The sequence below is a fragment of the Stegostoma tigrinum genome, chromosome 28, assembly GCF_030684315.1.
Source record: "Stegostoma tigrinum isolate sSteTig4 chromosome 28, sSteTig4.hap1, whole genome shotgun sequence".
Taxonomy (NCBI): Eukaryota; Metazoa; Chordata; class Chondrichthyes; order Orectolobiformes; family Stegostomatidae; genus Stegostoma; species Stegostoma tigrinum.
In genome coordinates, this window is record NC_081381.1 from 30,565,583 (window position 1) to 30,696,944 (window position 131,362).

General features: G+C 42.1%; 2 protein-coding genes and 1 long non-coding RNA gene across 5 annotated transcripts; 1 reads left to right on the forward strand and 2 right to left on the reverse strand.

Annotated features, from left to right (window-relative positions):
* The first annotated feature begins 6,942 nt into the window (after positions 1–6,942).
* tmco4 (transmembrane and coiled-coil domains 4) lies at positions 6,943–116,713 on the forward strand. Of its 3 annotated transcripts, XM_048561726.2 has the most exons (15): positions 6,943–7,071; positions 15,044–15,246; positions 16,783–16,957; positions 17,137–17,164; positions 21,180–21,312; positions 26,939–27,036; positions 28,503–28,646; positions 32,059–32,178; positions 36,321–36,485; positions 39,566–39,702; positions 45,310–45,394; positions 77,346–77,463; positions 78,693–78,810; positions 83,409–83,470; positions 111,407–111,509. In XM_048561726.2, the coding sequence occupies exons 2-15, from the start codon at positions 15,122–15,124 to the stop codon at positions 111,408–111,410; spliced, it is 1,512 nt and encodes a 503-aa protein (XP_048417683.1). In that variant the 5' UTR covers positions 6,943–7,071; positions 15,044–15,121; the 3' UTR covers positions 111,411–111,509. The 3 variants fall into 3 exon arrangements, with proteins under 3 accessions (XP_048417683.1, XP_048417681.1, XP_048417682.1); XM_048561724.2 differs by lacking the exon at positions 83,409–83,470 and having other exon boundaries at positions 6,944–7,071; positions 111,407–116,713; XM_048561725.2 differs by lacking the exons at positions 6,943–7,071; positions 83,409–83,470 and adding an exon at positions 7,204–7,472 and having other exon boundaries at positions 111,407–116,713.
* LOC125466755 (uncharacterized) lies at positions 16,698–21,351 on the reverse strand. Its single transcript, XR_009442753.1, has 3 exons — positions 21,223–21,351; positions 18,698–18,742; positions 16,698–17,178 (listed from the first exon to the last, which is right to left on the reverse strand). It is a non-coding gene; the product is annotated as an uncharacterized LOC125466755 (long non-coding RNA).
* Positions 116,714–120,705: 3,992 nt separating the features above from the next.
* Positions 120,706–129,611, reverse strand: htr6 (5-hydroxytryptamine (serotonin) receptor 6). The gene is made up of 4 exons (XM_048561133.2): positions 129,530–129,611; positions 123,941–124,848; positions 122,741–122,899; positions 120,706–121,119 (listed from the first exon to the last, which is right to left on the reverse strand). The coding sequence occupies exons 1-4, from the start codon at positions 129,609–129,611 to the stop codon at positions 120,706–120,708; spliced, it is 1,563 nt and encodes a 520-aa protein (XP_048417090.2).
* Positions 129,612–131,362: the final 1,751 nt, after the last annotated feature.

A 131,362-nucleotide genomic window follows, 5' to 3' on the forward strand; every position in this document is an offset into this window, starting at 1 on the left:
ATAATAAATATATCTTCCTTTTATGTCTCCTTTCTTATGGAACTATATCCCTCTGTTATTCAATTGAGTACGTTTTGATTGAGGGAAGAATCGTGATCAGACTGCTATTTTGTACATCTTCAAAAATTGCGACTGGCTCCTTAACATTCACCAAAGTTACCAGACAGAACGTTAGTTTAGCATCTCATTTGAAAGATAGTATCTGTGCCAATGCAGCCTTCTCTCAAGACTGAACTGGAGTGTTAGCTTGGAGTATATACTCAAATCATAGGGTAGTCTTTGAAGCTCTCAATGTTGATTCAGCCCTGACAACTGAGCCATGATAATGCATTGCAAAGGAATCTAAAAAGTATTGAAGCATTTACTGAAAGGGACACAGAAGTGTATTGGCTTGAAGTATAAGAAATTTCCACCCATGATTTAGATTGTATTGTGTCTCCTACCGAACCCTACAGACCAGGAAAACCTAATTATTTTACTTCTATTTCCGGTTGAGCTAACCAAGCATATTGGGAATGAGAAGTAGTGAGACTGGTTTGAAGAACACTTCTGGTACGCATAGTATTGATCAGATATGTATTTGGACTGTGTTCAGGGAATATTTTGTGGTCCGAGCACATTACAGAGGGCAGGTTATTTATTAATCCATATCTCAACAGCATTGATGTCAGAAGCATGAACGTCCATAGTCCTATGAAGAGATATGGATGATTTAAACAATCACTGATTGACATTATATGATCAGAACATATGTTATCAGAAATAGAGGGCTGTTAAGAATAAGGTGCACTCTCATAAGCTCAAAATGTTGCAATGTCCCCAGATAGATACCCAGAAGTTCCAAGTTTTGATTTGTCCAATGTGCAGTTCTCCCCATGATAACAGCAAGTCGCCGTGCTATGACCCTATACAGTATTGTCGACAGAAACGTGTGCAAGATATAATGATTTCCACTTTAATCATTAAACTAACTAACCGCACATAACATAACTAACCCACGTACTATCGATGACTTGGCTGACAAAAATGCAGTTTAAGGGCAAAAGACTACAAAGCCCAGGGTGTTGAACAATGCTTTTGATTTGTAGCTCACTTTGCTGGAGGCTCTTGATAAGATTCAATGCACTCTGTTAAACAGCTCCTGATCAACAGACTGAAGCAGCATTTGCTCTCTCTTTCACAAAATATTTATTTATCACTTAGCTCAAGTAAAACATTTTAATCAACCTATTCAGACACACCCCTATTGTAGGGGAACAGGAACCAGGACCCTCTGGGCCCATATGGTGTTGCAGTTATTGCCTAGCCTAACATAGAAGCAATAAAATGGGACTTACTTCGGTTTGCTTCTGAGTCAGTCTGGTTTCAGATACCCAATTTATATGCTGCAAGATTAATGTGGGCACAAAGCTGAAACTTCTGCAATGATGCACCCAACTTGTCAAGAGCTGATCATAGGATATCTGCTAACCTCACCAAACATCTGCATTCACTTCCTGTCAATCTTTCAAAGATAAATTGTCATGCCCATATCGGTTAGGTTCAGTAACTTTGAAAATTATTTCCTGTTTCTTTACATGAGGTGTTTACGATGAAGGTCCTTCTACTCCGGTGCTGGTTACTGTACAAGCAAGAACACGACGTTTTAGTAACGGGAGTTGTTACCTTAATAATCCAAAACAATTTACTGGATTTTTTACCTGCTGCTGGATTTGATTTGGTCAACATGCAACTGCAAAACCACTCACCATCCCCACTATGCCTGTTCTTTCAAACCATAACATTTGCACATTTTAGTGTTTTTTAAAATGTTATTCACTGCACTGAATTATTTACAGAATTCAAGAATATAAACCTTTATAAGAAATTCATAAGCGCAAACAGCAACATAAATTAGAAATTACTGAACATAACTTTAGTGGATGATAATTCAAATATCTTTGTCATTTTTTAAAGTAGTAGCACAGCTTCCTCTGAATGACATCAAATCAAAACCATGTTTGTCCCTTTCAGTGACATTAAGATCTCTTCGCATTAATCGGAGGAATCTCTCCAAGTGCCTAGGCCAATTTGGCTTTTGCAACTAACACCTTCTAAAACAGATTAGCTGGAGTCCAAATTTTCAGGAAAAGTCAATGGACTGTTAACATTAACTCCGTTTTCCTCTCCATAGATGCTGTCAGATCTGTGCAGTTTCTCCAGCAATTTCTGTTTTTGTTTGTTAACTGGAGACTTGTCCAGTTGCTGGTTGTGAAACCTGATGTGTGATACCTTTGTCTACTAACAACCTCACATTATGAAAGCACTCTTTCTTTCTTGACATTGCATGTGTTATCCCAAAAATAAAAGGTTACTCAATATGCAAAATTTTCTGAAGTCATGTGATTTCTTCCCCTCGTGAATTTTTCCTGCACATGGGAATGAAACTAATATAGCACTTTGCATCTTTTCCAACAAACTATCAAAATACATGTCATGCAAAGGATAATTAGAGCAGTGGCCCTTTTATTTTGCCTCTACAAAAGGCCAGAGTCAGTTCCAAGATCCCACAGAAACTTTTCCCACAGTCATGCCTACTTTCGCTTTAAAGTTTCATTTTTCCCAATCTGCATTTTCCGGTCGTTCCTGCTTCCACTGGTCCCAGCTACATATAGATCAGTACAACCAGTGGAGATTTCCTGGTGTAATTATAGGGTTCCAGTCTCTGAGGGATCCCAATCTCTGATCTGGAAACACTGAAACATAGAAACACAGAAAAGAGGAGCAGGTTGAGGCCATTTGGCCCTTTCAGTGTTCCGCCTTTCATCACGAACATGGCTGATCATACAACTCAATAGCCTAATCCTGCTTTCTCCCCGTAACTTTGATCACATTTGTGCCTCTTGAATACAACATGGAATCAACTCTTGGTATCAACTACTTCCCATGATAATGAATTCCACAAGCTCACCACTCTTTGAGTGAACAAATGCCTCCTCATCTCAGTCCTAAATAGTCGACCCCAAATCCTCAGACTATGACTCCTACCTCTTGACACACTCACCATCGGGAACATCCTCCCTGCATCTACCCTGTCTAGTCCTGTTAGAATTTTATAAGTCTCTACGACACCCCCCGTCATTCATCTAAACTCCAGTGAAAACAATTCTAACCTAGTCAATCTCTCCTCATATGTCAGTCCCACCATCGCTGGAATCAGCCTGGTAAATCTTTGTCGCACTCCCTTGAGAGGAAAAGCAGCTCTCTTCAGAAAAAGAGGCCACTGAATTCAAGTCTCAGCATACAATTTGAGGGCCAAGGAAGGTACATTCATAAAATAGCCAAACAGGTTGAATATAAACCCGTTATATCCTCCCAGCTCATCTCAGTGGCTGGTGTTTATAATGGGAGAGCCTTCTAGTCAGCCACGTGCTCTAAAGCAACAGGGCCCTCTACTGTCACTATCCATGTCTCCAAATTACAACATGCATGAAAATGCAAGTTGACATAGCAACTTGATCTCCCCCTCCAAACGAATTGTAACACCACATATGCATTTCTGCCACACCCAGATGGCCCCAAAATTAGTCTGAATTAATGCAAAATCTCCTTCTTCCAATTTGATGTGAGTCATTAGTCCATTTGGAAATCCAAGAGGATTGGTTAAAGCAATCCCTTCAAACTAAATCTGAGATAGTAGGAACTACTGCATCTGCTGCTCCCGATGTAGCCTCCTCTACATCGGTGAAACCAAGGGGAGGCTTGGAGACGCTTTGTAGAGCACCTATGCTCGGTAAACGACAAACGAGAACACCTTCCAGTCGCAAACCACTTCAACTGCCCCTCCCACTCCCTGGACGACATGTCCATCCTGGGCCTCCTCCAGTGTCACAAATGACGCCACCCGGAAACTGGAGGAGCAGCACTTCATATTCCATCTTGGGAGCCTACAACCCAATGGTCTCAATGTGGACTTTACTAGCTTCAAAATCTCCCCACCCCTGGCCTTATCCCTCCCTTTCATCCCCACCTCCTTGACGTGTCCATCTTCTCTCCCACTTATCCACTCCTCCCACCTCACTGATCAATCCCCACCACTGCCTACCTGCACTCACCTATCGCCATGCCATCTACCTTCCCCATCGCCACCCCTCCCCTCTCTCTTTCAAAGCCCCCTCCTCCATTTCTGAAGAAGGGTCCTGACCCAAAACGTCAGCTTTCCTGCTCCTCTGATGCTGCCTGGCCTGCTGTGTTCCTCCAGCTCCACACTGTGTTATCCCTGCAAACTAAATTATGCTATTTAGAATTCAGATTACAGCATACAACTAATTCAAAAGTTGTTTCTGCACTAATTTGTTTTCAAGTTATTCAATAATTTGAATGAGACATTCGTGACAATGGTAAATTAGCAGGAACTGTTGGTTTACTTGTTATTATTTCCTTTGAAATTATGAAGTTTAGAATGTTCAATGAATTGATCATGTGTGTTGGCATAACTTTGGCAATGTAAGTGCATGTCCAAAAGGGCTTGAATGTTAATGCAATTTAACCCAACTTTGACGGTTTATAGATGGTTACTTCGGTACTTTTATGATCTACAGAAAATTCTTTAAAGTGTTTCTGATATAAGGTAGCAAAAGTACTTCTTTTGATGAAGAAAACGGTAATTCCTGTGTTCTTTGAAGTTTCTAAAAGGCTGGAAAATTAATCAAATAAAGGATCAAAAATCTAATTTATCCGGGAGCACATATCCTCAAACTTTCCCAGAAAATAATCCTGGTGCACACAACACTTGCATCCTCTTTCATGTTTCACGTATTTAAGAATGAAGGAATGCTCGGTTTACCTACATCTTAAATTACAAGTCTAAACACCACTAAACTTTGAATTTAATTGCTCATTTTCACACCATGGCCCCTGTGGAGCTGCCAGCTGTTCTTGGGCTGTATCAGTTTTTTGCTAGTTTTCTAAATTGGTATGTCAGAAGGACGATGGCTAAGCAGGAAAGAGGTGAGATTGTGGGCAGGTCAAACATTGCATGGTTAGGGGTCAAAGATACACAGGAACAGAGATGAATGTCCCGTAACAAAGACTTTAGCTACTGAACAAATTATACTAAACAGTAAGCAACATCCTGGAAGATCTGCCTTCTTTAAAAAATATTTACACATCTATTAATCTTTTTGTCTTTTATAGGGACAAGTTATACTAACTCTTGCTAAACTTTTGTTTGGGAGTTTAGAATTTGAGTATCACTGAACAATGGCATATTTTTGTTGAAGCTTTTTGTCCTACATTCATTTGGACAATTTGCAAGATTAGCCATGTAAAGGGGAACAAGATTTTATGTTGTATGAGAAAAGTATGCTGACTGGTCGGCAAGTAGACTATGATTGATAAAGGTGTTGGCATGAAAAATTTACCAGTTAGATGATGACTCTGCTTAGTCAACAGCAATGATTTGAGGAATGAACTAGAGTCTGGCTGTCACCTATTTCATTCATTGAAACAGACACAGTGCATAACTTTTCCTGATGAATTTAAGGTAAAAATATTCAACAAAATGTGTTTTTTTTCTGCAAGTTACTCACTGTCTTACTCCAGTGTCAGTGTCATTAAACAGGGAAACACATTTGTTTCCTTTCAATGAAACCTTTGGAAATGGGTTAAGCAGAGGCAATTCAGGCAGGTTTCCTCCTTCTGTTCACTATATTCATGGTTGAAAAGCGCATTCATGTAAGAACGGGGTGAAAATTATATCTTAAGAAAGTTGGATCTGAAAAAAGATCTGAAGATGCTCTTCACAATTCAATAGCTCATACATTGTAATTGTCCACGAGCCATAACTGAAATATGGAATGATAGTCTGCAAGCCAACAGGAGCAATAAAAACCATGCCAAAATTCTGACCAGGGTGGTCAAAGGAAGGTGGGTAAATTGGGACGTATAGGTTGGAGGAGGTACTACAGGAGTTTCTTAAAAATTCATTCAGAGATTCATGCCCATTCATAGTTGCCCTTGAGATGGTGGCACTCAACTGTCTTCTTGAACTACTGTAGTCCATTTGGTGTTGGTACACCCAATGTGCCGTGAGGGAATTTCAAGGTTTTGACCCGGTGACGGTGAAGGAATGGTATAAATTTCCAAGTCAGGAGGGTGGGTGGCCTGGGCTGTCTTCTAATGTATCGGTTACCCTCGTCATTCTAGATGTAAGTGGTTATGGGCGTGGAAGGTGGTGTTTTATGAGCCTTGGTGAATTTCTATAGTGCATCTTGTAGATGGTACACTGCTGTCACTAAGCATTGGCAGTTGTATGATGGTGTTGGAGGAAGTGAATGCTTGTGGATGTGGTGCCAATCGAGCTGGTTGCTTTGACCTGGTGTCAAGCTTCTTGAGTGTTGGGCCCATCCAGTTAAATGAGGGTCCAACCTGATCCCTCACTGGCACCTTTCAGATGGTGGACAGTCATTTAAGAACATCTGGATGAGTGCTTAAAATTGTAGGCTATGGATCAAAGGCAGGTAATAGAATTAGTGTAATTTGGTGTTTATTGGTTGGCATAGATATGGTGGGCCGAGGGGCCTGTTTTTGTGCCGTATGACTCTATGGCGGTGAATCACACACTGCAGGTTTCCTCAGAAGATGCTGAGCCTTTATAAAAACACTTCAACTGCATCATTGTGACCACTTATAGACACCGCGATTCTGAGACAATATCAATTCTGTGATTTCATTTGCGAGAGCTTCAGAATTCTTAATCAGCCAACCCAATAAATGATACAAAAACAAAAAGCTGAGGTTACGACCACCGAAACGTTCACTCGGCTTTTTCTCTCCACAGATGCTGCCAGACCTGCTGAGCTTTTCCAGCAACTCCTGTTATTGTTCCTGATTTACAGCTTCCGCACTTCTTTCGCTTTCCACGAGATTAAAGTCGCCTGCGTATTCAGGTTCAATCCAGTTACCGGCACAAGCTCGTGCACCGGGTACTTCGCGCGCCGGCACCCGCGCGCGCTCCAGCAGCCCTGAGCGTGCTCGCCCCCGCCCAGTGACCGGAAGCGGCGGCGGAAGCGGAGCGCAGGCCTTTAGCAGGTAACGGACCCCTCCCCAGTCCCGGTCCCACTCGTTGACATATGCTACTGGAGGTTCTACTAATCCGTTTCTCTCAAGGCCCCGGCCCCTAAACGCTTTTCTATACTGGTGTAACCGTCCACTTCATTAACTAACTAACTGCTGTTGTGAACTGTACCTTAAGACAGATAAACACTCAGGATTTTCTGAAGAAGGGTCTAGGCCCGTCAACCTTCCTGCTCCACTGATGCTGCTTTGGCCTGCTGTGTTCCTCCAGCTCTACACCTTGTTATTTCAGATTCTCCAGCATCTGCAGTTCCTACTATCTCAGATACTCAGGAATTGCTGTCTTCATCAGGAAAACCACTTGCCATAGTTAAAAACGGGGTAACCTGCTTAAATACCACCTGCAGCAATTATAGGTATATTTCCTGAGTTAATCTGCCGCTCAGCCAGAACAATAACTGCCCTCATCTAGTCAGAAGTGCTGAATAATGTGTACTCTCTTTGATAAATACATAAAGTAATCATAATTCCCAAAGGGAAAGTACCTGGTTGATGCCTTTGCCTGTTAAACTGGTAAACATTGAATCTAATCCTGACTGGGGGAAAAGGCATCTATTATGCTCGGGTTCCAGATTCACTTATACCAGAACTGCCAGCTTTCCTGAATTGTGCCCATACTGATCACAGTGCTGCAGATCAATTGTTCTTACAAAGGTTCAGCATTCCTTGAGGAATCTTGCAGCAAGCAATTGATCTCCTAACCTTCCAATGCTGGTGCATCAAGGTATATTAGGTTTCATTCCATTCTCCAGATCAACACCTTCTTGCATCAGAAATAGAGCACGGTCAATGCAGATCAACAAAGACTCTTGTGATTTTGAAATTCCCTCTGAAACTGTGTACAATGAATATTTTTAAAATTTGACTACTTGTCAATGGGTCTGAAAAGATTAGTACTGAGGAGTGCCATAAGCACCACTCATGATGAAGGCCTTGGCTTGGGATTTTGAAGGAGTGAGACCTAATATCTGGCACATATCTGTAACAATCTAACCAATCACTAACATGCAACAAACTATATTAACTACAAAAGACTGTTGACCCTGAAGTGGTTTTCCTTTATTATGCTGGACCAAGCCTCCTTGTTGTTTACTTAAAGAGGATGATAGGGGCAACCTTCGTGATGAGCAGCAACATTGCAGGGAACTGACATGACACGTTGATGCTAACCTGCAAAATTGTTAATTTGGACTTAGAAGTAAACTGACATTCACTTTGAAACAATCACGTGAAACTGCCATTTTGGGATGAAAGCACTGGAGAAACTAGATCTCATCTAATAATATTAGAGGAACAGAACATCTGCCATAAAAATAAACGTACAATGTTGAAATAACTTAATTTTGAGTACCCTTACTGCTCTTGGGATAGCAGTCAGTGTATAAAGAGGACTGAACTCCACAGCAAGGTGAGCTTTAGAGTAGTTTAGTCTGAAGCTGACCAGCAAATGAAATCTCGGCCAGAGAATAGTGTATGTCTGGAACTCATTGCCTGAAAGAGTGGTAGATGCAGAAACTTTTGTTGTGTTTTTAAAAAAAAGTTTGGATATTCATTTGATGTGCTATAATCCACAAGGTCACGGACCAAGAGTTGGAAAGTAGAATTAGGCTGGATAATGGTTGCAACATTGTGTTATAGATTTTCTGCATTTTGATATTTAAAAGATTCTGTGTAGTGATGGATGCTTGAGGCTTGGTCCAGATTTGTATGTGAAGCTATTGAATTTCACATTTATTTGTGAAATTTGTCTTTTGTCTGTGATCAATGTGATGAGGGGTCAGATGTGGATAAGGAAGCATCAACAATTATGACTATAAAATTACAATGTAAGTTATGCATAAAGGTAATAGTGATCTGTCTCAGAACAGCCCTTCTGCTTCTCATGGTCTTGTCCTTTCCTCCTGTTGTTCAAAAAAGTCTCACATTTTTGATTTCAATGAGCAGCATGACTGTAGGGAAGTGAATACAAGAAACGGTTTCCCATTACCTTCCCTGAATGTGTTTAAAGGAAACACACATCGTCTTCCTGAAGGATCCTCTGTCTGTAAGCAGCCACGTTCTTATGAGGTTCTAGCTCTTCCAAGATCACCATTGGAAACCTGCTGGTTTCACTGTTGACCATTGCTCATGACCCTGACAATGCACCCTTACTTGAACTTTCTTGGGATGACATGCACAAGTGTGGAGATGGCCTCCCTCTGAGGTCTCAAATGAGCCTGCTACCCAAGTCACGATTGTAGATTTGATTTTATGAGTATGCAGTTAAGTGTTTGTCGGAGCTCAGGTGCTGCCTTCCATATCTTTTTTTCTATGTAACTTGTCCATATTCTATTGCTTGTTCCTTGTTGATCACATCCTATCATAGGGAAAATAATCTATTTAAGGGCTTCTACTATTCTGCTTGGTTCATATCAATGTATTTTTAACAGTAAAGTGGCATCAGTTTATTTGAGATCTGGCAGGCCCCAGTGTTAATAATAAAGGAATAAATGGTATCAACCTTGGTTCAGTTGAAGCCACTGATCTTTAAATGAGAAAGTTATGGATTCAAGTCCTGCTGTCAAGATTTGATGTTTCAGTGCAGGATTGAGGAATTTGTGTACTCTTGGAGGTTTCATCTTTTAACTGAGAAGTTAAACTGAGGCCCAGTCTACCTCCTTGATTAGATCTGAACAATGATCAGGGGAATCCTCCTTGTATCATTATCCTATTACTGCCTGTGAAATCTTGCTGTGTGCAAATGTCTGCAGCATTTTTACATTGCAACAGAGTCAACATTTCCAGATTATTTAATTGGCTGTAAAGTGCTTTGGGATATTCTGAGGTTGTGAAGGGTGATATATATTTAACAGTACTGATCATCTCTAGTATGCAGGCAGGCAGTGGTTTTGAGGAGTTAAGGACCAATCAGAATTATCGTTTTGAGCTCAAATGACTTTTTGGTTTTAAAGATTAATTAACTTTGTTAAAGATCAATCTACAATACAGCATTACATAAAATTCATGCAGTCTCTTTGAACTCACTGTGGGATGCAGAAGTTGGTCACGTCAGAGATGAGAGCTCTGTGGATTCTGGACCTTCAGCTGCTTAACTGAGTGCATTTTAGCAATTGAGTGAAACTTGTCCTCGGTCAGAAAGCCTGCTTCCTATCATGAAGCTCATTTGAGTTAGTGTATCAAGTAAATATTCCCCATTCTTTGTATTAGGAGCCAACGTGAAATTTTGAAATTTGCACACTTGCCAATTGAGTATGCACCACAATTACAAGGGGAAACATAGCAAACTCAGATCTCTTAAGATACAGCTGTTAATGGAAATCTAGACGCCCTGAGTTTGGGTGCTGAATTGATACAGTTCTTGCTGACTGTTGGAGCTCATTTTGAGCAACTTGTTTTTTTTTAATGTTTGGATCATATTTCACAGTTTGCTGCAGGGATTCCATGATTTTGAAAGTCATAACCAAAGCGTAAGATTAGTGAACAATGCTGCAGGCTGAATTTTTCATAGCCCCAACTTTGAAGAATATTGTGAGAATTTCTTGTTTCCTCACTGAGGTTTGCTGCCCTGCAGTTGAATATACAACTTGTCTAAATTGTGTGAAACATTGAAGGAAGGGGCAATGCATGCCAAGGTCTCGTTATAAATTAATGTTCTGCTTTAAGGAGTTCACATGGTGATTCAAGCTTCAAGAGAGTTAGAGTAATTATAGAGTTATTGTTATTAACAGAACAGTGAAATTCAATTTGAAAACTATTATGGTACAATGTAAATTCCATGGAGCCTATGCTATTTACGTTCAGTTACTGTTAACAGTCACTTTCACCATGAGACACTAAGCGGTAGTGAGACGAGAGAGAAGGTTGAGGCTGGTACAGGAGCTAAAGAGAACAAGTTAAATAGACAAGGCAGGCAAGAGAACAGCAGAGGACGAGAGGAGACTGATAAATTAAACGTCATGTATTTCAATGCAAGAGATACTACAGGTAAGGCAGATAAATTCAGGATGTGGGATGGGGATTTCATAGCAGCTACAGAAACATGGCTGGGGGAGGGACAGAACTGATAGCTCAATGTTCCAGGTATAGATTTGATAAGAAGATTAGAAATGGAGGCGAGAGAGGATGGTGAGTGGCATTTTTGATCAGGGAAAACATCATAGATATTCCTGAGGGATTGTCCAGTGAAACTATACGGGTGGAACTAAGAAATAAGAAAGGGATGATCACTTTATTGGGATTGCATTATAGGCCCCCTCCCCCCAGTAGTCAGTGGGTAACTGAGAAGGAAATGTGTATGGAAATCTCAGATAGCTGTAAGAATGTAAGAGTAAGGGATTTTAACTTTTCAAACCTGACTTGGACTGTCATAGTGTTAAGGGCTCGGAAGAGGAGGAATTTAAGTGTGTTCAAGAAAATTTTCTCAAATCAATATGTAGATAGCGCTATAAGAGAAGGAGCAAAACGCAACCTCCTGTTGGGAAATAAGGCATGCCAAGTGATTGAGGCATTAGTGGGCAGCACGTTGGGACCAGTGACAATAATTCCATTAGTTTTAAAATAGTTATGGAAAAGAAAAAAGCGTAGGGAATACTGGATGAATATTTAGACCCTGGGTTAAGAAAATGAGGGAGGCATATGTCAGGTATAGTCAGCTGGGATCAAGTGAATTCCTTGAGTATATTGGGTGTAAGGTTGCACTTAAGAGAGAAATAAGGACGGCAAAAAGGGGACATGAGATAGCTTTGGCAGATGGGGCAAAGGAGAATCCGAAGAGATGCTACAAATATATTAAGGGCAAAAGAGAACGAGGGGGAGAATAGGGCCCCTTAAAGATCAAAAAAACCCATTTATGTGTGGAGCCACAGGAGGTGGGTGAGATCCTACATAAATACTTTGCCTCAGTATTTACCATGGGGAAAGGCCTGGAAACTGGGGAACTCAGAGGAAATAAATAATGATGTCTTGAGGAGTCTACATTACAGAAGAGGAGGTGCTGGAGGTCTTAAAATGCAAAAACGTAGATAAATCCCAGGACCTGATAAGTATATCCCACGACATTGTGAAAAGCTAAGGAGGAAATTGTGGGGACCCTAGTGGAGATATTTCTATCATCGACAGCCACGAGTGAAGTGCTGGAAAACTAGAGGATTGCTGTTGTGCCATGCAAGGAAAAGCCAGGGAACAATAAACTGATGAGCCTAACGTCAGTGGTAGAAAAGTTGTTGGAGTGTATTCTGAGAGACAGGGTCTATATGCATTTGGAAGGTCAAGGATTGATTAGGGATAGCCAGCATGGGTTTGTGTGTGGGAAAATGTGTCTCAAATTTGATTGCATTTTTTTGAAGAGGTAACCAAGAAGACAGATGTAGGCAGAGTGGTAGACATTGACGACAGGGACTTTAGCAAGACTAAAACCTTTGACAAGGTTCCTTATGATAAATTGGCCAGTAAGGTTAGATCACATGGGATCCAGGGAGATCTAGCCAATCGCATACAAAATTGGCTTGACAATAGGAGACAGAGGGTGGTGGTAGAGGGTTGTTGTTCAGACTGGAGACCTGTGACCAATGGTGCTGCAAGGATCAGTATTGCGTCAATTGTTCGTCATTTATATAAATGATTTGGGTGAGATTGGATGAGAATGCAGGAGGCATGGTTGTAAATTTGCAGATGACATCAAAATTGATGGTATATTGGTCAGTGAAAAAGGTTATCCAAGGGTACCACAGGATCTTGATCCTGGCCAGTGGGCCGAGGAACGGCATGGTAGTTTGGTGCTTAGTTCTGCTGCCTCGTGATGCCAGGGATCCAGATTCAATTCTAGCCTTCGGTGACCATCTGCATGGAGTTTGCATTTTTTCTCCGTGTCTGTGTAGGATACCTCCTGGTGCTCTGGTTTCCTCCAACTGTCCAAAGATGGGCTGGTTAGGTGGATTGGCCATGCTAAATTGCCCGTAGTGTCCAAGATGTGCAAGTTAAGTGAATTAGCCATGGGAAATGTTGGTTAACAGGGATGATGTGGGTCTGGGTGAGATGCTTTTTGGATATTCGAAGTGGACTTGATGGGCCGAATGGCCTGCTTCCACACTGTACGGAGTTCTATTATTCTGTGACTGGCAGATGGAATTTAATGCAGATAAATGCGAGATATTGGATTTTGATAAAAACAGCCAAGGCAAGACTTACGCAGTTAATGGTAGAGTGGCATCACAGGTAGACAGGGTGGTGAAAAAGGCATTTGGCACACTTGCCTTCATCGGTCAGAGCATTGAGTACAGTAGTTGACATGTTGTCGCTGTACAAGATGTTTGTAAGGCCACATTTGGAGTACTGTATACAGTTCTGGTTGCCCTGTTATAGGATGTTATTAAACTGGAAAAGAGTACAAGAAAGATTGACAAGGATATGATTGAGACTGAAAGGTTTGAGTTATAAGGAGAGGCTGGATAGCCTGGGACATTTTTCCCTGGAGCGTGGGAGGCTTCCAGAGGGTGATCTTATAGAGGCTTATAAAATCCTTAAGCGTCATAGATAAGGTGAATCGCCAAGGTCATTTCCTCATGGTAGGAGAATTCAAAACTAGATGGCATAGGTTTAAGGTGAGAGGGGACAGAGGGTGATGTGTAAATGGAACGAACTGGCAGAAGAAATGGTAGAGGCGGGTACAGTTACAACATTTAAAAGAAATTTGAACAAGCACTTGATGCTGTGACTTTAAGAGGTTATTTTGACATTTTTTTGAGAAGTTTTAAGGCAGAGGTGCCAACCAGTCTACAGAGTGGACCGTCATAGCACCAGGGATCCGAGTTCAATTCCACCCTCGGCTGACTGTCTGCGTTGAATTTGCACGTTCTCCCCATGTCTGTGTGGGTTTCCTCCAGGTGCTCCGGTTTCCTCCCACAGTCCAAAGATCTGCAGGCTAGATGGATTGGCCGTGCTAAATTGCCCATAGTGTTCGGGGGTGCATAGATTAGGTGTGTGGTAGGGGGATAGATCTAGGTAGGATGCTCTGAGGGTCAGTTTGGAACTATTGGGCTGAAGGGCCTGTTTCCACACTGTAGGGATTCTCTGATCTATGAAGATCCACTGGGGTAAACAGTGTGTGAGGCCTTGGGGTTTTTTTTAAAAGTTGGAACTATAGAAGCTGCCACGGTGGGTTGTCTCACAGGTAGGATTTCTAGTTTATAGTGTTTTAGCTTTAAACACTTGCTGTTGTGGTCTTGAAGAAGTGGAAGCTATTTTCTGTCTCTTGATTAAAGCAAAAGCAGGGAGTTCTCTTCCTAGGTTGCCAGATTGCTTGTGTGACAAAATCTGTTTTCCTGAATTTGCCTTTTTGCCAAGGGATGTGTTTATGGGATGTTACTGAATTGGAGCGGTTAATTTGTAATAGTTAATGTATCTATTATTCAGTTGAGTTTTTCAGTACATTTACTCTAATTCTTCCTTCTTTCATTGTATTTTAACTATAATGTTTAAATAAATCGTGTTTTGCTTAACATCAAGTAGTTTGACCAGTCGCATTGCATCTGGAGCACGTCACTTTATATTTGCCTTAAAAATAAGATAAAGTTAAGGTCCAGGCTACCTTCTTAATATATTTGAGGGAGTCTGGTCTGGCCTACATCATATAGATAGGAAAGGTTCAGAGGGCTATGGGCCAAGAGCAGGAAAATGGGACTTGTCTCAGTTTAGGAAACCTGGACAACATAGATGAGTTGGACTGAAGGGCCCGTTTTGTGCTGTTGTACTCTGTGACTCTTCAACTCTATGGGTGTTGTGTTGCACATTGTCAGGGTGCGCAAACAAGTCCATATGTGTATCACTACATTATTGTTGAATTGTTTAGAAACAACACGGGAGTTGCTCCATGTTTACACTGCCCATGATTTTCTTTTTACTCTCAATCAATTTTCTGTTTTGTTTGTAGAAAATCTCCTTTTCTCTAATACCAGCTGAAGATGACCGTATAACTGATCAACACAGAGCAGCTCATGGCCTTGTGACAATGGCCTGCTCAGATGAAGCAAAACTTGAGATGGTTGGCCGACTGCTGAGTGAACCAGGAAGGTTTGCATATGGCGGCCTGTGTGGCGTTACACTGTCATTGTTGTTTTTAGAAGAGGAACACAGGTTGGTACACCAATGTAGAACACCAAGTATCAGGAGTTGGTACTGGATGTTTAGTTTGGTATCCTACACACTTGCAGCAGGGATCGCTGAATAGTAAACTGAAAAAGGAAGCAGGCTGCTTTTTGTTTTCTTTGCCCTTTCCTTAATTCTGGGGCACTGAGGTCCTTGTTGTGATTTTATCACTATCCTAGATGAGGATGGACAACTTAGTACTAGCCAGGGATGGAAACTGAGACTATACCATATTAGGCAGTATCAGATGTTGATCACATCAGGATCATTTTCGAACTGGTTTCCAATTTGAGCATTATGTAGCTTTCAACCATCTGCTTTTAAGTAGCTAAAACATTTGGAAAATCTCTGAGGAAGTTGTTCAAGAACTGATCGATAAATATGTGTGTATGTATCTGTATACGTGTTCGTATGTATTGAGTGTCAGTTTTTCAACCCAGCTGTTAGAATCTAACACGTAAAAGTTGCTTTACTTGTTGGCCTTGAGGCCACTAGCATTGACTAAGCAGGCCCTTTAGAATGCAAGACTAGAGTTAGATACTAAGAACTGAGACTAATTCATCAATGTTATTTAATTCCATTGGTTGTTAGCTAAATTTGAGGCAGGAAAAATTAAACTGGGATCTAGACTGCAGATGGGTTTATTGACAATTTATCTCCCAAAGAAGTTTCATATAACATCAAGCCTCAAAAATGCAGTTTCTAAAAATCATGTACTACCCTGAAAGGACACCCTCCAAATTATATCCTGCTTTTGCCTTATGTGAAGCTTATTTTCTTAACGCTGGTTGCAGCTGATTTTTTAAAACAAAGTAGACATTTCCTGATGTGAAAGTATTAATGGCTTTACTTGATCACTGTATGCTACTAAATTTGTGAAATTGCCGTGGCATGTAGCTAAGTGAAATTAAAATGATGTGTTTTACTTAAATTTATAATACCGAGATAAGCTTTTAGAGCTACAGACAATTCCAAAATGGAATTAAATTCAGGTAATCAGTTACAAAATACACAATATTTGTAGATACGTGCCCACATAAGATCATTCTAATGCTTTTGGAACTCTCATCTTCCTGTAACTTCTAAGCTCTGATTAATTGGGCTTTTATGTGCTGTAATAAATGTGATGCAATGTCTGGGTACCTTGCAGTTTAAATTATGACAAACCCATGTCCCACAGAACTATTGTTCTAACCCTCATTATCATGAGCCAAAAGTCTAAATTCATGACTGTTTTCACAGAATCGTAGAATTGTTACAAAACAGAAAGGGGCACTAGAGCCTATTATCTGCAGAACAGTTCAGCTAGTGTTACTGTACTGCTTTTTCCCGATAGCTCACAATTATTTTACTCTTCAGATAATGAGCTGTCAGTGCACGTGTACACATAGGTGGGTACGTCTGTGTGTCTGCATATGCTTATATTTATAGGTGTGTAAAGTGTTCATGCATATATGCATTGGTCACTTTTATTTACAAGATTTGTTAAAGGGAGGTCACTAAATGTATTTCTTTGTTTTGTAGGCAGTACAGAATGAAATTTATTAAAGGACTTGTACAATGGCTGCAGCTCTCAGAATCTGTCTTGCCAGTTATGGAGGCTTTTGCCAATGGAATGGGAGGCGAAGGAACAGACACGTTTGCAGACCTGCTACTAAAAGAACAGGTTTTGGAGGGTAGTCCAATCCTCATCACTCAGGTACACATTCTGTATGGCATCCTGCTGTGCTGTTACGTCAGCTGTGCCTTATTGGATTCTTCACTTTTTTCTTGAGGTTCCATTGGTGCTGCATATATTTATTTGAGAATTTCTGTGAAATGTTTTCTTTTACTTTGGAAGAACTCATATTCAATCTAATTTTCGCTCTTCTTTCTTAGGACCTTGTCTCCTTTTCAGTGAAAGATGGTGAGTTCTGGATCCTGTAATGGTAAAAATAGAAAATCCTGGAAATATGTTATTTTGTAACATCCCTCCCACTTCTACCTGTCAAATTACTGAACCAGAGACCATTGTCCATTGCTGCCCAAATAGTTTCCCACCTGAGACCTGCCTTTCATATAGGAATATACTTAAGACAGAAACCAGGAGGGCAAAAAGGGGACAAATAGGGTTAAGGCAAATTCAAAGGGATTCTACAAATACATTAAGGACAGGAGGGTAACTAGGGAGAGAATAGGGCCCTTAAAGATCAGCAAGGTAGCCTATGTGTGGAACCGCAGGAAATGGGGGAGGTACTAAACGAGTATTTTGTTTCAGTGTTTACCATGGAGAAGGATATGGAAGATATAGAACATGGGGAAAGAAATAACGACATCTTGAAAGATTTTACACAGGACGTGGTGCTGGATGGCTTAAAACGCATAAAGGTGGATAAATCCCCAGAACCTGATAAGATGTCCACTAGAACTCTGTGGGAAGCTAGGAAAGTGATTGCTGTGCCCCTTGCTGAGATGGCCACAGGTGATGTACCAGAAAACTGGAAATTGGTTTATTTAAGAAAGGTAGTAAGGAAAAGCTAGGGAACTATAAGAGTAATGAGCCTGATGGTGGTGGGCACGTTGTTGGAGGGAATCCGGAGGGACAGTATTTACATGTATTTAGAAAGGCATGGACTGAATAGGGATAGTCAACATGGTTTTGTGCAAGGCAAATTGTGTCTCACTAACTTGAGTTTTTCAGAGAAGTAACGAAGAGGATTGATGAGGGCAGAGCAGTGGACATCATCTGTGTGTACTTCAGTAAGATGTTCAACAAGGTTCCTCATGGTCGACGGGTTAGCAAGGTTAAATCACATGGAATACAGGGAGAACTAGCTATTTGGATACAGAACTGGCTCAGAGCTTGAAGACAGAGGCTGGTGGTAGAGAATTACTTTTCAGACTGGAAGCCTGTGATCAGCAGTGTGCCACAAGGATCAGGACTGGGTCCACTGCTTTTTGTCATTTAACTAAATGATTTGGATGTGAACATAGGACATATGGTTAGTAAATTTGCAGATGACACCAAAATTGGAGGCGTAGTGGACAGCAAAGGAGGTTACCTCAGAGTACTACGGGATCTTGATCACATGGGCCAATGGGCCGAGGAGTGGCAGATGGGGTTTCATTTAGATAAGTGTGGGGTGTTGCATTTTGGGAAGGCGAATCAGGGCAGGCAAATTCAAAGGGATTCTACAAATACATTCACACTTATACATGCCACATCCTTTCTTTCTTTTGCTTGCACTTTGTCTTTCCCTCACTTACTCATGCTGTTACGTTATAGAGTCATGGAGTCACACAGCACAGAAACAGACACTTCAGCTCAACTCATCCCTGCTGACCAGGTTTCCTAAACTGAACTAGACCCATTTGCCTGCAGTTAGCCTATATCTCTCTAAACCTTTCCTGTCCTTTTCTACTTGTCCAAATGTCTTTTAAATGTTATAACTGTACCCACCTCTACCATTTCCTCTGGCAGCTCATTCCATATATGCATCGACCTCTGAAAGAAAAAGTTGTCCATCAGGTTCCTTTTAAATGTTTCCCTTTCATCTTAAAGCTGTGCCCTTTGGACTCCCCTACTCTGGAAGAAAGACCTTGGCTATTCACTTTATCCATGCCCCTCATAATTTTGTACACTTCTCTAAGATCACTCCTCAGCTTCCTATGTTCTGGGGAGAAAAGTCCCAGACTCTCCTTTTAACTCAAACCTTCCATTCTCGGTAACACCCTTATAAATCTTCTTTGTCCCTCTCCAAGTTTAATAATGTCCTTCCTACAGCAGCATGACCAGAATTTGTTTATTTGGTGCATGTCATTGCCAATGTGCAGGTTTGAGTAGTGTATAATCGCCAGTCATGTTTGGAATAATCTGAAGGTCCATATTACTTAATTTGGAGTAAAACAATTATGACAGTGACAAATCATTCCCGGAAACTGAAATTAAATTTCAGGCCAGTGAAGAATTTAAAGATGTGATCTACAGTGGGAGGAATGAGGGGATTTATCAAAACAAAAAAAACCTAGTATTATAGCATTAAAAACTGCAATTGATTCACTTATTATAGATTCATAAAATGCTGAATATTCAGATAATTATGTGAAGTTAAATTATGTCTGAAATATTGAGCTTCTTTCTGTATGTTATGGAGTTGATTGTTATACTGCCACTTCTGTAAAACATTCTGAGTCAAGTCATTATTACACATTAGGCTTTACATTAATAGCAGCTGCTGTGTGCCTTGCCTTGAATGATTTCCTAATGCAGAAGATTCCAAAGGTAGAAGTGTGGTTTATAAATGAATAATCTGATCACAGAGAAGATTCAAAGTGATTGTGTTGATAAATGGATTGAGAAAGTCCCCAATTTGGGAGGAGTTGTATAAAGTTCAGGATTCCAAGATAAAGAGTTCGACAATGAGAAAATGATTTAACTCATTCTGCAACAGCACAAATTTTGATTTGTTGGTATTTTGTGGATAGTTCTCCAGCTGAGAACAGAAAGTAACATTGTGGAGAGAAGGAAACATTGGGAATTCTGTACATGTGAAAAACAAAAAAATAGAAAGGCGCAGAACATCTGCACAAGAAACATGCTCCAAAGGATCAAGTCCCAGCCTATACACATTCTCCCTATAACTCAAACCCTTCAGTTTTGGTAACATCCTTGTAAATCTTCATTGCACCTTTTCCAGTTCAATAACATCCTTCCTATCGCAGGGCGATCAGAATTATATGCAGTACTCCAAATGTGGCCTTACCAACATCTTGTACAGCCGTAACATGATGTCCCCCAACTCCTGTACATGATGCTCTGATTGATGAAGGTAGGCATGCCAAATGCTTTCTTCACCACCCTGTCTACGTGTGATTGCATTTTCAAGGAAATCTGTATCTACACCTCTAAGTTTCCCTGTTCGGACATTCAGCGGGGGAGAGAGTAACTATGAATTGGACACTTGTGCATCCAAGATGCTTGGCATCTGTGTAGTTATAAGTTACCAAAGGCCTTAAGGATAAGAAGAAGATGGGACAAAATACTATGACAATGCCTCCTATACTGGCACATGGGCCATATTTTAGTGTTTGAACAGTGCCATTTACTATTCTGTAGGAACGAGAATTGTCATTTTCCAGTCTTGCCCTGCTACAGGTGTAATGTTGGAGGACAGTGGCCAACATATATTTGTTTAAAAAATGAAGAAAGACTGAGTAATATTGTCCCAGTTAATACCTGGATAGTTAAAATCCCCTACTATTGCCTTACTATTGTTATACTTCTGAAAAATTAGATTACATTTTGATGCTCTATATATGGCTAATGTTTTTTGCCCATTGGTACTTCTTAATTCTGCCCATACAGACTCCACATTGTTAGGCTAATATCCTTTCTCACTATAATGTTAATTTCCTCTTTAACCAGCAATGCCGCTCCATCACCTTTTCCTTTCTGCCTGTCCTTCCTAAATACTCAATACCCTGGAACCTTCAGTTCCCATCCCTGGTGACCCTACAGCCATGTCTCCGTAATCACAATTATTTTGTCCTCGTTTACATCTATCTGTGTGATTTGCTTATTGCAAATGCTCTGCACATTAAGGCACAAAGCTTTTGAGCTTTGTGGTGTCTATGTGCTAGAAGCAAACAGGATGGTACATATTTGGTTTTCACTGATCAACACACTCGGAACCCCATCTGAGAAGACACTATGGGTCTGTATGGTTCAACCTTACACTGGGCATTGCAATTCTGGTCTTTGCTTGGTATAAGAGTATTTGTCAGATTTGTCAGGTTTATCGAAACCTGAAACTACCCAATGCCAAACACATTACTTATTATCAAATCTGGTATATTTAGATAATGCACATTGAACAAAATAAAAGTTTTAGCTGTTCTAGAGTGTCCTAACTAGCATGTTTCATTTCACGTTTGTGCTGCAGGATACTACGATGCACGTTCGAGGGTCCTCATCCGTCACATCACCTGTCTCTTGCGAATTTCATTTGAAGAATTGGAGACCTTTGAGGAATCATTGGTAAAAAGTCTGGAAGGATGTACAGAAACAGAGTCTGAGTAAGAAAAACATAAACTTAGAAAACATTTCACATCTCCACTGATTTTTGTGCTAGGGAAATAACTGCCAGGATTTTAAACAAAGAAATGCAAAGCGCTGAACAATTGCCTCTGTTTTCAAATCATATCATTTATGATTCATGGGTTTTGACTTATTTTCTTTGGGAGGGAAATGGGGTGAGACCGCAATCTTGCAAGTGTTTACAAAATGAAATATATGAACAGTGAAAGCAAAACAAATAAAAGCCATCACCACAAAATATATTACTACTGTGACCTTGAACATGGTCTCTCTCTGGGTCATTGGGAATTGAGCTCAGGTTGTTTGGCTCCTAGCAGCTGCTGTGCACGTATTGTTTGACAAGGTTTTTCAAGGTGATTGGGTGAAATCTGAACACAAGATTCAGAGAACAAAGAATGCTTTGTCCAATCAAGGGTTTGGATGACGATTAAAAAGTACTTTGGTTTTACAGATGTGTTTTATAATTCTCACATGGACGCTGAAACTTCGTTGCAGTTTAGAAGTCACTAGAGTGTGTCTGCAGTTTCCTTATATTCTGCAACAACTCCATTGATATTTCAGTTCATTACTTAACATAACAGACACTAAACCTTTATCTGTGACTGTATGTACTGTGTATACATTACATAAATTCCCATGATACTTTAAATCACACCCAAACAAATGCCTTCACTCAAAACTATAAATCAAAGATTGTCAGTTGAAGAAGGCAGTATACACAATTATATAGAATCATGTAAATGCCTCGTGGTATTATCGCTGGACTGTTAATCTAGAGACCCAGGTAACATTCTGGGGACCTAGGTTCGAATCCTGCCATGCAGAGGGTGGAATTTGAATTCAATAAATATCTGGAATTAAGAGCCGGTTGATTGTCAGAAAAACCCATCGGGTTCACTAATGTCCTTAAGGGAAGGAAACTGCCATCCTTACCTGGTCTGGCCTACATGTGACTCCAAACTCACAGCAATGTAATTGACTCATAACTGCCTCTGGGCAGTTAGGGATGGGCAATAAATAAATGTGTCCTGAGGAAGGGTCACCGGACCCGAAACGTTAACTCTGTTTTTTCCCTCACAGATGCTGCCAGACCTGCTGAGCTTCTGCAACAACTTTGTTTTTGTTCCTGATTTACAGCATCCGCATTTCTTTCAGTTTTTATGGGCAATAAATGCTGGCCTAACCAGCGACACCCTCATCCCCTGAATGAATAAATAAAGAAAAAAAATACATTTTACAACACAGAAACAGGCTGTTCAACCCAAATGATCTATACTAGTACTTATGTTTCACATGTACCTCTTCCCACCTTACCTCATTTCATTATATCTGCATATAAGTTAATGCTTCTCCTCTTGTCATTTTCTGGCTTCCTCTATGAACTATCTGTGAACAGCGTCAATGTTATTTGCTTCACCTGCACTATATGGAAGCAAGTTCCATGTTCTCACCACTCTATGGGTAAATGTCTCTCCTGAATTCCCTGTTGAATTAAATGGTGACCATCTTATAATTATGGCCCCCAGATGTGGTCTTTGCACAATTGAAAAGTGCTTCTCTATGCTTGCACTATCAAGCCTCTATCTGCAGAGGTCACTGTGGGGACATTAAGTCACTCCTCAGTCCTTTTTATTGTTAAAGAATGCAGCCCCAACCTATATTTATTATTTCCTAATAGTTATAAGTTCTCTCAGCTCTGGTGTGTTCTCTTTAAATCTATTTTACACTTTCTCTGGTGTCTCTACATCCTTATCGTATTGTGAATACCATGACTATGTACAGAGTGGTTTTGTATTTTTTTTCCTGTGTGACAGTTCAAAGCTCTGCCTTGGCCTATGATATATTTCCACTGATCTTGACATTAGTATTGTTGTCGAATCTCTAAAAATTTTGGAGGATAAGATAACTTACAGTTAAAGTTCATTGGCACTGACTCATAAAATATTCTCAAGTCCAGTACTGTTAGGTGCAGAGTTCCCATTACGCAGCCTTAATAGTTTAGCTTAGTTTGGATATGGATTACAGCTTGGCAATATAGTGTGGAAGAACCTCCCTCGTGCATAAGTCAGAATTTTTCCTGTTATCACAGCAACTGACCCTCTTGTCTCTGCATGATATGAAAGTTGATCAATTTTTTTCAACAACTGCATGTGTTGACTTGATATTTTCATTTGACAGCAGTCCCTCTTTTTATATATTAGAAGTGGAATATTGGTTTTAACTCAGGAACAAAAACCAAGTTGCTGGAAGAGCTCAGCAGGTCTGGCAGCATCTGTGAAGGAGAAAACAGAGTTAACGTTTCGGGTCTGGTGACCCTTCCTCGGAACTGTTTTTGTTCCTGATTTACAGCATCCGCAGTTCTTTTGGTTTTTATTTGGTTTTAACTTAAACTGCTTAAGTCAGCATAAATCAGCACTGACTGGCTTCTGTCAGTAGTTCAAAGATTGACCTCTAGTGGACAATAACACTCACTACATGTTATTTTAAAAATAGTATATCTCAGAATCACAGAATTGGTACAGCATAGAGGAGGCCATTTGGTCCGTCATTCCTGTGCCACTTCTATGACATGGTGCCAATCTCCTGCGTTTTCTCCTTATCGCTGCGCACCAGTTTTATCCGAAAAATCACTCAATGCCCTGTTGAATGCCTCTCTTGAAACTGCCTCCACTACGTTTCCAGGCAATGTATTCCATACCCTAACCAGTTGCTCTGTGAAAACTCATGTCACCCTTCATTTTCACATCGTTTTAAATCTATGCCTTCTCATTCTTTTTCCTTTTACAAGTGATGACAGTTTCTTCCCATCTATTCAGTCCAGACTCTCATGAATTTAAAAACCTCTATCAAATCTCCTCTCAGTTTTCTTGCCTCCAAGGAGAACACCAATTTCTTCACTATGCTCCTGCACCCCTTTCAAATTGTACTCCCTATTTTGTATTCTCTTTCAATGTCCTTCTGACCAAAGTACATCATCTCACACTTCTCTGCTTTAAGCCTCATCTACCACCTATCCATCCAATCTACCAACTTGTCAATGTCTTTTTGGAGTTCCACGCTGTTCTCACAATTTACAGTTCTTCCAAGTTTGGTGTCATCTGCAATCTTTAAAACTCTGCCTTACTCACCAACATCCAGATCATAATATATATCAGGAAGAGCAAAAGTTTCATAACCTACCCCTAATTACTCCAGTACAGATCTTTCTCCAACTGAAAATATCCTCTACCATTGCCCTCTGTTTCCTGTCACTCAGCCAATTTTATATCCATGTTGCTGTTGCTACCCCTTTTACATCTTGACCTATAGCTTTCCTCACAAGTTTGTTGCGTGACACTGTATCAGACAGTTGCTGGGAATCCATATGTACCAAAACAACAGCTTTAACCACATCAACCATTTAAATGATCTCCTCAAAAATCTCAGCAAATAAGTTAAATACAATTTCCTCTTTAGAAATCCATGCAGACTGTATGATTAAATGGTGTATGGATTCAGAGGATTAATAATACAAGACCGTTCACACATTTTTGCTTTTTGGCCTATATAAATTCTCCAATCACTGCACCACTTTAAGCTACATACCATGGCAAGTAAAGGACATTTTAAATATATCCGTAACCATAAGCAATATCTGCATATGTTTCAAAGCTGAATCATGTGGCTGTATCATGATTATTGACTTCTCAGTGAGGTGAAAATAATTAGCTCAATCTTGGGCCAAGGTCACCAGTGTCTTTCTCAAACAGAATGTTGCATTCTGACTTTTTGAATTGCAAAACTATACTTTATTCACAAAAAAAATTATCTGCATTCACAGGTACTAAAGCAGTACTGAACAGTCTTTGTGTATCAATAAAAACATTGGAATTTGACATTCCCTGCAGTTGCAAAAACCAAAGGCATTTCTTACTCATGCCGGAGAGTATTTACCTTCATGCAATGAGAGTGTCTGATAACTGATCAGACCCTTGTTAAACTTCGGCAGAAGGACCTTAGATTTCTCCCCACTGTGCCATGGTGGCAGCTGCCCCAAACTTTAGCACATACCTCAGCATGTAGTTCTGGGCCTTGGAATGTGCCAGTTTGCACTCGGTCTAGTCAACTCTCTGTACTGGAAGACGAAGAGTGGTCAGCATGATGCAGGGATCTAAAATCTTTATCCTTTCCTCAGAGATCTAGGGACAGCTGAGCTCTTCTACATGTTGTGAGTTTTCACAGTCTGGACTCATTTCTCTGTGAATATGATTCTCAAAAACAAAACAATCAATAAATGGCAGTACAGAATATAGCAAATGTATTGTGCTATATTTGTGCTGTAGGATAGAGTATGCTGTGTTCATGGGGCTCTTAGTTTATCTGTGAGTTTCATGTTGGCTTTTCATATTATTCCAATATTAATTCAACTGTTTTTCTCTGATGCAGTCCACTTAGTTTTCTGAGCATGTATCAAACTTTAAATAAGTAAATTGTATGTAGGGCTTGATAAGGACATGATTTCTCCAGCTGATGGGTTTATGCTAGAGAATCATAGAGGGCCCTGAAACAGCAATTATGCTGTTATATCTAAACACGGACAAATTATCTACTTCACTATACAAATATTGTGACATTCAGCTGATCACCTGTGTAGTTGTTTATTTTCCAACACCTTTTGATACACTCGGTAACCTGCCAATCAAAAATGCACAGCGTTATGCAGCAGTGGGCTGCCAGGGCATCATATAAACTGGTACGTATTTTTCACATGCTGAAAGAAGTTCACCATCCTTCAATGAAGTTCTTGCTCATTCGCTCCTTCAGTTGCCATTCCATTGTGAACAAGGACCAGACAGACCTGATGTTTGATTTGACCTTTACTTGGCCTCAGAGCTGTTCTTGAAAACTCAGTGCTGCTTCATTTTGAAAGATGAGTACAAGTGATCTGAATGGAATATTTGTGGCGATGAAAGAAACTGCCTCACTAATTGGGCAAATTATTCAATGTCATGAAGGATTTAAGTCTCTTGGAAAGCAACTTAAAAATAAGGGCATTTGAAGTAAAAAAGGAATAGGAACAGGATAATATTAAATTATGAAATAAATCAACAAGGATAGGAGATCTGATGAGTGGAATCAACAGACAGTTAATCATGTTTGTGAGGGAATTGAGGGATACATTGGGAAGTGAATTTAATTTGAAGAAAAAAGAATTATTGTTGCAGTTTAATGTCATCAGTTTCTAAAAGATGGCTTAGATCTGAAGGGAAGTGAAAATGACCAGAAAAGTACCAAAATATGACTTGTTTAGTATCTTCTCATCAATGATTAGAATGACTACACATCAGGACTCCGAATATTTTTAAAATGAGGCAAGATCTCTACTAGTAATCTGTTACAAACATTATTGTTTAATCGATGGAGATGATGTTGATTCAGCCATCTATCTGTAACGTCACATTATAAATTGAATTTGTACTGATGCCATTTTTCTTCTTAATTGCTATTCAGTAAGGATGGTGCTCACTGTAAGTATTATTTTACCACACACACTCCAAGTTTCATTGCTTCACAAATTTACTTCCTACATTGCACCTAACCCATTTTCAACCTCAACATTTCCAGAGAACTTGAACTTTACCGGAAAACAAAAGACCGTAAAAAGAAATTAAAGAGATATTTTCTCATTGGACTTGCTACAGTGGGAGGTGGGACAGTGATAGGTAAGTTATAACTGCCACTACCTTACAGTGTTGGGGATGGAAGGATGGGTTGAGATTGGTATCTTATGGCTGAAATTGGTTATTGAACTTTTAAGTATGTTAAAGTTAGCACTAGGCTTTATAGGGAGATGAAGCTGCGATAGATGCATTAAAACAGAAATTAGTTGCAGTTCTGTAATAGTTGGAGGTGTAATAGTTGCATTACAACTCACATTGCATTACAACTCACATTACATTCAAACTTGTAGAGCTCTGTCCGCAAATTGAAATTAGACATGCAGTAATTAATATGAAAGCTTCAGCAAGTTAATGATAAAGCTGTCAGTCTGGATAATTAGAGCTAATGTCTCCAATGGCAAGTCTGAATTGGTTTCACAATACGTTTCAACTGGGTTGACACTTAAAAGACATAAATACCTGGTACTTACTTTGAGAGCAGATTCAAATAGACATATCAAATTTCAAATGCTTAATCTTAATGCATTATACTCAAGTAAAATAGAGGGTCCTTAAAATGATGCTGACATATCTGAATATTAGTGAAGTTACCACAGTCCCAGAGGACCATAGGAACACTCTCTCGTTAGAGAGAGATGACTGGTGGTGAGTTTAACAGGAAGATGTTCATGCCTCAGGCAAGGGGTGAGTTTGAGAAGACAGGAACTTCATGATAATCTCAGATGGTGCAAGAATTGAACCTGCAGTGTTGGTGACACACTCTGCAATTGCAAACCAGCTTCCAGCCAAATAACCCCGCCGCCGCCGCCACACCGCTCCCCCCCCGCCCCCATATTATACAGGAGCAAACAGGACATTTAATTCCTTGTTAACATTAAGAGTTAGGAGACTGTCCCTTGAGTGGTTCAAAAATCTTCAGGTAGAAGTAGGAAGATCTATGACTGAGCAATTCATCATTTGCTTGGTGGGAACCTCACCCATTATGTGATTAATTTGGAGAATTGCCACATGTAGTTATTTTTTACAGAAACTAATTTAGTTAGAAGTAAGAGTGAATGTTTAATTATCCTGAACTATTTCACAGCAAATACTATTACGTCTAACTGTGCTGTGCCCCCCATCACGTTGGAATGAACTAACCAAAATGATTACAGTCAGAATCTTTCAACGAACTCAAAATAACAAAATATAGCATCTAGAAATTCACATCTATTCATTTAGTTCAACTCCTAGGTGAACGTCAACATTCTGTTATGGTGCAATCAAACATGTAGTGGACGAATTGTGCCTTTCTGTTTTTATGTCATCTGTGTATGTGTTGGTGAATCATCTATTGTAATTAAGGTAGAGGTTTATGTGTGGGAGATTTGATGCTACTTCACGCGCAGTCAGGATTCTTAGAGATTCAATTAAGAAAGGCTACACCTTTGATTTCAGTAATGCAAATTATATGAACACTGTTCTTTGTGTGTGTTAAGCTGTTAACAAATTCTCTTTGTTACACCCAGGCCTTACTGGTGGCCTTGCTGCTCCCTTTGTGGCAGCAGGAGCTGCTGCCATTGTGGGAACGGCAGGAGCAGCTGCACTCGGTTCCACAGCAGGAATTGCTGTAATGGCATCGTTATTTGGGGCAGCAGGCGCTGGACTGACGGGTAGGCATGTTTTAATTTTTTCGTTTTACTTTGGGCGTTAATGTTGGAGAGTGGAACATTCTTTCAGTTTAATCACTTATTGTTGGGTTTACTTCATGAGAAAATCACACCCCCAGCTCCCATGTTAAGATTAAACAAACAGGAGACCAGTCAGCCCATCATATCAATGCTGTCTTTTTGATGGAATAATCCAAATCTAATCCTGTGGCCCTGCTTTCTCACTATAACTTTAAATGGTCCCCAAGGTGACATTCACAAAGATAGTTAAAAAATCATTCTGCCCATTGAAGCTCCTCTCTCCAGTGCGCAAGCTCACATGTCAATTCAAATCCTTTTGGGATCCTAAAATGCAATAAGAAGTGTAAGATCATCACTCCCAGAAATCAGAGAAAATCTGACGTAATTTCAGGACAAACATGGAAGTTGGTCCCCGACTCCCTAAAACGGCCAGGCAAAACTCAACGTGATGATAGTTATTTGTAATTCCTTGTGTTCCTAACTAACCTATAACTGACCTTCTATAACAAGAACAGTTGTCCTTTCTCAAAAATGTGGTTTCGTATCCTGTTTGAACGGTTGAGGGAAATCAATATTCATCATATATGTTAGTAATCTGTTCCAGAAGCTGATGGCTTCCTTACAAAGAAATGCTTCCTAACCTCTTTGCCTGAGGTTCTAAATTCATATCCTCAAGTGGTGCTGACTGCATACTTCTCAAATAACCTATCCAACTGCATGTAATCTGATCTCTTGAACATTCTAAGTACCTTAAACGTATCCAATTTAATTCTGAATTGCTGTAAATAGGCCTGACTCCTGAAGTCTACGCTAATTACGGCAAGCCTTATTTCTTGGATTCATCCTCTGCACTGTTTCTCAATGACTTCCATCATATGGGGACTCAGTATATAACACAATACTCCTGTCTCTGGCTGTACGAATTATTGTATAACTAAAACAACTTTACATTACCCCTAAAACCTTATCTGGCTCCCAGTGGCCTTTTCAAACTCTACTGAGCACCTTTTAATGGTTTATCAGTTATGTATCATGATCCCCATTTAGTTGGGCCATCTGAGTGGTTATGCCATGGACATGCCTCATGCTTCATGTGCACTTTGAAGTGTTGGTACATCAGCTCACCAGCAAAGAGATCAGATTAGATAGGCAGAAACCATTACTTCTCATGAAAGGATCAAGAACAGGAAGACACAGATATAAAATAACAAAGTGTACAGCTGGATGAACACAGCAGGCCCAGCAGCATCTTAGGTGCAGAAAAGCTGATGTTTTGGGCCTGGGTCTAGGCCTGAAATGTCAGCTTTTCTGCTCCTAAGATGTTGCTTGGCCTGCTTTGTTCATCCAGCTCTACACTTCGTTAACTCGGATTCTTCAGCATCTGCGGTTCCTATTATCACAAATATAAAATAATTGGCAAACCAAGCAAAAGACATAAGTCTAAAAGCTTTCCCATACAATGAATAGTTAGGGTATAGATCTCACTGTCTGAGAGTGAGTTGAGGCAGATTCAAAAGGGAATTAGGATTGTTATTTGAAATGGAAGAATGTATAGGGTTACAAGCAGAACGCCATTGTGAATTGCCCATTCAGAGAGCTGGTGAAGTTACAATGGGCCAAATGGCCTTTCTCTGTAATGTAGTAATCCTGTGAGCATAATCCTATTATTTTCCTTAATACAAGTATTCAAGTTATCCTATGTATTTCTTATTCCTCTAACATTGGTTCTAATATCAATTTAAAATTTAATATTATGTCTTTGCTCCTACTTTTTGTCATTCAGTTTGAAATAACAATGTAAGTTTAACTTATAAATATTATTAATATTCATGATGACGTTCCCCTTTATCTGACATCTTTGTAGACTTCATTTGAGCTTTAATGGTCCTTCTTCAGTACTATTGCTTTTCTTTCCATTCTGCGCAATTCTGGTTGTAATGCTACAAGGTTCCAAGTGACATCTGTAAAGTGTCTATGAAAATTAAGCATCCTTTATGATGACCTATACTGTTCTGACTGTATATCCCAGCTTTCCATTAGATTAGTGACTGCTTCACCACATTGTCTAGACATTGAAAATGATAAGGCTGTTATTTCTCTCGGGCCTCTTTCTGAGTCTCCTTATGGCTCAATCAAATGAATCATGTGCATATGGAAGTTGTTTTCTTTTGCACAAACTTTACATTTATCATTGAGTTTAAGAGCCAGCCCCTCAGGAATGTTTTTATCCAATAAAACATTCTAATTTCAATTTTAAACAGCATCCTTGTCCTTTCAGAATAAGATTTCCACCTTAGTGCCAATTTCTCTCTTAAATTTGGGCTGGCAACAATTAGGAAGGGAAGCAAAGACTGTCCAAACCACCACCTTGTTGGAGCCATAAAGGAGCAATTCATGGAACTTTGATTCCTTCAGTCCAAGCAGTGAAATAATGTGAGAACTCATAGCATCATATTGCACGTTAGCATGCCTTGTTTAAAGACTGACAGCTTTCCAATTCATGAGCCTGCGTCCAAAGTTTATACCTCTTGTGTTGCTTGGTTGAATTTGGTCACCGTGGTTCAGCCACAGGTGGGTACCATTTTGGAATGAGGAATCAGAGATGAGAGAGAGAAGAGAAAAACAAATGAGAGATTAGAAATTAAAGTGAGCTGATCTCATTTCTGCCCTGCTGAGCAAAGAACAACTTGATGTGGAGATGCCAGTGTTGCACTGTGATGGACAAAATCAGAAGTCACACAACACTGGATTATAGTCCAACATGTTTATTTGAAATTACAAGCTTTCCGAATGCTGCTCCTTCATCAAATAAACCTGTTGGACTATGACTAGGTGTGGTGCAACTTCTGACAGCAAATAACTTGGGCAGCAGTGACAAAGACTACTAATTTGGAGAAGAGACTTCAAGAGTATCCTTGAACATCTTAATTTCTAGGAATTTGTTGCTGAGCTAAAATTTAATGAAATTAAATAAAATATGTTCTTATGTAAATTTAACAGTTGGTGTCATATTCTAGGCAAAAATAGACAAGAAAGCTGCTTCTGCCTTCACTTATTTAAATATAGAATTGAGGAAAAGAGCAGTATGCTTATTAACAATGTTTATATTTTCATTCACTGAACGGTGCTTTTGCAGATTTTGGAAGGAAACAGTATCAGTTTTGATTATACATGTTATTTAATTTTAGTTTGAAAATATTCACATGTACATCTTGCAGTTTTACATTTAAGTTTCATGTATTTCCAGATATTATTCAATACACAACCATCTCTCTCAATAATAAAGTTTTATCATAAGACAAGTTTGTTTATTTTTATGTTATTTTTTAGTGGGAAATATTCCTTGCTTTAATCTTTTGTCGACCTAGTTAAATCTGGTTTTCATTCCTTTCAGGATACAAAATGAAAAAAAGAGTAGGAGCCATTGAAGAGTTTGAGTTTCTTCCATTGACTGATGGAAACCAACTGCATATCACAATAGCAGTCACTGGGTGGCTATGCACGGGAAAATATGGTATGGAGAATGAAAATGCACAAATCAAGACCAAATGCACTTTCAAAAAAACTGTTTGCTCAAGGGACAAAGTTTGCCTCAGGAAATAGCTTGGCATTATAATTCAGCTTACCCCATGAATTGTTCCAAAAATATGTCCTTGCTGGAATTTTCCCTCCATAGCACATGGACCTCCTGGCAATTGTAGCCTGAGATGCTGCAGCATGAGTTGCAATCATCTAATTTAGCGCAGCCGGGGTCCTTCATTATCTGTATGACTCAATACTATTCCATATGGCTTTGTTCCCTATTGGAACTAACAACAAAGTTTCATGAAAAAGTTTAAAGTGTTGCATTCATCTATGCAACTGGAAATGATAGTCACTGGAGTGGTTTGAGACAAGTAACTCTGAAATTTTGCTGCAGAGTTGTCCACCTGTCCCGGTTCGGCTTATCTTTTTTGCTCGGAGAAACAAGTGAGGAATTAATGCAAAAAGCTGCACAGCCTTATTTAAGTGAGTTCTTTTCTCAAACTGCATTATGACCCACTCAGTATTAAAGGATCATATCATTTAGCATGGTATTTCCAAATGGCAGGCTTTGGCAGGCAGAAATCAAATTTGGTTTGAAGAGATTGGCAGTAATTTCAGATAAGTGAATTTGTATGTAACAGGGTTTATTTCTGTACCTTGAGTTATTCTGCCTTTGCAAGTGTAGTAGATGCTCTGGTTTACATTAGTCTTTACATTGGATCAAACTCAATTACAGATAATGTGCTACGCTTGCCTGGAAAGCTTTCAGATATAAAAATAGCTAACAAGGATGTTTTGTGCTATAGACTGCCATATATTAGAATCTTTGTTGCCAGGGAACTGCTATGCGTATTGGGATAGAGTTTTGGTGGAAGCAGTTAATATTTTCCCAAATCTAGAATGAAGGAAGAAAATGAGAGTTTGAATTTCTGAAGCATATTCTCACATCTGTCAACATGTCTAATAGTTTCACATGCAATGAATAAGTTAAAAGTGCAGTCATTGTTACTCTTTTTTATTCATTCATGGAATGAGGGCATCATTGGCTCGGCCAGTATTTATTGCCCATCCTTAATTGCCCAGAGCACAGTTAAGAGTCAACCACATTGCTGTGGTCTGGAGTTGCACATAATGATCAGACCAGACCAGGTAAGGATGGCAGTTTCCTTCCCTTTAGGACATGAGTGAACCAGATAGGTTTCTCCAATAATCAACAATGGATTCATGATCATCATAAGACTCTTATTCCAGACTTTAATTACATTCACATTTCATCATCTGCAATGACAGGATTCAAACCTGACTCCCTGGTACATTACCTGGGTCTCTGGAATAACAGCCCAACAATAGTACTATTAGGCTGTCACCTCCCCTTAGACCTAGGCAAATTGGAGCCACAGCTGACACAAAACTGAGGTCTAAAAAACTCTATTTTCACACTGACTCAATGCTGCGGCAGACTATACTGATAGAATCACTTCAGAATTGAAATAAAAATGCAAACAAGATGTAACAACAAGGTGGTGCATGGAAACACTGAGAAACTTGTCAGTTTAACTGATCAGTTTTCTGATTGTGAATTTCAATGTTATGGTACCTCAAATAAGAGTGAGGTATTTAAACATAGAGAGTAAAACTGCGTAAAGAGTGGAAGTAAGTCTTCTATCATTAGGCAACAGGTGTGGTCCTTAAGATTGAGCTGATAAATAGTGTTTGGAAAGCAGTCGGAAGTGGAAATATTACTTGACTATTCGTTCCTCCCTAACTCAAGAAAGTTTAGTTGTGCTTTGATGTTTTTCTAAAACACCAGGTTCAACTGTGATACCTTCGATAGTTATGCATCCTACAATCACCGTATAGACAAGCACATAAAAAGACTCTGTTGCTAAGGCATATTAATTCATTTAGTACCCACTGAACTGAACCCCAGCAGTGGTCAGTACCTTCAGGTGGGACAGCGAGACACTTGAACAAAAGCTATAGACAATTTTTACAGGCATACTTAGTTTCAACAAAGTTACTGGCTAACTTTCAGGTAAAAATCAGAGCTTGTAATTGACTAAGATGTTTATATGAGTTGTGTTTCATCGTCCAACTACCTTTTACAAATGTTGAAATTACTTTAAATAGTCCATTTTCAGCTCACAAGCGTAATCTATTTCAGTCTAAATATCAGGTGTTGAATGATTATGCAACTTGTATTTGGCACCTGTAGCAACAGTCTCAGCCAAATGAGTAACTTCAAAGTGTGTGTTGGGTATAAAAAAAATCATCCTCTCAGGGAAAGGGGAGAGAATCAATCTGAAGAGATCCAGTGCAGGTTGTGAGAGCATGGAATGCGTTGCCAGCAGCAGTTGTGGAAGCAAGGTCATTGGGGTCATTTAAGAGACTGCTGGACATGCATATGGTCACAGAAATTTGAGGGTGCATCCATGAGGATCAATGGTCGGCACAACATTGTGGGCTGAAGGGCCTGTTCTGTGCTGTACTGTTCTATGTTCTATGTTCTAGGTGTCAGTAAGAGTGGAGCAAATAAGTCCAAAGATATGCATTGTGCTCTCTCACCTCACTGAATTTCACAATCATCAGGAAGTTGGGTAAAAAAACAGTTAAAGTGACAGAGAAGAAGCTAATTGAGTCTTTTGTTTTCGCAAATAAGGAACAAGTTTGAAAATTTATTTCCAGTAAGTATGGGCAGCGATGTAATAAATAAAGGCAGAGCCGGGAGCCGTTGAATGGACATTTGATACCATATGGAGTCTCCAGGATACATTCCATGTCCTAAACAATCATGATCAGCATGTGTTATTAGCTAAGGCCCTGGAGCTTGTAGAAGCTCTAAGGGATCCAAGAAGCTGAGACCTAACTGGATAATGCAACTGAGGAGATGGTCATGCCACTTCTTAAGGAATGCAGAATGACAAGGACCAGTGGAGGCAGTTAGAAGGTCCCTGAGTGTATTTTGATCTTTAATGACTCTTCCAAACACCGGCAAAGATGATTCATTGGGAAAGTCAAAGCCTGAGAATAATCTATGGATGCCTTATCTATACAGGGGGAGAAGGAAAGACTGAAAATCAGCACTGAATGGGGACTCAGCAGTTAGTGGGAGAGTATGCACTAGGAGGCTGAGGACCAAAAACTGCAATGTGGGATTAGGCTGAATAACTCTTTTTCCAGTTGACAGACACTGTGGACCACAGAGAACGTTTTGAATTTTGTTTTTAATGTTTACACACCCTGAACCAAAGAAGTTGTAAATTAGCAGTACAGTATTTAATTTTGTCTTGTGTTGCTAAGAGGTTTGATGTTTCAGCTGAAGCCAAAGAGGGGATAAATTGTGAGAAGCATGTCACCAAAACCAACAGCAGCACACATCTATGGATCATATTATACTTCATTGAATGCAATGTGCTCACAGATTCATAGTACTTTGCTCAGAATGCAGTTGTAATTAATTTTGTTTCATGCCCAACAGGTGGAAATAAAGCAGATGGTTGATGTAAATGCATGAGTTACCCTTCACAGTATGAGTCAGGCACGATAGATGAGCTGGCACATTCTTGTCCTTCATTTTCAAATTCCCATATGAAAGGATAAGAGAAATTCACGGGTGATGTAAAGAATCAGTGCAAAAAGAGGACTTGACATGTTAATCTATTGCATCCCTTTCAGACATTGCATTTTGCTTTCCTTTTTATTTACCAAATATCCCCTCCCCAGAAAAGTAGAATCTTGGCTGCTTCGCAGCATTCTTGCCTTAAAGATAGAAGTTTCTGCATTCTAAGCTCACTCCAGGACTTAAGTATGTAATCTAAATGGACTCTTGGATGCAGTGTTGAGGAAACATTGCACTTTTGGATAAGACATTAAACTGCTAAATTATTTCCCTTAGGAGAGGTATTTCTCAGCGCTATTTAAATAACAACAGGGATTTAATTTGTCTCATTACTGTGTGGAACTTGCACTGTGCAAAGTGGTTGTCCTGTCATACCACACTGCAACAGTAACTACACTTTCAAACAGCCTCATTAGCTGCAAAGTATTTTGGATGCTCTGAGGTCATGATAAGTTGTGTGTAAATGTAAGGTATTTTACGTTCTCCTTAAATCATGCATTGATCTCCATCAGGAAGTTTTGAGGCACCTTGGCGCTGTCTGCTGCAGTCCAGAGAACAGTACTGTCTAGCCTGGGAGTCAAAGTACTTAATGGAACTGGGTAATGCCCTTGAATCTCTGCTGAATGGCTTGGTCAATATTGTTGCACAGGAAGCACTAAAGTACACTGTTCTGTCAGGTAAGGCAAGACAATGAATATTGGCTACAGTGACAGTTTCAAAAAAATTCAATTTACCAACAGAAAAACATTGAATTTTTTAAAAATATTGATTTTTAAAATATATTGTAGCTCCACATAACTGGGCCAGAATCAAATATTGTCAACATAGAAACCATTTACTGTTAAGTCCTCTACAATATATTATTTTTCTTTATGATGTTCTAATGTTAATGATGTCAGTGCAGTGGTCCAGTTACCGTTTGCTCGTGCAGAACTTGAGTATTGCTGAAAAAGACACATTTTGTCAAAGTTTTAAGTCTTGCACTCATGAGGACAATTCACAAGAAAACCAATGAAAAGGAAAAACAACATTTATATGGCATGAAAGAAGAAAGCAGATTGGTTGAAGTCACCTCTGATCCATCGAGCCATTGCCATGGAGAATGCAGCAGTCAAATAATGACTGACAGTTAACTCCCAACCTTTGCTTAAATTTTAAACCAGGTAGGTTGACTCTAAATAATCAAGGCATTGTCCCGAGGATTTGAACTGAAACTGGCTGTCACCTTCATAGTATCATAGAGTATTACAACAATGAAAGAAGCCTTAGGCCCATTGTGTCCACATGGTCATCGAGCACCTGTCTGTTTCAATTCCAGCTCTTGCCCCACAACCTTTTAATGCTATGGCATTCCAACCTAAATACTGCTTAAAGATTATGATGATTCCTGCCTCTACTATCCTTTCAAGGACTTCCATATACTTCACACTGTATGCGTGACGACATCTAAACTTAAATCCCCTCTAAACCTTGTTTCCTTTATTCCCTTACCTTAAATCTATGCCCCTGATCAATGACTCCTCTACATTTTATTCCATTTGGCCTTATTGATGTCCTTCATAATCTTATAGACCCGAAGATTACCTCTCAGCCTTTTTAGCTCCAAGGAAAACAATCCCAGCCTATGTAATCTTTCCATAGCTGAAATGCTCCAGCCAGACAACATCTTGGTGAGTGTCGACTGCACCATCCCCAGTGCAATCACATTGTTCCTATAGTGTGATGACCAGAACTGCACACAGTATTCCAGCTGTGGCCTAACAATTGTCCTGTATAGTTCCATTATGGCTTCCTAGCTCTTGTATTCAATGGCATGGCTAATAAAAGCAAGTATCTCATATGCCTTCTTAACCACCCAAATCACTTGCCCTGGTGCCTTCAATGATCTATTTGTACCTGTACTGATTCTGCTTATCTTCAGGGATCCCAGGGACCTGCCATTTGTCATGTACTGCCTTGCCTTGCTAGTTCTCCCAAAATGCATCATTTCACAATTTTCAGGATTAAACTATATCTGCAACTGCTCAGTTTATCTGATCAGCCTGTCTGTATCTTCCTGTAGTTTATACTGGACTCTATATATATTAATCCATGGGGCAATCTTTTTTGCAGGTGGAAATAACATGTACACACTGTCTTGTTTCAACTCAACAAAATAGGTGACAGCCATTCTCTGATTCATTTCACGGGGCAATGCCTTGACGAATCAAAGTCAACCTGCCTGATTTGAAATTTAAACAAAGTTGGATGGAGGACAGATAACTGTCAGTCCCTACCCGACCAGTGCATCTCCATGGCAACACCTCTACCAATCAGAATCCACTTACCAATTAATCAGCACTGTACTCCCATAGAGCATAAATACTTTCTCCTTTTCATTGGCATTCTTGTGACTTATCCCAAGGTGTACAAGATGAAAAGCTTTAACAAAATGGGTCTTTTTTCAACAATATTCAGCATTCTAATTCTTATTGCAATAACTTATTTGTACTGTAATTTTTAATGAGTTTCAGCATTCTAATTTTTAATCTCACTGTAGAATTCTGATTATCTGTAGTACCCAGCAGTATTCTAATCAAGCTTTGTTGCCTCAATATTCAATCCACACACTTTAGCAAACTTGTGTGAAATCAGAATCTGATTGAATTCTGAGTTTGCGATGTGATTGATGAATTGAATTAAAATAAATTGGTCAAGTTCTTACCTATTCTGATTCAAAGTTGGAAATTATTGAAATTGTATGTGTAAGTGCCATGATACTCTAAAATTTATAAGAAAGTTTTATCTCTGTGTGGATTCCTTGCAAACATTTTACTTATGTTTGTGGTAAATAGATTCAGTTATAGCACTAAAGAAAGATCCAATTCTGTGGGATAAAATAATGAAAAGTTTTGTTCCATTTTTGTTAAATAACTGGAAAATTGTAATGTATTGTGAATTCATTGTACTTTACGCAGTGATTGTAATTTAACCTACTTACATGGGACTGAATCAAGAGGGCAGTTAAAATTAAATGAACATATCCTCTGCTTTTCCACCCTGGTCTACTCATTGTAATTTCAAATTGGAGCAGATAAAAACATGGCCCATGATGTCACTGTCCTTTTCATATACAGAAATGACATTCAGTGACAGTGCAGATCCATTTGTAATCCAAGCAGGGACAATAATAGCTTTCTGCCAGGGAACGTCAGCTGCAGTGGTGGGGTTGTCATTGAATTCGGAATAGGCCCAGGCTAATGTTCTAGGGCCAAGAGTTTGAACTCCACCATGGCAGATGGTGAAATGTGAAATAAATTAATGAAATCTGGACTTAAGGCCAGTCATATGGTGATCGTGAAACCAATGTTGAGTGTTGTAAAAACTCATCTGGTTCACCGATATCCTTTAAGGAGGGAATAATCTGCCATCTTTACCTGGCCTGCATGTGACTCTAGATGTACAAAAATATGGTTGACTCATAACTGACCTGCGAAATGCCCTCAAAAGACATTCAGTTCAAGGGCAAGTAGGATCGGGCAACAAATACTCATATCCTGTGAAGGAATAAAGGAAAAAGAAGACAAGCATATGAAGTAAACAAAATAGAGGATTAAGTAGAGAATGATGTATTTAGATAAGGAGGATTGAATGGAGCATAAGTTCTTTCGGCTGAATGGACTGTTCTTGCCTGCCATCTATCCTGTATCCAACATCACTAAGTTGTCCCCAACATCATACCTTGACAGCTTTAACAATTCATCTTTGTACTCACCAGGTATTGTGACTGCACTGTCATGGCCAGCATCACTACTGACTGTTGCCAATGTCATTGATAATCCCTGGGGAGTCTGCCTCAATCGCTCAGCTGAAGTTGGAAAGCATCTGGCTCACGTGTTACTGAGTAGACAGCAGGTAAAAGGCATGTTTCAGGTCAGGTGATGTGCCTGATTTATGAAGATGAACAAATGCTGTAAATTTTCCAAAGTACCAATCAGTTAAATTATTGAAATAAAATGCCTCCAGCATTCAATGGGAAAGAACCATGATTTTTATTCACCAGTTCTGCCTCCCTTCATCTAGAGGTGATCATTTTCTTGTTTTGAGAATAGAATACACATTGCACTCAGCACATCACCCACATAGCTATTATCTATGACTGAGTTCTTGCAGGTTATACAACTGTCCAAACCAGCCATCTAGTTATGGGGATTACTTTATAGCCAACAAACTGCAATTATATAAAGCTTCTCATGTAATAAAAGTATCCAAAGCTGTACACACAGATGAGAAACAGAAGCTAGGTAGTGAAGGGAGAAGCATTGTTGATGGTAACTGGAGACATCATCAAGAAAGATTGTTTTTGAAGGGATGGGGAGAATGAGCAAGGTTTAGAGAGATACTCTTTTTATGTTTGGTCAAGACAGGAGGAGGTCCTGCCAATAAGGTTGGAGTAGAATGAAGGGCATACATTATGATATTTACGCAAGTAGAAGGATCCTTAGGGGACTTGTAAATGGACACAGGTAGATAAGGTGGTTAAGAAGTAGATTTATCTTTATGTAGGTTTAAGGCCTAAAGGTTATTTGCCTTTATTTGTTGAGGCATTGATTACAAGAGCAAGGCGGTTGTGATAGAGATAACAAGGTATGGAGCTGGATGAACACAGCAGGCCAGGCAGCATCAGAGGAGCAGAAAGTGACCTGAAACGTCAGCTTTCCTGCTCCTCTGATATTGCCTGGCCAGCTGTGTTCATCCAGGTCCGCACCTTGTTATCTCAGACTCCAGCATCAGCAGTTCCTACTATCTCTGAGGTTACGATAGATCTGTGTAAAATGTTAGTTAGGCTGTGGCTGGAGTATTTGTTCAGTTCTAATATGTATAGCAGAGGAAGGATGTGATTGCACTTGAGAGGATGCAGAGGAGATCAACCAGGATGTTCCATGGCTTGGAGTGTTTTAGCTTGAAGGGAGATGAGATAGCCTGGGGTTATTGTGAATATGATATAATAGGAGGTGGGGAGCCAAAGGAGGTTGGCAAAGTTGAAAGTGGAACAGGGCATCTTGTGGGATCAATTTTGGGTGCGGTATATTTGGACAACTTGCAGTTTTTGCATGCTGGAGCTCAAGGGGTTGGCAAAGCAAGCAATAAATAACTGAGTCTCAAATTCTAGAAACCAAGAATGTAAATTACAACATTAATGGGGAATAAAGTGAAGCTGGATGTAGAAATAGATATTATTAGTAGTGGTTTTTGAAGCATAGCTGTGAATCAAATAGGATACTGAGGTCACACCTTTCAAGTGTATAGTACAGTCAATCCAAAAACAGAGGTTGCTGGAAAAGCTCAGCAGGTCTGACAGCATCTGTGAAGAGAAATCAGACTTTATGTTTTGGGTCTGGTGATCCTTGTGCTGACAAATAATATTGCCAAAGAACATAAACTAGGAAAATCTGGTAGCCAAGGTTATTTGATTTTCTGGCCTTGTCTGAGCTGCTCTCCTGGACGATACCATAACATCTTGACTACTTGGACTCTATTTTGCTACCTAGCCAAATCAATAAAAGTGCCGTCTCCCACCCTCTTGTTAGCTGCTGAGTCTCAGAACTGTGCATCATTGTGTTGTCAGCTTTTCACCTTGCTGCTGTTTTAAATATTGTGTTAAAATCTGTTTTATTCTGATCTGTCTCCACTGTTCCCGTTGTCTTTTAACACAGTTTTATCCTTTTTTAAAGAAAGGAGACTAAACTGTACAGATTACTCCAGATATTATCATGAACAGCTACAGTCCATGTGGTGTGGTACACTCATACTTTTGGGAGAATGTTCCTGACTTTTGAATGAGAGTCAGTGACAGAACTGCAGTCTATTTCCAGTTGAAAGAGTGGTAGAGACAAGATCCATCAAGAATTTTAAGAGCTTATTAAGTTGAGCACTTGAAATGCCTTTGCATATAAGGCTATGAGCTAAGTGCTGGAAAATTAAGTTAGAATAAATGTATGTTTAATGACTGGTGCAGATATGATGGGCCAAAGAGCCTTGTTCCATGCTGTTAAAAACTCTGACTTAATCCAGAATGGTGTGAGATCTTAGTGGAAGACAAGCAGGTTGTGGTGTTCTCATGTGCCTGCTACCCTTGCTGATCTAGTGCAGATTTTGTAAGTTTGGATGCTGCTTTTGAAAGAAACTTGGTCAGTTGCTACAGTGCAGCTCACAGATGGTGCATACTTCAGACAGTGTACATTGGTGGTGTAAGGAGTGAGTGTTCCTAGTCATTGATGACGTGCTTATGTAGCAAATTGTTTTGCCCTGGACGGTGGCCAGTTCTAGAAAGTTTTTCCAGCTGTAATAATCCATGCAAGTTGGGGTATTGCACCACACTTCAGCCTTAAGCTTCTTAAATGGTGTTCGGGTTTTAATAAGCTAGGAGATGAGTTATTTGTGGTGAAGTTCCCAGCATCTGACCAATTCTTGCAGCTTCTGTACTAATCTTATGGATCTAGTTCTGTTTCTGGTCGATGGTAACTCACAAAATGTTGATGTTGAGAGATTCAGTTACGGTAATACTGGAAGGCAATGGATAGATCCTCACTTGGAGATATTCATTGCCTAAAGCTTGTGTACGACATTCCCTCTAAATAGCATGATCTTGCAGCCACTGAGAGGTTCCATGCACACATGAAGACACTTTGGCTTCTGCTTTCAGAAGACATTGCCATGCATGGACCTTGGAGATTCACACAGCAAAAAATATCATTAAAGGGAACATTGCTTGTGAGGCAAAAATGTTACTCGCCACTGATAAGCCAAGCCTAGATATTTTCCAGGTTTTGTTGCATGCACCCCCTTTAATATTGTACCATTTGGTTTATTTTGCCTCTCCTCATTTTTCCTTCAAAATGCCACACTTTATACTGCACCGCACTAAATTCCATCTGCCGTGTGTCTGCTTATTCCACCATGCGTCTGTTTATGTTTTCCTGACATCTGCTACTGTTTTCCTCGCTGTTTGCTACATTTCCATGCATAGTATCAGATGGAAACTTCAAAACCACATCCAGCATATCCAGGTCATTAATATATGTAAAAAAGATCTGTGATCCTAGTATTTTCTGTTTACATTCAGTTCACCACCACACTCTACTTTTACTGTTTGTTAGTTCTGACTGCAGGCTGCACCTGCCCCTTAGTCCTATGGGATTTCATTTTGCTAATAAGTCTGTTATGTGACACTATTAAATATCTTCTGATGGGCTACATACGTGACTGTGCTACCTTCATTAATCCTCTCACATTTTAGCATTGAAGAATTCAATCATATGTTCCTACATATACTACAAAGGAAATTATGTGCTCTGGGCTGACTTAAAATAGCTATAAGTAAAAGCAAATGAATTGTAAACTTAAATAAAAAAGAGTATTGATAGAAATACTTTAGCAGCTCTGTCAGTAACAATAAACATAAGAAAGATCTACACTCAAAACACAAATCTATCTTTTGTCTTTTCAGAAGTAAAGCTGGATTATGTAAGAAATAAGTTGCGTGGGCCACCAGGCATTTTCCTGTCTGCAATGACACATTAATGGCAGTTTCACAGTCCCAGCTGAGACTACTTGAGTTGTTAATGTAGGGGATTAGTTATTTGTTTCTGGTAAAGAAAAGGTTGACATTACATTTGTAGTAACATAGATTGCACATGTCTGTGTTGGGGGCAGCTAGAAACCACTGCTGACACACTTCAGTTGCTATGTAACAAGAAGCAATATAGTTTTTAACAGCACTGCAAAACTAGTTAGATCCACAAGGCTACCCATTTATCTTAGTTCAACCTCACTACTGATCTGCTTCTAAACCCGTTTAGGCCTTCCCTGATGTGACTGCCTTTTTCTCAGTATTCAAGTAATCACCTTCTGAACACATGCATTTTGAAGTTCTTAGCTGGTTCTGTATACCACAATTCTATTGTCCTTTGGAAGCAAAGGTGTTCCATGACTTTCTTTATTCTAAACTTCCCTCATTTTCAATTGTGCCTGTTACAATTTGAACTCTTCAGAAGATTGAACAGTTTAGCCACATCAACTTTATGTTAGAGAGATAATAGGAACTGCAGATGCTGGAGAATCTGAGATAACAAGGTGTAGAGCTGGAAGAACACAGCAGGCCAAGCAGCATCAGAGGAGCAGGAAGGCTGATGTTTCAGGCCTAGATCCTTCTTCAGAAAATTTACTGACAATGACCAGTGGCAATTTTTCTCCTTTCAGTTCAGTCAAATTAATAGAAAATGTGTTTCATCTTGAGTGTGCTCCAGGTGAACAGACTGCTGTATGTGCCCTGCTTTGTTCCTGTGCTCAATTACAGGTACTTGATGACTACAATGTGGCAAACCAATGAAAAATGTATTTCTCAGAGGTTGACAGTGCACCTTCAAAGGATTGATGTAATAAGCAAATAAGCAAATAAGAAAATTTTCTGAAGAAGGGTCTAGGCCTGAAATGTCAGCCTTCCTGCTCCTCTGATAGTGCTTGGCCTGCTGTATTCATCCAGCTGTACGCCTTGTTAACTCAATTTTATGTTAGCTCCTATTTTCAAATATCTGACTGTTTCTAGCTTTATTCTAGCATTTTACCTTATTTAGTTATTCAACAATTTACCTTATTTAATTATTCAACAGAAAATAGATTTAAAACTGTTCTAGACCTTTGTACACTGAAAAACTGAAGGTGTTCAAGGAATTAGTGAAAAGGTGTAAGGCTGAGTTTAGGAACATGTTGCAATAGTGGCAAGGTGGAATTAAGGAGAATGATAAGAAATAAAAACAATGTGCTGGAGAAATTCAACAGTTTTGGCAACATCGATGGAGATAAAAACTAACCTAACATTTTTGGGGGTGTTTCAGAGATAGTAGGATCTGCAGATGCTGGAGAATCTGAGATAACCACGTGTCTAAGCTCGAAACGTCAGCCTTCTTGTTCCTATGATGCTGCTTGGCCTGCTGTGTTCAAACAGCTCTACACCTTGTTATCTTTAACATTTTTGGTCCAGTTTGACTTCTTTGGAATTAAAAAGTGTTGGATGTCAGAGCAGTCTAAACTAGATCTTCCCATTCCACACACAAATGCACTTTCTCTGTGTGTAGTTTAATCAAAGGTCTGTCAGCATTTTTTGTTACGGCAATCTGAGCTCTGTAATATACGAAGCACTTTTGTAGAATATAATTTCACACATAATGATTAGTGAGCAAATGTACTTTCTCACATTTATTATCAGTGACAATTTTTCTCCTTTCATGTGACAGTTCAGTCAAATTAATAGAAAATGTGTTTCATCTTGAGTGTGTTCCAGGTGAACAGACTGCTGTATTTTCCCTGCTTTGTTCCTGTGCTCAATTACAGGTACTTGATGACTACAATGTGGCAAACCGATGAAAAATGTATTTCTCAGAGGTTGACAGTGCACCTTCAAAGGATTGATGTAATAAGCAAACTTGCTCACTTTCCTCCCTTTATTGATGTTTTCCACAGGGTAAGAGACCAGTCACTTTGGTTGGCTTTAGCCTTGGAGCACGAGTGATTTACTTTTGTCTTCAGGAACTGGTTCAAGAGAAAGGTACGCAACAATTTCTTCCTATATTGCATTCATTGTTGAAATAAAAAGAAGCACAAGATGCCGTACATATCAACAGTCAAATTGAAGTTGGAAGAGGAAGGAGCATTTCCAGTTTCAAGTGGGACCATTAATCAGATTTACCCATTAGACTGGAAATTTTCCTTCTATAGGAAAATGAAGACAGGTTAGATTAGAAAAAGGAGATTTGTTTTCCCTGTCATGGATACAGTGTGAATGTTTTTACTTGTGAGACAGGCTGTACTAATATACAATAATCATCGAGGCATCCTAAAGGCCACTGTACCCAAAGAGTGGGGAACATGTGGAACTCTTTATCACTTGGCGTGCTTGAAGTGATTTAAGAGGAAGTTGGACAGCTACATCAGGATGAAGGGAATAGAGGGCTATGACGAACAGAGTTAGATGAGAAAAGATAGCAAGAGGTTCTTGTGGAGTGTAATGCATTGGTGTGTTTAATGGACTGAATGGCCTGCTTCTGTGCCACATGTTCAATTTAATCCTGTGTAATTTATCCTGCTTAGCCCTGTGGATGAGTTTCCACAGCCTAGTCTTGCCAGTCCTGATCAAAAGTCTCATCTGAAATGTTAATCAAGGTGACTCGTAACCTCTGTATAGTCCCGTATTGTATTGCCCATTGTTCAGTGCTATCTAAGTCTACTCTTATGTAGGTGACGTTAATTACCTTTGTGATGTAAATTAAAAGCTTTGGGGTGGGTTTTTGCCATTAAGTTGAGAAGCTTGAGTTGGGCAACCTCCTGATTCAGCCCCTCTATCTAAATGGAAGTAGCCAGTGCACTCATGAATTGGAGAGCTTTCACGTCTATCAGAATCATGTATGAAGTATTCCGGAAGCTACTGTAAACTACAATCTTTAACAATCTTAAACATTAGTTGTAACTAGCTGACAACATTACCTGGACACGTCCGCAATCTCCCTTTAAAAGTTCTAAGCACAAGTAACAACAAGCTAATATCAGTACCTGAGGAAATAGGGTAATTATGACAATTGACAGAACTTAAAGAAGTCATTTTAAGAAAGGAGGAGGCATAATCGAGTCAGGACAATGAACTCTTGAGGCTGCCACAAAAGTGGGTGAACGCTAAGACAGACTGGTTAGAAAGTCCACGTCAGCTCTCTGAGACTTCAGCCCTGTTTTATAAAAGGCTGTTATACCGTCTAGCTCTTACCCAGCATTCATTCCCAAGGTCTGTTCATTCCAAATGCCAACTCATCCCACTTCATACAAATGATGCCATCTCAATTGAACCAGGCCATTCCCATTGCCACTTATCCAATCCACACTGTGGGCAAACCACAGGATCGTGGGTATGAAAAAATATAAACTCGAACAATTTGAGTTGTCACAACAATATAGCTTTACATTTTTAACAACTTCAACTTTGTACTCATGAGATATTGTGACTGCACTGTCAGGGCCAACCTCACTACTGACAGTCACTAATATCATTGATAACCCCCAGGAACTCTCATTCCTACATATTTAATATAGAAAAGAATTCTCATTCATGAAATTTGTTCAAAGATTTTAAACAAAAATAGGAAGTACTGGAAAAACTCATTAATTCTGGAAGCATCTGTGGAGAGAGAAAACAGTGTTGATTTTTTTGAGTCTGACATTTGTTTCTCTCTCCACACATGCTACCAAACCTGCTGTGTTTCTCCAGCATTTGGTGATTTTTGTTTCTGATATCCTGCATCTGCAGTATTTTGTTTTATTTGGAAGATTGTATATCCTAGCGAGTTTTGAGAAGATTTGTAGCTCAGGTTGATGTTCTGGATATAAGTTTGCTCGCTGAGCTGGAAGGTTCGCTTTCAGACGTTTTGTCACTTTTTTTATTTGAAAAAAATATACTTTATTCATAGAATGTACAAAAAACAAAACATTTATACACCTACCCAGTCATGCAAGCCGCTCCGGGTTACCCAGGAGGTACGTATACCAACTAAAGGAAAAAACAAAACAAAGAAAAAAAAACAAAGCAAAGAAAACACCCCAGCAGTCTTCTCCCCGCACAGTCCCCATTGGCCTCCTGACCAGTTGGGGAAGGCGCCAGCTAGGCCCAGTTACCAGATAGGGCCCTTGTTTCTATTCTGGACGAGGGGTTTCATACCGTGGTCTTTCCCCACCGCGCCTTGGCGGCGGCTGCCCCAAGCTTTAGCGCGTCCCTCAGCACGTAGTCCTGAACCTTGGAGTGCGCCAGTCTGCACCACTCAGTCAGGGTCAGTTCTTTCAGCTGGCAGACCAAAGAGCGTCTTTCACCGCATTGATGGTCCTCCAGGTGCAGTTGATGTTGGTCTTGGTGTGCATCCCAGGAAACAGCCCGTAGAGCACCGAGTCCCGTGTCACAGAGCTGCTCGGGACAAACCTCGACAAATACCACTGCATCCCCCTCCAGACCTCCTGCTCATAGGCACACTCCAGAAGGAGGTGATCGACAGTCTCGTCCCCCCCGCAGCCGCCTCGAGGGCAGCGTGCGGTGGCGCAGAGATTCCGGGCATGCATAAAGGATCTCACTGGCAGAGCTCCTCTCACCGCTAGCCAAGCAACCAGACAATCCGTCACCATTCTAGGTAACATCATCAATGAGCCTCCGGTGAAGCGCTGGTGTGATGTCCCACTTTCTATTTATGTGTTTAGGTTTCCTTGGGTTGGTGATGTCATTTCCTGCCTTGGCGCTGTCATTTCCTGTTCTTTTTCTCAGGGGTTGGTAGATGGGCTCCATATCAATGTGTTTGTTGATGGAGTTCCGGTCGGAATGCCATGCTTCTAGGAATTCTTGTGCATGTCTCTGTTTGGCTTGTCCTAGGATGGATGTGTTTTCCCAATCAAAGTGGTATCCTTCCTCATCTGTATGTAAGGATACTAGTGATAGTGGGTCATGTCTTTTTGTGACTAGTTGATGTTCATGTATCCTGGTGGCTAGCTTTCTGCCTGTTTGTCCAATGTAGTGTTTGTCACAGTTCTTGCAAGGTATTTTGTAAATGTTTTGTTTAAAAAAAACAGGAAATGACATCACCAACACAGGAAATGACATCACCAACCCAAGGAAACCTAAACACATAAATAGAAAGCAGGACATAGCACCAGCGCTTCGTCAGAGGCTCACTGATGATGTTATCTAGAATGGTGACGAAACATCTGGGAACAAACCTTCCAGCTCAGTGAACCAGCTTACATCCGGAACAAAATAAAGACCCACTCTTTTGTGGACCGAGAGGAGGAGAGCGCTGTGCTGGAGGTGGAAGGAAGATGTCAGGTTGGCTGTGCACCCTTGCAACCGGTGGATCTTAATGCTGGCTTTGGCCTAACGCTAGTTCGGGGAGCAGCCAACCTGCAACGATGGCTGCGGCAAGTGCTTGTGCCCCGGTTTAGGGGGTCCGGAATACCATCCGTGTTTCTGTGAAGAAGGTGGATGAAGGTGCACCTGTGGACCGCACCTTCTTCGTGAAGAGGGCCCTGTTGGACTGTTGTGGGTTCGCTGCTGTGGACATGTAGTGCCTGCAGGATTTCCCCGGAGGAGGTTTTTACGATGTAACCTTCAGGAGTGCCCAGCTTTGCGAGCGCTTCCTGGAGGTTTTCAAGGAGAAAGGAGGTGAGGGCCCCCTCTCTGTATTGACCGCTGTCCTGCTGTTCGTGATGCCAGTGCAGAGGAGCCGTACGGTTACTGTACACATGTACAACCTGCATGTGCCAGCAGTTGATGTCCTGAACTTCCTTGGAAGGTATGTGAAGGTGGAAGGGGACCTAACTGACATCATGGACCCCTTTGGCATCTGGACCAGTAAGAGGCAGGTCAAGGTGACGCTGAGGATGGGCGTGGATGGGAACATTGTACACCCACCATCCAGCTTCGCAATCGGCGGGAACAAGGGCTACCTGACCTGCGCAGGGCAACCTAAAGTCTGCCATGCCTGTGGTAGGTCACGTCACGTGGCGGCCAACTGCAAAGCCACCATCTGCAGGAACTGCAGGGAGGAGGGACACCTTGCAAAGGATTGCCCACAAGAGAAAAGCTGCAACCTTTGCGGGGAAGTGGGCCACTTCTATAGGGCATGCCCACAGCGGGGCATCACCTACGCCCAGGTCGCCGGCAGGGGCAATGCGGGGCCAGCCCCCCCCGGAGGAGAGGAAGGCACCAGGGCCCTGCAAGGACCCCACTAATGTGCAGGAGGGCCAGGTCGTGCAGGAGGGCCCAGCCCCGCAGGATGGGCCCGAGGTCAGCAAAGCGCCCTTGCAGGCTCCGCTCCCCCCGACAACCCGGAGTCGATGGAGGCGGCGACAGGCGACCCAGGGGACTGGACGACGGTCCGGAAAGCAAGGAGGAAGGCGCGTCGGCGAGCCCAGGAACCGCAACCATCAGGCGGGAAGAGGCAGCTACAGGGGGGCTATAAGAACTCCTCTGACGAGGAGGATTCGGAGAGGGCCCGCCTGAAGCAGAAGTTAAAGATCTCGAGGGGGAAGGAAAGCAGCACCCCGCTTCCAGGTGACGGGAGGCATCCTGAGGCTCCCTCCGACACTCAGTCAAGTGCCGCTGGAGCACTGGAGGGCCTCCCGGAACTTCCAGGCGGGTAGGAGGAAACAGCGCGTCCCCAGCCTGACCCAGAGCCGGACTCTTCTGCCTCCGTACCCCTGACGGGGGGATGCCACCCGGAAGGCAGCACGGACGGTTTCCTGAGCCCGGAGAGAGTCCAGCAGTTAGCCTGGGCAATGGGCATGGAGGGGCTGGACCTTGGACATGGGGAGGGTACTGCGGTCACTGCCCACAATGGGGGTACGAGTTGCGAGCATTAATGTGCGCAGCGTCAAGTCCACCGCAAGATGTGTCCACGTTGGACTACCTGACCACCGTCAAGGCGGACGTCCTGTTTCTGCAGGAGTGCGGGATACCGCATCTCGGCAGGTATGGGAAATGGCCGGGCGCCTGGACCTGTGCGCCTTCGATCTGGTCGGGGGGTAATGACTGTCGCTCCTCGGGCCTGGCTATTCTGCTGCAGGGGCGCAACTTCACCATCTCTCAAGTTCAGGAGGTGGTGGGAAGGTGCCTCCTAGTGGCTGACGTCACCTACAGGAACGCTCCCCTGAGGCTGATCAACGTGTACGCCCTAGCGGTACGGAGTGAGCGGTTGGCCGTCCTGCAGCGGCTTCCACCCCTGCTGGCTACGTCCAGGCCGGTCATCCTAGGTGGAGACTTCAACTGCATCATCAATGCAGATGGAAGATCCGGCGTGGGGACAGCGGGTGGGGGAGTCAACTGGACGTCACATCCAGATTCCTGATGGGCACGGTGAAGGACGCCAAGCTGCTCGACGTCTTCAGCACCCCTGCAGACGGAGCGCAGCGGAGGTACACCTGGTCGCGGCCAGACGGGTCTATTCGCTCAAGGTTAGACTTCCTGTTTGTGTCACGGGCGTTCTCGGTCAGGTCCACCGGCGTCGAGCCGGTGTTCTTCTCTGACCACTGCCTCCTGCTGGCCGACTGTCACTTACAGGACAACCAGCCAGCCGGCAAGGGGACGTGGAAGCTCAACACGTCTCTGTTGACCCCAGAGAACATCAAGGAGCTTAAGAGGGAGTACGCCAGTTGGAGAACCGCGAAACCCCTCTTTGAGTCTCCGGGCGACTGGTGGGAGACGGTGAAGGAGAACATCAAGAGGTTCTTTGTCCTCAAGGGTGTTCGGAAGACGAGAGAGAGGCGGGGAAAGCTGTCGCGCCTCCAGAAAAGGGTGCAGAACCTGCTCCTTCTGCAGTTGATGGGGGTCGATGTCACGGAGGACCTCCGTGAGGTGAGGGGCCAGCAAGCCTCACTCTTCGCCGCGGAGGCCTCCAGGATAATCTTACGGTCCAGGGTCCGCTCCGTGGAGCAGGACAAGATGTGCTTGCATTTCTTCTTTCAGAAGGTGCACAAAGAGATCTCTGTGCTTAGCCGGCTGAAGGACGACAATGGCTCGGTGACATCGTCTCGGCCCAACATTTTGAGGATCAGCAGATCCTTCTTTGCCGGACTGTACGACACGAAGCCCACGGACAGCACGGGCTCCGAGTCGTTCCTTTCGTCTATCACGGAGGTCTTAGACGACGGCACGAGGGAGTGGCTGGACCGGCCGATTATCCCTGGACAAGCTGACCAGAGCCCTCAAGTCCTTGGAGAGGAATAAGACTCCCGGGAGCGGGACCTGGTCGGCCAGGACCTGCTGGAGGTGTACGATAGTGCGCTTTGGGCAGGGGAAGTGTTCAAGTCCATGAGGAAGGGCATCATCACCCTCATTTACAAGAGGAAGGGGGAGAGGGAAGAAATTAAGAATTGGCGTCCCATTTCACTATTGAACGTGGACTACAAAATCCTGGCCAAGGTCATAGCCAACCGGGTCAGGCCTGTCCTGGAGTCAGTGATTCACCCTGACCAAACCTGTGCTGTGCCAGGCAGGAAGATCGCTGAGAGCCTCGTGCTCATCAGGGATACGATCGCCTACGTGCAGGACAAGTGGGTGGACACCTGCCTCATCAGCCTGGACCAGGAGAAGGCCTTCGACAGGGTCTCTCATGCTTACATGAGGGACGTCCTCTCCAAATTGGGGTTCGGGGAGGGCATCCGCAATTGGATCCGGCTGCTCTACACCAACATCGTTAGCGCAGTCTCGATCAACAGGTGGGAATCAGACAGTTTTCCCGTCAGATCTGGAGTCAGGCAGGGCCGCCCGCTCTCTCCTGCCTTGTTCGTGTGCTGTGTGGAGCCCTTCGCTGCATCCATCAGGAAGGACGTGAGCCTGAAGGGCGTGACTATCCCAGGCAGCGGAGGCCTTCAGGTCAAGACCTCCCTGTACATGGACAACCTCGCCGTCTTCTGCACCGATCGTCGGTCGGTGAGTAGGCTGTTGGACATCTGTGGCCAGTTTGAACTGGCCTCGGGTGCCAAAGTCAATAGGGGTAAGAGCGAGGCCATGTTCTTCGGGAACTGGGACGACCGCTCCTTCATCCCATTCGCCATTAGGACAGACTACCTGAAGGTGCTGGGTGTTTGGTTTGGTGGAGCTGGGGCATGCACTAAGACTTGGGAGGAGCGTATCACCAAACTGAAGCAGAAGCTGGGCAGGTGGACCCTCCGGTCCCTCTCCATCACGGGTAAGAACCGGGTTGTCAGATGCGAGGGGCTTTCGGTACTGTTGTATGTGGCACAGGCCTGGCCTGTTCCCTGGACCTGTGCCGCTGCGGTCACCCGGACCATTTTCCACTTCATTTGGGGGTCGAGGATGGACCGGGTCCGCAGGGACACCATGTACAAAGACCTGGAAAATGGGAGGAAAGGGCATACCGAACGCCACCCTCACCCTGACGGCTACCTTTGTGTGCGGCTGCATCAAGCTGTGCGTAGATCCTCAGTACGCAAACACCAAGTGTCACTACTTACTGAGGTTCTACCTATCCCCGGTGTTGCGAAGGATGGGCCTGGCCTCATTGCCGCGGAACGCTCTGAGTAGTTGGACCGTTCCGTACCACCTGTCCTTCATGGAGAAATTTTTGAAGGGAAACACCTTTGACCACAAGGCCGTCAGGCAGTGGTCAGCACGTAGTATCCTCGAGACCCTTCGGGAAAAGGAGAGGATGGATCCCGTCGTGTGGTTCCCCACGCAGACTGCCACAGTCGTTCGGCAGAATACCTCATCTCCAGAACTTTCAAACAAGCTCAAGGACATTGCTTGGCTGGCGGTGAGAGGGGCTCTGCCAGTGAGATCCTTTATGCATGCCTGGAATCTCTGCACCACTGCACGCTGCCCTCGAGGTGGCTGTGGGGGGTACGAGACTGTCAATCACCTCCTTCTGGAGTGTGCCTATGCGCAGGAGGTCTGGAGGGGGATGCAGTGGTATTTGTCGAGGTCTGTCCTGAGCAGCTCTGTGACGCGGGACTCGTGCTCTACGGGCTGTTTCCCGGGACGCACACCGAGACCAACATCAACTGCGCCTGGAGGACCATCAATGCGGTGAAAGATGCTCTTTGGTCTGCCTGCAACTTGCTGGTCTGCCGGCTGAAAGAACTGACCCCGACCGAGTGTTGCAGACTGGCACACTCCAAGGTCCAGGACTACGTGCTGAGGGACACGCTAAAGCTTGGGGCAGCCGCCGCCAAGGCACGGTGGGGAAAGACCACCGTATGAATCCCCTCGTCCAGAATAGAAAAAGGGGCACTATCTGGTAACTGGGCCCAGCTGGTGCCTTCCCCAACTGGTCAGGGGGCCGACTGGGACTGTGCGGGATGACGACTGCCAAGGTATTTTCTTTGTTTTGTTTTTTTCTTCTTCTTTGTTTGCTTTTTTCCTTTAGTTGGTGTACATACTCCTGGATAACCCAGAGCAGCTTGCATGACTGGGTAGGTGTATAAATATGTTTTATTTTTTGTACATCTTACGAATAAAGTATAGCTTTTCAAATAAATGAAAAATAAGGTGACAAAACGTCTGAAAGCGAACCTTCCAGCTCAGCGGGCAAAATTACATCCATTGAATATCCTCTCGTGGTCAATCCACGATAAAAACAAACTTGTGTTTGGTAACTACATGGAAGAGAGTTAATCTTTTAATAACCTATTAATACTGCCACATTTGGATTTGAATTTGAATTTGCCAGCTGTCACTGAGATAAGTGGTGTTGAACTTTTCAAACTCAGTTTGCTCATAATAGACCCTGCTTTAGTTGGGTAATGGCAACAATTAAATCTATGAAATGACAGGGATAGAGTGTAATGGGTTCTTTTCTAAGCTATACAAGATTGCCTATTTCTGAAGAGGGGTCTAGGCCCGAAATGTCAGCCTTCCTGCTCCTCTGATGCTGCGATGCTGCTTGGCTGCTGTGTTCATCCAGCTCTGCACCTTGTTATCTCAGGTTCTCCAGCATCTGCAGTTCCTACTTTCTCTGCCTATCAATCAATGCGCTCCGACAGCACATTTTCTTTTACCTTGTCAGCTGTTACTTGTTTTTCCCTTGTTTAAAGAGATGAAGATTTAAATAACTTTTGATCATGATACTTAACAAATCTTACCAGTACTTCAAGAGTGATTAAATCTCTTTTATAAATTTGTGACTTCCACATGGCAAGTTAAGGCCATTGGAACAACTGAACTCTGATTCAGTTTCAAAGGGCCCAGCTGAATTCAGCCTCCCCAGCATGATTTGTGGCTTCCTCCTTCCTCTGTAAGCAAAAATGGGATCTACTGGAAATGGGTCCTCCTCAAGGTCCATTCTGCAATTTTTAAAGGATCCTGGAGACAGCCTAACTGTGAAACTTCAGCCCATTTTTGTCTATTGTATGATCTTAGTAACTTTCATTCAGGAATGTAATTCTTGAAAAATGATTAAGTTACATCTTTACTGTCATCGGCTTCTTCTCTTCCTCCTTCTGGTTCCAGTTCACATGCTTCAGAATTAATACATACCAGTAGGACTGACAACCTCGCAATGGTACAAGTATTTACCTTTTGATTCCATTAAAAATAACTTGTGACGTTTTCTGTTCTGAGCATGTGCTACCTTTTAATTTCTGTCTTAAAGGCTGACATCTCTTCCTCATCATTCTTTTACCTTTTAAATGATGATTATATTCACTCCCCCAATTACTTCCTCTATTAGTTTACACTTGTTTGTGCAGATGTCCTTCTTAACCAGTTCGCTAGGACCTCGGTTGCATGTCAAATTAGATGTAGCTTGTCCCAGGAGTACCAACCCTTACTGGCCCAATACTCCAGGATAGCATACAAGGCTATAAATCAAGTGCTGGAAAATTGGGTTAGAATTGATAAGTGTTAGCTGACCAGTGTGGACACGATGAGCCAAAGTTATAAAACCCTATGATTGTATGATGCCTATGTCCCATACCCCTGTCTTAGCTTTGTGTTTGTTTTCCTAGTCAGTTGTTCATTGTGGCTAAGATTCTCTTCCAGAGGTTGGCATGCACAAGATCCTGCTTTTTGATTTAGCTTCATGCTTCTGCTACTCCCTGTGTGAGATCTCCACTCCGTTCTTTCCTGTGTTGTTGGTTACAACATGGATTGAGACAGTTGGTCGTTGCCTTCTAAGACCATTTCTTGGTGCTTCAAAATAATCCTTGTTCCGAGCATCAGGAAGATTGCTTGTTGTTCTCGTGTCACAAGTGTGACTGCAGCCAATCTGACCTGGAGGACAGTCTTTCTATTCTGTTTGTCTGCTACAAGTACTTTTTGGTTAATATTCTAGCCATACTCCTTGCATGGTGCTCTTTATCCCCTCGACAGTAAGTGCATTTTTTCTGTTGGACAGGTTTCTGCAGTTCATTCTTCTGCCTCAGTTGGGATCCCCCTACGCTTATCGATGACAGTTGCATACTCCCCTGTACATTATTATTCTGTTGAAGTTGCAATGTTGGTGAACAATACAGACATTCTGAATCCTCCCATATGTGTCTCAAGCCCCCGCTACAGCTCAACAACTCTGTACCAGAGTGACTCATTGACATTCTTTATAGGTGTGGTCATCAAGAACAATCCTCTTATGATGCCCTGCCAATGCTGTTATTTACTTCATTAGTTACTGTACAGTTATTTATTTATCTACTTCTAACAGATACACTTTCAATGCAACATTGTGTTAGCTGATGGATTTAATTTAATTCCTGTTTATTCTTCTGTTTCTCAATGTACATATTTAGCCTGTCATTGTCTATTGCTAACCTTAAATTTTATTTAGCCATATATTTTCAGCTGAGTAGCTTTTTAACTATTATTCCTTACTAATTATGCCTTTGTTTTGAGTAAAGTGGTCCCTAAAACTACTCTTTCAAGTTTAATATTAAAGTGTAAATCAATAAGTGCACACTTGGCTTTGATTCTTTGGGTTCCACACTCTCAATAATGACACATTTTCAAATTGTCCCTTCTGTTTGTTCTGGTGCTCTGATTTTTCATTCTTATTTAAAATCCTGTCTGTGACTTCTGTGGTGGGGAGGCAGGGGGGAAGTGCTTAAGGGAATCATCCTAGTAATGGATTATAGGGGCTTTACAATGAAATAAGTGAGCATTTGTAACTTGTAGTGACAAGGCATTCAAATGAGTAATTCTGAGTATTTTCTCATCAATTCATCTGAATGAATGACTACATATCCAGCAGTAAATTCAAAACAAAATATGTATCAAAAAGCTGCAAGAAAACCACAAAATGCTCGAGGTACATAGCAGGCTTATAAGCAGCAAAGACATTTCAAATGTGAGTCCTTTGAACTTGGAGCATTATTCTTGGTTTTCAGTTTTAGTTGCAAAATGGATTGTTTATCAGTGCTATTGTTTTTCCCATTCATTTCAGCTCACTTCTTGGCTCTTCTCTCTTAACTCGAGAAAAAGTAATTAGCCAATCATTTAAGAATTTGAATTTATTGCACAGCAGCTACAACTAAACCATTTATTCCATTTTGCTAATTTGTAGTAGGGTCAGGCAACACAAATTCAGGTTCCTCACAGACTTATAAGACCCAGTATATTGTGGGGTTGATCATTTAAGGCACTCAGCATGAATGTTCCTTGCTTTGTGTTGAAACCACTGTTTTAGCTGAGATTATTGTCAAGCAGTCTAATCGGCTAGGTGCTAACTAAAATAGCAGTAAATTTGATTTTCTGAACATACTGTGACAGATGGTATCATATTCGGTTGTTTGCCTTGGAGCGGCTAAAACTCTGACCTTGAAAGTTATGTATTTCTGATGATTAGAAGCAGTTGTCCTGATAACACTCTGTGAACCAATATGGTAGGAAAGTGCCAGCAGTGTGAATTGAAATAATTAAAAGGAAGCTTTCAATATTGTGATTTCCACAGAGCTGCTAATTAGAATGATAATTAGTCAATAAGTAGCCTCACATTTTCAATCATTGTATTCTGACCCTAATGGGTTTATTTTGATTTACATTTGTCTCAACTGTTGCAATAATGGAGTTTCGTTGCACTGAAGCAACTTAACAATGTCAGATGGAAGATCACTTGATAACTAAAAAGCACTGTGGTTCATTTTGTTTCCTTTGTAAATATCTGAAAGGAAATAGAATGAGAGTAAACAAAGCTTACTTCATCACCAACCAGACATGATGGTATGAGGAAAGGATTTTTTTGTTATGTTCAAACCTTGCAGTTCCAAATAATTGAGAGCCATTGCGCTCTGGCATAATTGGACATAATCTTGTGTTCATTCCTGCCAATTTACAGCTGCATATGCGCTTACATTGGCTCACACAGGCAGCAATCAATCCATTCAGAAGGTGTATCTTCACTTAGTGTATCTTTGGCTATGAAGGATAATCATTGAGAGGTAAGTTTTGCCACAAATGTTGTGCATGAAGCTGTCAAGTGACACTGCAGGCCCTGGTTTTCAACATTTGTGCCTGTTGTAGCCACTCGTCATTGTGGAAGTACATTCCAGCCGACAAGAGGAAACTGCATTTCCTTCTTTCACCAGCTAGTGACTCCCATTTGTCATTAATCGACTTTAGCGCTTCCATGCTATGGTTGTAAAAATTCTGGCTCTGGCAACCTCAATACACATAAAGTTATGTAACCATCTACCATTGTACAGCTATATTTGAGCATAACGGACAATGAAATAGAGTAGAAGTCATATTGCATCTTGCTTGAGTATCCAGCCAATGGTGGAAGCACTTACCTGAAACAGATGGGAGCATCTTAAGTATTTGATCCTGTTGCCAAAGTTATTAGGACAATCACAGTGTCACATCCTTCCTTGCACTCCCACAATCACATTAATTCTTGTTCTTGCCAAAGCAGAAGCTGAAATCAGGTGTTGCTTCGAAACTGCAAACATTTACACAACCCAGCAGCTGATACCAGGTATATAAAGTTTTTGAGAAGATTTGTAGCTCCGGTTGTAGATATGCTCACCAAGCCAGTGGGTTTGGTTGCACATGTTTCGTCATCCTACTAGGTAACATTGTCAGTACACCTCCGGTGAAGCTTCTGTGTGCATCCCGCTTGTTATTTATATGCCTCAGTTTGCTGGGGTGGTTGGTATTAATTCCAGCTCTGTTTCTCAGTGGTTTGTATACACGACAGCAGATACAAACACATCAATGGAACGCCAATGGGATCCCCAATATCCGAACTGATTGAGGAACTGGTAATGCAAAGGTTAGAACAGACAGCGCTCCCCACTGTACAACCCAAACTTTGGATCCGATGTGGACATGGCACCTTTATGATTACTGAATGCACAAAACTAGATGACATCCGCCAACTCATAAACAACATCCTCACCGGAATAAAATTCACAAATGAAGGAGAGAACAAAACTGACTACCCTTCCTGGACATATGGTAGAACGCAAAAACAATGGGCAACTCCAGCTGGTGTACATAGAAGGGCCACACATGTGGACCAGATACTCAATTGCACTAGCAACAACCCCGACACCCACAAACAGAGCTGTATCAGGACACTATTTAAATGAGCCACAACACATTGCAGCCACCTGGAAATAAGCAAAGCAGAACAGGAACATCTATATGGAGTCTTCAACAGGAATGGGTACCCAAAAAGCATAATCCATTGTTACCTCCAAGGCAGACCATAACAGGATGACACAACACAACCAGACTCATTAATCACCCTACCGTACTTCAAGGACATTTCAGAGATGACCACAAGACTACACAGACCCCCAGGTATCCGAGTAGCCCATAAACCAACAACTGCCCTACGACAGCTACTGACAAATGTAAAGGACCCCATACCCAAAACTGTGTTAATATACAAAATACTATGCAAGGACTGTGAGAAGCACTGCATAGGCCAAACCGGAAGAAAACTGACAATACGGATACATGAACACCAACTAGCCACCAAAAGACATGACCAAGTTTCACTTGTCTCACAACACAGACAACAAGGGACACAAGTTCGACTGGGACAAGACATCCGAAAATGTGCAAGCCAAACACAGCCAGGGAATTTCAGGAGGCCTGGTATTCCAACCAGAACTCTTATCAACAAACACAATGAGTTAAACCCTGTGTACCATCCACTGAGAAACAGAACCAGGTGTAATACCAGCCATCCCAGCAGAACACTGATACTTCACCGGAGGCACACTGGCAACATTACCTAACGTGATGCTGAAACATTTGCAACCAAACCCACTGGCTTGGCGAGCATGTCTACAATCTGATACCAGGTATTCAGATATTTATCATTACAGAAATCCTGTGCGTGAAGGGGATTCGTAGAAGCAATATTACCGACCTCTGGAAATGCCACCATGTTTGGCTTGCTTAGAGGAGCACGTTAAAGTAAGAAATGCGGCTAAGGATTACCTTTTGTCCCCTGTTCTCAACTGAGTGTTACAGGCCAAGGAGATCATTTCTGCTGTCAATTTAATTGCTATGCATAATGATGCTATGCATCGCTTTCTCCAAAAAGATTTGCAACTCCAGGGCAAACAATGTGGTAAAGTCCAAAGCAACCTTGAACTTTTTGCATCCACATTGTGACAAACTGCCACACTGGTTGCATCAATAATGTCTGCCAATTTGTAGTCCATGCGCATGTCAAAGATGCCTTTAAGGCCTCCTGAAAGAAAGACCATCAGCTTCCCACTGACATACAGAAATAACGGGATCAGGCTCAGAGATTTTCCCAGATTGCAGGATTCCTGTATCCTCCATAGTATCATAAATTTCTTACACACAACCTGCTTATTATTTACAGTTGTGACAGTCTGTAGGTATTACAAGCAATTCCCCCCATTCAATCACAGCCGATCTGTATGATCTAAAACAGTTTCTTTAGGTTCTGTTGACATTCCCATAAGCCAGTTTACCTTTATATCACATAAAACCAGAAACTGCTAGAGAAAGTTAGGTTCTGAAGAAGGGTCACCAGACCTGAAAGATTGACTCTGCTTTTTCTCTACATGTATTGTCAGACCTGCTGAATTTTTCCAGCGCCCATAATTCTTTGATTTTTGATTTTCTTTATATTATGTTACTTCTCCATTCTCTAATGCTGGACAATAAGTTGGCTGCTTGATACGTGATATGCCCAATACAGGCCTGGCTTACGACACCTGAATACAACTACAGCGGATTTCAAAAGCAGGACTTGTACAGTTACTGGTAGGGCCCTGGGTAGTATTGTGGAACAGGGAGATCTTGGAGTTCAGGGACACAGTTCTTTGAAAGTTGCATCACAGACCGTCAGGGTGATTAAGAAGCCATTTAGCACGCTTGCCTTCATTGCTCAGACCATTGACTTTAGGAGTTCAGACATCCTTTTGAGGTTGTATAGGACATTGATGAGGTCACTTTTGGAGTACTGTGTTCAGTTCTGGTTCGCCTGCTGTAGGAAATATTAAATTGGAGATGGTTCAGAAGAGATTTACCAGGATGTTGCTAAAACTGGAGGGTTTGAGTTTTAAGAAGAGGCTGCATAGGCTGGGACTTTTTTCACTGCAGCGTAGGAGGTTGAGGGGTGACCTTATAAAGGTTTATAAAATCATGAGGGGCATAGATAAGGTGAATAGCAAAGGTCTTTGTCCTAGGGTGGGGGAGTTTGAAACTAGGGGAAATATTTTTAAGGTGAGAGGAGAAAGATTTAAAAGCAACCTGAAGGGCAACTTTTTTTACACAGAGTGGTTCATATGTGGAATGAACTGCCAGAGGAAGTGGTAGATGCAGGTACAGTTCCAATGTTTAAAAGGCATTTGACTGACTGATTTTATTGTCATGCGTACTGAAATACAGTGAAAAACTTTGTTTACGAACGGTACAGACAGATCACAGCAAGCAAACGATGTACAAATCAAAAAGACTTAGAGGCTTGCAGGTTACATTATTTGAGGCTGCAGAGGACAGGGATATGAATAAGAAAGGTTTAGAGAGATATGGGCCAACTACAGGCAAGTGGGACTAATTTAGTTTAGTGTGATTAGCATGGATGAGTTGCACTGAAGGGTCTGTTTCCATGCTGTATGACTCTATGACCATTGGCTTCCAAGTGAAGTGGATGTTTCAAGCAGAGTGAATTTGATTAATGGTGAATTATTAAGTGTCGGTTTCTCTCTCAAAGTTAGGTCTGTAGCTAGAATTTAACTTTCTTATGTGGTAAGAATTAAAGTAAAATAAGAAAGGAAAGAAAGTTTCTGCCTACTTTAGTGAAGAAGGTCTACTGCAGAGTACATGATCAGTTAGGTAGATAAATCATTTCATTCTGGTTCTTGCAGTGTAGCCTCAAAAGAGTATAAATACAGGGGTCATTGTTCAACCTGCAAGTGAAATGGACAAATCAAGCAGAGTTACTTTTGTGAATGCTGAGTTAGGTGAAGAGGTGAGGATGTACATTTTTTCCTTTTTTAAAAATTTATTACTTCACTACCTAATAAATAGCTCCTACATCAATAACGTGGGAGGTTATTGACTCATCACATGTACGAACGCACCTAAAGGAAATCATCTTGAGTTCTGGGTTTCAGAATCCAAGGAGCAGCTGGAGTATTTGTGGTTGTAACCGAGAACTACATAGGTAGCACTTGAAGGGATGTGGTCTCGCCACAGCCTAGGAGTGTGCAGGCAAATAAGAAATGAATGGATCACCGGGCAGTCCGTTAGACAGTGAGTGCAAGATTCTTCTGAGACAGTCTTGTTCTCAAATTGGATTATGGTGAGTGCAGGGAGTTCTCAGGTGGTGCAATTGTACAGAAAAAGCATAAAAGAGCAGTTCTTGTAGGAGAGTTTTTACTTAGGGGAACAGACAGGTGCTTCCATGACTGTAAATGAAAGTGAAGGATGGTATGTTGTATCCCTGGTATCAAAGACAAGAACGACTGCAGAACATTATCTTGGGAGAAGGTGAGCAGCCTGATCTTCTTAAAATCAGACTTGTCCCAGTTTAAGCTCAGCCCCATCCTTGTTCTTTTCTATAACAATCTTAAATCTAACTGACTTACAATTTATATCTACAAAATGCTCCCCTGTTGATGCTTCAACGACATGCACAACTTCATTACCTAAAATTAAATCAAGGACTGCCCTAGCTCTTCTAGGGCCTTATATGTGCTGCCGTAAATAGTTCTCCTGGATGCATTTTAAGAATTCAACTCTCTAAACATTTTTCACTTTTTTGACTTTATGAAAACAGGCAAGTGTTTTCACAGCTGTAATTGAGAGTGAAGGATAGCATGTTGTATCCCTGGTGTCAGAGTCAAGACGACAGCAGAGCACTGTCACATTAAGGTGTTTAGCACCAATGAGTACCAGATTTGGTATGTCATGTTGAGGTTGTACAGGGCATTGTTGAGGCCTCTCCTGGAGTACTTTGTCAGGTTATGGTCCCCCTGTTATAGGTAGGATATTATTAAGCTGGAGAGTGTTCAGAAGAGATTTACCCAGGTGTTGCCGGGATAGAGAGTTTGAGTTATAGAGAAAGGTTGGATTAGCTGGGACTTCTTTCACTGGAGCATAGGAGGTTGAGAGGTGACCTTACAGAGGTTTATAAAATAATGAGGGGTATAAATAAGGAGAATGGCAAGTATCTTTTCCCTATGGTGGGGGATTTCAAAATTAGAGGGCATATTTTTAAGGTGAAGGGAGAAAGATTTAAAGAAGACACGAGAGGCATTTTTTTTTAAACACAGTGGTTCGAAATGAGCTTCCAGAAGACTTGGTGAATGTGGGAACAGTTCCAACTGTTGAAAGATATGACATTGTATCTGGGACATCCATCGTCTGTGTAGCGAATACGAATGTGTTGTCTGTTAAAAACCATTTTAATTGATTTTATCTAGTTCTGCTCTTCTATTTCTCTGAGGGTTAAGGAGCCTATAGTACACTGCCAGCATTGTGTTTGCTGCTTTTTGGTTTTTAAGTTCTACCCAAGTGGCTTCATTTGAGGAGTCTTCTAAAGTGTCAACTTACCCCCCCGCCCCAACCACTTCTCTGGTCAATATTGCGACACCCATCCTCTTTTACGTCTTCTCTGTCTTCCCTGAAGATCCTGTATACCGAAATATCGAGCTGCCAGTTCTGGCCTCCTCTCAATCATGACTCAGTGACAGCAATGACAACATACCCTCATGCTTTAATTTATGCCCTCAAATCATCTGCTGTGTTCATCAGACTCCTTGCATTAAAATAAATACCATCCCACTTTGCCAAATCCTTTCTGCCTTAAAGGACCTATAAGTTCTATGTCATATTGACTCATTTGCTGTTTCTTCTAATTCTGGCCTTTCATCTCACGCTTCTGAACATTCTGTCTGGATCCCAACCAGCCTCCCCAGCAGCACTAGCAAACCTCCCTGCAAGGATGCTGGTCCCATTCTAGCTCACGGGCAGCCTGTCTGCTTTGTACAAGTCCCACTGCCCCCAAAAATGGTCCCAGTGTCCCAGAAATCTAAAGCACTTCCTCCTGCACCATCTGTCCAGTTATGCATTCATCTTCTGTTTCTATATTCACTAGCATGGGGCACTGGAAGTAATCCAGAGATTACTTCTTTTTGTGTCCTGTTTTTTATTCTATTTCCTAGCTCCGTAGTTTCTACTCGCAGTGCATGCCTTTTTCTACCTTTGTCATTGGTATCAATATGTACCAGGATCTCAGTCTACTTGCCCTCCCCCTTCATAATACGCTGCAGCCATTCAATGACATCCTTGAGCATGGCATCAGGGAGGCAACATGCCATCCTGCAATCTTTACAGCCCTAGTTATATGATTGCCAGTATACTCAAACGAACATGGTTTAGATGAAACCCTTCCCAATGAAACAGTTCTCTTGTGCCCCAGTATTGGCATCAAGAGCCACATGAATCTGGATCCATTTCTCCCACACCAATCTTTGAGTTACTGCTTTACTTCTCTAATCTCTTTTTATACATGGCTCCAGTAATAATCCTGAAGTTATTACCTTTGTGGTTCTACCATTTTAATTTAGCTCTGAACTGTTTGTAATCCCTCATCAGAATCTCTTTCCTGGTCCCACCTATGTCTTTGGTACCAATGTGGACCACAGCAGTTGAAGCCTTCCTCTCCAGTTCCTCTCCGGGCCAGAAGAGATGTTCTTAAACTTGGCACCAAGTAGGCAGCATAACCATAATTTTTACATGTATTTTTCCAATAGGCCACCTCCATACTTGTCCCCATACGGACCCTGAAATCCTGTATGTTAATCCTGCTTTGCTCAGCATAGATGCTGCCGGATCTGCTCAACTGGACTAGTTGAGATGACTGGCCTGTTTGTAACTTCAAACAGATTTCCATGGTGAGATATAGTTGTTTACTCCAATTGTGTACATGCAAGCCTATTAGATGCTTGTGGCCGCACAGATAAGTTGTTACGATAACACTTAAGTATTGACTGAGTGTAAATAGTATTGCCAGATTCATACTGGATGTATCTGGCCCAGGGCAGTTAAGCTGATAAAGCTGTGAAGAATGTGAAGTTTATTTCTGTGTTCTATTTGCAGATACTTGAGTCTTTAATATTAACAGTACTTGAATTTGTTCTAATTGTCTACTTGGCTGAGTCTAAAATAGTGACTATACCGTGCACTGTAATGAACATGATTTGTTATAAGACACTATTAAAAAATGGATTATCTCAAATTGTGCTTTGAAATGGTTGTTAGTAAATTAATTTCAATTGGTACTTGAGTGGGTGGTATGAATGCTAATAAAGCTACCCGTTGCAGCAAAGATTCTGATCATAATTAACACTTGACCACCCTACCAGATGAATAAAATTCCTTATGTTTAGTTAAGTCTTTGAAGCATAAAGGTGCAGTTTATCATGGATGAAACCTGCAATTTAATACATCAAGGGGTCTATTTTTAGACTGTGGATGTTCCAGGGGTTTAGATGTTCGTGGAGCTGTAAACATATATGTGCATACAGTCCCATTGGGAGTGCTCTATGTTTTGATGTCCAGAGTTTAAGCCTAACAACTAATTTCTGTTTGTGTGAAGGAAATTAGAGGTCAGTTTTGTATGTCTTTTCTGCCTTTCTACATCCTCCCCACATGCTAGTTGGTGGTTTATGGATTCTGCAGCTGTTGACCACCCACCACCCAAGTTGCTAATTCCTAATTTGAGAGACTGGCAGAGAGTATTAGTAACTTACATAATTGCAGAGTTTCATTCAGTATTCACACAGACGTTGATTTTCATTGAGTCATTGGACAATGTTGAGGAGTAGGAAGCCCAGCTCATTTCCACTGCGTAATCGAGAGCTGCTGGTGTGAAATGAACACCTAGCGTCCAGTGACTCTAGAAAGTTGCTGTGTGTGGATACTGAGAGATTAAGGGATTAGGCTTGGCTATGATGATGTGCTTCTTGGCTGAATGGCTTGCTACCACTCTGCTTGGTATTGCAAAAGGAGAGGCCACTTGTTTAGGCTTCTGGAGGGCAACTGACCCCTCTGGAACCCATATCTCAGTCAAAGTGCATACTATCTGGAAGAAAGGTTTGTGGGAGGAGAAAATTAGATACTGAAAACAGTGAATATAGAATTGAATTGTTTTGTTAACTGTTAACTGTTGCTTATAGCTTGAAATATTTCATTGGATTTCTTGATGTTATGAGGGATTACTTTTCAAATAATTCTTCTTCGTCTGAAGCTGCACATTAGATTTCAATTGAATTATGATGACCTGGGATGTTAATTCCCACTGTAAGAGGCACAACATACATGCAGAGACAAGATTATTGGTTTGTGTGTGCCCTAAGGCAATGGAAGTTAAATTTGTGAGCCAAGAAAATGCCTTACTTTGTTCTTTGACATTCTGTCCTGTATTCAGTTCATTCATTTGACCTCTGTAGTTTAATCGTGCAATCTGCTTCAGAGCTGTGAGTGGTGCAATTGTTTGTACTGTGAGACTGCATTGATCTGTCTCTAGGTAAAGTGGAACCCACAAGACATACCGTAAAACGTAAAAACCGAAATGCTGAGCCGTTAAATTTCTTTCTTAAACTTTTTATAAATTGGCCTTGAATCAAAATTTAAAGAGAGCCGCATCAGAAATTTCAACCATACTTGAACTGCAGCTTCTCCATAAGTGGGAACCTGCTTTGATGTTACATCAGTGAAGAAGTTGCTCAATCACTGGGTCAAATAACGATGCTCCTAGTGTTGCCACTTCAGATGTCTGTTTATATTTCTAGTTTGTGGCTTCTTTGTTATCCTCTTTGATCAGAGCAGTGGGATAATCCTGATTATAAACTTCCTATCCTCACCAGGAATCTCTGTACGTTATTAGGCAAGGAAAGAGGTTTTGCTGGTGTGAAGCTGAACCCTTGAACTGTCTTTCTCTTTCCTTTCATCTGAAAAAAAAAACTGCCTTCAGCAAATTGACTGGGAGCCAATAAAAGCCAATGAATTAGAGATGGCGGATTAGCAGAAACTGCTGCAGGGTAGGATACAGGCAACAGAATGTCTCTTGTAGTGCAGTGGTAATGTCACTAGCTCCGGACAAGAAAGCCAGGGTTCAAGTCCCACCTGGTCCAGAGGTTAAAAAAAATCAAAAGCAATATGTAATGAGAAAGAGATAATGGGAACTGCAGATGCTGGAGAATCCAAGATAATAAAATGTGAGGCTGGATGAACACAGCAGGCCAAGCAGCATCTCAGGAGCACAAAAGCTGACGTTTCGGGCCTAGACCCTTCATCAGCCCGAAACGTCAGCCTTTGTGCTCCTAAGATGCTGCTTGGCCTGCTGTGTTCATCCAGCCTCACATTTTATTATCATGTAATGAGAAAGGCAGCTGCAACTCCAGGCTTAATCTGTACTAAGTTTGTATCATTAAAGTTCTTAAATAGAAACTTGTCTTCTTGCCATAAACAGATCCAGGCATTTGGCAATCGAGTGAGTCACAGTTCTTAACTGCCTGCCTCTTTTCCATGACTCCTTCATGCCCAAGCGTCATTGAAGATGGTGCATGCAGTGTCCAGTAGTCCCTTCAAGGCTTTTGAAGAGAGATGGGCCCTGTGAGGGAATTTTTATTCCATTCCACCCTTGTATTTCCTACTTTTTTGTTTTTTGACATTGCCCACCAGGGACTGGTGTAACAATGTTTGTTAATTGGCCTTTTGGTTAATTGGTTACACGAAAAAAAGGCTTGGCAAGACTGTCTTCCAGATAGGGAAAGATGGGAAGTTTTAAGTTTTAACTACAGATTTGTAAATCTCTAATGGTATTTAGCTGCCTAATTCAACATATGGTGTTGTCCCAATAAACAGTTCTCAGCGTCAGGACGAATGTAACACCAATTAATGTTCAATAGCATCGAACGCAGAAAAGTTTTCCTAAACTGCACCGCTGCCTCGCTACTCAATATCTGTCCTTCTACTAATACTGCATTGCTTTGTATTTCATACAATAAACACTGCAGCACCTCACCAAGCTTCAAAGCAAAAAGATCATGGAAACACCATTAACTTCAATCTAACTTGGATAAAAAGCCACTTCGACATTTTGAGTCAAAATCGTGAAATCCCCAAAAGCAGTGTGCCCTAGTCAGTATCACCCACATCACAAAGTCATTTAAAAAAGAAGACGGATTAACAGTGCAGAATCCCAGTCTGATGACATGTCACAGTCCCAAAGACATGTGGGACAACAGTATTGCTGAAAGCTAAAGGTCAAAGGCAGTGGTTGCAAGCAAGAACTGACTACAAGATTGCAACTCAATATGTATAAGGAGTAAAAAAAAATCACAGCCCTGGGTGCATTTTACTCTGGTGAATACGTCATTCTGTGAAACATGGCCACTGTATTAAGTAAAAGGTTTGAGATTTAGCTCAATTGGCTGGACAGCTGGTTTTCAATGCGGAGCAATGTCAATATGTGGGATCAATTCCTGCACCAGCTGAGGTTACCATGAAGGATTCTCTTTCTCAACGTCTCCCCTTGCCTGAGATGACCACCACCAGTCATCTCTTTCTAATGAGAGAGCAGCTCTATAGTCTAGTAAGACTATGGTGACTTTATCTTACTAAAGAAGAGGCATCAATAAAATGCTGTTAATTAAAGGATGGCTCACTCTGCAGTGGATTCGATGGTGGGTTAGAAGAAGGTAGGCAGTTCAGAGTGTCGTTTTGTAATCTGCTGCTGCACTTGGCCAAGGTTGCCGTCAGTTGGCTGATTAGTCACAGCTAATAGGATTAGTTGGTCCATCTGCTTTTCCTCCCTTTCATGCACGCAGGTTGCTTCTGCACATGAAACTTGCTATAATTGAAGCACACTAGAGGAACAGGAGGATATTGTGGAGAGGGGTGACTGTATTCTGATTTAATTTGATAAGTTTATCGTTCGACTGCTTATTGTTTGGGGGCCACTTTTATTTGTTGAATTTTGTTTTGATCAAGGACAATGGCACATCCTGCTGTCATTCTAGTTAGCGTTAAGTGTTGAACATATGCAGTTTCAGCCGCTAATGCATTTGAAATTTCTTCCTAGACCACATCACCTCGCCACTTCTCTCCCCTCCTTTAAGACCCTCTTTACAACTTAATCTTTAACCAAGCACGTAGTCATTTATCCTAGTGTTTGTTTGACTTTGTGTTAAATTTTTTTTAATTACGTTCCTGTGAAATGCATAATCCCCTTAATTAAAGGTGCTATATAAATGAAACTTCTTATTTTCAAAGTTTCAGATATTCAGCTATTTTACAGAGTGGGATGTCAGCGAGGACTGAATCGAGTTGACTTGTTTAGCCTATTAGGTATTTATAGTTTCCAGCTTTTAGCTAAAAATAAATGTATAATGGGTCCCAACATGCAGGCGGTCTTCCATGTGCGGTCACCATCCTTCACTCAGCATTACGTCATGCTCAGAAATATAGGCTGTGGAAAATGGCATCAACTCAAATTGTTGGCTGATTTCTAAAAGATGAGCCACTAAAATTGAATCACAACATTAATGATGCAGTATAGTAACAGGTACAACTAAACATTAGTCTAGGATGAAGGGCAAGTCATTTATCTCTGTTGCTACAGAGCTCTTGCTAGACATTACAGTGTTTAGAAACCTCTGGATCAAGTGCAAAGCCAATCTTACCATCTGCTGTAATCATTGTTTCCATTAAACCATCCAAACTAAAATGAAAAACACTCTGCGACTTCTGTTTCAGTGCCATCCTTCCCATCTTCTGTTGCTTTCTTTTTTCTAATTGTACCCTCCCCCACTGCTTTCTTATCCCTTTTCCTCTCTTTGATCCAGATCTTTCTCTCTTTTTCCCAATGTTACGGTGCTCACCTGATGGTGTCCCCATTCATTTAGCATTCTTATTATCACCATTTTTATTAATTGCAAAAATATACTTTGTTCATATATTCATCTAAAGTTTCTGCGCCCATTCGTATTGCTTTTGCAAGGGGGGGAAAGAAAAGACACAAATGACATATTGGAATTTGACACTCCAAGAGCTACTGTGCAATTGACAAAAAGAAGGCAATTTTAACTCATGCAGGAAGAATATTTACATATCTTAAACGGATCCTCATCATTATTTGGCAGACTAGCCTTAGACAGTGTCTTTCCCTGCTGCATCTTGGCTGCAGTTGCCCCAAGTTTCAGTGCGTCCTTCAGCACATAGTTCTGGACTTGGAATGTTCCAGTCTGCAACACTTTACACTGGAAAACCCACAAGTTTCGGGCAGACCAAAGAGCATCTTTCACTGAGCTGATGGTCTTCTGGGGGCGATCAGTGCTTGTCTTGGTGTGTGTTCCAGGAAACAGCTCAGTGTCACTGAGCTCCTGGGGATGAACCTCAACAAAAGCCACTGCATCTCTCTCAAGATTTTCTTTGCAAAAGCACTTTCCAGCAGGAGATATGTGACACTTCTCTTCCCCCACCCCCTCAGCTGCTTTGAGGGCAGTATGCATTGATGGAGAGAGTCCAGGTGCACATGAAGGATCACACAGACAGTGCCTTTCTCATTACCAGCCAAGCTATGTCTTGTTTAGAAGTTCTGGTGAAGAGGTATTGTGCCAAATGACTGACAGTCTTTTCCCACAGGGTCTCAAGGACATGACATGTTCATTCAAAGGTGTTTTTATTTGCAAAATTTTCCACTGAGGACAGATGATATGGAACAGTCCAGCTACTCAGGACATTCCACGGCAACAAGACCAGTCCCATCCTTCAGAACAGTGGGGTCAGGTAGAATATCAGAATGTAGTGACACTTGGTGTTTGCCTTGGTGAGGGCAACATGGGGTAATTTCCCAACATTGGGTAAGCCACCCCCCCTCACAACCCAGAACCTTATACATAGTGTCCCCACAAACACCATCTATTTTTGATCTCCAGAAGAAGAGGAAGATGGCTCAGTGCCTCCATGTTCTCCTCCCCATGCAATGTTTCGGCAGAGTGCTTCACAGTTGCATTTAATGTAACCTTTTCTCAGGTTTAAGTTATGCGCTGATCCCTTCAATTGACTGTTAGCAATTGTGGGGAATGTACTCCTAAGGCTTATATATGACTTAGAAGGAATAGAACATCCAGGTTTTAAAATCATTCCGTCAGTAAAGGCAAATAAGCTTGAATCTGCAGCCAGGTTGTAGCTTCCATAGGACTGTTTGCATAAGTAGTGGTTTACAATTTGCCAACATGTATGTTAAGTTCTCTGAGATAATGGGAACTGCAGATGCTGGAGATTCCAAGATAATAAAATGTGAGGCTGGATGAACACAGCAGGCCAAGCAGCATCTCAGGAGCACAAAAGCTGACGTTTCGGGCCTAGACCCTTCATCAGAGAGGGGGATGGGGGGAGGGAACTGGAATAAATAGGGAGAGAGGGGGAGGCGGACCGAAGATGGAGAGTAAAGAAGATAGGTGGAGAGGGTGTAGGTGGGGAGATAGGGAGGGGATAGGTCAGTCCAGGGAAGACGGACAGGTCAAGGAGGTGGGATGAGGTTAGTAGGTAGCTGGGGGTGCGGCTTGGGGTGGGAGGAAGGGATGGGTGAGAGGAAGAACCGGTTAGGGAGGCAGAGACAGGTTGGACTGGTTTTGGGATGCAGTGGGTGGGGGGAAAGAGCTGGGCTGGTTGTGTGGTGCAGTGGGGGGAGGGGATGAACTGGGCTGGTTTAGGGATGCAGTGGGGGAAGGGGAGATTTTGAAACTGGTGAAGTCCACATTGATACCATATGGCTGCAGGGTTCCCAGGCGGAATATGAGTTGCTGTTCCTGCAACCTTCGGGTGGCATCATTGTGGCAGTGCAGGAGGCCCATGATGGACATGTCGTCAAGAGAATGGGAGGGGGAGTGGAAATGGTTTGCGACTGGGAGGTGCAGTTGTTTGTTGCGAACTGAGCGGAGGTGTTCTGCAAAGCGGTCCCCAAGCCTCCGCTTGGTTTCCCCAATGTAGAGGAAGCCGCACCGGGTACAGTGGATGCAGTATACCACATTGGCAGATGTGCAGGTGAACCTCTGCTTAATGTGGAATGTCATCTTGGGGCCTGGGATGGGGGTGAGGGAGGAGGTGTGGGGACAAGTGTAGCATTTCCTGCGGTTGCAGGGGAAGGTGCCGGGTGTGGTGGGGTTGGAGGGCAGTGTGGAGCGAACAAGGGAGTCACGGAGAGAGTGGTCTCTCCGGAAAGCAGACAGGGGAGGGGATGGAAAAATGTCTTGGGTGGTGGGGTCGGATTGTAAATGGCGGAAGTGTCGGAGGATAATGCGTTGTATCCGGAGGTTGGTAGGGTGGTGTGTGTTAAGTTCTCTACCTGGTTTGTGCAAATTTGGTTGTTAATCCAGCATAAAATTTATAATTTGCCAACATTAGTAAAGAAAATATCATGTTCTTTTAGATTTAATTTTATTGCAGTAAAGCTGTTGTTTAAATAAAACTGCTAGGTTTAAGGTCGAATGTAAAAATGATAAATGAGCAGAGTCTGTTGTATGATTGACTTCAGATATGCTACACACTGATTGCTTTATGATCTCAGCCTACAGCTGTACTGTAAATATATATTTGGCTGAGTACTCCTAATTGTCACATCATAGACATTCAATACTCTCTTCATTTATTTGCTTACTCTCGCCAACATTATCTGGAAGACAAGGTTAGCTTCCATATGTATACAACAACTCTCAGCTCTGCTATATTGTTAAAAGCAAATTTTTTCCCACTAAGTGCAACTGGCCCACTTTGCTGAGATAACTATATCTCTAGATAAACCACAACAGAACTGCTTCAGTTCTTCTCCCACTCATGCCTGCGTATGGTCATACTTATGCAAGGCATTGAAGTGAAGGCTGTGTGTTTAGTGAAGATAAAGCAGTCCCCAAGAACACAATTGGAAAATCTACCTTGTTTTTAAAATCGCTCCCTTTAAACTGCTGAAGTCACGTTGTCCATAGCATAGAAATTTGGCCAAATGAACCTATGGCCATTAGTAGGTAGGAAAGCCTCCTAATCATTAAATTCAGTTCTCAGTTTTGTTGCTGATTTGGGTATCTTCACTTGCCAAGCAGACTGACATTCCTCAGTTGGCATTACATTTACCAAAGCTAGCCAATCCAGTGTCAGTCAGACATTGGTGAGACCACCAGATGGCCTCTTCCTTGTAACATAAGATCTAAACACATCGACGGCCCAAAGATATGAAGCAGGAATTCTTTATTCCACTGGCATCAGGTCATTAGTAACACAAAGGGAGGGTAAAGTTAAGTTAGAAAGGATTCACATGGAATGACGCCTGTGGTACATATTGGGTTGAGGAATCCATCGTCTGTTCTGTTTGACTGCTTCAGCTTTCTTACAGTGACCACTTGCTGTTGGAGGAGCCGGCACAACAGCTTGAACTTCCCTGCTCAACACACTCCCTCACTGTCATCACCTGTTACCGAAGTTTTCATGAAACACTTCCCTGTTTGAAACTAGCAGCCTCAGCAACTACACAGTCACATATGATGACCATTTGTGATGTAATGCATGATTAGCAGATTCAATTGTGCCATAATAGCTAGAATGATAAAATCCACATTTGCATCACTTATCTGGGCAAATGGTTTGGATGGGGATGATATCCAGCATTTGCTAAGAAGCCCTTCTCAGTCTGTTTTGGTGCCTCTCCAGGAGTCCAGGCTCTGTGGCAGACCACCTACTCTTATTCAGTTCAGTCTTCAGGAGTCATATTGTTGCTTCAGATAATGCCATTTTTCAGATTCCCATGCACCATTTTCCAGGGCAGGTGTAGGCCTTCCAACAGGATGTATTCCCTGGAATCACGGCACAGCACGTATTACTCCTGGATTTAGCATTACTATCCAAATTCACTTAAATCATCATGCGCCAACATTTCCCATTCCGCAGCACCATTGAGTGAGCTGCTTGTCTCCATATCATCCAGCAGACTCCTAGCCTCAAGCAGCTCCTCTCTGTGATGTTTGCTGAGACTGTCTTTCACCTATTGAATCAACAACATAAGCTTGGCTGCCTTTTTCCAGTTGATTGTTGGCTCTGGGAGGATTCAGGACCCACACGTGCTTCAGAAAAATATCATTACACAGAGTGGAAGATCAAATCTGTCAACTTTGTGATCTTCAATGCTTCCCTTCTCAGCACTTCTATCTCATTCCTCTTGAACATTATCTCTAAAGAATGCTCATGCGATGCTCAACTAACCATTTGTTGACCAGGCCATCTCCACCAGAAGGTGCATTGAGCCCAAGGAGATGATACACAGGAAGAACCGAGTCTTGTTCGAAGAAACGATGGTGTGGAGAATAGCCCATGGATGAGTACAAAGTGATATTATAAGCATCACCATGCTCTGGAATGTCATCAGAACACTTTTGTTTACTTTTAGGAGGGCAGGCTGTGTAAATGATCATGCAGAGTACAGTTGAAACATTTGCAATGTCAAATACCCTCTGATTTGGGATTAGTGTGACTCTTCTCAGAGCCATAGACCTTGCAAAGCTACTGCAAGATCTTGCCCCGATCGCTGTAAATCGACATGGAAAATCAAAATGAACAAATCAGGCATGTGCTAACACTGGCTATTGTTGAGGCCTTGTGATCACAGGTTGAATGACCCATGTGAACTTGGTGAAGACATCCCCGAGTGCGCAAATGTATTCAGTCCTGTTACATTTGGGTTAAGGATTGCAAAATCTATTAGGTCTCTTGGTAGCCAGGCATTGAATGCTGCTTTGCCAAAATACACACCTTGCACAATGTCAACAGTAGTCATCAGTATCAGTAATCTCCTTTGGTTTGGGCTATCATCTTTTCTCTTACTTAGCACCCTGCTTGATTGTGAACTGCTATGAACACTTGCTGTTGTCAGGAAGCATAAATTGCTTCACCTCTCTCTGTCCTTGTTGTTGACCAGCCAATAGGGGACTCTGTCCTCCCTGATCATCTTCCAGCACCTCAACTATTTCTGTACCTATTTTGACTCTCTCAACAGTTGATGGTGGATGTTGATCTTTCTAGTAATAATGCAGTCAACTGCTGCCTGTGTCAAATAGTTGAAGCTGTCCGAGGTTCTCTTTCAAGATAGATGACAAAGGTGAAGCCACACTTGGCTCTACCCAACTCAACCTTGTTTGAATCTCACTCATAAGTGCATTGGTCACACTTTGGTGAATGTCAGTCTGAACATCATTGGGAATTGGGGTTGGAATACTGCCTTTGACTTGGGGTATGAGCTTGACATCTGTCTCAGACCCAGCCAGCTGGGGAGGGGAAGGTTCCATTCTGTGGTAAAATATCAGACAAAGAGCATCAGTATTTGTGTTATTTTTTGCCAGATCCCGAATCAAGACTGTGCAAGTTCAGTGGCCCATTGCATCCCTGTTACTCTTAGCATCACAAATGCCTGAAAGTAACTAAATGGATTGTTGTCTGTGAACAAATCAAACTCTACATTAATCAAAATGTTGTTGATTTTCTAGAAAATAGCCCACCTCAAAATTAGCAGTTTGAGTTTCTTGCTGGAGTTCTTCTCCGTTTTCCTCTCATTCAGCTTGAGACTGACAGCATGAGCCTTCGAAGAACAGTAAATGTACAGGCAAATGAGAAAACAACCCAGTTCTCTCCTACTCAAATAATTTTAGGGCCCAGAACCAGCTGATACACATTGAGTGTGCAAAGCAATGTCAAAGGCCCCTGAGCCACATCTGCTGAACTAATAATGTGCTGTTTATAGCAGTAACAAAACGTACTTTCCAAGTACACCCAGATATCCCTTAATATGTTCGACCCCAACACCATGAGTGTCCTCAACTGCCTTCTTTCCACCGAAGTTTGTGATCTGATCAGCACTATTAGAAGCCCGAGGCTATGAAAAGTATGATTGAAGAAGGGTAGAGATCGATGTAGCCATATAAGAAGATCAAGTGAAAGAGAGACCCAGGAGAGAAAAGAGACATCAATTATCTCACATAATTGCATGAGATAGTCACAGGAAAACTGATTATTAACAGTTGACGTCTCTGCTCATCTGTCAATTAGACACAATGTTTCTACCTTGCCAAATTTCATGTTTACTTTTGGACAAGTCCCTATCAGTCTACATAAGACTCCACTTCCCCATCTAACTCTGTGGGAGGTCCAACTAGTTTAACATCTGTAGAGAAGGAAAGGCTGTTGTTCTGAATGGGGTCTCAGTGCTTGATGGCAGCAGTGGCTGTCTTTTATTGAGCACGGTCTTGTTTGAAGTGGCTAGCCTTGTCACAATTTCAACATCTCTCTGTTGTAAACAGGGCAAAATGGGTCACATGTTGCCTTGAAGGACAAATAAACTGATTGGAGGGAATAGCTTTATGATCCTTTTAGCAATCATTATGTTAAATATTTACTGTGAAACTCATTTGTGCAATTCAACATGTGTAAATATTAGCATTATTCTGCAATTGCCATCTAGAGCAAAAGTCCCCTTCTTACTGTGATACCAGAATACAGACCCAGAGTTTAATGCATTTTATTTTGCATCAGATCACAGATAGAAATAAAGAACGCAGTCAGACTACCAAGTCCCTGCTTTTGGCTCTGGTACATGTTGGATGTGTGTTCCACAAGATTCACATGCATATGGTACTTTATACAGGTTGACCATTTTGCATGTGACTTTAGAATCATCACTGCTGAATCTAGCCTGCTTCACCTGGTTCATGGACATACATTCCAGCAGGGATCCTTAGGTAACTATGAGTTGGAACATCAGCTCTAACTTAAAAGTCATGCAATCCCACTAGAAAAACGTGCGAATAATGTCAGGTACATACATTCTGTACTGCAGCATCCTGATATAGTTCGTCAGCTTGACAACAATCCTGCCTCTTGAGTTCAGTGGTTGTACCTTTGATCAACATTCCAAAACTTGAACACATACCACAGCAAAGAAGATAATCAGGGTGTACTACCAGCACCTGACCAACATTTCTTCTCAATCAACATTAAGAAAAATAAATTGCCTGGACATTTTTAATTATTGCAGGTTGTTGGATCTTGCTGTGCATAAATGACTGCTGCATTTGGTGAATGTGCATTCTACACCAGATGGCTGCAGAATCAAATGTGTACTAAAGAAACAAACGAAACACACCGATTACATCATAACCGGAAGCTAGCTCTGAGGTATAGACAAAACTAAATTGAAAGTGTTCAGAATAATTGGCTTATCCCTGGCTCCGAAGGTCTTTGTGGTGTGGTGGTTGTGTCCCCATCTCAGGACTCGGGGAGCCAGGTTCAAGTCCCACGTGCTTCAGAAGTATGTAGTAACATCTCTGAACACGTTGATTAGAAAATATCTATCTCTGGTTGAGTGCTTTGACAAGTATATGCTATATTGGGATTCACTTTAATATGCTCATGTACAGAGTCTGCAGGGCTAATTTTCTTCCATAACACATGAAGCTTCATTGTGCCCTCTTTTGCTTTTGTTTTGCAGATTCTGCAGGCATTATCGAAGATGTTGTTTTGCTTGGAGCACCAGTAGAAGGTGGGGCTAAACATTGGAAACCCCTCACTAAAGTGGTTGCAGGGAAAATAATCAATGGCTACTGCAGGTACACAGAAACATATCCTATGCTTGGGACAGTAATAATGGTGACTGTTTTGTGAGAGCCAGAGCTTCTGGCTTCGCCAATATAATGGAAGCAGATAAATAAAAAAAATACAATGTTGGACTGGAATAGGGAGCACTAATTTGAATAGGAGTTTTAAACAAAGCACAATTAATGCTTATTCAGATCATTAATTCGGGAAGGCAGACCACTGGTCAGTTAATTTAAAAAGTTAGTATGATGCATTTTACCACAATTAGTTACAGGTTGGAATTCCCTGTAGAAAAACCATATTAAAGCAGGTGAGCTTTAAAGCATGACTGCCAAAATGATTCAGCAAGGAGAGATTATGAGGAGGGACTCGAGATGCAAGATTTGTTTGCATTGATATTACAGAGTCTGAAGCAGATTATAATGTGTCTGAAGTCACTAAAGATGCCACTGTATGAATACATGTTAACATTTTCTATAAAAGGAAACATAGTACAGTTTGCAAAATTTGAATAGTGAATTTCACAAAGACTCCTTTAGTTTTGGATTCATTAATGAGGGGTTATCAATTTAAATTGTGATTGAGAGTAATGAGACAGCCTATAAGAAGGATTCTTCATATGAAGAGTTGTTGGAATGTGAGTTATTTTACTTGTCTGAGAAGTTGAACCAAAGGCTGTTATATTTTTAAAGGAGAAGTAGGGAAGCATGGGAAGCTACTTGTCAATGGGTAAAAGAAGGTTAAAGAAATTATTTTGGGATTGTTAATGGTCCAGTGTAGCCACAGTTGGCACCCTTACATGTGGGTCTTACAAGGTACTGAAGTTAAACTGTTTAATCAAGGGGAAGGTTTTGAAATATCTTTATCACACAAGTCAGACCTATACAGGGGACTAGTTTCAATGGTATATTTATTTACATGAGGAAAGTTAACACCCTTCATAAACATCCTAGGCAAGGTAAGGCCTCAGACAATTTGTAGTTAGAAATATAATTCTAATGTGGTGGGGAAATTTATTTCATTAAAAAAAATCATTGAAAAGGGAAGGACAATTGCCAAGATGAGTGAGCTCAAAGTAGATGCAGTAGATTCTTGTGTAGGACAAGTGGATTCTTTATGTAGAAAATAAAGTATCATTTAGGGCTGAATGGTTTTTGAGATTGTGCTGATATGTTATGGTAAAAGCAGGCAGTTTTTCACTAAATCTTTATGGTAAAGTGAATTATTTCTTATCCAACAGGGGAGACTGGCTTCTGAATTTTGTCTACCGTAGTTCTTCAGTACAGCTGAATGTAGCAGGTCTACAGCCAATTGCCATGGTTGACAGAAAAATGACTAATGTGGATCTTTCATCCATTGTGAGTGTTTTTTTTCCACTGTTTTAAATCATGTTTGACAGGATTTCTAAAACATGTAGCCATTTTAGATCTATCTTAAATTTTTTTTTAAGGTGCCCCAATGTATTGCGTGTGAATCTGGGCACAGTTTCACACAAATTAGCTTGATGGTTCTTTTTACGTTTGAGTTGAATATTCAGATTCCTTTTCCATTATTTAAAAAAAACTCATCAACAAATTCTCGCCTTTACCTGATGATTTAATATACTTCATTTTGGCTTTAATATAAGCCTTAAGTTAAAGTCTGTCATGTTTTAGATCTTTTGTGCAGTCAATAAAATGAAGAAAATTTTATCCCTAACTCATTATTGAGATAAAACTGTGGTATGCAGCATTGCCAGAAGCATGCTACTTTTCATGTATTTACTCTCTTTGAAACATTCCAGTTGAAGCATTTCCTCACAGTAGAATGAGTATAGTTGGCACCTAAGTAATATTTAAAGGAAGAATGTTCGTATTTCAGAAAATATTACTATGTTCCCTCATAGGTGCAATTAGTCAGGCAGCATAACATGTTCTACATTCCTTGCTATTATTTGCATTTACTTTGTAAACAGATTGTATAGCTGGACACATAGGCATAACCAAACAGCAAATCCAATCAGAGCCAATCACAGTCAGAATATAGGTGCCTGCAGCTAACAGTGCCTGTACTCATAGAAAAATATATAAAATGCCAATCATAACCAGTACTATACCTCCTAAACACGCAACCTGCAGGCATCTTCTACACTGTGCTTTATGATGCTGTTTGTTGCTGTGGAAAACACTCATTAAAAGCTCCTAATGCTTTCAGATGAAACATTAAGCTGAGACCCTGTATGTACTCTCAAGTGATGTAATAGGTCCCAGGCCACTATTCAAAGAGAAGTAAAGGAGCGCTCCTGAGATACTGACAAACATTCATCCTTCAACTAAATTGACGTGTATCAGATTATCTGATCATTTATCTCAATGCTGTTTGTGAGCACTTGCTGTGTGCAAAATGGTTCCTTACTTTACAAAAGTGACTGTGTTTCAAAAAGTGCATCATTGGCTGTTAACCTCAGGGCATCCCAATGTATTTTTGAAATACTGAAATAAATGCTGGTTCTTTTTTCAGGATCCATGTTATGATAGTAACTGTGATTGAATACAGTTAATGTCCAGCCACATCATGTTATGCACCCATTGTACTATTGAAAATTTGGCACTGTGACAAGCAAAGATGAAAGCTGCTAAAAATTGCAGCTATCATGAACAATTTATGCCATTTTGGACCACTGTTGTTTTGAGAAAAAAAATAGACAAAATTTAAACTTTATAGGAGTGTAATTTTATCTTAAGGACAATAGGCATCTAAAAGTGAAATTTGTTAACATAACAGGTAGGGTGTAGCGCAATGTCAAGCATTCTGATGAAGGGGTGCAGGTGGTGTAGTGATGTCGCTGGACTAGTAATCCAGACCCCAGACTTAATATTCCAAGGATATTTGTTTGAATCCCAACAATGGCAGAAGGTAAAATTTGTATTCAATAAAAATCTGGATTTGTCAATCATTAAAAATCACATCTAATTCACTAATATCCTTTCGGAGAGGAAATCTGCCATTCTTACCTTGTCTGACATACATGTAACTCTAAATCACACAGCAATGTGATTGACTCTGAACTGCTCTTTGAGCAATTAAGGGTTAAATGCTGACAAACCAAATAGTGACCATCTCCCATAAAAAAATAAAGATAAATTGAAAAACAGCAGCAATTCAGATAGAGAGGGACAGGTAAACATGCAGAGAAATAACAGGAGAATAGAGAAGCCTGGATAGCGTGAAAGAGAAATGCATCATGTGGGATGAAGAGAGGCAGTGTCTCTGTGATTATGGGGCATAGAAACATGGATTGATTCTATTCCCACAAGGTAAGAGACAGTGACAATGATTGTCTGATACAATTGGGTTTCTAAGGTTTTGGAGTAGATTTGTAGCTCGGGTTGTTGGTGTTGAGGTTGGTTGGATTGCCGAGCTGGTTTGTTGTTCCACAGACTTTTCATTACCATACTGAGTAACATCCTCAGTACAGCTTCCAATGAAGCGTCAGTGTGTTTTCCCATCTGGCTTTTAAACTCTGGAGTCCATTGAGCTGGATTGCCTCACTCCTGATTTTCCTTTGTAGTAGAGTGTATATGGGGTCAAGTTTTACGTGTTTATTAACAGCATGCTTCTGAAGTGCCAGGCTTCTAGGAATTCCCGTGCCTGTCTCTGCTTAGCTTGTCCCAGGATTTTGGTGTTGTCCCAGTCGAATTGGTGGTTCTCCTTATCCATGTGGGTTGAGATGAGTGAGTATTAGTCGTGTCTTTTTTGTAGCCAGTAGGTGTTCATGTGCTCTTGTTGTTAGTTTCCTTCCTGTTTGTCCGATGTAGTGTTTCACACAGTCTCTGCAGGGGATCTTATAGATGACATTGGTCCTGTCCATGGCAGGGAGTGGGTCTTTAGTTCGGGTGAGCAGTTGTCGTATGGTTGATGTGGGCTTGTGCACTACTCTGATGCCCAGCGGTTGTAGGTGTCTTGTGGTTAGTTTCGATAGTTCCTGATGTAGGGTAGTGTGATGAGTATGTCGGGGTGTGTAGAATCTTCCTGATGTTGTTCATGTAGATATCTTCTGACCCAAGTTTTTGGATATCCATTGACCTTGAAAACCTGGAAGAGGTATTGTTCTTCCTCTTGGCATAGTTCTGTGTTGCTGCAGTGTGTTGTTGACCGTTTAAATAGTGTTCGCACGCAGCTTCATTTGTGTGTACTGGGATAGTTACTGTTGAAGTTCAGTACCCGTTTTCTGTGTACTTTTGTTTGGAGTTCCCCATTTGTCATGCACTCTACCATGATGTCCATGAATGGGAGTTGTTTGTTCTTCTCCTCTCTGGTGAATTTTTTTTCCAGTTGAAGGTGTTGTTTATAAGTTTGTATGTCGCCTCTAGTTTGGTCCATTTAATGATGACAAAGGTATCGTCCACGTAGCGTGTTCATAGCTTTGGTTGATGGGAAAACCAGGCGGGAAAACACACCAATGCTTCATTGGAGGCTGCACTGAGGATGTTACCCAGCATGGTAATGAAACGTGTATGGAACAACAAACCAGCTTGACCAGCCAACCAACCTCAACAATTGGGTTTATCTGAAATTATTGTTTTTTAATCAGACTTTTTAGTCTGGTGTGTAGGTAGCTCTGTATTTGCAGCTACCTGTATGTAAATTAAAACCTGCGATTCAAAGGAGAGTTCAAACCTGCACAAAGGAAAAATCAATTTATTCAATACACAGATGGCTGTATTGGTATTTGTGCTTCGAGTTAGTGCTACTGTGACTTCTATCAAGAAATTATCCCAAAGAGACCAGATATGTGGGGTATATATTGTTCAACTCTACTTTTTCTCATATTAAAACTAAAGCAACACAGATGCTGGAAATCTAAAATAAAAACAATAAATGCTGGAGAGACTCAGTATGTTTTGTGGCAAAGTTAACATTTCGAGTCTGAAATGATCTTATTCAGATACCTTTTTTCATATGAATGTCATGTTCATCACCTATTCTTAATTGTCCTTGAAAAGGTGGTGTCTTGACCCACAGCAGCCTATATGGTGATGGTATATCCACAGTGCTGTCAAATGAGTTCCATTATTTGATCCTACAGTAGTGAAGGAACAGCATTATAGTTCCAAGTCAGGGTGATGTGTGGTTTGGAGGGGAACTTGCAGTAGCACGTGTCCACATGCATCTGCTGCCCTTGTCCTTTCAGGTGGTAGAGATCATAGGTTTAGAAGGTGGTGTCAGGGGAGCTTTGGTGAGTTGCTGCAGTACATCTTACGTAAGGCTGTTGCTGTGCGCTGGTGGTGGAGGGACTGAATGTTGATGGTGGTGTTCATGCATCAATCAAGTGTCTGGATCTTGTTAAGCATTGTTGGTTCTGCACTGAGGAGTCTTCCTTCTCCTTTGCGATTTGTGTGTTATAGATGATGGACAGGTTCTCAGAGTCATGAGGCGTGATACTTACTGCAGAAAACCCCCAGGACTGATCTTGTAGCCACCATATATACTTGACTTGCCCGGTTCATTTTCTGGTCAATGGCTAGCCCTCAAGATGTTGATAGTGGGAGATTCAGTGATGGTAATGCCATAGAATGTCAAGAGGTGATGGTTAAATTCATCCTTGTTGGTGATTATCACAGTCCTGGCACTTCTTGGCACAAATATTAATTTTTATCTAAAGAAACTGATCAGTAGCCACCTTGAGTTCCACAAACTCTGAAATGTGGTGTCCTGTTGAACCTTATAACAATGCATCCAATTGTGAAGTCTTGAAAAGCTGACTGGGAAATTCTAGAGTGTAACATATTTGAGATTTTAAAAATTCCACAAAAATAGCATTAGTTATGGTGAATTACCAAATAACATTTTCTAATGTACCACACTGTACCAGCAATACCACATGAGTAATGGCCATTTTATCCATCAATGTGCCATCTCTTTATTCTCCTGAGACAGTTCTGGATAAATATTTCTGAATTTCTGTCATTATTAGCAAAACTCCAGAATATCCAACTTCATATCTCCATTATTCAGCTCTAGCCTGCTACTTCCCAGGTAAGCTTTATCCTTCATATATTTTAAATAGATCCTTCTCCTTAAGGTGTTGTCATCTTCCTTTGCAGAACCATGTCAGCACTTCTGCCCTTCCTTACTATGGGCCAGTCTCCAACACCCTCTTTCTGTCTAAATCCTTAACAGTGTTGTCACCTCTGGAATTTGCCCCAGTCTGTCTGTATTTGAATCTTTCTACCCCAGCTGCAGAAATGAAAACTTCATAATCCAAGTCATAAATTACATTTTCACACTGACTGTAACAGTGATATTTTTTCCCTTCTCTTACTCATCTTTGAAGCAATATTGTGCTCCTCCAAGTCTTTGACTCTACTCTCCAGTTCATATCACTAGAGATCCCCAAAATCCATCCTTGGTCCTTTCTCTTCATCATGTATTGGAGCCCATTGCTGACATCATCCAAAGACATGCAGTCAGGGGTTCCAGACGTGCATTGGTAATAACCAGTTCAACCCTTCCATCATCTTTTAATCCTTCAAAATCTTTTTACCTGGTTTTAAATGAGCCTGAATTTCCTCCACTTCAGTATTAGGTGACCAAATATGTTTAGGTTTCTGCCAAAATCCTAATACTCTTGCCTCCAACCAAGTCCCTCTCCCCAGGTTATTATCTCAGGTTGCATTGGACTTTTCAGCACTTTGATGTTCTATTTAACCTAAAAATGGACTCCTACTCCATAAAATAAATACCAACATCATACTTCCACTATGTTATGTACCTCACACTTAGCTCAGCCTATCTGCAGCTGAACTTTGTTCGTTTTTTTGTCACTTCCGGACTTGACTATTGTAACACTCCTTCAGCCAGCCTTCCATCCCCCAGCAGTAAATTACAGCACACCCAAAATTAAATGTCTTTGTGCTACCCCGCACCAATTATTACTCTTGCATCAGTCCAACCATTGCTGAATTATTTGTCTTTTGGTCCCCCAGTGCTTTCAATTTAAAATTCTCATTTTCACAAACTTGACCATCTATATAATTAATTCCTGACTTCCAACCATATGCAGAACTCTCAGTTCCTTCAGTGGGAGGGTTTTACTTTAGTCACTCAGGCCCCACTGTCTGAAATTCACAACTTACCTACCCACCCCCCCACCCAAACCTCTGTCCCAGCCTTCCTCCTAGTAAAGATTCCCCCAAGCTGGCTCCCCTCCAGCACCGCATCTCCCTTCCCTGCAGCTCTGACTCTGGCGCACCTCTGGCTCTGCTTCCCCCACCTGAGCACGAGTAAATGTTCGCCTTTAGCATTGGCACCTGGTCTTTCTAAATTCCAGCACACACTCCCTTATTATTCAAAAAGGAATTCCTGATGCAAATTTAATCAATATTCATGACACACACACTCTTGATATTCCTGACACATGCACTGTCATGGTATTCCTGACACTTGCTATCTCTACATTCTTGACATGTGTTTCCTCTTTATTACTGTCATGGTCTCGCTCTATATTCCAGGCACACACTTCCTGCTATGATCTGACCCATACTCCTTCTGCATTCCAAACTCTCACTCCGATTGCATTCTGGTCATAGTCTTGTTGTTATTTCCAGACTTGCTCGCCCTCTGCATTCCTGATTTATGTTCTTTTGGAATTCCTGGCACTTTTCCTGATGTATGCTACCTCTGTACTGCAGACTGTAACCTTTCTTTATTATAGAGTGTATTTTCTCAGTATTGATGACATGTCTTCTGTGTATATCTCAATTTGCTTCCCAGTTGTGCGTTAACTTTGTCATTTTTATACTTCTGATCTTTATCTTTATTCAAAAACATGTGAAAACTCAGAACAGGAGATAAGACCCCACAAGTTTGCTCTTTCAATATGCTTTCCTTGATGTGACAGTGCGAAGTTCCCAAACTATATTGTGTGCAATTTTAAGGCATCTGTGAATATACTGTATCCAAATGTGCAGATGACACAAAAATAGATGGGAAAGCAAATGATGAGAATGACAGTGATATAGGCAGATGAGTCAGCAGGGAAAAACTTAGATGGAATGTAATGTGGGAAAATATGACGTTACGCACTTTGGCAGGAGGAATAGAGGAGCTGAATATTATTCATGCGGACAAAAACTGCAGAAATCTACGGAACAGAGTCATTTGAGAATCTTCATCCAAGAATGACAAAAAGCTAGCATCCAAGTTCAGTGAACAATAGGAAAGGCAAATAGAACATTGACCTTTAATTTAAAAGGAATGGAGTATAAAAGTAGGGAGGTTTTGTATAAAACTATGCAAGGAGCTAGTCAGACCACAGCTGCAATACTGTAAGCGGTTTGGGTTCCTTATCTAAGGAAAGTTATGTTAGCATTATACTAGGCCAAAACCAGGTATGAAGGGCTGTCTTATGAGAAGGATTGAGTTGGGCTTGTGCTCATTGGAATTTAAAAGAATGAGAGGTAACCTTACTGAAACATACAAGAATCTTAGGGGACTTGACCGCATAGCTGTGGAAAGGCTGTTTCCCCTTGTGGACAGTCTAGGATCAGAAGGCATAATCTCAAAATCAGAAATCTTACGTTTCAGACAGGGGTGAGGAATTTCTTCTCTGAGGGTAGTGAATCCATGGAATTCTTTACTGCAGGGGGCTGTTAGGACTGGGTTCTTAAATATATTCGAAGCTGATATAGACATTTTTAATCAGTAAAGGAATCAAGGGTTATGGGGAAAAAGCAGGGAAGTGAATTTGCGTATTATCAGATCAGCCGTGATCTCATCAAATACTGGAACAGATTTTATGGTCTGAAGAGCCTACTCTACGATGTAAATATTGTACTCTTATCTCCATGTGTGTTACTCATAAGCCTTGTCTGTTCCTAACTGCATAATTCTTCAACATTTTTTTTAATATTTCACACTGATCTGTGAAAAGTAGTTCTTTCTAAAACAGCATCTTTCGCCCTATACTCAATCGCAAGTACCTTGACTTTGTCCACATGTCTCAGAATGCGTAAAATGCAATGTATTTTATAAGTGGAAATTCCTTTTATTTTCCAACTGAGAGTAAATAGAATGTCATGTATTCCAATTCGGAAAGTTTTTACAATTTAGGAAGAAGTAGAAATATCCAAAGTGTTGTCTCGAAGCCAAGGTTATTCAAGTTCTAACTACCATAGATAAAACAAGCAGCAGTCGAGGTGGAGTAATGCGTGAACTGGAGTGAACAGATACACTGGCCAATGTGGAATTAGCTGCACAACTGGAGGTTCCCCTTCAGCTCAGTCTAAGCTAGGTTGTCTGCTCACAGCATAATTGCATTAGGGAAGATGTAAATCAGGCAGAATTCAAATTCTTGATTCCAGTAATCCATGCTCGAAATTCTTTGCAGTTGTAAGGTTCGCATTAACCAACTGCAGCTCCCAGCCATGAACCATTTCAACTCCCCCTCCCATTCCGCAGCCTGCACTCCCACCACAATGCTACCCGAAGGTTGCAGGAATGGCAACTCATATTCTGCTTGGGAACCCTGCACCTCAATGGTATCGATGTGGATTTCACAAGCTTCAAAATCTCCCCTCCCCCCACTGCATCCCAAAACCAGCCCAGCTCGTCCCCACCTCCCTAACCTGTCCTTCCTTCCGTCTATCCCCTCCTCCCACCTCAAGCCCCACCACCGATTTCCTTCCCACTAACTTCATCACGCCCCCTTGACCTGTCCATCTTCCTCGAACTGACCTATCTCCTCCCTACCTCCCCACCTACACTCCATCCCTGCCGCTTTGACCAGCCTGTCTCCTCTCCACCTATCTTCTCTACCCATCTTCTATCCGCCTCCCCCTCTCTCCCTACTTATTTCAGAACCCCCTTCCCCTCCCCCATTTCTGAAGAAGGGCCTAGGCCTGAAACGTCATCTTTCCTGCTCCTCTGATCCTGCTTGGCCTGCTGTGTTCATCCAACTCTATGCCTTGTTATCTCAGATTCTCCAGCATCTGCAGTTCCTACTATCTCTACAGCCCACCAGCTTATCTTGCTGAATGCTTACTGAAACATGATCAAATCCATGAAACTGTGCAACCTTCAAATGCAGGCATTCAGGGATAAGTTTGAAAAGAATATTGGGAGAGAAAAAAACCCACAGGATGGTTATCATTGTATCTCCCCTCATTTTAAGTATGTTGCTCGATCAGCAATAATTAGCAATTAATTACAGCGGATGCCATATATCTTAACGTGCCAGGTGTGGCATGTGCCTGTTGCATCAGAGAGTGACCAAATACAAAGAGAATATTTTATTGTGTGTCAGCCTTATCTATCTTTCAGTGCAAGTTAGTTTTGATGAGCAAGCTAATTATTATTATCCATCTGTCCAGCTCTGTATTTACCAAACCACAATGAGTCAACAATGAAAGAGAAACCAAACCCAGGAGATAAGTATTGATATATAACAGAGAAATACAAATCAAGAACAAGAATCCTTGTGCTGTGGCTTGAGTGATTTGATGCAGTGTTTCTTTCCTTCCACTCATTCTAAAATAACTTAAGAACATAGACCATGTAAAAAGATATAGCAGCAGTATTAGACTATTTAAATGATCAACTAAGACCTGATCGCAGCTGATCATTTCTTAACCCCATTCTCCTGCCTTCTCCCTGTAATCTTTGATCCCATTACCAATCAAGGACTTACCTCTATCTTAAATATACTCAATGACTTGACCTCCACAGCCTTCTCTGGCAATGAGTTCCACAGATTCAGCACCCTCTGGCTGAATAAATTTCTCCTCATCTCAGTTCTAAAGGATCTCCCCTCTCTGAGGGCCATGCCCTCGGGTTCTTGTCTGTCCTAGTAGTGAAAACGTCTTCTACACATTCACTGTATCCAGGCCTCTCAGTTTTCTGAACATTTCACAGAGATCCTCCCTCATTCTTCTAAACTCCATCAAATAAGAATCCAGAATCCTCATATGCAGTTCGACTGCTCCATCCCAGGGATTATTATTGTAAATGTCCTCTGGATCCTCTCCAAGACCAGCACATTCTTCTTTAGATATGAGGCCCAAAACTGCTGACTGTATTCCAAGTGCAGTCTGACCAGAGCCTTGTACAGCCTTCGCAGTGCTTCCATGCTCCTGTATTCTAGGTCTTTCAAAATGAATGCTAACATTTTGTTTGCCTTCCTAACTGACATATGAACCTGCATCTTAACCTTAATAGAACCCTGAACTAGGATTTCTAAGTCTCTTTGTGCTTCAGCTTTCTGAAGCTTTCCTCATTTAGGAAAGTACGGGATTGGAAAATACTTTATTATCAACCTGCTAATCTCAAAAATTAGTGTTCCGCAATTTTACTGTTCTTCAAATATTAATCTAAATCTTCTGTAAATTGTACTCTACTTTGTGCTTTTTGCACATTCCAAATTGCACTTTCACAATTCTTTGCCTCAAGTATCTAAATTTTGAAAAAACTGTATCTAAGTATCTAAACTACCTTTTTTTAATCTTGAGCTGTAATCCCAGTTCAAAAGTTTATGGCAGTTTCAAATGCCCTGGTCCTTAATTTGTTGCACCATGGCATCTCAGGACATGGGCCCCTATTAATTAGACTCTTTTTCCTCAGCCTACAGCTTGAAAAGCTCTTACATTAAAATTGCTGCAAGTGTCAGCTGGGACCTTGATGAAAAACATGAATCTTCCGCAAATCCTTAATCAATTAGTTTTAAACATTTCTGCAAACACTGAGGAGTAACAAAGAAGGGGTAACTAAAAGCCAAATTAGTGGTAGGAACAAAAGTAGATGGAAAGAACATCTGAGTTAAGAGGAAGTTGAAGTAAAAGAAAATCATTTCAGCATTTAAAGTTTTAAAATTCTCTGACAACATTTGAGTGCATTGACAGGCCTGAGATTTCACATTGTCAGATATTTCCAGGTCCAGAGAAGGTGAATGGCATTTTAAGAACATATATTTCAACATTAATCAGGTTCTTACATTGTTAAATATCAGCTTCAGTTTTCTGCTACAAACTTTATTTGTCAACTGATGCAAAACTACAGCAATGTTTCAGAACAGCTGTACCCTAGAACTTTGTGGGAAGCAAGGGAAGAAATTGCTGGGTCCCTTGCTGAGATATTTGTATTACTGAAAATCACAGGTGAGGTGTCAGAAGACTGGAAGTCGGCTAACATGGTGCTACTATTTATGAAGGTGGTAAGGAAAAGCCAGGGCTACAGACCAGTGAGCCTGACAAGGGAGCAAGTTGTTGGAGGGGATCCTGAGGGGCCGGATGTACATGTGTTTGGGAAGGAAAGGACTGATTAGCGATAGTCAACGTGGCTTAGTGCATAAGAAATCGTGTCTTTCTAATGAAGAGGATTGATGAAGCAGAACAGTGGGCATGATCTACATGGACTTCAGTAAGGCTTTAGTCAAGGTTCCACATGACAAACCAGTTAGCAGGGTTAGATCACATGGAATGCAGGGAAAACTAGACATATGGACACAGAACCGGCTCAAAGGTAGGAGACAGAAGGTGGTAGTGGAGGGTTGCTTTCCAGTCTGGAGGCCTGTGATTAGCAATGTGCCACAAGGAGCGGAGCTGGGTCCACTACGTTTTGTCATTTGTAGAAGTGATTTGGATGTGAATATAGGAGGGATGGTTAATAAGTTTGCATATGACACTGATTGATGGTGTAGTGGACAGCAAAGAAGGTTACCTCAGAACAATGGGACCTTGATCAGATGTGCTGAAGGGTGGTAGATAGAGTTTAATTTAGATAATGCGAGATGCTGCATTTTGGAAAGGCAAATGAGGGCAGGATTTATACACTTAGTGGTAAGTTCCAGAGGAGTGTTGTAGAAAAGAGACCTTGGAGTGCAGGTTTGTAATTCCTTGAAAATGGAGTCACAGGTCGACAGGATAGTGAGGATTTGGTATGCATGCCTTTATTGGTCAGTGCATTGAATATAGGAGTTGAGACGTCATGTTGTGGCTGTACAGGGCATTGGTTAGGCCACTTTTGGAATACTGCGTGGAATTCTGCCTGCTATAGGACGGATGTTGTGAAATGTAAATGGGTTCGGGAAAGATTTACAAGGCTGTTGCCAGGGTTGGAGGGCTTGAGCTATAGGGAAAGGCTGAATAAGCTAGGGCTATTTTCCCTGCAGCATCAGAGGCTGAGGGATGACCTTCTCGAACTTTATAAAATCTTGAGGGACATACATAGGATGAATATCCAAAGCCTTTTCACCAGGGTAGTGGAGTCCAAAACTAGAGGACATAGGTTTAAGGTGAGACGGGCAAGATTTAAAATGAAACTGAGGGGCAGCTTTTTCATGCAGAAGGTGGTGCATGTATTGAATGAACTGCCAGGAAAGTGGTGGAGGCTGGTACAATTAAAAAATGTAAAAGGCATCTAGATGGGTACATGAATGGGAAGGGTTCACAGGGTTATGAGCCAAATGCTGGCAAATGATACTAGATTAATTTAGAATATCTGGTCAGCATGGATGAGTTGGAGTGAAAGGTCTGTTTCCATGCTTTGCAACTTTGACTGTATGAATGGATGAATCAATGTACTGTTTCCAACTCTTCTAAATTAACTGGGGAATTTTTTTTTAATCTTGAGAGTTACAGCTAACAGTAGGTGGCAGAGTGGCAAACTATTAAGTGGAAGAATGTGGGAGGATGGAGTGAGCCATGATTCATCTCAATGACCTGACCATCCTCATTTACTTGGAGTAAACAGCAAAGGAACCATGTTGAGTAGATGAATAGGCATGCAGCAATTCACAGATATATTTGTTACAAAGTACAGTATGTGAAAATGATTCATTGGGTTCAGCTGAGTATTTCTGGTGATATGACGTGAAGTGTAAGAACATATCGCAATGGTTGTAAGTGTAGCAGAACTGATGTTGAATCACAATTGGTTTGGGGGAGGTTGGTGGCATTGTGGTAATATCTCTGTACTGGAAACTCGTTGAAATCCCACTATGGCAACAGGTGAAATTTAAATTCCGATAACAAAAGTTAATCCCAGTAATGGTGACAATGACAACACTCATTAAATTCTATAAAAGCAATCAAATTTACTAATTTCTGTGAAGGAAGAAAATTTACTGTGATTACCTCGTCTAACCCACAGATGTTTGTGCCCTCCACTGTGTGTGCATATAGTATGAGCTTGTGTCTATGTTTGCAATGTATGACTATCAGCATGTCTGACCTGCTGGCATATATCCAAAAGATGTTTCACCTTGTAGGGAGACTAAAACTAGAGAAAATATTTTGAGAAGAAAAGTCTCCCCTTAAAAGCAAAGATGAAGTTTTTTTCTCTCTCTCAGAAAGTAATTAGAGTGTGGACATTCTGCTCCCCAGAAGATCGTGAATTTGGCTCTTTAAATTTATTCACGGCTGAATTAGGTAGATCTTTGAAAGACAATGGAGTCCAAGGTAATAGAGTGCAGACAGGAAAATGGAGGTGATACCCCAACCAGATCAGCCATGATCTTATTGATTGCTAGATCAAACGCAAAGGACCAAAAGGCCTACTTCGGCTATATGTCCTTACATGCGTCCATGCCGGTGTTTGTGCCATACATCATACTTGCCAGTGTTGAGACCTTAAATATTTGTGTGTATACCCAGCATGTGTTAATAAGCAGGGTACTTATTGTAGCAGTAAGCATAGAATCTCCATCAATCCACACAGTGAGGAGGAAAGGCAGGTTGTAAGCAAGTGATCTATCAAATCCCTGCATGAAACAAAAACAGAAAAATGCTGCTCAGCATGTCTGGCAGAACCTAAGAGAAATGGAGTTAACATTTCAAGTTGATAACCTTGAATCAGAGCTGTAAATAGAAATGTCTTAAGCAAGAGCAGAGGCAGGGAAAAGAGGAAAGAACAAAAGGGAAGATTGACTGTAAGGTAGAAGGCAGAAGAGATGAAATGACAAAAGAAGTGATGGTGAAGGTGAAATATATGGTGATGGGATAAGAAAAGAAACAAAATATGTATCTGGATTAGATGTGAATGGGAAAAGCAGAGTCCAACAAAATAGCCATCCAAAATGAAGTCCAATTATGATTATTCTATGCAAGTTAAATGCTGGTTTGAACGCTAATTATTTTTAGTAGCTAACTAAAACCCAACAGATTGGCAGTGTGTGGTAATTTCCAACGGATTCTGGTTAACATTCATTGTTTTGATACCAAGATTGTTTCACATGCTTCCTGATCACTTTTGAACATCACAGTTTTCATTTCCGTCAATGTCACTTGGATTTCACTGTTGCATTTTGCCATAACAACGGTGAATGTTAACTGTGTCTTCGTTTGATCTAGTGGGAAGAAACTGTGACACTTGGGTCAGAATTGCATTAGATAACACAAAAAGACAATCTAAGCACGAAGTAGTACAGCTCAGAGATATTAGATCTGGTAATAGTCTTATCTGTCGGTTGTACTGATTTTCACTATTGGAGCAAAGTCACAGAAGCAGGATTGTAATTTCTGTGGTGCATTGGTTCAAATCATACACAGTACACATTGTTTTCACCTCACTATTTTTGTTACCTACCTTCTGAAGAAGGCACAAGTCCTCCGGAACTTTCCCCAAGTGACTACTCTTCATGTTGATCCAAGGCAGTGAATGTTGGATTAGACGGGAGTTAATCATGGCTGTTAGTCAAACTACATCAAAATATATTATTTAACATACTGAATCAAACTTTAAACAGTAATTTGAATAAAACTGCTCCAAGTTTGAATTAATTTGCTGTATGCCGCTTTAGACATGTTCAGTGATATTGGTAGAAATTTTGTTCTTAGATGTGGCTTTCAAGCAAAAGGTGTCTGTTTATTGATTCTATCATTTAATGCCAAGACATAGTTGTTCTGTTTTGTTAGATTTATTTTAATTCTTAAAAAGACATGCATCCAAGCAGCAGATATAACCTGCTTATTTGGAGAGAAGGAGACACTTTTGCTGGCCTGTAGATGCAATATGTGAACCATCTGTTTGTAATGAAATGTGCAAAGATTTGGTTAACTTCTTGTTTCAGGTTTTATTTCTGCACATAAGGAAGTGGTTTGTTCTCTGTCTTTCAGCACTCACAAAAATAACTATTGGATTTGGTGTTGGCTTTGAGTGTCCTGTTGTTGTGAGGTTAGTGTGTTGGCTTTGAGTATCCTGTTGCCATGGCACTTATGCATTGACTAGGAATGTCCTGTTAGTGTGAAATTAGTGTGTTAGCTTTGGATGCTCTACTACTGTGAGGTTCAGTGTGTTGACTTTAGTATCCTATTAACTGCAAGTTAACTTTTAGTGTTTTATATTGGAGAAGTTAAAATATAGGCTTTCAGTGTGTGCCAATTATGAATTGAAATGAGTTAGGTTTATTGTCATGTACTCGCATGAATTCAGTGAAAAGTTTACAAGTTGCCACTTATGGCACCTTCAGAGGCCAGAGAGTTAACATTGCTCCTTAATTGTAGAGGCCAGCACACCTACGTGCCTATCATGAGCAACTAATAAGTTGGAACAGTTCAGATAAGTAGGTGTCCATCCATATTTAGCAGCAAGGTAGGCCTATTGCATGGTGCCAATGGAAAGCTTGCCTCTGAATGAATAAATCCCAGAGCACAATCCACAGAACCGTGGAAAGTTTTACAAAGTTGGGCGAGGAACAAAATGTAGAAAGGAAAACACCCTATACATAGACAAACATTCAGGGGTCAAGGAAAAAATTTACTGGAGTGCAGTTTTATTCCTTGTGGAGATGTTGAAGAATGCTTTTCTGTAGAGACATAAATTAATAAATATGCTAAGGATGACAATGTTTACCACGGATAAATTATTCCAATTAATTTTAAGTATTTGATTTTGTGCTTTGTAAAGAGATGGGTGAAAGGCTGCAGATTGAGGGGGTTTTAATTTCCTGTTGGAATATTTTCAGTTTCATTGGCAACAAAGTGCAAACAAGAAATCCTTTCCAGTCCAAATTGGCTTTGAGAATGATTAAATACCAGTAAGTCAACAAATAACACAAAAGCAAAATGCAGTGAACTGTTGGAGCTGCTTTACAGACCCCTGACAATCTTAGAATTCTACAACACAGAAGGAAGCCATTTGACCCATTGTGCTTATGCACACACTCAGAAAGAGCTGTTCAAGTGTTGCACTTCCCTGCTTTTTCTCCATATGCTGCAAGATATTGCTATTTAATAGATATCGAAAGTTACTTTTGAATTGTTTGCCCCATTATAGATATTGAAAGTTACTTTTGAATTGTTTGCCCCATTTTGAAACTAGTGCATTACATTGAATGATGTCATTAGCTAGAAATAGCAGGTAAAATGTATTGCCCTTCCCTGAAGTGGGTATTGTAGCAGGAGCTACTTAATCGGAATACCTTCATCTTCCCATCTCCACTCCAATTTGATCAAAGTGAGGAGACTTGTGAATGGCTTTCACATGCCAGCATCAGCTTGATGTCCTTAAGTAGGCATTTAATACCCATCTAAGGTCCTCATCCACTTTCCACTGGTCTTTACCCAGCAGCAGTAGAGACTTCACCTTTGGAAAGCTTGAAAAATGAATCCTGTTCTGGTTGCTTGCAGACTTCCAGCATGGGAAATGTGACCTCTTGTTGTCAGGCACTGAGTCCCTGATTAGGAGGACCTGGCAGCATAGAGGGGAGGGACTGCTATTGGCCATCCTTCTTCTCTTTCACATTCTGTTCACTCTCAGCCACAGCAGCCACTAGTTATAAAGTATACTCTGCCCTAATAAAATGATATTGGAAAAAAGGTCTTCTATGCTCACTTCAGGGTAATTGTGAGATTGCTATCTTTATTCATGATTTGCCAACCTGTCGCATCACTTTTTCACAACCTTTTCTCTCAATACTTTTATAATTTTTATTAGACCTCTGTTAATAGTCTTTATTCCAGTTTAAAAAAAGAAACTCAGTTATTTGGAACAAACACAGAGAATGCTGGAGAAATTCAAAACTATCCTAAAGAACGTAAGGCTGAGAAACTTGAGGCATGTTTACGAAGATGGAATTGGGACTTCATAGATATTACAGAAATTTGGCTGAAGGACTGGCAGCTCAGTGTTCTGGGTTTCAGATGTTATATAAAGGACTGAAAGGGAGGAGGGAGAGTGGTGTTTTTGATTGAGAAAAACATTACTGTTGTAATTGGACAAGATGTTTCTTTTAAAAAATCATCCAGTGAAGATATATGGGTTGAAATTAGAAATAAGAAAGGAATGATCACCTTGATGGGAATCTACCATAGTGCTCCCCACCAAAAAAAAGTCAAGGGAAATTGAGGAGCAAATATGTCGAAAGATCTCAGATACATGTAAGAATAATAAGATTGTAATAGTAGGTCATTTTAATTTTATAAACATTGACTGGGAATACCATAGTGTTAAAGGTTTGGATGGCGAAGAATTTGTTAAATGTGTTCAAGAAAATTGCCTTTATCAATGTGTCAATGTTCCTACTAGAGAAGGAAGGAATAAAACTTGACCTTTTAAGTAATGAGGCAGGGCAGATGACTGAGGTGATAATGGGGAAACACTTTAGGACTACTAATCATAATACTATTAATTTTAAAATAACTATGGAAAAGAAGAAGCCTTTGATAAAGTTCAAGTTTTTAGTTGGAGTAAGGCAAATTTTAATGGTATGATACAACTTTCAAAAGTTGGTTTGCAGGTAAAGGGATGTCCAATAAGTGGGAGGCTTTCAAAAGTGTGATAACAAGAATTCAGAATCATTATGTTCACTGTTAGAGTGAATGGCAAGGCTGGTAGAGTGAGAGAACAATGGGTCAATAAAGACATTGAGGCTCTAGTCAAGAATAAAAACGAATCCTATATTAGATATAGACATCTGGGTTGAAATGAATCTCTTGAGCAGTATAAGGAGTGCAGGGGCGTTCTTAAGAGAGAGATCAGGAAGGCAAAGAGAGAAAATGAGGTAACCTTGACAGAAAATGTTAAGAATAATCCAAAGAGATTCTACAAATACATTAAGATGAAGAGAGCATCCAGAGAGAGAGAGTTGGGTTCCTTAAATATCAAAAAGGTTATCTTTGCATTGAACCTCAAGAGATGGGAGAGACATTAAATGAATATTTCAGTTCAGTTTTAACTGTGGAGAAAGAAATGGAGGCTAGAGAACATGGGGAAATAAATATTCTTGTTTTGAGAACAGTTCACATTACAGCAGAGGAAGTGCTAGAGGCCTTAGAAAGTATAAAAGTGAATAAGTCTCCAAGACCTGATCTAGTATATCTCAGGATATTGTAGGAAGTTAAGGAGGAAATTGCAGGGCCCCTTGCAGAAATATTTGTGACATCTATAACTACAGGTGAGGTGCAAAATGACTGGAGAATAGCTAATGTTGTGCAGAAGCAGAAGTTGCTGGAAAAGCTCAGCAGATCTTGCAGCATCTATGAAGAAAAATCAGAATTAACATTTTGGGTTCTAACGAAGGGTCACCAGACCAGAAACATTAACTCTGATTTTTCTTCACAGGTACTGCCAGACCTGCTGAGTTTTTCCAGCAACTTCTGCTTTTGTTCCTGATTTACAGCACCGCAATAATTTTGGCTTTGCTTTTAGCTAATGTTGTGCCTTCGTTTAAGAAGGGATGTAGGGAGAAACTTGGGAACTATAGAGCTGTGAATCTGACTTTGGTGGTGGATAAGTTGTTGGAGGTAGTTTTGAAAGATAGGATTTATACGCACTTGATTGCGTTTTTTGAGGAAGTAACTAAGAAGATTGATGTGTGTAGAGTAGTGGACTTTGCTTACTTGGAATTTAGTAAAGCCTTTGACAAGGTCCTGCATGGTAGATTAATTCGCAAAGTTAGATCACATAGGATTCAAGGTGAGCTTGCCAGTTGAGTGCCAAATTGACTTGAGTGACAGAGATTGGTGGTGGATGGTTGCTTTTCAGACTGAAGACCTTTTACCAGCAGTGCTCCACAGGCATCAGTGCTGGGTTCACTTCTGTTTGTAATTTATAGAAACAATTTAGATGAGAATATAGAAGGCATGGTTAATAAGTTTGTGGGTGACACCAAAATTGGTAGTATAATGGACAGTGGGGAAGGATAGCTAAGATTACGAAGAAATCTTGATCAGTTGGGTCAAGGGTTAAGAAGTGGCAGATGGAGTTTAATTTGGATAAATGCATGGTATTGCATATAAACAATCAAGGGCAAAACTTATTTGATTAAACCTAGGTCTTCGGTCGTGCTGTAGAACAGAGGGACCTAGGGGTTCATGTACCTAATTCTTTCAAATTGGTATCACATGTAGACAGGATAGTTAAGAAGGTGTTTAGCATGCTTGCCTTCATTGCTCACACCTTTGAATATAGGAGTTGGGATGTCACGTTGAGATTGTACAGGACATTGGTGAGGCTGCTTCTGGAGTACTGTGTCCAGTTCTGGTCACCTTGTTACAGGAAGTATATTATTGAGCTAGAGAGGGTCCAGAAGAGATTTACCAGGATGTTGTCGGGATGGAGGTTTTGAGCTGTAAGGAGAGGCTGGATAGGCTGGGTCTTTTATCATTGGAGCATCGGAGGTTGAGGCAGGTCCTAATAGAAGTTTATAAAATCCTGAGGGGTATAGATGAGATGAATAGCAAATGTCTTTTCCATAAGGTTGAGCATTTCTGGACTAGGGGGCATATTTTTAAGGTGTGAGGTGAAAGATTTAAAAAGGAACTGATGGGCAACTTTTTCACACGGAGTGGTTTGTGTATGGAATGAACTTCCAGAGGAAGTGGTGGATGCAGGTGTAGTTACAATGTTTAAAAGACATTTTGATAAGTACATGAATAAGAAATGTTTGGAAGGATGTGGGCCAAATGCAGACGTATGGGACTGGCTTAGTTTGGGCTTATGGTCAGCAGGGACTGGTTGGATCGTAGGGTCTGTTTCTGTGCTGTGTGACTCTATGACTCAAAGAGTCATTATATTAACTCCCTCTCTCCACAGATGCTGTCAGCCCTGCTGAGTTTCTCCAGCATTCTGTGTTTGTTGCAGTTTTCTAACATCCATAGAATTTTGTTTCTATTCAATTATTTTAAGGTTTTCTAAATATCATCTGATTTTCCTGGTGTCATTTCAATAAATCTTTGTTGTTCTCTTTCCATGACCTGAATATCCTTCCTACAATGAGTACAAAGCTGCCTACATAAAAGGCTTGGGGACCACTTTGGAGAACACCTCCGCTCGGTTCGCAATAAACAACTGCACCTCCCAGTCGCAAACCATTTCCACTTCCCCCCTCCCATTCTTTAGATGACATGTCCATCATGGGCCTCCTGCAGTGCCACAATGATGCCTCCCGGAGGTTGCAGGAACAGCAACTCATATTCCACTTGGGAACCCTGCAGCCCAATGGTATCAATGTGGACTTCACCAGCTTCAAAATCTCCCCTTCCCCCACCGCATCCCAAAACCAGCCCAGTTCGTCCCCTCCCCCCACTGCACCACACAAGCAGCCCAGCTCTTCCCCTCCACCCACTGCATCCCAAAACCAGTCCAACCTGTCTCTGCCTCCCTAACCTGTTCTTTCTCTCACCCATCCCTTCCTCCCACCCCAAGCCGCACCTCCATCTCCTACCTACTAACCTCATCCCACCTCCTTGACCTGTCCGTCTTCCCTGGACTGACCTATCCCCTCCCTACCTCCCCACCTATACTCTCCTCTCCACCTACCTTCTTTTCTCTCCATCTTCGGTCCGCCTCCCCCTCTCTCCCTATTTATTCCAGAACCCTCACCCCATCCCCCTCTCTGATGAAGGGTCTAGGCCCGAAACGTCAGCTTTTGTGCTCCTGAGATGCTGCTGGGCCTGCTGTGTTCATCCAGCCTCACATTTCATTATCTTACATAAAACTTTAGCTCTATTCTGAAAATTGCCTTGCACAAATTCAGCAGCACCTGCTTTCCCTGCTTATAATCAGAATTCAATTTGCCTTCTTTAGCTGCAACATGATTTTTAAACACCTCTATTGTCGAAATCTCCCTCTACTTCCACTCTGCTATGAGTTTTGTATTTAGGATACATTTGCTCTTTCTAGTGTTTATGTCATACTTTCTGCATTGAGCTACGATCTGCATTGGTAGCTGCATATGTTTAGAAAATACATTTTCTTGGGTTTTCTGACCTTCAAATCATTTATTGACCTTACTCTGATACCTGGAACAAATGCAATGCTGCATGCTTCGTCGCTGAACATGTAAAATACAGACTAAGGAAACAGAGTTGGGTGCATTCCAAGATCTTCTCCATTGTGATAGTACCAGTGTACTTTAGGTTCCCTTTAATTACAACCACAAATTAATCTGTAATTTACTCTGATATTAGCAGATTCCTTACTATTCCCCAATTCTAACCAGATAGTACAACCATTAATGCAAACTTTCCTTCCTGTAACTGTAATTTTCTCTTTAATGAGTAAGACCTTTGCTGTTTCCTTTTCTATCATCTCCATTCCTCCAGAAAATATTTAGCCCAGTTTCAGCCAAGGCTCCACTATCATATTCTTTCATCATAGTCAGTGTGCATTGTTCCCTGGCCTTCTTTATAATGGCATGCACATTCTTACATAAAAACTACAACTTTGACACATACTTACATATTGCTCATAAATGTCTCCCTCCTATTGTATTCTGTCTTTTACTGTTGTTCTCCTTCATCTCTGTACCCTAAAGCCCACATTTTCATGGCACACTGCCTGGAGTTGATTAAGTTTGTCTATCTTGGCAGTCAACCATATGCTCTAAGATTTATTTCTCCCCTGCTTTGCTGTTTTCAAATCCTCATCCCCTCCCCAACATGTACGATTTAACCTTTAACTAGTTAATGGTTGCAGGTTTAAGTGATCCCCACCCTTCTGTAAGATTCTCGTCTATCTGAAATGCATCCAGTTTTTTACAAATTTCAACTCTCTCTTTCTACCCTACTTATCAAACCACAATATGAAATAGCTAAGTTGTTTCTCTGTAACTGCCCATTATGTGGCACTGGAGGTAAGGCTGAGGTCATTGGCCTGGAAGTTCTGATTAACACTCTTTAAAAAATCTTAATTCCTCAAATTCTGTTTTCAAGATTCCCATTGTTTTATTTCAGGGTTTTACAATCATAGTTACCTAAAATAGAGAGTCGTTCGGCAGAAGTTATTTCCTGATAGATTATTGAGCTTGTTAAGGAGCAGGTGTTCATATCTGATATATTAGTTAATTAAATAAAACAAGCACATGATCATGATAATTGGGGATGATTCACTGACACCAGAGTAGAAACCGACTGCCAGTGCAGAGTGTGTTGGTCTTGTTTAAGTTGTGGGGGCAACATCTTCCATTTTAGCAGATGTGTTCGGGATCTTTTTCCCCCAGCATCTTCCTCCTCTTCTTCTGAGCTTTCTTACACCTGCCAAAAGGAGTCTCATCAATGAAAACTGCTGTCTGTAGACCACTCATTAAAATTGCTGCCTAAAACATCTGTTGATGAGAACTCTCCAAAAAGAGCTCCACTTTGATCTGATCACTTATTATTATATCATACTATAAGGGCAGATTATTTTTTCTGGATCATTCAGTTGTCTGAACTCTGGCCAATAGCTGTGGAACTGATGATGTTAGATGACCATTGTCCCATCTCCATTTGAAGGTTAGTCTTCACTCTAAGAATGAAACCTTCTAATTTTCAAAAACAATATGCTGATATTGGGTACATTTAGCACCAGGTAGTCTGTTGTCGCTAGTTCAGTTTGCATCCTGACATATGTTCCTCATAATCCTTCCTTTTTGTTTTCCCATATTAGAATTTTGAAAACAGTGTGACTGCTTAAATGACATTTCATTCAACACATTAAATACCTGGAAAAATTCAGGTTTTAAGAAACCGCAATGTACAGCACCAACCTGATACGTCATTGATTCCAGTATGAAATCCAGTGCCAATGTGCTTACTGTCCTTTTCCAGAATCATTTCCAAAGATGTGCACGTTAGGTGGATTGGTTATGGGAAAATGCAGGGTTATAGGTATAGGGAGGGTCTGAGTGGGATGCTGTTTGGAGAGTCGATATGGACTAGATGGGCTGAATGGCCTGCTTCCACACTGTAGTGATTCAGTGATTTCCACCCACACTGTTATATCCTTCATGCTTGCACTTGGGAAGCTCCAAATAATGTTATTTATTTGTCTGCATATAGAATGTCCTTTAGGTACCATTTAAAGTCTCCTGCACAGGCACAAAAAGGACGGTGTATTTGGAAAGAATAAAGAATCAAACTTCAAGCCTACTGGATAAACGAGAAGTAGGACAGTTAATACAGGACTGAAGGTGTTATATCTGAATGCACGCAGTATAAGAAAGAAAGTAAATGAGTTTGTGGCACAGATGAAATTGGCAGATATGATGTAGTGGGCATCACAGAGACATGGCTGCAAGGGGATCAGGATTGGGAGCTGAATATCCAAGGCTATTTCTCTTAGTGAAAAGGTAAGCAGGTGGGCAGAGTGGGTGGGGTTGCCTTATTAGTAAGAATTGAAATTAAATCAATAGCAAGAAAAAAAGTAGGGTCAGATGGTGTAGAATCTTTGTGGGAGGAGTTGTGGAACCGCAGAGGTAAAGAAAGAGCATAGTTGGAATTATGTACAGGCCTCCAAACAATAGTCAGGAGCGGGGCGCAAGATACACCAGGTGATAGAAAAACTGTGTAAGAGAAGCAGTTACAGTGATCATAGGGATTTCAATATGTAGGTGGACTGGGAAAATCAGGTTGGTAGTGGATTGTAAGAAAACAAATTTGTGGAATGTCCACAAGATGGCTTTTTGGAGCAGCTTGTGCTGGAGCTCACTAGGGAACAGGCAGTACTAGATTTAGTGTTGTGCAATGAGGTAGACTTGATAAGGGTGCTTAAGGTGAAGGAACTCTTAGTAGGCAGTGATCATAATATGATTGAATTTACTGTGCAATTTTTGAGAGGGAGACGATAGAATCAGCCGTATTACAGCTGTATAAAGGCAACTACAGAGGCATGAACTGACTGGGAGAGGAACCTAAGAGGAAAGACAATGGAACAGCAATGGCAGGAGTTTCTAGGATTAATTCAGGAGACACAGCAAAAATTCATCCCTAGGAAAAAGAGGCACGGTACAGGACGATAAGGCAACTATTGCTGAATCTGAAGTCAGAGACAGCGTAAAAGCAAAAGAGAAAGCATATAATGTGGCGAAGGGCAGTGGGAAACCAGAGGATTGGGAAGCTTAGAAAGACCAACAGAGGGCAACAAAAAAAGAAATAAGGAGGGAGAAGATTAAACATGAGAGAAAGCTAGCCAGTAGTATAAAGGAGGACTGAAAAAGTTTCTTTAGATATATAAAAGGCAAAAAGAGAGGCAAAAGTGAACAATGGACTGCTGGAAAATGACAGCAGAGAGATAGTAATGGGGAACAAGGAAATGGCTGAGGAACTGAATAGTTACTTTGCGTCAGTCTTCACAGTGGAAGACATGAGTATTATCCTAAAAATTTGAAAGGGTAAGGGGGCAGAGCTGAGTATGGTGGCCATCACCAAGGGGAAGGTGCTAGAAAAACTGAATGGCCTAAAGGTGACTAAATAATCAGGACCAGATGGACTACACCCCAGAGTTCTTAAGGAGATAGCCAAAGAAATAGTGGAGACATTTGTGGTGATCTTTCAGGAATCGCTAGAGTCAAGGAGGTCCCAGGTGACTGGAATATCACTAAAATAACACCCCTGTTTAAAAAGGGAGTAAGGCAAAAGACTGAAAATTACAGACCAATTAGCCTAACCTCAGTCATGGGTAAGATTTTAGAGTCCATTATGAACAATGACATTTCTAAATATTTGGAAGTGCATGGTAAATTAGGACAAAGTCAACATGGCTTTATCAAGGGGAGGGTCATGCCTTTGAGGAAGTAACGAGCAGGTTAGACCAAGGAGAGCCAAAGGATGTTATCCACCTGGACTTCAAGAAGGCCTTTGACAACGTGTCGCACAGAAGGCTGCTGAATAAGATAAGGGCCCATGGTGTTCAAGGCATGGTGCTAACATGGATAGAAGATTGGCTGTCTGGCAGACAGCCAATGGGGAGGCAGTGGCCTAGTAGTATTATCGCTGGACTGTTAGTTCAGAGACCCAGATAACAACAAATATCTGAAATTAAGAGTCTAATGATGACCATGCATCCATTGCTGATTGTCAGAAAAACCCATCTGGTTCACTAGTGTCGTTTAGGGATGGAAACTTCCATCCTTTCCTGGTCTGGCCTACATGTGACTCCAGGCCTACATGTGACTCCAGACCCACAACAATGTGGTTGACTCAAAACTGCCCTCTCGGCAATTAGGGATGGACAATAAATGCTGCCTGGCCAGCGACATCCTTATCCCGTGAACGAATAAAGAAAAAAAAAGAGAAGTGGGGATAAAAGGGTCTTTCGCAGGATGCAGCCAGTGACAGATAGTGTTCCACAAGGGTCAGTGTTGCAACCGCAACTTTTCACTTTATACATTAATGATCTAGATGAAGGAACTGATGGCATTCTGGCTAAGTTTGCAGACAATATAAAATTAAGTAGAGGGACAGGTAGTATTGAAGATGCGGGGAGGCTGCAGAAGGATTTGGACAGGTTAGGAGATGTGGCAAAGAAGTGGCAGATGGAGTACAATGTGGGAAAGTGTGAAGTCATGAAGCTTGGTAAGAAGAATAGAGGTGTGGACTATTTTCTAAATGGGGACGAAAATTCAGATGCCTGAAGCGCAGAGACTTGGTAGCTCTAGTCCAGATTCTCTCAAGGTGAACTTGCAGGTTGAGTCAGTAGTGAGAAGGCAAATGCAACTTTGGCATTTATTTTAAGAGGACTTGAATAAAAAGCAAGGATGTACTTCTGAGGCTCTATAAGGCTCTGGTCAGGACACATTTGGAGTATTGTGTGCAGTTTTGGGCCCCATATCTCAGAAAAGATGTACAGGCCCTGGAGCATGTTCAAAGGAGGTTCACAAGAATGGTCCTTGGAATGAAAAGCTAAACATATTGAGGTACATTTGAGGACTCTGGGTCTATACTCAACAGAGTTTAGTAGGATGAGGGGGGATGTAATTGAAACTACAGAATACTGAATGGCCTGGACAGAGTTAATGTTGGGAAGATGTTTCCATTAGCAGGAGAGACGAGTGCCCGAGGGCACAGTCCTTTAGAACGGAGATAAGGAGAAACTTCTTTAGCCCGAGAGTGGTGAATCTATGAAATTCACTGCCACAGAAGGATATGGAGAGTAGGATATTGAGTATATTTAAGACAGAGATAGATAGGTTCTTGATTATCAAGGGGATCAAAGGTTACTGGGAGAATGGGGTTGAGAAATTTATCAGCCTTGATTGAATGGTGGAGCAGACTCAATGGGCTGAAAAGCCTAACTACAGGTCCTGTGTCTTATGGTCTTATCTTTTCTCAGCAGACCTTTCTTACCATACCACTCCTTGAGCCACTAACCTTATCTATCATAATATCCAACAAGGTGTCCTTGTAGCAATATAAAACACACCCCCACCCCACCAGCGGATAGCCATCGTTTTCCTTTATAGATCCTTGGGGTCACACCTCCTGCACTCTGTTCTAATACCATCCTTTCTTCTATTTACTATGCGTACCTCAAACTGAATAACATTTAAAACCACCTGAAGACGTTTCCTACACCTCTGTTTGTCCAGGAATCACATGTCTTGCAAGCTGTACACACCAAGCCTTCCACTGTGCTGCCATGATTACTGGATTGAAAGGACTGAATTCTATAACTTCATATGGTTTCAAGCTTCAGGGCTTTTTACAATCCTCATGTGGGAATCATCAACCTAAACAATCTTTAAATGAAGGAAGTACCAAAAGATTTCACTTCTTGAAAATTTACTTTAATACCAACCAGAATTGATGTAAATTAAGCATAAATTAAAAGGAAAATTACATTCAGTACAAACCATTAAGAACACTTGCAATACCAGATATGGTTATTTGTGTTACTTCCTGTACATATTTACCACCATTTGCAATTCATTGTCTTTCCAATTTGGCCTTTGGCATATCATATCTCTCATTCAGTCAATTTGGTCCTCGAGGTAACTACAACAGTTGTTCCACTCTTTATCTGTAGATAGTCAGTAACCAACGGGCACATCCTTGCAGAACCCCCTTGGCAAGATTTGCAACAGCCTTGATAGCTCAGTTTTACCAAGGACTCCTTTAGCTGACTTATGGAATAAACTTCATTAACCAACTGCTCATCTCTGGCAAAACTGGAATTTAGCAATCACAATCCATGATGTAATCCTGTTTTCTCCTGTTGTAGTGTCTTTTCTGTAGCCAAATTTTCAATATTGTACAGCTTCTGGATCAGAGTTCATCGCAGGCTGAACCTTGGTTCAGGCTCGATTGTACTTAGACAGATTCCTTCTCACTGTTGGCCTCTCACTTGCCATGAAGAAATAGAATCCAATCTGTGTTACAGTCTTATTGACATGAGTATTAATGCTCTGTGGCATGCTTCAGAAGACAAATCATTCAGAGTATTTTTCTTGTTTTTTTTTCATTTCTCGTTCCACTTCCAAAGGTTCTGGCACTCATTGGGGTTCTGATTTCACAGGCACTGATCCTTGATTAATTATAGTTACAGAAGTGCAAGTCATTGTCAAGTAGCTTGTCCAAATGATGAATCTTATGAATGAACTTAGACAGTGGAAATCATACAGTTGTTCAACAGCAAAAGACGATCCTTTTATCATCCATTGTCCATATGCATATTGTATTGCTTGCCATATCGTGTTGAAGAAGATGAATTTGAGTTGATTTTATTCTTCTCAACCAAGTGTTGTGGAGACCAATACTTAATTGAGAAACTAAAGTGACGTCGTCAAGCCTCAGATTTGCAATGGGAAGAACTTGTGCCCGAATTATAAAATATCAAGATAAAACCAAGACTTGTAGTACAGGGCACCAGGAAAGTTCAAAGAAGATGAGGTAAATCAAAACATAATGATTTAAGTGGCATCAAGCTTTGAATTTATAAATCTGTCAAGTAAAGGAGAAAAAAATTGAAGGAAGTTAGGATTTTCCCAATTTTGAATTCCTTGGGGAGAAATATTTAAGGAGATGGTGAAATAATTTTGCATTTCAGCTCACTGATAATGCAGGAATCAGAACAGCATGTAAGAATTCAAGGTTGGAAGGAATTTTTGGAGGAATGATAACTCACATTATAGACTCCGGGTGAAAGCCTGACCCCACAGTCCTAGAGGGCAGAGGATGGGCTAAAACCCACAAGTGCTGGACACCATTTGAAAAGTCAAACCTCAGTAACGTAGTGAAATCTGTGTTAGAGAACTGTTTAGCTCCTCACGGTTCTGACTCCACCTTAAAACAATAATGGTTCTTAATTTTAACAACCAAGTGTGCTTAGATTAGTGCCAATAGCTTCACGTCATTTATTCTGTCATGGACAATTGGTTAGCAATCGATCAAGCTCGGTCATTAAGTTGGAAAGAATATCTTGGTCACATGTGAAAAATGGCCACTTGAGAGAGTTTGACCAGCTTTTGTGGCACGGTAGCACAGCAACAATTGATGGCTCCAGGAAAAGATGAGAGAAGTATAAAGATTGAAAATTGAAATCGAAGACTTAATTTTTTTTGGTTTTCAAAAAGTGATTGATTGATCAAAACATTCTCCCTTTGCCGCTGGTCACTTAAGCTCTCAGTGAATGGCAACGAAACCACAGTAGTTCCTTCACATAATTACTTGAGTCACACAAGATGAGTCTTTCATGTAGCTTGATGTGAGGTATTTATGAATTGTTACATTAATTATTGCAACTAAATGTAATCTGAGAAATATTTTTAGACTCAGAAGATTTCGGCACTTTCCATCCAGTTTGTTTAGCAAGTGAAATAATTAGTTAATCAAATGAATGTGGCATCTTGGGAAGAAAGGATTCAGTCTGTACATGGAACAAGCAGCTTGTCTGCATGCCTCACTGAAACCATCATCCTTTTCTTTCGGTCCCTGTGGTAATCTATAGCGCCTTTCCATAAAACAAATTTATTGAACAGATAACTTCCTGAGACAAGAGCATTAGGCCCATCAAACCTGCTCCTTTCACAGCCCAAGCACTCAATTAATTTCCTATCACAGCCCATGTGTAACCTATGTTGTTTCAGGCCATGGTCCACCATGTCATCTCTCTCTTTCTACAACCTAAGGAAAGGCTACTCCTTCAGGGACAATACCTGACCCATTCAATCTGTTCTGTATAACATAGACAATGAACTCTTTCATTTTATATCCTCAGAAAGTTGTGTATAAATACTTTCTGATATCAAAGGATAATTAAACCAAAGTTTGGAGTATTCATTCATCATGCTCCCACATTTTCAGTATTTAATCTTAGGCTCCAACCCTTAACAGACAGCAATCCCCCTTCCAACAAAACCCGAAGCACTGTTTATCTTACATATTTGATCACTTCAGAGTGAACATATCCTTATAATCTACATTCCCAAACAGAGATAATTTCCACTTTTGATTGTAAATACAAACATATAAATCAGGAGGAAGAGTAGCTATTCAGCCCCTCAAGCCTGCAAGGCTATTCATCAAGATTGTGGCTAATCTTTTCATAATCTTGCATCCACATTCTTGCCTACCCCAATACTTTCTCACCCCCTTGCTGAGCAAAATTCTATTTAATTCCTCCTGTAAAAAATCCAAGGATTCTGCTATACCAGCTTTTCAAGAAGAGAATTCCAAAGGCTCATGATTCTCTGAAATAAGAATTTTGCATAATCTCTGATAATTGGAACGGTGCTAATTTTTAAACCCCTAGTTCTAGTTTCTTCCTAGAGAACGTAACCTTTCCACAAGATCCTCAGTATTTTGTATGTTTCAACCAAATTGCCTGTTACTCTGCTAAATGCCAGTGTATACAAGCCTAGCCTGTCCAGCCTTTCTTCCCAAAACAACCCTATTCCAGGTATTAGTCTTGTAATCCTTCTCTGAACTGTCTTCAATACCTTTTACCTTTTATTGAATAAGGTGATGATACTGAGTGCAGTATTCCGGAAGCGGTTTCACGAGCACCCTGAATAACTGAAACAAAACTTCCTTTTTATTTATTCAATTCCGCTAGCAATAAATAATATCTTTTTATATGCTTTCCTAATTACATGCTGTACCTCCATACTAACCTTTTACCATTCATGCATGAGGACCACCCAGATGCCTCTGATCTCTGATAGCAATTAGTACAGCAATTCCTCTCATCATAGCCCAAGTCGGTGCTCCAACCAAACAATTCAACACATTGACCAATATAGTAGAAAATGTTTATTGGATATTTAAAAGAACTTGAAATCACATTCATGTAAATAACCACAAGGCAAAGATTTATGCAACAATATGTATTTTGAACATCATTTTCATTTATGTTATTACATAATATTCTTTGGACACCTTTATTCAAAAAGTTATAATAAGATACACTTGTACATCTCCTGGATTGTAGTATTTGACAGTTTGACATTGTTTCTCATACTTTATACTGCCAATGTTTAGGTATTGTTTCAAAAGGTTACATTTACAACTTTGTTTTTACTTATTATGTAAGGTAGCCTTCAGTACTTTTTTCAGCATATTTTTATTGACAGTATGAAGTTTAGAAATTCCCAGAGCTTTTTGAGACATTAGAAAAGTTGACAGGCAATTTATTGAAATTTGTCTCTCATTGGCTCTCTGTTCAGAATTTCCTTAGGGATTTGTACATCTGCACCAGCACTGCTGAGGAAAATGTTCCCTCAACTCTGCATGGAGTCAGATAGCAGGCAGTACCATGCTCCAGTGAAAGTCATTTTTCTTTTCAAAATTCTCTATGTTACATTTAATTACAGCTTGAAAGACGCCACTATTTAATGTAATTCAGCAGAACTGGTGACTCAACACTGCCACAAGTATTTTATTGAATTGCCTATTGGTAACAGTTTAAATTAGTACTGCAGCTCTGAACTTGGGCAAAACGATGTGAGTTAAATAGAATCAGTTTCTAATATACATGTTTGTACATGTCTGTAAAACTCACCTCCTTTGTTCTTTAAACCCCTCTATTTCTCTCTGCCTTTAAAGTCACCTCCATATTGACAACATCTTTCTTGGTCACCTTGCTCAACACTCAAAGTTTCTGCTGTTTGTTTTCCTCTGTGAAACTTTTTTTTAACATTATTGATGTTTTATAATGAGCTGCAATGTGAAAGAACGCATTTATGTTTTTGAAGGAAACACAGCAGGCTTTAACCTAGAATAGTGTAGTATGGGTTAATTAACCAGATATAATAGCTCAATTTTAGCCCACCATGACTATAATAAATCCATGCTTTTACTGCACAGTCAGCACCAGAGTCATATGGTCAGTGCCTACTAAAAGGGAAAATTGTCCCATTTTGAAACACAGTGAGAAACAATTAGACTGCTGCATGGCTAGGTGATTCAGCAAATATGCTCATTCCTTGGAGTGGTGGACTGTGATGTCCTTATAGTCAAGCAGTGATTATCTAGACTCACATCTGTACATTAGCTACAGAGGCAAGGAGCAAGAGTCCAGTCAGTACTATAGAACCACACCCCAGGCTTAGTTACTGCCAACAACACAGATAGTGCTGAAGAAACTCAGCAGATCTGGCAGAGAAGAACGAAGTAAACATTTTGAGTTCAGTGACCAGTGAAAGGCTAATGGAATGCTGGTCTTTATATACATTACAGAGGATTGGAGTGTAAGGGCACACAATTTATGTTGTATCTATACAAAACGCTGGTTGGACTTCACTTAATATACTGTGAGCATATCTGGGCACCGGACCTTAGGAAGGATATATTGGTCATTGTTTACAAGAATGATACCCGAACTTCATGGGTTAAGTTATGAGGAGCAATTATACACATTAGGCCTGTTTTCTCTAGAATTTAGAAGGTTAAGGGGTGACCTGATCAAAGCCTTCAAGATATTAACAGGAAAAATCAGGGCAGATAAGGATAAACTATTTCTACTAATTGGAGATTGTAGAACCAGTGGACATAGTCGAAAAATTAGGGCCAGATCATACAGGAGTGATGTTAGGAAGCACTTCTGCTCTCAAAGGGAGGTTGATGTTTGGAATTGTCTTCCAAAAATGGCAGTTGATGCTAAATCAGTTGTTAATTTTAAATCTGCGATAGATAAATTTTTGTTCAGTAAAGAATTATGCTCAAAGGCAGGTGTCTGGAGTTAGGCCAGAGATCAGCCATGTGAATGGCAGAACAGGCTCAAGTGGCTGAATGACCTAATCCCGTTCCTACATTCTTATTACCTTCCTGGAGCAGTCATAGAAAATAGGGTCTGTTTAGGGTGAGCACAAAACAAGACTTCAAAGTGACATGGGGCACATGAATGTTCAAGATGAGGTCAACTTTCTGAGCTGGTTCTCATAATACAATACCTGAATGCAGTTTTCCAGGGCACTGTAGATAAATGACTGGCCTAACTTGTTGAATGAACCTGAAAACATGCACATTTAAATGTGGTGTTTGACTTCTTCCCACTTATCTCCACGCTCCCCTGTAGGTCAAGTGGTCTAACAAATCAGTAGTATAAGCTGTGCAAACACAGTGAACGTGGTGTTCTATGTTGGTAAACTGCCTGATTTTAAACTTTAGCAGCACTCCTTCACATAGGTGAGAACCCCTAAACTGTTGTATGTCACCCTGCATCTAAAGTCAATTTAAATAAGTGGTTCATGTTCTCAGTGTATGTAGTGAATATAATCACTGTCATCAGCAAAGTGTCTGTAAGCATAACTCTTTCATCTGTATAAAATATTCTTTTGTTCTGCAGGTAAATGGACATTTAGATTACATGAAGCAAATGGACACCATATTAAAGGTCATAGGTGTAAAAACTAAGGATTGTCACTCGGAGGACAAATGGAATATTGGCCCCATTTTTAACAGTGATGAGAACTGTGCAAAAGAAGGAAAAGAAGCAACCAAAGACGATGTAAAATTAAATTCTGCTGCCAAGGTAGAGTCACAAGCAGCCAATACTCAGTCTTCATTCCTGAGTGGAAAATGATCTTCTGGACACAGCAAGAGGAAACCAGCATTTCCCCCATTCAAAGGGTGTGTCACCAGAAGTGCAATCTACATTTTGTCCTGACCTACTGCCCCTGGGTTAGGAAGTAAAACCTTAGAGGTCCCTAATGGCAGGTGGAGTTAAGTGTAAATTGCAAATGATCTAACCATCCTGGGTCCGATCGGAAATGTTTTCACTAAATGTATTCAAATGTAAGTAAAATGGATGGATACGCCTTAAAGTCAGGGAGAATGGGAAACTGCAACAAACCATGTTTGCTATCAGAAGAGTTTAGACCAATGGATGATTATTGCTTATATTCTGTGAAAATCTGAAAAGCTAATTAACTAATATAGTTTAATATTGGTCAAACAATTACTTAATAAAGAGCTTCTATAATATCACTTTATTAGAAGTGAACTGTCAATAAAAAAATTATCCTTTTCCTACTAGTACTAACTAGGTTACAGAATCACTTAGATGCCTGAATCTGTGTTGATTTAACAGGTCTCAGCTGGAGTTCTGCAATTGGCCTCAGCGCCCTGGAATAGGAAAATCAGGCAGGGTTCCTAAGCAGTCACCTCTGGTGGAAATTGTGTTTCTTTGATGACTTATTGTACTTGGTAATAAAAAGGACTTGAATGAGCAGTTAAAATGTCATACTAATAAAGGCTGTGGACCAAGTGCTGGAATGTGAGACTAGTGCAGATTTAGAGTAGTTTTTGTCAATGCAGACTCAATGGGCTGAAGGTCCTCTTCTGTACTCTGTGATTTTATAATTCTGCGATCTTTTAGCCATTACGTGCATTTGCCTTATCATAATTCCCCTGAAGTACAATAATTTCGAAAAGGTGTTATGAGCTTCACAGCAATCAATGGAAAGAATCACATGGAAAGATTTCATGTTTTTCATGGATTCATCCCAGAACCAGTTGTCACAGTCTAAGGGTATGGGGAAGGCTTTTTAGGACTGACATGAGAAGATATTTCTTCACCCAGAGGGTATGGAATTCTTTGCCTCAGCAAGTGGTTGAGGCCAAAACATTGAATGTGTTCAAGAAGGTATTCAATATAGTTCTTATGGTTGAATGGACCAAAGGTCGTAGGGAGAAAGTGCGAATAAGGTATTGAGTTGCATGTTCAGCCATGATCATGATGAATGATAGAACGGGCCAAAGTAGGGAATGGCATCGACCTGTTCCTATTTCCCACGTTTCTCTATGTTACTATTATGTCCAAAATTGCTTTTGCACCAGTTATTGTAAAAGTGTGTTCTGTAGGGCAGTATGCCTGCTTGCAGATTTTAGGGGTTAACAGGATTCAACCTGACTCAAAACACCCTTGATTGAATGTCAGCTGTGATATTATGATTCCTTGAATATGAAACTCATTGACATCTGGCAACACAATGTGGTGTTTCCAGAAGAGGAACATAGAAGATAGAACATTACAGCACAGTACAGGCCCTTCAGCCCTCGATGTTGTGCCGACCTGTCATACCAATCTGAAGCCCATCTAACCTACACCATTCCATGTACGTCTATATGCTTGTCCAATGATGACTTAAATGTACCTAAAGTTGGCGAATCTACTACCGTTACAGGCAAAGCGTTCCATTCCCTTACTACTCTCTGAGTGAAGAAACTACCTCTGACATCTGTCCCATATCTTTCACCCCTCAATTTAAAACTGTGCGCCCCTCGTGCTCGCCGTCACCATCCTAGGAAAAAGGCTCTCCCTATCCACCCTATCTAACCCCCTGATTATCTTATATGTCTCAATTAAGTCACCTCTCAACCTTCTTCTCTCTAACGAAAACAGCCTCAAGTCCCTCAGCCTTTCCGCGTAAGACCTTCCCTCCATACCAGGCAACATCCTAGCAAATTTCCTCTGCACCCTTTTCAAAGCTTCCACATCCTTCTTATAATACGGTGACCAGAACTGTATGCAATACTCCAAGTGCGGCCACACCAGAGTTTTGTACAGCTGCAGCATAACCTCATGGTTCCGGAACTCGATCCCTCTATTAATAAAAGTTAAAACACTGTATGCCTTCTTAACAACCCTGTCAACCTGGGTGGCAACTTTCAAGGATATGTGTACACAGACACTGAGATCTCTCTGCTCATCTACATTACCAAGAATCTTACCATTAGCCCAGTACTTTGCCTTCCGGTTACTCCTACCGAAGTGCATCACCTCACACTTGTCCGCATTAAACTCTATTTGCCACCTCTCAGCCCAGCTCTGCAGCTTATCTATGTCTCTCTTTAACCTACAACATCCTTCTTCACTATCCACAACTCCACCAACCTTAGTGTCGTCTGCAAATTTACTAACCCATCCTTCTACGCCCTCATCCAGGTCATTTATAAAAATGACAAACAGCAGTGGACCCAACACCGACCCTTGCAGTACACCACTAGTAACTGGTCTCCAGGATGAACATTTCCCATCAACTACCACCCTCTGATTTCTTTCAGCAAGCCAATTTCTGATCCAAACTGCTATATCTCCCACAATCCCATTCTTCTGCATTTTGTACAATAGCCTATTGTGGGGAACATTATCGAACGCCTTGCTGAAATCCATATACACCACATCAACCGGTTTACTCTCATCTACCTGTTTGGTCACCTTCTCAAACAACTCAATAAGGTTTGTGAAGCACGACCTACCCTTCACAAAACCGTGCTGACTATCCCTAATCAAATTATTCTTTTCTAGATGATTATAAATCCTATCCCTAATAACATTTTCCAACACTTTACCAACCACTGAAGTAAGGCTCACTGGTCTATAATTACCAGGGTTGTCTCTACTCCCCTTCTTCAACAGGGGAACCACATTTGTTATCCTGCAGTCTTCTGGCACTATTCCTGTAGACAATGATGAGTTAAAAATCAATGCCAAAGGCTCGGCAATCTCCTCCCTGGCTTCTCAGAGGATCCTAGGATAAATCCCATCCGGTCCAGGGGACATCTATTTTCACACCCTGTAGGATTTCTAATACCTCTTCCGTGTGAACCTCAATCCCACCTAGTCTCGTAGCCTGTATCTCAGTATTCTCCTCGACAACATTGTCGTTTTCTGGAGTGAATACTGTCGAAAAATATTCATTTAGTGCTTCCCCTATGCCCTCTGACTCCACACACAACTTCCCACTACTGTCCTTGATTGGCCCTAATCTTACTCTCGTCATTCCTTTATTCTTTAAATACCTATAGAAAGCCTTAGGGTTTACCCTGATCCTACCCGCCAACAACTTCTCATTTCTCCTCCTGGCTCTTCTGATCTCTCTCTTTAGTTCTTTCCTGGCTACCTTGTAACCCTCAAGCGCCCTGAGTCTTCACATCTCACCCTAACATAAGCCTTCTTCTTCCTCTTGACCAGAGATTCCACTTCCTTCATAAGCCATGGCTCCCGTGCACTACAGCTCCCTCCCTGCCTGACAGGTACATACTTATCTAGGACACACAGGAGCTTTTCCTTGAATAAGCTCCACATTTCTAATGTGCCCATCCCCTCCAGTTTCCTTCCCCATCCTATGCTCCCTAAATCTTGCCTAATCTCATCGTAATTTCCTTTCCCCCAGCTATAACTCTTGCCAAGTGGTATACACCTATCCCTTTCCATCACAAAAGTAAACATAACAGAATTGTGATCGCTATCACCAAAGTGCTCACCTACTTCCAAATCTAACACTTGGCCAGGCTCATTACTCAGTACCAAATCTAATGTGGCTTTGCCTCTTGTTGGCCTGTCTACATACTGTGTCAGGAAGCCCTCCTGCACACACTGGACAAAAACTGACAAAAAGGAAGGGTGACGTGAGTACAAAACATAATTTGATTTCATAAGTTGCTGGATTGAAAGCAGAAAACTCCATTTATAACGGTTGTATGGTAACATGCAATTCATTAGGTTGATTTAACAGTTAAAATACACAGAAAACTAATAATATTTAGTTGGGGGTCAGGTGAGTAAGGTTTGATATCAGAGGAAGAGATTATCAGATTGTAAATATGAGCAAGGTCCAAAAATATGGGTGAGATCAAGGACAACTGAATATCATCTTAGAGAGGCAGCAGGAAAATTGTGAAGTTGTATATCTGCAAGAGGGTAATTATTTGCAAAAGGTGGCAAATAAATGTTTTGGCTTTTGATTTCAAAGAGAAAGCTATTAGCAATGCACAGCGATTTTATCAGGTGTTTTGTATTAATACTGAGTTAGAAGGGAGAGTTCCAAACTATTTACAAAGTTGATTTGACCTTCGAAGGGCTCTTGGCACATTTATTACAAGCTGTTTGTTTCACACAAGCTTGGTACCTGTAGGAAGTCTGAGTTCAGCCGTGCTTCCCACGGTGTTAAAAGGACTTCAGTGCCGACAGCAGTCAGGATAAAACTAAGCACATTCTTGCCATGTTTTCCCAAACAGTGTTTGCTGAAGTGTTTGTGAAATTTGTGATGAGTTGATGAGACATTCAAGTACAATGTGTTGTGCTGTACATCTTAAAAGTGAAATGTCTATACCAACTTAAACTGTATAGATGGATAATTATGAATATTTTCTGATGTGCTTGTTGACTTATCCCATCTATTTCTGCAACCTGATAAATAGATCTGAGGAAGGTCACTGGACCCGAAATGTTAACTGATTTTTTTCTTTACCGATGCTGCCAGACCTGCTGAACTTTTCCAGCAGATTCTGTTTTTGTTCCTGATAAATGGTCTTTCATTCAGTCCTCCACAAAAAGGAGAGCTTTTCTTTCATATTTCTTTTTGAAAAGAAACTGTATGGCATTTGCCAGTGACCTCGTTAATTCAGTTTTAAAGTTTCATATCAATGAAGAGCAAGAATAATTCCGATATAAGGAAGCTTGATGGGAAAGAAAGAATTATATTGATAGCTCCTAAGGAGAAATTATACTGGAGCGTTATTCCTCTCAAAATAAAACGTTTTGAAATATAACCCAGAATTAACCACCTCTTCCCTGATAGGATTCACGGTAATCCGTTCAGATGTGGCTTCAAAAGGGGGTAAACAAGATGAAGTCAAGGTGAGGATGCTGTGACTGGCTGATCAGTTGTAGCAAGCTGGTGATGTATCAGTGAGACCTCTTTCAACCAGAGACTTGATAAACTGACAAATGTCGAGCACATTCATATTACAGTCTCTTGTCTGGTAATTTAACTGAGATTTTAAAATAGATGGGGTTTGAGAAATCAAAGTGAGGCTCATTAGGCTGAAATTGCAAAGTTATTTGGAAGCGGTGAAAACACAATTTAACAAAAAAGAAGAAATATAAACTTACACGATTCGCCATTGTAGTTTGGCTCAGCTCAGTGGAACAAATTCAGTCGTGTAGATTCTGTTGGGGTTATCTTCTCAGTGTGTACGGTATCAGGAATGTGTGTGGACAAGGCGTTTTCTGACGCTTTCTGAGCAACCTCAGGCTTCTGTACTTTCCCTGAATCACTGGCCGTTAGTGAAACACCAGGCTGCGGCGGATAACCGGCAATGTGTCTATTTGAAATTGATTGTACCTGGATTCGTTTGTGCTGAGTTATCAAATTTAAAATATCGAAAGCGAGCCCAACTCAGGAATACTGGGATTTCAAGATGTAAAAAAGTGGAAGTGCTAGATGTGTTTAAAACCGCCACAAAGAAACCAAAACAAATCACCGTCCCACTGTGTCCCACGTCTAACACATCAATCCCGTCTGCTGAAGGGTTAAATCCCAAACAATAACGTGCCTTTTATTTCATACCTGCCGTGCTCCGATGCTGTCTGTTTATGTCAAGTTCCCGTTGGTTGTATTTAAATACTGGGTGGTTTCTGAACGATGATTTTTTTTCCCTTTTGAAATTGATAAATCGTGATATAATTTGTTTCCACATATGGAGCAGATTCATTGGGGTGGGGGAGGGAGCATCTCTGTAGTGCATTCGGGTAGGGGAGGGGGCTGTACCGTCAGTGCGTTGGGGGTACGGGAGGGGGCTGTCTCTCCAGTGCATTGGGGGTAGGAGAGGGGGCTGTATCGCCAGTGCGTTGGGGGCGGGGGAGGGGAGGTTGTCACTCCAGTGCATTGGGGGTAGGGGAGGGGGCTGTCTCCCCAGTGCGTTGGGGGTAGGGGAGGGTCTGTATCGACAGTGCATTGGGGGTGGGGGTGGCGGCTGTCTTGCCAGTGCGGTGGGGGAGGGGGCTGTCTCGCCAGTGCTTTGGGGGCGGGGGAGGGGGGCTGTCTCTCCAGTGCATTGGGGGTAGGGGAGGGGTCTGTATCGTCAGTGCGTTGGGGGTAGGGGAGGGTCTGTATCGCCAGTGCATTGGGGGTGGGGGCTGTCTCGCCAGTGCGGTGGGGGAGGGGGCTGTCTCGCCAGTGCGGTGGGGCAAGGGGAGGGGGCTGTACCGCCAGTGCGTTGGGGGTGGGGGAGTGGGGCTGTATCTCCAGTGCGTTGGGGGTAGGGGAGGGGGCTGTGTCGCCAGTGCGTTGGGGGAGGGGGGCTGTCTCTCCAGTGCATTGGGGGTAGGGGAGGGGGCTGTATCGCCAGTGCGTTGGGGGCGGGGGAGGGGGGATGTCACTCCAGTGCATTGGGGGTAGGGGAGGGGGGCTGTCTACCCAGTGCGTTGGGGGTAGGGGAGTGGGGCTGTATCGCCAGTGCGTTGGGGGTAGGGGAGGGTCTGTATCGCCAGTGCATTGGGGGTGGGGGTGGGGGCTGTCTCGCCAGTGCGGTGCTGGAGGGGGCTGTCTCGCCAGTGCTTTGGGGGCGGGGGGGGGGGCTGTCTCTCCAGTGCATTTCGGGTAGGGGAGGGCGCTGTCTCCCCAGTGCGTTGGGGGTGGGGGAGGGGGGCTGTATCGCCAGTGCGTTGGGGGTGGGGGCTGTCTCGCCAGTGCGGTGGGGGAGGGGGCTGTCTCGCCAGTGCTTTGGCGGCGGGGGAGGGGGGCTGTCTCTCCAGTGCGTTGGGGGTGGGGGAGGGGGGCTGTATCGCCAGTGCGTTGGGGGTAGGGGAGGGTCTGTATCGCCAGTGCGTTGGGGGTGGGGGCTGTCTCGCCAGTGCGGTGGGGGAGGGGGCTGTCTCGCCAGTGCGTTGGGGGTGGGGGAGGGGGCTGTACCGCCAGTGCATTGGGGGTAGGGGAGTGGGGCTGTCTCCCCAGTGCGTTGGGGGTAGGGGAGGGTCTGTATCGACAGTGCATTGGGGGTGGGGGTGGCGGCTGTCTTGCCAGTGCGGTGGGGGAGGGGGCTGTCTCGCCAGTGCTTTGGGGGCGGGGGAGGGGGGCTGTCTCTCCAGTGCATTGGGGGTAGGGGAGGGGTCTGTATCGCCAGTGCGTTGGGGGTAGGGGAGGGTCTGTATCGCCAGTGCATTGGGGGTGGGGGCTGTCTCGCCAGTGCGGTGGGGGAGGGGGCTGTCTCGCCAGTGCGGTGGGGCAAGGGGAGGGGGCTGTACCGCCAGTGCGTTGGGGGTGGGGGAGTGGGGCTGTATCTCCAGTGCGTTGGGGGTAGGGGAGGGGGCTGTGTCGCCAGTGCATTGGGGGAGGGGGGCTGTCTCTCCAGTGCATTGGGGGTAGGGGAGGGGGCTGTATCGCCAGTGCGTTGGGGGCGGGGGAGGGGGGATGTCACTCCAGTGCATTGGGGGTAGGGGAGGGGGCTGTCTACCCAGTGCGTTGGGGGTAGGGGAGTGGGGCTGTATCGCCAGTGCGTTGGGGGTAGGGGAGGGTCTGTATCGCCAGTGCATTGGGGGTGGGGGTGGGGGGTGTCTCGCCAGTGCGGTGCTGGAGGGGGCTGTCTCGCCAGTGCTTTGGGGGCGGGGGAGGGGGGCTGTCTCTCCAGTGCATTTCGGGTAGGGGAGGGCGCTGTCTCCCCAGTGCGTTGGGGGTGGGGGAGGGGGGCTGTATCGCCAGTGCGTTGGGGGTGGGGGCTGTCTCGCCAGTGCGGTGGGGGAGGGGGCTGTCTCGCCAGTGCTTTGGCGGCGGGGGAGGGGGGCTGTCTCTCCAGTGCGTTGGGGGTGGGGGAGGGGGACTGTATCGCCAGTGCGTTGGGGGTGGGGGCTGTCTCGCCAGTGCGGTGGGGGAGGGGGCTGTCTCGCCAGTGCGTTGGGGGTGGGGGAGGGGGCTGTACCGCCAGTGCATTGGGGGTAGGGGAGTGGGGCTCTCTCTCCAGTGCATTGGGGGTAGGGGAGTGGGGCTGTATCTGCAGTGCGTTGGGGGTGGGGGGGTGGGGCTGTATCTCCAGTGCGTTGGGAGTAGGGGAGTGGGGCTGTATCTCCAGTGCGTTGGGAGTAGGAGAGTGGGGCTGTATCTGCAGTGCGTTGGGAGTAGGGGAGTGGGGCTGTATCTCCAGTGCATTGGGGGTAGGGGAGTGGGGCTGTATCTGCAGTGCGTTGGGGGTGGGGGAGTGGGGCTGTATCTCCAGTGCGTTGGGATTAGGGAAGTGGGGCTGTATCTCCAGTGCGTTGGGAGTGGGGGAGTGGGGCTGTATCTCTAGTGCGTTGGGAGTAGGGGAGTGGGGCTGTATCTCCAGTGCGTTGGGAGTTGGGGAGTGGGGCTGTATCTCCAGTGCGTTGGGATTAGGGAAGTGGGGCTGTATCTCCAGTGCGTTGGGGGTGGGGGAGTGGGGCTGTATCTCTAGTGCGTTGGGAGTAGGGGAGTGGGGCTGTATCTCCAGTGCGTTGGGAGTTGGGGAGTGGGGCTGTCTCTCCAGTGCGTTGGGGTTGGGGGAGGGGGCTGTACCTCCAGTGCGTTGGTGTGAGAAGTAGCCTGCTGTCCATGGAAGGGGTGTCTTCTTTTCTCAATCTCTTTCTCCAGTGCCTTGGAGGAGGGGGCCTCTCTATCTCTGTCCAGTCAATGGGAGATAGTAGGGCGGTTGCCTCTCCTGCTTCTGGGGTAGAGCCGAGGGGAGGGGTTTGCTGTCTCCCTCGTGTACTGTTTTTGTCAGCCTCGGACCTGTATGAGGGACCCTTGTCTGGATGTCACTGTCAGTCAAGTCTAGGGCAGGGCTGGCTAGTCCTGGATCGGGGTGGGGAGGTGGAAACCGGTCGCTGGGTGGTTTCTGAATCTGCCCTTAGTCCATTGGTGTGTTCAGTGGGTTTCCCTGGAATTCCTGGTCAGTCTGCTCCAGCTGGAAGAGCTGCAGTGAGTCCTCCAGCTGCTTGTCCTTGATCAGCTGCTGGTCCTTGCCAGCTGCCAGGAGGATGTGTTCGTTCACCTGAATCACCGAGTCGCCAGAGCCTGTCCCTGGCGGCAGGGTTGGGAGGGACAGGCCCAAACGCCGGCCGCTGTTGGAGTTTCTCATGGACAAGGAAACGACACTTGGTCGCCGCTCCCACCAGCGGCGGCAACAAGGTAAATATTTGGCCATGGCCCGTTTGAAATCCCGCATGAAGAGAGGGTAGATGATGGGATTCATGGTACTATTACAGTAACCGAGCCAGGTCAGGACGTCAAAGAGAAGAGCGGGGACACATTCACACACCGCCTGTGGGCAAGAGACACACAGGGATTAGAGACAAAATAAAGCTACCCGGCTAATTGCCAAATAGCCACTGGACTCCCAAACGTTAACTCTGCTTTTCCCCTCGCAGGTTTGCTGCCAGACCTGCTGAGTTTCCCCAGTAATTTCTGTTCCTTCAGATTTCCAGCACCCGCGGTTGTTGGTTTCAGCCACGGACAGGGGACCTGGGAAATTCCTGCATATCGTAGCCCTGAGTAGATCAGCGCTAATGGAAATAGGTGAACTTCCATCAATTTACTCAGATAAAATATAGCGATGGGAATGAGCTATTTAAATTCTGACTCGGGCCTGTTGGGAGTGCAATGTTATTTTTAAAAATCTGAAATTGCTGGAGAGACTCTCCGTCACTGAACTGGAAACTTTAACCCTGCTTTCTGACCACAGACGCTGCCAAACCCGCTGAGTTTCTCCAGCAAGTTCTGTTTTTTTTTCCCCAGTTCCCAACATCCGCAGTTTTTTGGGTTTTTTTTCAGAAGGCTGTTCAAACCCAGCGGATATCGGAGTCAAACGGATTGGCGAGGCTACAGTTGTAAAAATTTGAGGCTGTTCGAACATTCTTTCCAGAATATTCGTGGCTCTTTGCAGCATGGAGCCTGGGAACCCCCTGAGGATCCCGTTTTAGGATTTCAGAAAGATATTGCAGTCTGTTTTCGCGCTTTGACAGTTCCTTTCCAGAAGCCTTGGGAAGCGCTCCGCTTCCATGAGGGCGTATGGTGTAGTGGCAATGACCCTACCTCTGAGCCAGAAGCTCCGGGTTCAAGTCCCATTCTAACATATCTGCCGATGTTGGTCCCTGGGCCGCGTACCGTTCGGGGGACTTCGGCAACCAAGCAGTGATAGTTTTATAAGTGAGAGAGACGTGTAAGGAGGGACAGGAATGCAGTTGTACTCTCAACATAGTAACAGACAGAAAGGTAAAAATCACAAGATGCGAGACGGAAACACACAGCGAGATAGGCATCTGCCAAACAGGGAACTGTGACAGTCAATGACAAGGAATGGCATTATTTCCATTGTGATGCCCCTGTTGTCTGAACGAATCCCAGTGCCAGCGAGTGTAAAATTGCCAATTGCCTTATCATCAGCCAACCCTTCCAGAGCCTCTAGTTAATGAGTCAGCTGAGTTTCTTGTTTAAGAGCCTGAACAAAATTTGTCCAATTTACCTTTTAACCTCTGGCTGATGCTCTACTCTGGACAATCGTCTTATAGTTGAATTAGATATTCTTAACCAACCGTTTCAGATGTACTAGGACACATTCATGTACGTGAACCCAGACCTCCCGGCCCAGAGGTTGGGACACTACCCCCACACCACACGAGACCCTAAAACAGACAGTTACTTTGCAACTAATTATTTGGAAAGTAGCACCTTCAAGATCAACCTTAGGAACTGGGTTAAGATTGGTCCGATTGATTTCATGTTAGACCGTTTCCCTCTGACGATTCCTAGCGAAGGGTTATGGAAGGGAGAGGACTGGGTGCTAAACGGTTAAGGAGAGAACGACTTTAAAATGAAGGTTGCCGCTTCGAAAACTGAGATGTGGGGCGATTCTGGCCTCATCCTCAGCTCGGCGAATTGCTTACCTGTGTTACATTGGCCACGAAGAACGGCAACCAGGCCACAAAGAACATTCCCAGCAAGACCCCCAGGGTCAGGCTTGCCTTGAGAGCCCTCTTGCTGTGCTTGGTGGTGAATTTTCTGCTGTCGCTGGTTCTGGCTGATGGATTCTGAGCTCCCTGGAGCTGGAAATCAGAAGAGACAGAGTCTGAGTGAGAAATATTTTGGACACGGCTATCGCTGAAGACAAAGCATAGTCAGGTTTCAATCTGTGAAATAATTTATAATCTACACAAATCTCCAGTCATAGCCAGGATTGAAATTCAAAATTAATTTCAGAATTTCACAGATCCAGCAAAAACAAATGTGAAGCACGTTTAGCCCAGTCAGCGTGTGGCATGTGGTCAGACATAATAGTGACAGCATCTGGAATACAAGACTAAATATCTGCCCATATCCAGTGTGACCAGCGCTAAGAGTGACCAGTCCTGAGAGTGACCACAATTGACATTGGTCAGAGCTGTGACCTGTGGAGAGAGTGGTAGGTGCTGAGAGCGACCCGACCTGAGAGTGGCCAGAGCTAAAACTGTCCTGCACTGACAGTGGCCGATGGAGAGAGGCGGGCGCCGAGAGTGACCAGTGGAGAGAGCAGAGGGCGCCGAGAGTGACCGGTGGAGAGTGTGGGGGCTGAGAGTGACCGGTGGAGAGAGTAGAGGGTGACGGTGCTCACAGTAACCCGGTGCCGAAGCGGATCCCCGGGCCGCCGCTGATCTCGCTCCCGGGTCCCACTGGGCGAGCTGCTGCTGCTGCTGCTCCCGGGAATCTGTCGCTGTCCGCGGTGCTGAAACTAACGCCCAGTCTCTGGCCTGGGCCTATTGGTCAACCCCGAACTCTTGGCGGGTGTCTGAATGAGATTGTAATTTACCAAGAATAACACTAGCCCCATCTTCCCCACTCCCCCTCTCCCTCACCCAGCATGAGTAGCATCTTCTGGGATCAAATGCTGGTTGTTGAAGCAACAGGAGTCCCAGGAAACCTGCAGAAAGACGGGAACGGATCAGGATCCCGAGCAGCCTTCTCCTTCCGAGACAGTCACTGACGTGTTATCAAAGAGCTGAGAACCCTGTCTGAAGCGATTAAACCCAACCTGAGAAGGTGCCCCGCCGTCTGTGGTTTACTGCTGGGACCAGTTTAACTCCGTGGACTGTTCAAAGAGGCGGCTTTACCTGCACCGGTTCATCAGAGGTGGTCGCCACATTAGTGGTGAGGGAAGCCACTTGCACTGCTTGCTTCTTGGCCGCCAACAGGATCCGGTAGTAGGTGAAGCAGATAGCGACCGAGGGCAGGAAGAAGGTGAGAGACGAGGCGATGAGAGCGTAGGGCAGGCTGACCAGGAGGCGACACTGAGCCGCCTCCTCTGGCAGCTCCAGCGTGGAGTTGAGCGCCTGGGCATCAAAATCCATCTCATGCCAGCCCATCTCGATAGGCAGGAACGAAGCCAAGGCGGCCAGGGTCCAAGTGGTGAAAATGAGAAACAAAGCTCGGCAAGAGGTCATCCGCAGTTTGTATTTGAGAGGGGAGATAATGAGGAAGTATCTGTCCAGGCTGATCACACACAGGTTCAGGATGGAAGCGCTACAACACATAACATCAAAGGAGTACCAAATCGAGCACACCTCACTCTCCAGCACCCATCTTCCGTACAGTTCGTTCAACATAGCCGGAGGCATTACAACCAGCCCCACCATCAAGTCAGACATGAAAAGGGAGACCAGGAAATAGTTGGAAGTGTTGCGGAGAGAGCGTTGTGTGAAAATGAGCAGGATAAGGAGAGAATTGCCCGCTGTGGTCAGGATGATGATGAGACAGAGACAGGCTGCGATCCACTGTCTGCCCTCGGGAGCCGCTCCCTGCCCCAGCTCGGGGCCCTTCCCCTCGGCCCACAGCCCGCTGTCCATGCGGAGAGGTGACCGGAGACGCTGACAAGCACAGACGTAACAGCCTGGGCAGCTGTCCTGGCCATCGGGCAGGAGGGCGAGGCAACATGCAGCACGTCCAGCTGCCAAGGATGGCACATGAAGCCGAACAGCGCGTCTGCTTTCCAGTGGCAACTGCGGGCTCCGAAACCTGGAGACTGGAGAGAAGTGATGGTTGGTCCACACGCACACAAAAACATACAAAAAAAAGGACGCTAAGGATGTGAGCAGCGATTAACAGAATCGGCTGCAATTCACAAATCCTCTATTACTGTTTCAATTCCAATTCAACTACCTCAAGGTTTGAACTTGGCCTTAAGCATCTGATCAGAGAGAGGGAGTGCGAGCAAAAGCTGTGACTGTTAGAGAGACATTCATTCGCCAAGATTTTCATTAATAAGCAGCTCCACCAAACTCGTTTACTCAGAGACTCTCGCCAGAGGAAGTGGCGGTGGCAGGAATAGGCGCTTGCTAATGGCTCACAGGCTTTTTTAAAAAGAAAATGGAATGGAAATGACCTTATAACAATGATCCAATGGAAAGTCTGAGGAAGCGAAGTTCCAATTAATGGTTATCAAGGTCAAGAGATGAAATCAATCCACCCTCTATCCAAAGGGAACTCCACAGCCAACTAGTGAAAAAAAACGAACACTAATTTAAATTAATTCCGCCGGCAAAGGAATCCCGTTGTCTGTACTTCTCTGCTTCCTGGATACTCTCTGAGAGAAACAAAAAATAAAAATAGCTTGTAATTAAGCTCTTGGCTTCTCGGATTCAGTCCAGTCCTGGTAGTGACGAACATGGAGCTCGTTTCCGACTGGACCTTCAGAAATAGTGTGCCGCAAATTCGGCGGAACATTCAGCGTCCCAGCGAATGAATTCAGGCCCCACCCCGGTCTCATTCAATAAGCCGTTCTCTCCTATCCTCCCTCTGGCTTTGGCTGTTGGCTTTATGAAGCACATCAGCGCGCTGGAGAGATTGGACTCTCAAGAACAGGGCGAAGTGAAAAACTCAGATATGAGAAGAGAATGAGAATGAGGGTAATGCCATTCTCTGTAGCATTTAATTGGATCTCACCCTGTCCCTTTTCCCCTCTCGCTCCCTCCCTGAAGAGGGATTCATGTCGGGTGCAGCGATACCAATCTCCCTCCAGTACTTGGCCGAAGACTTCACTTCCAGAGTTCAAACAATCAGTGTCAGGAGCTTCCAACTTTAGCAGAATCAGAGGATTGGTTTACTCTTCTTCCAAATGGCACCCTCTCACAAAGGGATCAAGATATATATCGCCTATCAGCTGCCCTGCCAAATTCTCCCCTTCCCTTTACCCAGAAAGCTAGTCTGCCCCCAAAGTGCCATCTTGTCATTGCAACAACAGTTTCTCTTTGATCTCAGTTCATGTATTTCAAATCTCAATTTATCCATGGGCCCCTCCACCTGCTCTGTCAATCCAATTCCTACTTACTAGTGATAACTTAATGCCTATTCAGCTTCCCCAAAATGCAAACTTCTCCTGTAAATCATTCCCTCTGCTCAGGCACTGCCCCCTTCTGCGAACTCTGGATGTCGGGCAACTATTTTCCCAGATCCTAGTGAACATCTGGAATACATTGTAGGCTGGTATGGTAGATGCTAACTATTTGTTTTCAAGAGGGATGCTTGACAACTCTAGCCTGAGGAGGAGACTTATTATGGAGAAAACAAAATGCCTTTATATGCAACACTTAGTTCATCAGAACGTGCTACACATCCTAGCCATACTATGACATTTACCTAACATTGTGGAAAATTGTCCAAGAAAAAGCAGGATTCATTGGATCTGGCTGTTTATCATCCATTGTTCACTTTAAATCATCAACAAAGTAATGGAAGATACTGTAAACAGTGGAGCATGTGGTACTTGTGCAGTAACTAACTACTCTCTGATACTCAGCTGGGTTCTGCTAGGACTGGGCCATTCAGCTCCAGACTCCTTTACAGCTTGATTTAAAATTGGCAAATTAGCTGAACTCCAAAGGGGAAGAGCAACTGTTCTAGACACCAAAGCAGCATTTGACTGAGTAATGTATTAAACAGCCCATCAAATTGAAATCAATGAGATTGGAGGGAAAATCTTCTCAACTCAGAGTTATAACAAGCACGAAGGAAGGTGTCTGTGGTTATAGGAGGCCAATCATCTCAACCCAGGACTTCAGCATGGGAGTTCCTCAAGGTAGTGTCCAAGACACAATCATCTTCAGATATTGATTAATAATCTCCACCTAATTAAATAGTCAATAATGGGACTGTTTACTGATGGTTGCACAATGTTTAGAACTATTTGTAATTCCTCAGCTTCTTCAGAACTATTTAAAATGGATTTAAGTAGGAGAGAATATGAATAAGAGAGGAAACATAGAGTCAAGAAGGGAAGAAATAAGTTCAGTGGGGCAGGGACATTCTGAAATTATGAGTTTGGCAGGGCAGTCCGCTTTACGTATTTTGGATGGAGGTAGATTTGGAGGACAGGACATGGTGGCACAATGGTTAGCTCTGCTACCATACAGCACTAGGGGCTCAGGTTTCATTCCAGCCTTGGTGACTGTGTGGAGTTTACACATTCTCCCCATGTCTGCATGGATTTCTGCCGGTGCTCCAGTTTTCTCCCACAGTTAAAAGATGCACAGGCTAGGTTAATTAGCCATGGTAATGTGGGGTTATGGGGAATGGGGCGGGGGAGACTCTGGGTCCAGACTCGATGGACTGAATGGTCTCTATCTGCACTATAGGGACTCTATAATTCTAGAAATGGGCTGAGCAGGGTTGGAGGACTATGATTTGGGAATCTCTGGAGGGGAGATCTCTAGAGAGGGTAAGGTTAATAACAGTTCTAGAAACAACAGTTTAATGTTCAATAGTGGGTCATGAGCCAGAAGGAGATAGCAGGAAGTGTTTGACAGTTGGCACTCAGCCTCTGCCAGGTAGAAATTGGCATGCTAGATGATACCAGCACCACCAGGTTTGACAACAAAGTCAGAGTTGGATCTGAGAGAACAAAGTGCAGGAGGTTCAGAAGGTGACAAGTTCAAGTGGGTGAAAGACCAGAGAAATGAAGTCAGCCAATAGTACATCAGCAGATCTTGATGAAGACATCAAGTGTAAGTAAAAGGTTAAAGAGAGGGGTCCCATTTGAAGGGAAATATTGGAGAAGGGTGAAAGGGTCTGCTTGGCAGACAAATGACTCTTGTCCAAATAAATGTGCATGGGGTTAATGGCAGTGAAAGAAGACCTTATGCTGTGGCAGAAATTTATTGAGCTAGGGATATAAAACAATAAAACTGAGTTGTTTGCTGAACACAGATAGATCAGCATTACAAATGGGAAGTTCATAGCGTATAGTGAATACAAGACAAGTAGGGGGATTGGAAGATAGGATGAACTTCGAGAAAATAGGAGGGGAGGAAGGATCAGAGGAGTGTCATTGGCTATGAGTATATGGAAGTTGTCCTCCTCAACAGTTGAGTAAGAAATGCAATGTAGCTGGGAACTGGAACAGCTTTAGTGTGAGCTGCTGATGGAAAGATTGAGGCTATACATGTGGAGACACGTAGTGAAGATCTCATGATGTGCACAAGCAGCTATCTGAGGATTGTTGTTTTTTTATTGAGCATGGCATATCTCAGGGATACCTGTAATCATGGGTGTGTTTGAAACAGGAATGATAGAACTTTAGTTGGAGTCTGTGCAGTTTAGGGCAGAGCTGGAGACAGTCATTGAAGAAGGAGTTGTGAATGTGAAAGCTTCAGCAGTTCTGAAGCATCATATTAGGCTCAAAATGTTGACGCTGTTTCCCTCTCCACAAATACTGCCAGGCCTGCTGAGTTTCTCCAACACTTTGTGTGCTGATTTTGAGTTAATAAGTGACAAATAATATTTGAGCTGCACAATTGGCAGGCACTCTGCATCTTCAATGAGAGCCTAGTCATCTTTCCCCTGCTGTTCAATTGCATGATCGTCACTGAATCTAACTCAGCCAATAATTTCTCAAAACCTGTCCACTATCTGCAAGGCACAAGTCAGAACAGTGATGGAATACTTTCACCAAATCGCTCTACGGCTTCAGTGTTGTCTGGCTCATTGTCTGATATCCAATATTAGATGAGCTGCCATTTTCTCAAACTGGGCATGAATAGGGTGAATAGGCAAGGTCTCTTCCCTGGAGTGGGTAAGTCCAAAAGTAGAGGGCTTAGGTTTAAGTTGAGAGGGGAAAGATATAAAAGGGACCTATGGAGCAACATTTTCATGCAGAGGATTGTGTGTATATGGGATGAGCTGCCAGAGGAAGTGCTGTATGAGCCAGAGATGGGTATGATTGCAACATTTAAAAGGCATCTGGATGGGTATATCAAAAGGAAGATTTTAGAGGGACACTGGCAAATGTTGGCAAATGGGACTAGATTTGTCCATGCTGACCAGATATCCTATATAAGTTGGACTGAAGAGTCTGTTTCCATGCTATATATCTCTATGATTCTATGAACATTATAAAGTCAGTGGCCATTAACTTCAGCTCCCACAGCAAACAGCTTCTTTGGTATCAATTTTATCCCCTGTCTTGGCATTATCTTGGTCACAAGCAGACTATTAACAATTTTGGCATCCAATTTGGCCCTCAACTGAGTTCCTAACTTTATACCTGATCAACAAAAGTGCTGGTTAATTCCACCATGGTAACATTGCCCTTCTCAAGCCTTTGATGGACTGGGAGCTGATTAGGTTGACAAGGAAAGGAATGAAAGGCAAACAAAACTCGGTGCAAGTTAAGATACAGGCTGCAAAGCTTTGTATAAGCTCAAACTTACAGAGGTCAGGGAGCAGCTGAGAGGGGCAATGAAGGAGTTTAGCCCACAGCCGTAGTTCACAAGGTCCAGGTTGTGGCACCATTGTAGTCACTGAGCTCTGTGGAGTTGTCATCAATTTTTCCAATTGCACCCAATGCAATAATATCGTGTTTGTAGATGTTTTGTAGGACGTGAATAAAGACACACCGACTTGAAATTGTGACAATAGCCAGTTACTGATAGGTTGTACTTGAATGATCATCCTTTTGTTTTTGTTTTGTTTAATTACACATGAAGGTGCTCAGAGTATCATACAGATTAGTTGTCAAAGAATGCTGAGAAACTGTTCCTCCCATGATAGCCATTGTGAACAAGGGTAATCAGGAGATTTGTCAATCGAACATTGCTCCTGAAATAATTCGGTCTTCTAACACCTCATCAACTTATTGTTTGTTATATGCAAGACTGGCAGAGAACATTATCATGTTACTTGGTGACTAGACATTTTATTAATTCACAGGATGTGGGTTTTGCTGCTTGGGTTACTATTTTTGCCATCGCTAATTGCCCTTGAGAAAGTGGTTGTGAACTGCCTTCTTGAATTGCTGGGTTGGAAGCATACTCACAGTGTTGTCTGGGAGGGAATTCCAGGTTATTGACGGAGTGCCAGTGAAGGAACAGCAATATATATCCAAGTCAGGATTGTTTGTGGCTTAGAGGGCATCTTGTAGCTGTTGGTAAATCCAGGGGTTTTGCTACTCCTGTCCTTCTGGAAGGAAGTTGTTGTGGATTTGGAAGGTGCTGTCTAATACACCTTGGTGAGTTACTGCAGTGCATCTTTGTGGATGGTACACACTACTGCCTCTGTGAATCAGTGATGAAGACAGCAAATATTGAAGGTGGTATTGATTGATGCCAATTCAGTGGACCACTTTACCTGAAGGATGTCAAGGTTCTTGAGTGTTGCTGGAGCCGCATTCATTCAGGTAAGAGGACGTATTCTGTCATTTGCCTGACTTGTACTTTGTAGATGGTAGGCAGGCTTTGGGAAGAAGGAGATGGGTTGCTCACCACAGAATCCTAGCCTCTGACTAGCTCTAGTAGACACAGTATTTAAATAGCTGGTCCAGTTCAGTTTGAGGGTAATGGTTACCTCTAAGATATTGATGTTATAGTGGAATCTAACACCACATTTCACCATCCATAGTACATTCATTCTACGCTGACGTCCTAATTGGTTACCCACTACTTTGATAACCAAGTTACAATGTAACACTCCTAGCACTGCACTGTTTGAGATTGGTTAAATCCAATTTTTTTTATCTTAGGAGATACTGCGGGCTGGATTTTAATCTAGGCAGAAATGCAGATAAACCAGAGCCATTTCGATCTGGGAGATACAGCAGACAGGCTTGACTGTAACAGCCGTCGCTCATCAGCATGGTGTTAATCAATATGGCCAAGGTAGCTCATAAAAGCAGGTAACGTGTGACACACACACTTATTCCTGGGAATTTCTGAGGTGAAAAAGATGTAAGATTTTCAGCAAAGAAGTTTCTCACTTTTTGTTACGTAGAAAATGGAATTTGTGATAACTGAAACTTGTAATTAAACTGCCTCCACAAATCTACAGAGAACACTCTATACAAACATTTTGCTTTATTAACCACTGATCCCTTATTCAGAGCAGAGGTGAAAATGACACACAGTGTCAGTGAATCTGTATATTCAAAATTGCACTTAGCCAGATTGGGGAAAGGAGTTGGCAATTCCCAAGAGAGACAGTAAGAACTGCTAATGCTGAAGTCGGAAATAACACAGTGTGGAGCTGGAGGAACACAGCAGGCCGGGCAG

Bases quoted from the DNA above. Each gene is read 5' to 3' on its own strand.
- htr6 (XM_048561133.2), bottom strand. From the start codon at position 129,611: ATGGTGCCACAACCTGGACCTTGTGAACTACGGCTGTGGGCTAAACTC. The intron at 124,849-129,529 runs GTAAGTTTGAGC...ACTTCTCTCCAG, and splicing joins TCAGCTGCTCCCTGACCTCT to TCTCCAGGTTTCGGAGCCCG. The intron at 122,900-123,940 runs GTAAAGCCGCCT...TCTGATTTCCAG, and splicing joins CCTCTGATGAACCGGTGCAG to CTCCAGGGAGCTCAGAATCC.
- tmco4 (XM_048561724.2), top strand. From the start codon at position 15,122: ATGGCCTGCTCAGATGAAGCAAAACTTGAGATGGTTGGCCGACTGCTG. The intron at 39,703-45,309 runs GTAAAAGGCATG...TGTTTTCCACAG, and splicing joins TGTTACTGAGTAGACAGCAG to GGTAAGAGACCAGTCACTTT. The intron at 78,811-111,406 runs GTGAGTGTTTTT...TTTGTTCTGCAG, and splicing joins ATGTGGATCTTTCATCCATT to GTAAATGGACATTTAGATTA.